Raw genomic sequence first — 130965 nt, forward strand, 5'->3', positions numbered from 1 at the left:
AACGAAGGAGTGAGGTGGGGAGGAGAATCATGGGTAAGTGAGGTGCACCATGGGTAAGAACAGTGCTTTGTGGGAGAAAAAAAAAATACCTGAAAAAATTAAATATATATTTGTATAGCACTTCTACGACCATGACATCACACAAGGGCAGCAAATAATAATACATTACACTTGCAGAGTTAAATAGAACACTTAAAACCAATTATTTCACAGGTTCCTATAAAAGTTCACCATAAAAAGATGACGAGGGACACTCGGTGAGGAACGGCGATATGAAACAAGAAATAAGAATCGCCACCTTCTCATTGAATACACTTTTGGCGATTCATGGTGATTCCCCATGAAAATTCCTATAGACAGAAAACGGCGATTTGTAGAGAATAACATTTGGCGATTGGTGCTTCATTCACCGGTCGTCATCGGCGATTATAGCTCATTGAATAGGGTGATTCGCTTTTGGAGCTCCAAAAATCGCCGGCACACACGAAAAAAACACAGAATCGCCATAAAACTTGGCGATTCTGCCTCATTGAATACCGCCCAGCATGTAGCTGTAGTAACTATTTTATAATACAGCCAGTATGAACCCAAAACTTCTATAAAGCAGCAATTCTTATGCTTCAGTATCTAACCCATTATAAGGACAGGCTAGTCTGTCATATAGGAGAAAAGGTAGATGGGGTTTCTATAGAGCAAGCAGCTCTTGTATAGAATACAATGAACTTTAATGGCCATGTATGCTTGCGCACACTAGGAATTTTTTGTGGATTTACAGTGCAGAATCAAGCAGGCATTAAGGGGGGGGAGGCATTACATACATTACATTAAGACATTACATGTGGGGAACACATGCCCGCCGAGCTGCCCAGCGCCTAGGCAGCCATCAGTGGCGCCACTGGTCACTGTAACAGCCAGTTAGGTAACATTAAGCAGAGACAGTACAGTTATCACATAGGGAGCACATACCCACCGAGCTGAACAGTGCCTAGGCAGCCATCAGCAGTGCCACTGGTCGCCGAAACAGCCAGGTAGTTAACTGTACTGTCTCTGCTTGTATTGTTATCACACAGGGAACATATTTGGCTGAGCTGCACAGCTCCTAGGCAGCCATCAGCTGCGCTATCTTGATCCTGCTACTCAAAGGCAACAGTAATAATATTTTTATTTATGTAGCACTTTTCTTCCAAAGCTGGCACACCCTGCCAGCTTGTTGCTGGCAGGGTGTGCAACCAGCGAAGGTACAGCATACAGGCTTTGCCTACAGTGGGGGCAGAGGTATATAATGCAAATCATGGTAAAGAAACAGTAAAACAGAGTAATACATAGCTTTCCTCAGCTCAGAGGCTGAGACAGATGGTAATTTTGGAAAAGCAAAAATAAAACGTGGCAGTGTTTCGGTTTATGTCCCAACTCCAGTTCTAACTCATTACTTGCTTTAGATGGCAGGCAAGCCTTGAGCTGGCTTCTCAAAATGTCCCATTTTAAAGAAAAGTTTGGGTCAGCTTGTACAGGGGGAGTGGTTGGTTTTTGCACACATTGCTCAGCTATCTAATTAAAGGTGGGGGATGTTGTTGGCTCCCAGTAACAAAACACATTTTCAATGCAGACTGTTCTTTTAAATGAAAAGCATCAGGTTTTGGAAAATGGCATTTATGTACCTCTACAGAGGAGATGACTTGCTTTAGATGGCAAGTCATCTACAGCTATCACCTTGCTCCATATTCACCATATGGGCCGAGAGGGAACACCTGCCCTCCAAAGGATAAATGTGTAGAGAGAATAGCCCTTCACCTATCATATAGCGCTATATGGACGATCCTTTCCTGTTTTTTATGAAGATCAGATGTGGTCCTATCAGAGGTCTCTTGATGAATATGAAAAACAACAAGAAAGCGCTCCGCCCTCCTCGTGAGCACGCAGAGGGCTGCTAACACCACGAAGGACGGAAGCGAGCTATATCCGGGACAACAGGTCACTTCCGGCGGAAACTAAATGGCTGTGGCGCCGGAACTCAATATACAGATGTGGCGGCCGGGAAGCTGTATACCTCCTATAACAATAGAGGCAGTGTTCATGAATTATACAGGAGGACAAATTCTACACACATGCGAGAGATGAACAAAATAGGAGGTTTATTTAAACCTCATCTAGTGCTTGAAAAATATCCTCTATAGGATTGAAACTCGTTTTGTGGAAATAGCACACCGTAGCAGCAGACCTCATCAAGTGGGTCTGAAAGAAAACTAGAAGGACTTTAAAATGGTGCCCCGTTACTGTTCCAACACCATCTGGACTACTGGATATCCTGAACTCATGACATGAGTACCTTAGCTCACTTTTTACTGTATATTTATACCCTATTGTAATAAAGGATCATTTTTTTTTTTTTTATACAATTGTAGTGGATACCTGCATTGATTGGTTTACAAGTGAGAATCTGTGGAGAACAAAGGATTCTCGGTATGCACCTTTCCACACCATTAGTGGGAGTACCCTGAAAGGGGGAATTTCCCGAATATATTCATTTATCTTCCCGGTTATTATAGTTATAGCCTATATCATAAGGCAAAACTTCAAACTGTTATATCAGTATAGTACGAGGGCGGAGCTCTCTTTCTTATTGTTTTTCATATTCATCAAGAGACCTCTGAAAGGAACAGATCTGATCTTCATAAAAACTAGGGAAATATTGTCCATATAGTGCTATATGATGGGTGAAGGGATATTCTCTCTACACATTGTCTGTCTTATGAGAAGCACTGTTTAATCAAAAAAACGCATAATTTAGTACATATAAATTACCATTGTACGATATCATTTAACTAAAAACTATTCACTTTCAAAATAAATTTATAAACTATTGCATGCAATTTTAAAATATGTATGTAGATATAGGTCTCCTTTTTAGAGGGACACAAGGGAGAAGAAAAAAAAGACTATTTTTGCTTGGCCACGCTTTAAGACTTTTGTTAAAATTAATCTTTAGTGATCTACATTAAAATACAGCACTGAGCTTGGTGCCTCAGTGCTACCAAGAAGTATCAATACTTAGGGCATTATACTCAGGCCGCTGTAATTAGTGTAGATATTCCTTGGGCTGTAGGAGGCTAAAGGTACTCCTAGGATTACCGGAGCTGTACCTACTGCTCATGTGTAGGGTGGCTGATCGGATGGTTCCTGTGATTTGGCCCCAAAATAGCCGGGATGTCAATCCCGAGACTGGAGTTAGCAATACTGGCGATTTCGGGATTAGACTGTGCATGTGCAGTGGAATGCCGGGCAGTGTCTGAGCACCTGCTGAAACGCTGGCCGGCTGTTCCCGATGTGTGGCTCTGTGCAGCATGATGGTCAGAGGTCATGCTACGCAGCCGCACCACTTCTGACCTCCTTCCGGCATAACCCCGGCGGCCGCCTGCTTACGGCAACAACCCCGGGCCAGCACCGACGAACACCCTCTGTCTGCCACACCGAGCGGATGCCGTAACCTGCTGCACCAGGCTGAGTATGTGCGGGGCGGCCTGTTTGCGGGGGTGGGGGAGCATTTTATTTTAATTAGGGAGGCCAATCACCCTCCCTACAATGAGAGTCCCTAGAAAGGTTAGATGCAGGTAATCACAAGAAGTATGCTGGATTACGTGGGAGTCGGCTTCCAGGGCACTTGTATACACCCTCAATTGGTTTATTTGGACTACTTTCCTCTGTTGGTTCACTTGTATACATTGTAAGGTAGTAAATCCTCCTGGTTTTGTCTAAATCAGTGATTCCCAACCCTGGTCCTCAAGTACCCCCAACAGTGCACGTTTTCCAGGTCACCCGGCAGGTGCACTCATTATTCAGGCACATTTGAAGAGATTCACAGGTGGAGCTAATTATAGCACGTGTGATTCTGTGTGGAGACCTGCAAAACATGCACTGTTGTTTCATTCCCTTAGCACAGGGGCAACCTGCTTTTGTGCAGGTCATGCAGGACACTGCACAGAGCATTCAAAGTTTAATGCTCTTATTGAATAGTTTTCTGGCCATGAGACCACTTCTAGGCAGTCTACGGATTTTCTCCCTAGCCAAAATGTGGATACTGAGGAGGAGAGAGAATGTGGACAGTATGGTGTTCATTCAGAAGACATTGATAATTCAGCGCCTGGTATTGAGGATTTAATATTGGCAGTAAGACAGGCATTACATTTATCTGTAGAGGATAAGTCTCCTAGAGCAGGAGATTTATCGTAGAGGAGAAGTCTCCTGCTATAGGGGTTTTCAAAAGGCAGTGTAGAGGCGCAGTCACTTTTCCCTCTGATGAGGGAATGCAGGATTTGGTAACCGGAGCTCGGAAGACTCCTGACAAAAAACTTCTGATGCATAAGAGGTTTTTGGGCTTATACCCCATGCCAGAGGAGCGCGTTAAATTGTGGGAAAAAGTTCCCTTAGTGGATGCGTCAGTAGCTAGACTTTCCAAAGCCACGCTTTTACCTGTTCAGGATGGAGGTGCTTTTAAGGATCCATTTCATAAAAAATGGGAGGTCTGTTTTAAAATCCATTTTTGATGGTGTAGGTTATGCTCAGACCGGTTATTGCTTCCGCATGGGTTTCCAAAGCTATGATTGCGTGGGCTAGCGCGCTTTGTGGGTGTTTACAGAATGACACAGAGGCTATGGCTTTGGCTGAAAAGCTTAACGTGGCAGCGGAATATACCTGTGAAGCTGGCGAGGAAGCAGTTAAGATGCTTTTGAATATTTCTTCTGTGTATGCCAGAAGAGTTCTATGGCTAAAAGCATGGGAGGCTGACGGTGAATCCAAAAAATCCCTAGAGCCTCTGGCCTTTAAGGGATAATGATTTGGCTCAGAATTGGAAGCCATTATAAAACAGGCCACAGGTGGCAAAAGCACTTTTCTCCCTACATCAGGGACAAAACATACTGCTTCCAGGTTTGCGGCCTTTCGTCCTTCCTTTCGGCCATCAACTAGAGGAGGTTCATCCTCCAGAGGTAATTCCTCCAATATTTTGTTATCTGTTACAATATGTCTATTTTAGGAACTACCGTATATACTCGAGTATAAGCCGACTTTTTCAGCACATTTTTCATGCTGAAAAAGCACCTCCTCGGCTTATACTAGGGTGAATACGGTAACTGTAGTTTAGACTGTGAGGAAGTGGATCAAGGCCTAATGCTACTTCCCACAGCCCTATTCCCCTCTAACTGCGCTGTACCTGCTCAGTTTGGGCTCCATCCGATAGCCAGATGTCCCCTGAGCATAGCGCTGTACATTGCAGACCTGGTGGACAGTTTTTCAGCTTGAGGCCTACCATGACTGGTAAGCCGGGGCCTAAATTTTGGTGCCAGGCCGGGAATCGGGCTCCATGGCGAAAATCGCGGACTTTTACAGCCGGAGCTGCACCTACTGACCCTGGACCTTGAGGGTCTGACTACCCTGCTAAGGTTTACCAGGTGCCTGGATCCCTGTACACTCTGCTGGGCACTGGAGAGAGGTAAAAGGCATTGTGGAGGACTTGCTTCCTTCACAGTGACAGCAGCCATCTATGGATCAATCACTTTCTCCTCACTGTTAACCCCTCTACCATGGGTCCCACAACTTAAAACTCCCCTCAGTGTCAGTGTGCCCCTAGACCAGGCATTCCCAACCACGATCCTCAAGGCACACCAACAGTGCAGGTTTTGTAGATATCCAGGCTTAAGCACAGGTGACTTAATTAGTATCTGAGGGATTCTGATTAAACCATCTGTGCTGAAGCCTGGATATCACTAAAACCTGCACTGTTTGTGTGCCTTGAGGACCATGGTTGGGAATGCCTGCCCTAGACCCTGTGCATTTTCCACCCTAGGCTTATACTCGAGTCAATAAGTTTTCCCATTTTTTTTGTGGCAAAATTAGGTGCCTCGGCTTATATTCGGGTCGACTTATACTCGAGTATATACGGTATTTATGAATTTACACATGTGAAAACTGAGATATTAATATGACACAATTCAAATCCAATAATAATATACATACAGAAAGTGTCTGTGGGCATATGATAGTCCAGTAGTAATTTGTTTAAAGTGACCTGTATCAAATGGTAACAATTGTTGCCATCAAGTATTAAGCTACTCTGTCATATTGGGAAGTCATAGAGCTGACTTTACAGCCCTCTGAACACCAAGAGTGACACAACTCCCAGACTATTGGGAAGGTAGACCATTTCATTTGAAAAAGATAATTATATACCCCATAGTCTGTACTTGAATAGGTGGTTCACGAACACACCATACATGAGATCACATACAGAGGACATTTTTAATCATTTCACTTTATTGTACACCAATATATATCACTTTGCACTGATTTTAATATTTAGCTGATTTTAGTTAAGTATATAATAAAAGTTACTTTTTATGCCATCTTCTTGAGACACTCTTTGAAGATAAAGACAGTGGGCGGTATTCAATGTGAATACCGGCGAGGTGCAGCGAATCCTGTTTAGGATTCGCTGCACATTCGCCACGTTCCGGAGCCTCGCCGGCTCCGGTATTCAACGAGTCAGGGGCTCGCTGCCCCTGACTGGCGAATATGAGCTCCTGCGGCGAACGCCGCAGGGAGCCTGAGGATGGTGGCAGGCAGGGAGATGGAAGTCTCTCTGCCTGCCCCAGAGCGTATGTGGGGGGAGGTGGGCTCCCCGGTTGCCAGGCAGCACAGGCTGCCCCCCGGGGGTGCCAGCAGGGGACCGGGTATATTCACTACAGCCGATCGTTCATATGTAATGATCGGGTGCAGTGAATATATGAATATGTAATGCTCGGCTCCGTCCTCAGAATAAAATTCCTGATTTTTTGACACCAAATGTAAAAAACAAAACACTTTATTTTAAAAGTTCACATTCCACTTCACCATAAAAAGATAGCGATTGCTACTCGGTGAATCATCGCGAAAAAAACCTTCAAATGTATTCGCCATCTGGTCATTGAATAGGGTGATTCACCGTTTTAGTCAAAAATTCGCCAAACAGCACAAATTTGCCATAAAAACATGGCGAATCAGGCTCATTGAATACCGCCCAGTGAATACTAGCATACTGTAAAGCAGTTGATCCTGTGTGCCCCATGCAGGAATACTACTTATTGTCTTTGTTTTCTTACATGTACAAGGTGCCAGAAAGTGTCTGTAGCAACGGAAACATTGCATACCCCATTGGATTGCCTCCTAAAGGCACCACATCACTAAATGCAGGAGATAGCTTTGATATCTTTTGTGATCAGCTTTCATTGATTAATGGTGATTCCTCTATTTCCACATGATTTTTGTGGGAGGTAGGAAGGTTAAAGTTCACTGATACCCCTTTATGAGATACTCCAAAATCCCAGGTTTTTGCACATAAACACGTATCAACCCAGTATTTTGGTATGTCTGTACAATACCCCTTTCACACTGAACATCTAATTACTGGGTGAAGCAGTTCTACCTGGTAATTTGTTCAGTGTGAATGGGCCAACCCGGTTCTTAAATTCCGCTGCTTTGTGCCAGGGTCGGCGGCCCAGGTTGACCCTTTCACACTGAAGAAATACCAGTGTAATTCAGCAAATTGTAGGTTTGACATTTTTAACCCTTTAATTTGCTGCTCAGTGTGAAAGAGGCATTTCAAAAATAGAGTGTTTAGGCGATATTTACTGAACACTATTTAGTTGTGGAGTCCCTAGCCGCCATCTGCTGGCCAAAGAGAAGAGTACTGCTGTGTACACATGGTAAGATTTGGATTATATAGCCCAGATCGCACAGGTTTTTTATCTACAATCCTGATGCGCACTCCCCTGACAGCACAAATCGAAACCCAGATAGACAGGGCAGCAATGACTATATAGTGCAAATCTAATGCTGATTGTATGAATTGTATGTAAATAGTACAGAGATGGCAAAGATTGCATAGCACGCGAATCTTAAGTCGAATGGCAAGGGAATCTCACTGTGTGTACACACCATAACACCCACTCTTTTGGAATTCACAAAACCGCAACAGGTCTAAAGAAATGGCGCATAGGACTCCCAGTTGATATGTTAAATAAATCTGGACCCGTTTAGGGAATATGTTAACCAGATAACAATGTTTATTACATTAAAAATAAAACACAGCAAAAGTGCAAATGCAAATAAACACAGTAAAGTGCAAATGCAAAAAAAAGAGACAAGTATAGCACATACAAATCACAAGCATATACTGTATGATGGGTGTGTAATCCACATTTATGTCACCATTGTAGGTGATACTTGCCTACCTGACCCTCTTCATGCGGGAGAAAATGCTCTGTTTCTGGACTTCCCTGGTAATGTATGATTGCCATGACCTGTGGGGAGCTAGGTAAAGGTGTTTCACTACAGGGGATAGCAGTCATACATTACCAGGGCAGTCCAGGAGCAAAGCATTTTCTCCCGCATGGAGAGGGTCAGGTAGGCAAGTGAGTTGTAGGTGGGTGCGGTGAGCTAGGTGCTCAAAAGATGGTGGGTCCCGGGTAGCAGTATATTGCACCACCACACAGGCTTGGATAAAGGTGATCACGTGGTGTCCTCCCGTCAGCATATAGGCATCCAACATATTATGTTTCGGAGGTAACTCCTTCTTCAGATGTGGATGCCAACACTCTGAAAGATCAGGGTTATATACCCTTTCAATTAGCCTAGATTATACATTTGTGTAATTTAGCGTGCATTTCAGGTGTGCGCTCCCGTTTTCAGCCCACTAATGGTCGCTGGTCGGAGGAGCATGCTCCTCTGACCAGCTACTTCCCCTGCCTCTTCTCCCGGCAGTGTGTCATTTTTATCAGCGACCAGCTGAAGAAGCATATGTGGGGTCTGATGTTATAACCCAGGTGGACCTCCGCATAAATTCTCCAAGGAATAGTCCATGTGCCAAATTCCAGATAGGAGCCCCAGGCAAGGGTGTAACTATCATAGGTGCAAGGGATACAGCTGCTATGGGGCCCAGAGGTGAAGGGGGGCCATCTTTGCAACTAATATGTTTTACATACATTTATCACCATCAGTTGCTAAATAGGGGGCCCTTGCAAACTTTTGCTATGGGGCCTAATATCTATGTACGCCTCTGGGTGCAAGGGGTGCAGCTGCTATGGGGCCCAGAGCTGAAGGGGACCCATCATTCCTGTCTAAGTAATATGTTTAAAGGTGCGTACACACGGGTATAAAATAGCTGGCAATATGGTCGCTGAGCGACCATATTGCCAGCGATTGGAATGTGCACTGGCGATAAATCGCCAGGCGCACGCTCCCGGTTTCAGCCTCCTAATGGTTGCTGGTCAGAGGAGCATCCAATCAGCGACTTCCCCTGCCTCTTCTCCCGGCATTGTGTTATATTTTATCAGGGACCATCTGGTCGCTGATGAAAATGGGACACTGAGCAATATATTGCCAGCGATCATATTGCTCCGTGTGTACACAGCTTTACACATAGTTATCACCATCAGTTGCTAAATAGGGGGCCCTTACAAACTTTTGCTATGGGGCCTATGAATATCTAGTTACGCAGCGCTCCTGGTCCCAGGTACCTCCAAACCGCCAATGCTTTTCGACTTCTAAGTCTTCCTCATGGTGTGTGGAGGTAACCTTCTAGTGTCCATATTTATACTTGTGACGGGCTCGGGGGACGCTGTTTGGAGCGGTTCACATTTCACGGAATCCGGACCGATCATCTTTAGCATGTACATGTTGTGGAGAGGAAGGAGGGAGGCAGAAAGTGATCTTTATAAAGTATCCTCAGGAAACTACTGTTTTAGGTTTGACTGCAGTTTACTGTTCGTACATCCAGCCCTGTATTTTTGGGGGAAAACAGTAATAATGCACATTATAATTGAGAATGATTAGCATATTTTAAATCCTAAAAATGAAAAACATGGTGTGAACAGCTAGTGATTGATCTACTCGAGATATATTCAATATACAATGCTTTAAAATCCTCTTTCCCTTCCTCACCACTTGCATTGCATTTTTCCGACGGTTTCCAGATGAAAGACATTATGGGAAGGGAGAAAGGGAGGCCTAACTAAGGGGTAGGGGACAGCTGCAATATCCCAGTTAAACGCTAGGGGTCAGCTGTAATTGTGGCTAAAACATTCTCTCCAGCTGTTGTAGACTTCAGATGATGATAGCGCACACAGACAGGAGGAGCAACACGACTATTGCTGTACTCCGTGCTATTGGTATACTCGGTGCAGCCTGGATTCCTTCTCTATAGGATGTACACAGTCCTCAGCATGTGGGCTAATTCAAGCCGGCGATGACCTGAAGCCAACGATGCATCGCTGCATGGGACCAGCGCTTGGGTTTTGAATCGGGACGTTTCCCTGGTTGTGACTATTGTACCACATTGGATTACAGTGTGCTGTTCTGTGCCCGCCTGCGCCGCCTATATATCGTGCGGGTGGGGATCATAATCTAAACCAGAGAACGTTTCTTATAGGGAATACAGGATAGAAAGAAACATCGATCATGGGGAAACTTCATTCGAAGCATGGTAAGAGCAGCACTGCCGGGACCAGTCACATAGATGCGATGTCAGTAGTATGTGCGACTTTACATGTAGCATCTTAGCCACTCACTGTACTAACGCTTTCTCTTTTCTTATTTCTCCTGACCGCCTGGGACCTGGCAGCAAGCAACAGGAGGGAGAACCCTGAAGGTGAGGACACAGCACTGCTGCATTTACACTATGGATTGTTCTGTGCATGGCAAATGTTACTTACAGTATATAGCAGCAACTGATGGATGCAGGGAGCCCAGTGGTGTTATCCATGCATCCAGATGTGACAAATCATAGCCTACAGAAACCAGTTTGCACCAGATGTGTGTTGATGTACATTCTAGGAACATGCAGTACATCTGATTTCATTGTACAATCTGCTGATAAATAAGTTTCACGTTTCATTAATTGATGCCCCCTCCTCCCCCTCCTACCTCCCTTTAAAGGTTGTTCCTTTAAAAAAACTGAAGGAGGTCATACAGAACTCAGGACCCTTCAGTTGTTGACACTCTATATGTTGCACAGGGATGGATTTGTGGTCATGTGAAGGGGAAGTGATCAGTGCAGGGTGTTTATGTTGGAAGACAGTGGAGAGATATCCAGGGAAGGGACTCCCTCTGCTCTCTGGAGCTCCTCTCCCAGCCTTATTCTGAGGAATGATTGATGACCGTGACAGGCCGCTTTGATCATTAGCACACAACAAAGTCTTCAATCTCTGAACTTTTCCACAACATGCAATTATAATGTTATGACAGTAATACACACTGACTTCAACAGTTTGAAGGGACTGTGGTGTTAAATTCTGTGTTGGGTTTTAATGGAGGTGGTGAAGTTAATCCCACTAGTGTTTGTGAGTCCTTGTACCATTTGTCTATTTTTCTCATAATTCTGCTTTCTGTGGTACAGGAGACAGTTTTGTGGTGAATGCTTACATCAATCGCAAGGGATTTGAGGGCTGTGAGCGCTTTAATGGATTGGAAAGCAAGTTAAAGGACAGACAAGAGGTAAGTCTTCATGGGTTGTTTTTTTTTATTTTTATAAATGCAGTACGTCATGCAACGTGTTTCTTTATGTTTGTTTGTGCTTTGCATAAATACATCTTTATATCTGAAAGTGTTTGTGGGATTTGTTTCAAATTATGTTTTGGAAAAATCATTGCAAAGTATTTTTAGAGAAAATGTGATATTCTGGGAATTCAGATATCTTGATACATCAAAGTGAATTGCCACTTAAGAACCACTGTTAGTTTAACTGCTTCACCAAAATAGATCTCAGTGGTTTATGGAAACTTGGCCACTTGAAAGGTCAATAGGTTTATTCAGGGAGAAAGAAAAGTTACATAAAGTCTATGTCAAGGATTTGCAGGTTCCTAGTAGTTCCGGGAATAGAAGAATGCAAAACTAAATTCATCCTGTATCCCTACCATCTTGTCTATCCCAACAATAAACACTACACGATATCATCTGCAAACGATATCCTCAACGATTTCTCTTGAACTCCAAGGCGGATGATCTAGTGCTTACACACTGAGCGTGATGTTTAACTATCGTTACCATTTAGTGACATTACCCTGCTTCTGCAGAAAAAGCAGTTGTTGTAGATACAGTATAGCCAACTTTGAGCTGCATGTACAGAATACAGGGGGTCGTTAATGACAAGTGGGAAAGTGTATCATAAACAATATAGTGCATACACACTAAATGATATGCACAACATATTTTGTTAACAATTTATCATCTAGAGCAGTGTTTTTCAACCACTGTGCCGTGGCACACTAGTGTGCCTTGAGCTGTTCTGAAGTGTGCCTCCAGATCTAGAGATGCCCAAACCAGTTTACAGCCACCACCAGTTCAAGTGTTATTTACTGGTCTCTTCTTTTCATTTAAAGGGCCAATGTATTTTATTTGTGTTAACTGTGGGGACCAGTGTGATTGTTTTTTTATATGGGGGGCAATAGGTTTGTTTTTTTCCTATGGGGGGCAATGTGTTTTGCCCTGTGGGGATATCATGGTGTGCCTTGGCAATTTTAAAATCTTATTAAGTGTGCCGCAAGGTAAAAAGGTTGAAAATCACTGATCTAGAGTGTAAGTACCTTAAGTCATTAATTGTCATTATTATCAGATCTACTATATAAAAAAAGTCAAGGGGAAATCAGTGTTACAATTGGAATAAGTTGGCCTCCCCTTAATTATTATCATTTCACCAGAAGCATGTGCACATATACATTTGTAGCAGATGGTTATGTATCGTTTTCTGCAGAGCAGAGTAAAGGTGCCCATACACGGTCCGTTTAACGGATCCGTTTGGGACTTAAATAGTACACATCGCATCGGATCGCATGCCTTGTGCATGCACTGCAATCCGATCGCATAGTACAGAACGGAGCCGGACACAACGGAGCGTGTATGGGCTCCTTAAGCAGCGTTAGAACCAAAAATCAGTTCCTGATTAAACAGTAGGCTGATTAGGCTGAAGCCTAGGGTGACAGGGATAGGTGTGTGTGTGTGTGTGGGTGGGGGGAGGGGTGTACCTTGCAGATGACAGCCGAGGAATAAAATGTAAAACCTGGCCTAAAGGCCTAATTTATTCCATGCTACTTAGCTTTCAACCCAATGTATTGTTGGGGATGAAGTTCTTAAGGTGACTGCCAGATGGCTGTGCCAATGTAACTTACTGATTGAACCATTACTATATGTACAGTATGCTACAGCACCAGCCTCTTACACAGGCCACAAGCATTAGATCCTACATGCCAGTTGTATAACCTTAAGTACATGCAAATGGGAAGTATAAATGGCGGGTCCCCGAGCGCTCGCATGTGTTTAGCAGTATTACAAGGTGCGCTACATGTGTATTAACCTAGGGCACTTGGAACCTTTAAACAGGCTCTGCCAAAATTCTTGCTTTTCACAAGTATATTATATAGCACCAAATCCCTTGTGCTTTTATCCTTCTGGAATTTACCAGAGAGCTCTTGTGGTCTCCTGGGAGAGTAGGTCAGCTTCCCAGAACCTGCCTACTTCCCTAGTAAACTGAATGGTGTGGGGCTCGATGATGCAACAGACTCCTGCTCCTGCATGGCTCTGCCCCACCATCAAAACCTAATATCCTTATTGTTTACAGTATATAATATATATATATATATATATATATATATATATATATATATATATACTAAATTTGATTTGTGTAGAATTTTGGGTTTCAGTTTTTATAATATGTTTATGGCATTTCTAAGCTTTAGGGGGCATTTATCAAAGCAAGGGGAGAGATAAAATATAGCCAATCAGCTTCTAATTTACATTTTACAGGCTGTGTTTGAAAAATGACAGGATCTCGATTGGTTGGTACTTCCTCTATCACCATCTTTCCTTAAAATTTGATAAATACCCCACCCCCTAGTTTTATATATGTATACTGTATATTAATGTTTACAAATTTCTAAATTATGTGAACATTGTCATATATACAGTCTTCATCATTGCATTGCAATTTTCAGTTTGGCTACAATGTACATAGTTATTTGGCACCTGGGCCAAGCACCGTATCATGGCTTGTTGGTCTGGCCAGACTATTTCCCATCCATGAGAAGTGGAGTTTGGTAGGGGATAAGAAATTCACTGTTCAGCAAGTTCTGATTCTTTCACACAATATTTTGGCCCTTATTCAGATCTGATCGCAGTACACATTTGTTCTCAAAATGGGCAAAATAATGTGCACTGCAGGGGGGGCAGATGTAACATGTATAGAAAGTTAAATTTGGGTGGGGTGCGTTGAAGTATTTACCCTGCACAGAAACAAAATAACTCACCCAAATTTAACTCTCTCTGCCCATATTACATCTGCCCCACCTGCAGTGCACATGGTTTTGCCCATTTTGAGAACAAATTTGTACAGCGATTAGATCTGAATAAGGGCCTTTGTCCCATGCCGCAGTCTAGAAAAGGAAAAGGCTGCTTCTGTAAATAAAATTAAAGGATAAGTAATGTATTTGAGCAATTTGTTTATATCAAGTGTCTTACATGCTTGCTTCATTTTCATTGTACTAATTGAAAAAATTGTATTTGTTTTGGATTATCATGTAACTGTAGCATAGTAATGTATTCTAAATTTGATTCATTGTTAATAGTGAAATAATTATGTGTGGGTATATATAAGACCCCAATCCGTGCTCTATACAAATGGAGCAGCACCTCTGAGATCCCCTGTTAGGTGGAATCCAACAATAGAAATGGCAGAAAGAAAGGTTCAGAGGGCGCTATGAAGTAGGTAATGGAAAAACTATAGTAAAAAGTATTTAATAACAAATTGTGAATTTAATCTCTGTCAATTATATAGACTCAGAGGAGAGTGTGTGGAATCCAGCAGTGCACACACTCTCCTATGAGTCTATATAATTGACAGAGATTTTGGTCACAGAATTACCTGAGCTAATTTGTGAGCCTTTGAGAAACCCGCATTGGTGGTTTTCTTCATATAAAAAGATTGTTCTTATTGGACCATCTTATCTTTTTTGATGATATGTTCTGATGATCTACACCTCTGACAGCAAATTGGTGGAAATCTCTTAATCAAACTGATTTATTTCTGCCCCTGATGTAATCATGCTATTTACGAAACGCGTCGGGCAGCCTACACCAACTTGACGATCACCACTGTCAATATCCTGAAAGGATTCCTTATTACTGTACCTTTTGACTTTATTGAAAGTTGTATACACAATTTGTTATTAAATACTTTTTACTATAATTGTTTTTCCATTAACTACTTCAGAGCGCCCTCTGAACCTTTCTTTCTGTCGTGTGTGTGTGTGTGTGTGTGTGTGTTTGTATGTATGTATGTATGTGTATATATATATATATATATATATATATATATATATATATATATATTATTCTTTTGTTTTGTTTTACATCTTAACGCGTGATTAGCGTTCGCTACACCTTTTTGACTTATACATGAGGTGTTATTATATTTATTATATTTAAATTTTGTGTAGAATGTTTTTATTTCTTGACGTAACTTCATCATTCCTTCTTGTGGTTGAAATGACTGAAAAACTGATATTTAAGTTTTACTTCTGAATAGTTTTATGTTAAATATACATATTCTTTAACATTCTTTGTATAAAAGGCTAAAATGTTATGCTTTTTTTTGTAATTCAAAGCAAAACTGGGTGCCCCCATCCATATAGTTAGGGATTCAGTATGAAATCCCGGCGGTCGGGATCCCGGCATTCAAAATCCCGACCGCCGAAATCCCGACAAGGGGGGGACATGGATCGCCCCCCCTTGCGGGCCCGGTGCCTCGCTGCGCTCGGCACGCTAATTTATTCTCCCTCCAGGGGTGTCGTGAACACCCCTGGAGGGAGAAACTGACGGGATTTCGGCGGTCGGGATTCTGAACGCCGGGATCCCGACCACCGGGATTTAAACTGCATCCCATAGTCAGAAGTCATCTTCAACCTATAACTGCTATAGACCCCCAGAAGGCTAATCGCAAGTGTCAGAACCCATGGTGGGTCTGAATTAACAAAACCATTATAGTCTATGTGGAAAGTTTGTCTCTACTCTATCTCCAGTTCAAGGCATCCTAGACGCTCGAGACTGGTACCATATGAAAGAGGAGACTCCTGGCTTTCGGTTCAGACTGACTACTAGTTTAGGTGACACCGGCAAAGGAAGCAACCACTGGTGGGGTCCCCTCTAATTGTCTGTCCAGCTTACAGGGGTTTCTAGCTAGGGGGCTTGGACGCAATTTTACAGTATTCATGCTTGCTTCATTTACTGTGAAAAGAGCAGTCTCCCAAGGGAAGGGGGAGGGGAGAGATGGGGGTCACCAGCCAGCTTGAACCAGCATCACATTACGCTAACTAAAACATGGACAATGGGGAAGTTGTGTGAGCATTTACGTCCCATAGCCAATACGGCCAATTAGCTGCTGGTTGGAATGATAATCTGTCCTTCTCTAATTATGTGTCCTCAGCGCTGGTGTAAAAGAACGCTGCTATAGAATTGCTATAGCTCAACCCTATGGATAAATTAAAATGAGCTTAAATCAGGTCCAATCAGCTCAGAACCAGATTGTAATTACCAGTGTAGCATAATGGGATGCACATACAGCAGTACCCTTACACAAGTGTAAACTATGCAGTCATTAGCTCCATATATGAGGGCTGCCATGAAGCCATTTTTGAGTCTGGCCTGCTTAAGTACATACTGCAGCCATATTGTATACTCACTCACTTATCCCCATAGCCCAGGGGTGGGCAACAGACAGCCTAACTGTCCCACTGCTCAAAACTATAGCACAATGACAATCGGCCCGACTGGCTGAGCCACTTGTTATTTTGGTACAGCAGTGCCAACCTGCACCACAGCCGCCACTGAGGAGAGCCGGGATTTCCTCCTGGGATGTGAGGTGACACGCTGCTGGGTGGAGTGGAGCCAAAGCGCCAGTTAAAAACTGGTGTGCTGCTTTCATGGATACTCGTACATTGTGTCCCACACCGCACAGCATGTGACTTCACAGGGATTCTTGGATGGCTGCCCTCGGCGAACACATTTCTCCTCAGTGGCGCCACAGAGTATAAAAGTGTCAATCAATTTAGAGAGCTGTGATGACAGAGATTGAGTAGATAGGGGCAGCATCATTTGGACTGGCTTTTAACTAGTATAAGATATTTTGTGTGTGACCCTCGGATATTTACTGAAAGTGTTAAGTGGCTCCCTAGCCAAAATAATTGCCCACCCCTGCCATAGCCCATTATAAATTGCATAATGAGATGCAGATCTATACAATAGTATTTTCTGAGCATGTCTATTTAACATACTGTACAGTACAGTATTGTACAGTAAAGTAGTTCTTGTACTATAGTCCATTTCAATTTACACTTCACACATGCGCAATGCGTATTATTTTGCTAAGCATTGCATTAGACATCTTTCGAATGCGCAGTGGTGATTTAAAAAAAGCGACATCTGGTGGATGATCCCTGGAAATTCACTCATCCGATAACAATTTGGCTGGGTATGGTGAAGAATTGCGTGTTGAGATCTCATTTAAAGTTTTGTAGAGAAATTAAGAGTCTGAGAATGAGTAACCTTGCATGCCATATAATGCAAAGAGCATCTGTGATTACACTTGGATATACACCAGGGCTGGGCAACACCGGCCCTCCAGATGTTGATGAACTACACATCCCAGCATGCCTTGCATCAGTTTCAGCATGGCCACATAGCAAAACTAATGCAAAGCATCCTGGGATGTGTAGTTCACTAACATCTGGAGGACCGGTATTGCCCAGCCCTGCTATACACTCTCTTTTGTAAATATGTCCTGGCTGGTGGGACATACCATATGACCCAGGAGGGCAGGGGGAGCATAAAAAGTAGGCAACAGAACAAAAAAAGTGTACCCTCACTGGTTTGCTTTGCTCATCACGCTTCAGGTCAGGGGGCTTACTAAAAGCAACCTATGATAGTCAAATTAGTGTTCCACCAACCTTGCTGCTGCCACTGCACATGGTATGGTCCATTGGTCATGTGGTCCAAACTACACTCAGCCCGGGAACTAGCTGCAACCCTGTGATCACCATGTATTGCAGAGAGGATCAGCCACCAAATGCAATATATAGAGCATGTAATACACATAGCATTAGTGACCGACATATAATGCAGAGAGCATCAGTGACCAGTGAACACCATATAAAACAAAGAACATCACAGTGACATACTGTATAATAAAGAAAGCATCAGTGACTAAAGGAGTGTGATCGCCATACAAAACAGAGTTTTGCGAATTCTAACTAACTCAACATAAAATCAATAGTTACTTCAGTTTAATATAATCTAATTAATGCATATACAATATTTACCTTCATGATCTACATTATTTATTAGTCCCAACATCTTAAAATAATTACACTTCTCTACATTAAACCACTATTTACATACTGTACCTATGACTTTACTGTTACTGCTGTACAGTAAGCTATATTGTTGGAGTTTTCACCTGTTGCTTCCAAAGAGTGCTCAGGAAGCAGAAGACTTTCTTGATGGACCTGCCAATGCTGCTGTTAGTAAAGACCAGAAGGCATGCAGGGACAGGAAGGGGGCAACCTTATGTTGACTGCCTTCTTTGCTCATCATGCTCCCAGGGGATCCAGACGGCTTACAGTTAAACAGTCAATAAGTCTTTTCCAAAAGTTAGACATGTATCAATTAGACCTTGACAAAAGTTAGACACAAGTAAAATGTGGTGGTGGGGGACAACGACGACGACGACGACTTTCTCATGATTTATCATCCACATTGGCTCCCAGGCCATGCAAGGGCACACACTACATTAATTAGGGGTCCAAATGGTCAGGTGTTTACATTTACACAAACAAACATGAAGAACTTTTATGTTGAACTTTGCGTGCGACAATATTTTTTATGTGTTGAACTTTTATCAATGTCTAACTTTTATCACGGTCTAACTGATGCATGTCTAACTTTTGTCAATCTCTATCGAATGCATCTCTAACTTTTGTCAGTGTCTCCCAAAGGCATGTCTAACGCATGTCTTACTTTTGTCAATATCTAACTTTTGATGTTGACCTACTGACTGCCTAGCTAGACATTGTCTATGAACTATAGGTCACCCACTATCTAGTACCAAAGATGCAACTGTGGCTCCTCTGCTGAAGCCCCCTCCATCACCCAAGACTGCTGCCACATCAGTCTGGCCTCTAGCTGTGCCTTTGGTTGTACTTAATATGCTTATAATGCTTTTAAACTTAAAATAAGTGGCTATCAGAAATATGTTCCCCATTACTATAGAACTCATAATTATTAACCCTCTAAGGGGGAGATTTATCAAATATTGGAGAGATGCCTAGTATACTACATTTCATTGTGCACTAGCATGTGCTATAATATGCAAGCCCAGAGGTGCACATTTTCTGAGCCTGAGTACGAGGTAGCATTGCTGTCGGTTCTAGACCATCTACTAAAGGCACATCATTGTGTCTAGGGTGGCCAATCCCGGGATCGGGATCGGCGGGATCCCGGGATTTGGCCCCTAAAACGCCGGGATTTCAATCCCGGGATTGGAGTTTCCAATCCCGGGATTTCGGGATTAGACTGCGCATGCGCAGTCTAATGCCAGCCAGCGTCTGAGCGTGTGCTCAGACACTGCCCGGCTTCTCCCTTCCCCGGCAGTACATCCCTGCGCAGCGTGACGAGTACAGAGGTCAAGCTGCGCAGGCCAAGCAGCTGCACAGAGCCAGTGTGGCTCCGTGCAGCATGCGTTTGCCCCTGCCCACCAACCCGGCTGGCTCCCCAGAAGCCCGCCCCCCCCACCCTCAGCTCGCTGCCCGCCCCGCTAGCTGCTACCCGCCCATCCACCCACCCTCCAGACCGGCTCCCCGCCCATCCATCCGGCCGGCTCCCCGCCCATCCACCTGCCGGCTCCCCGCCCATCCACCCGCCGGCTCCCCTGACGCCCGCCAACCCACCCGGCTGCCTGGCTCCACAGACACCCGGCCGGCTGCCCACCCACACACCCGGCCGCACCGCACCCCAGCCCACATGTAAGTAAATATGCGGGGCGGCCGGGGTGCGTTTTTTAAATTAGGGAAGCCGATCCCGGGAATCCCGGGATTGGGCATTTTTCAATCCCGAAATCCGGGATTGTAAAAATGCTCCGGGATTGGCTTCCCTAATTGTGTCCATTGACCCTTTCACCTGCCTATATTAGAGTATCGGTAGCAACACTGGAACAACTTTATTATGCTTTGTACACCCAATCCGTGGCTGTGTATTGTCCTAGCCAGGGACAGTGCTGTGTGTGTGCCAGTGACAGCCGGGAATGGTGAATTTGTTATGTGCACATATAAGAATGGTCAGAGCCACTGTTCATCCTTAACTTTCTAATCTTGATCGGTGCCCTATCTTGGTACAGTATTGCCAATAATTATAGAGGCATAGCGCCTTCATCATTCTGAATATTCCCCTTCTTTAATACATGCAGGGAAGTCGTAACATGCAGTTACCACAAGTGCATTTCTCAGACATCTGACACTGTATTATTTATTAAACTTTTTATATTAATTGCCAAGAATATTTGCATAGTGTATGTGTATGTATATATATATTTGTTACTCAGCCACACCTTGACAAAGGGGCGTGCCAGCCCCGAAACTTTGGTTTTTTTGTGTGTACTACACTTTTTGAAAAATCCTATGAGTGCCGCTGCCTGCTTTATTTCTACTCTATCCACTGAACCAGAAGGCACCGGGGAGGTTGCCACGACAAAGGGAGTGCCGGGCCACTACAAACCTGTACATATATATATATATATATATATATATATATATATATATATATATATATATATATATATATATATATATATATATATATATATTCCAAAACAAAGGAGACATAAGGCGCCACTTGTGTCCTGATAGGGCTATTAGACCCTCTATGGGTTAAAGTGCAGAAAGTGATAGTAACGTGCAGGTGTTCCCTTATTTATCTAGGGCGTCAGCTATCCCCTAAATATTATCACCCTGGTGAAAGGTATTTAACAAAAATTATAATCAAGGAATAGGGGTTCAGCGACTGTATACCTGTAAAAAGACAGAGTTTTCTGAAAAATAAATATTTATTTAAAAAGTGCACAATAGCAAAGTGCGGGGTTTTAATAATACAAACAGTGAAAGATATACATAGAAAAATAGAAAGAATAAAACATAGCCTCTCTAAAATTCCTTTAGGAAAAAAGATAAAATAATTCTGTTGCTTTAAAAATGTGTAAGAGAATAACTTATCTAGTGGAGGAGTCAGCAGGCAGTCCCATATATAATCATTTGCATACGTCTCTGTGAAATTGGAGGCAGACTTTATTCTGTGTTATGTAGAGAAAAAAAAATATTATGTAATCGCCAAAAACTTGTACTTAAAATCTCCTGGTGACTGCCCAAGAATAGCACAAGAGCAGGGGAGTGGTTAATCATTGAAAGCACTTTCTGCTATTTACAATCCAGGCTTGGAAGTTCTGGGGGGGAATTACTGTCTGAGCAGATGTGACATTACTGGTAATGGCAGATTTTTGGAAGTAAATTTAGCTACTGGTTTCTGTTCAAACTAAACTTACAATCTACATTCCCTATACACAGAGGTTAATGTTTATCACATAACATTTAGCCCATTAAAAAAAAAATGTGTGTATATATATATATATATATATATATGTATGTGTATGTATGTGTATGTATGTATATGTATGTATATATATATGTATATATATATATATATATATATATATATAGTTATTGTCCTGAAGACGGGGACGCCGTTGGCAGCACAGTAAAATTACTGTTTTTCTAAGATCCCGGAGTGACGTTCTTTTCTTCCACTGCTGTACATACACCAGAGTGTCCCTCTGGTGGAACGAAAAGAGAGAGGAAAAAGTATGTCCCTTGGTGTGGTGCACCTGAATTGATCTAAGATTTAACTTTTATTGGATAATGTTAAAATAGGCTGCGAAATATAAAAAAAAGAAAAAAAATTATCACATTCAACATCAAGTGAGGTAACAACAAAGACAATAAGTGTTTTAAAACACTTATTGTCTTTGTCTATAATCTATCTATCTATATATATATATATATATATATATATATATATATATATATATATATCCTATATGACTGCACACTAGGGTGATAACTTCAGAAATCAGCTGATGTCCACACGGCGTGTAGATAGCGACGTTTCAATGTTTTAATACATTTTTATCTAGCTCATACAAACAAGTTTAAGCATACCTTATATACCATGTCTCCTTCACCATGTGAAACAGCGCATCCGGATCCGGGACCACGCACCCGGCTGGGGTGCCTACAGATGACATCATCTGATGACTCCTGTTGCCTAGGAGACCCAGACGCCGTCCAGTTACCACCAATACATAAAATAAACACCTTAAAAGAACAAATAACATTGTTAGCACAACAAAACCTGCCATAAATACATCATAATATATAGTTTGCAAAGTTTGAAATAGAAACGGTTTACAAAAATGGCATGAAATTACCGGAAAGAGCAATCAGAAACAATTGACACCTAACTGGTCATTTAGGCCGAATGGACGAAGTGTGTTTAGATGCATAATTCACTGGCACTCTCTCTATATCTATATCTATATATACGGTTACTTTATTGGAAAGACCAAAATTCGGAAGGATCACAGATTTAGAGGGGTATTCAATGTTTGTCATCCTCCCGCAGCCATCTCCCGACGGGGGAGATGGCTGCGGGGCCCTATTCAATGCTGTCTTCCCCGACAGCATTGAACAGGGGTTCAATGCGGCTTTTCTCGGCAGAACGAGCCCGACAGAGCCTGACGTTCTGCCGAGAAAAGACGGAAATAGGCGAGCTCCCGGCCGGAGCTCGCCTATTTCCGCCCTCAACTCGCGGCCACACCCCTTTCTCGACGCTCGGCGGCCAGGACATTGAATCCCGACCACCGAGCTCAAGTCGAGCAAAACGAGAACGGGACAGGGGCACGGCTGTCAAGCTTGCTCGACATCCGTGCCCCTGACATTGCCCATGGGGCATGGTTTTATTAAATTATATATTTTTTATTTTAATTGTGTGTAATCATTCATAGCGCACTCTGAATCTGTTCTATCTATATATATATATATATATATATATATATATATATATATACACATACATACATACATACATACACGTACAGTGTATCCGGTAAGTATGCACAGAGCTCCACTTTGCTTTCTCTTTCACCCAGTCTCTGGTCAAGAGTGCTCTGGAGCAGCATGATGCTGCCACTACCATGCCCCACTGTAGGGATGGTACTGGCCTGGTTTCCTCCAAACATGATGCCTGGCATTCACATCAAAGAGTTCACTCTTTGTCTCATCAGAACAGAGAATTTTGTTTCTCATGGTTTGAGAGAACTTCAGGTGCATTTTTTTTTTAATAAGGAGTTGCTTCTGTCTGGCGATTCTACCATACACACCTGTTTGTTGGAATGCTGTAGAGATGGTTGGTCTTCTGTAAGGTTCTACTCTCTCCACAGATGAATGCTGATTTTTCTTTAGTTTAAATAAATCTGTAAAATTCTCCCTAAAACTTTTTTCATGTTGTTATTGTGTGGTATTAGGGGTATTCAATCCGGGGCAAATTTTTCGCCACATGAAAAATCACAATTTTTTGCCCGAATTTGAATTGCCCTATTCAATACCAGTGCTGATTTTTTTGCCTGGCGAAAACTTTAGCATCGGTGAAAGCCACATCGATCTGCAAAATTGCAGCAAATTCACATATTTTGCCAAATCCCGATTTTGCTCCCCTCCCCCAAAAATTTTAACGGCATTGGCAAAAATGAACTGAAAAATGGGTGCTAATGCCCGCGATTGAATACTAATTGGAAAATGATTGCTGATTTTTCACCTGGCGCAGAAATTCGGCCGGAATTGAATACCCCCATTGTGACGAGAATTTCATGGGGGGGAAAATGTATTTAGAAGATGGCCCTAACATAACAAAATGTGGGAAACTTGAACCTAATCCTAACTGCATTGCTAACCACTGCTATACTGTATAAACAAGGGTGTTTGAAAATATCAACTGATTTATTCATCACTAGTAACAGTAGTAAGAAGAGAAGTTGAAACTTTGTAGTAAAGCATTTTGTACTAGGTATCAGGGATCATGCTTAAAGTAAAGCTGGGTACACATATGTACAATTTCCTTTTTCTTGCGACCGTTCGATCGACCGAATACACGTTCGGCCGTCCAAAACATACGACCGTTCTGCGCGTACACATATGTACAATTTTACTTGCGACATCCGATGTACTCCCGTCCAAACAATCGCAAGAAGAAGTATATGAGAGACCCTGTAACCCTTTGCCTGCTGTTTTAACTAATGTGTATATAATGTATATATGTTGAGCAGTGGCTCAACACTTTAGACGCATCCCTTTAAGACATTAATCAATGTTGAAGTTTTAATAGAGTGGGCTGGAAGCTCTTTTCAGGGCACCAGCTTCACACTATTAAAACTTCAACATTGATTAATGTCTTAAAGTGATGCGTCTAAAGTGTTGGGCAGTGAGGCATTATACACACATTAGTTAAAACAGCAGGCAAAGGGTTACAGGGTCTCTCATAATGCAGCATACCACCGTGCTTTGTCAAACTGTCAAGCATATCGATCGAAGGTGCGTACACACTTCACTTTTGTTCCGATATGGAGCCGTCCTGTCGGATGAAATATTAAGCAGCAAAGAACCTTCGACCGACCGACCGTGGACGGCCAAGAGCGTTTTTGGCCGTTTATCGGTCGCACAGCAGCAATTGGGACAGCGTACACACCTATACAATCGAACGGCCGTTTGCCCCCAGATTGGAAGAACGGCCCGACGATTGTATATATGTGTACCCAGCTTTACTGTATGGAAATCTTAAAGAACTTTAACTGCATTTTCCATGCACACACATTTAAATAGCTGCATAAAAAGACCTCATGAAATTCTAAGACTCTCAAAATTGTTAACACAGCTTACCTCATTTTACAAGCCTCCGTTCATTATTTCATTAAAATGCATTTAAAAAATCACAATTTTTTTTAAATAAAGAGTCCAGATATTGATATATTCAGTATACATTTATAGTGATTTGGTCACAAAGACATGTAATGTCCCACCCATTCTGAATCAGTGTAGACAGGAAAAGGGTAAGCAGTGCTGTATATGAAGGGCAACGGATAATGCTGCGCTATAAAAGAAACTGTAATAAATAAATACATTTCTAAGAAGTTGTATAATACCTCTAGTAGAGCATTAAATGGTCTATAAAAAATATTTCAATAAAACAATTACATAAATAACGATGTATAATAATATAAAATAGACCCACAAGTGTTAATATATCCCGGTGAGTCTGTTCCTAGTAGTACCCCAAACTTTTCAGGAAAGTATAGATGGATAGTTACCGTCCCTAAAAATTGCTGCTCCATCCACCTGCTTTTAATACCACCTGGATTGAGTCGGAACCAACCCCTTGGCATTCTTTTTCATCTGATGCTATACGGAATTTGAAGGGTTTCGTTTGCGAAGGGCAAACTAAAAGACAAATTTGTCTTTTAGTTTGCCCTTCGCAAACGAAACCCTTCTTATTCAGTCACAATACTGAATGTGTTGGGCGCACCGCCAATCCAAGACTACCACAATGGTGGAGAAGTAGTCCAATATATTGGTTATCTACATGGTCTTTTCAAAATGCTCTATATTGATGTTTAGAGTCTGTGCGGATCCAACAAACCCCCTTGCTATACGGAATTTACCAGCATACCGATCCCCAAGCCATCATTTGGTACCTGGATTACAAAGATTAACAAAAATACCAAATACCCAATATCTCCAGCTTATTGTCGGTGATTCATAACCATCTTGGGCAGACTGCATGGACCTGTGAGTGGACTGACAATTCTTTATTTATCCTAACAGGGACAGTAACTATCCATCTACACTTACCTGAAAATGTTGGGGTACTTCTAGGAACGGACTCTCTGGGCTATATTAATATTTCATTATTGTAGGTGTATTTTATATTATTATACATTATTATTTATGTCATTGTTTTATTAAAATTTTGTTATAGACCACCCAGTGCTCTATTGGGTATTTTACAACTTCTTAGAAATTCATATATATAGTGCTGCTTACCCTTTTCCTATCTACATTCATTCAGTGTACCGGACTAACTATTCTGTTTTTTTATAACAGCTGCTGTAGACACTACCCATACCAAGCACCCCCGGACCCACCACCTTAAAAAGGTGGTCCACGTATTTATTTTTTCCCATTCTGAATCAGGCCTATGCATGCTGGCAAAGCAGCTGAGGGGTGAGGGACTAACCACTGGTCACTGGTGCACGCCTTCTTTTTGACTTTTGGTAAAGTCTTATCTTTAAACACCCTAATCAAATGAGAACATTTAATAAGAGTATGGCGAGATGAATGACCCTAAAGAAGTGACCTTTGGCCTATCTTTTTTATATATGTTCTTTAATATGCAGGGCCGGTGCCGCCAGGAGTGATGTAGCGCGGCTCAGGGGGGTGTTTCCGGGAGTGTTGCGGCACGGCTCGCGTGGGTGGGGGGGTGCCGGGCGATGTGATGCTCACCTCCATGCCACAGGACCCAGGCTGCTGCTGCCACTCCACGGGAGGTGGGGGGAGGATGGGCGATGCAGAGGTGGCCATACCATCCAGGGGGGGACACCTGCTCCATCTTCCGCCCTCCAGTGGCCGGCGCCCTAGGCAAATGCCTAAAGCTGCCTAGTGTTGGCGCCTGCCCTGATTGTATGTGTACTTCTAGATTTAATATGAATTAATATTTTTAAAATTGATTATAGTTGTTTCATGTTTGAGAACACCCAAATTACATATCAAAATCGATTTGGTCATAGACAGTTCTTGTTTTCCAGGTCTCCTAACAGGAGCACATAGTCACTCATGTACGGATGCATTTTAAAAGATCCACAAGTGGAGCTAATTATTTATATATTATTTGCGGTTCTGTGTGAGGACTGAGGATGGGAACCACTGTTATAGAACATGCAGGACAAACTATTAATTAACACCATTGATCTAGTAGAATAGGAATTTTGGTCTTCCTTTTATACAGGTGCACCTCAAAAACCACCTATTTTGTAGGTGTAGTGTTCCCGCTAGGCTGTTTTAGCGGGACTCTGCTCCTTGCCCGATTTTTTTTAAAGGGCAAAATGCACCCTGCCCCTTTAGCAGCGCCCCACTAAAAGAGCCTGCAGCCTGTCTCCGCCGTTGTGCACTGCCATAGATGGCGATGCCTAGCACTTTCCCAGCCAGGCACGCCCCCTTTCATGACAGCGGGTGCTGGGCCTGCCCCTTTTTGTGATGTTGCGCCCAGGTACGCCGCTTTTGTGATGTCGGCGGGTCGGGACCACCCACAACAGTGACGTTGGCGGGCCCGGTCTGCCCCCCCCTTGTGCTGCACCCATGCAGCAGCGCCCTGCCCGCTACAGTTCCTAGAAGGAACACTAGTATTTATGTGTGTGTGTGTGTGTGTGTCATATTACCGACACCGGCTTCCCAACAGTAAGAATCAGTTCTCTGTAAGGAAGGTAAGCATAATCCTTACCCTCTACATAGCCCTAACCCTCCCTCTGTGCAGCCTAACCCTATACCTCCACTCCTGTAGCCTGTCCCTAATCTCTGGACAGTACGGACGGTGTAATGGTTAGCATTACTGCCTCACAGCGCTGAGGTCATGGGTTCGATTCCCACCATGGCTCTAACTGTGCGGAGTTTGTATATTCTCCCCGTACTTGCGTGGGTTTCCTCCGGGATTTCAATCCCAAAAATATACTGGTAGGCTAATTGGCTCCCAAGAAAATTAATCCTAGAACGTCTCTGTGTGTGTGTGTGTGTGTGTGTGTGTGTGTGTCTACATGTAGTAGGCAATATAGATTGTAAGCTCCACTGGGGCAGGGACTGATGTGAATGGTCAAATATTCTCTGTAAAGCGCTGCGTAATATGTGTGCGCTATATAAGAAACTGTTAATAATAAATAAATAAATAATCTCCCCCTGATACTTAAGTTTGGTATTTTGGATGTTGGGAATCTGGCGTAAAAACTCAGAGTGGTGTCTGCATTCTGATACAATCTAATATAAAAATACATATGGCGGGATGTACTAAAGGGAAAATGCGGTAAAACGGGGGTTTACTGCATTTACCATTAGCCGTCTGCCCTGTCTCCGCTGGGCAGGGTATCGCCACCCGCTGGGCTTCTATCGCCGTCCGCGCGCCCCCCCCCTCCCGTCCTCCATTGTCTCCTCCTCCCCCAGCAGGTGTCACAGCCGGGAGGTCATCCGGCTGCAGGGGGGAGGAGGAGACGCAGGGGGACACTGCCAGCCGCCGGGATGTGACGGAGACCCCCGCACACCATATTACAGGTATCGCGGGGGTATCCGTTACCGCAACCCGATGCTAGCCGCATATGTTAGTACATATGCGGTAGCATCGTGGCGGCTGGCAGGCGAAGGGTGCCGATGTATATTAATACATCCCGCCCATAAAGAGAAGTTGGAAATAAACATCTAAACATGTCATGTTTATATGTAAATACTGTTAGTACCCATCTTATTTGTGCTTCCCATTAAAGTTGTAATGAGTATTTTGTAATTCATTTTGCTGAAAAAATAGTATGCTCAGCAGCTGGTATTACACAGGACATCATTACTCAGGGGGAAGAATGAGGGCTCAAATTCTCTCTTGAAAGCTCTTTGAAGTTTATTTGAAGCAGCTGGGAAATCCAATTAGGCAACTTTAGCTTCATTTGTCCTCCACCCACTTCTTTAGCTAAAATTGCAATAAAACTCTTACTGCCAAAAGACATACATGTGGAGTTTGTTTCATTTTTTTTCTTTAGTTGCAGCCATGAGCTCTTTAACTATTATAATATGTCAAAATAAAGATATATCGGCCGCCGTGAAACTAAACAAATACCAAAGATTCTTTCAGAATTCCAAAAAGAGAAAATGAACAAAGATACATTTGTAGTATTTAAAAATAAATTAACCTGTAAAATCCCCCAAATATTATTCATAACAAAGCTCGTGGTATTGGCAAATGTTTGCTTGGTTGTTTTTTTGTTAAGAAAGAAAAATATAGTTCTGAAGCACACTGCAATAATTACAATAAACTCTTCTAACATATAGCAATATTGAGGTTCCTGGTATATTGATTGGCCAAGAAATACTAGCCAACACCATCATGTAGGTAAACTTTCTATTTATCTATTGTAAACTTTATTTATTTATTAACTTTATATATTTTTTTCTATTTTGATTATATTTAGGGGCATATTCAGCTAGTAACATTTTTGTTTACTGTCACTTGTTTTAATGTATCTACTGGGCAGCATTGTCACGCAGCATGTATACCTCCCATCTGTCCCGGTTTTACTATTTATTCCAGGTTTTCACCTCCTCAGGGGCAGCGAGAAAAATATGGATAATTGGATAGCTAAAAATTTAGACCTGCCCATGTTGGGTGCCGGATGGCTGACAGACAATCGGGATTCCGACAGACATGACATCGGAATCCGACTGTTAAAACCTTGACACTCGGGATCCCGACAGCCCTGGGCTATTCTCCCACCGTGGTGGTCTACGACCACCATAGTGGGAGAATATAATTGGTAGCGAGCCACTGTGCCTGCAAGGGGCTTCATTGCACCCCTCCTCTGTATGAGTCCGGGCAGTCGGGTTCCAGACTGTTGGTGTGCTGTACCACACGCCCATGTTAAGTTGCAAAACATTTTACCGCATCTTTTTGAATATGCCACTTAACTTTTCAATTGCTTTGCAATATTTCAATTTGTGGTATGCCACAGAGAAGTTTATATGTATGTGTGTGTGTATATATATATATATATATATATATATATATATATATATATATATATATATATATATATATATATTATATATATATATATATATATACATAGGCGTGCGCACATTGAGTGTTAAGGGTGCACAGGCACCCCCTAATGCTGTGCCCCCACCCCACACTTATTGCTGCTAGTAATACCAGGAATACCTTTTACGAAAGACTTTTGCTTTTTAGACCTGTATTCCATTAAAATAAGCACCCATCAATCAATTATGTGTGTTTTACATTATTAATTGTATTACACCATTGTCATATCACTACATATCTATGTCATCCAGATATGATTTTGACTTTATTTTCATGTACTGTTACACAGAGTAATTAGAAGATTAAAACTAAAATAGGCTGGATGTAATGGTGTGGCTGAGAGACGTTTTATATTGCAGTGAGTGCACGCCTGGCTGGTGGTGTTAGACAGACCCAATGGCGGTGTTAGACATGCCCAATAGGTGGTGCTAGGCACACCGCTTTGACAGTGCACCCCCTAATAAAATGTGCTGCGCACGCCTATGTATATATATATATATATATATATCGTGTGGTTCGGCAAGCACGGGGGGGGTGGGTGAGCGGCACTCTGAGGACTTGATCGCCAGGAGGCCACGATATATTTATTATACCAACTTCAGGTGCGGCATTCACAGGCTTGAAGTAAAGATACATAATTAGAAAATACTGCGTTGTGATGTATTTTTATTTAAAGCCTGCGAGTGCTGCACCTGAAGTTGGTGTATACAGTACTCTGAAAAAGTTTGTCAGGTGTGGACAAATTGCTGCAAAGTAAGAATGCTTTCTAAAATAGAAGTGATAGTATATTTTTGTCAGTTAACAAAATGCAAAGTTAATGAACAGAAGAGAAATCTAAATCAAACCAATATTTAGTTTGACCACCCTTCAAAACAGCATCAATTCTTCTAGATACACTTCCAAATAGTTTTTGAAAGGGGAAGCGGTCATCTATTAGAATGAACTTAGGTCTATAGTCATTAGGTCGACCCCACTAGGTCGACTGGCAGGAAGGTCGACCTGACTTAAGGTCGACATGGGCCAAGGTCGACATGACTTAAGGTTGAATTTGCATAAAGGTCGACATGATAAAGGTCGACTGGTCATAAGGTCGACATGGGGTTTTTCACTGTTTTTTGAGCCGACATGTGCCGACAGGCGGTATTTCATGCCCTACCATCCACTAGGGCGTGGAGGAGGTTATTAAAGCTGTGGCGAGCGAAGTGAGCCACCGTGCCCGAAGCATTGCGAGCGATGCGAGGGTCCGATTCTCATTGCCAACTGTGTCCATGTCGACTGTGTCGACACTCGGATAAAAAAAACAGTGAAAAATCCATGTCGACCTTATGACCAGTCGACCTTCCTCAAGTCGACATTTATGCAAATTTGACCTTAAGTCATGTCGACCTTGGCCCATGTCGACCTTCAATCATGTCGACCTTCCTGTCAGTCGACCTAATGGGGTCGACCTAATGACTGTAGACCTAAGTTCATTCTGACGATGTACCGATTCCTTTGAAAGGGGGTTGTTCCAATTAACCAATGATGTTTTGTGGATGTAGTCTTGCTTACATACTTCTGTCTCTTCAGTAATCATGTTATCTGTAGTCAGGCATGATGTGTTGGGGTCGTTGTCCTGCTGCAGAATACATTTATTTGGAGCCAATCAGAGACCTCTCTGATGGTATTGCATGATGGATATGTACCTGCCTGCATTTCTCAGCATTGAGGATGCCGTTAATCTTGACAAAATTCTCTATTTGATGAAATGCAGCTTAAAACTAGTTCGGAAACCCTCCTATGCATTACTGTTGCCTGCAGACAATCATTAATGTACCGTTTCCCAGCCCCTTGGTGATCCCAATGCCTTTTGTTACAGGCAGATATTTCAAATTATGACTCATCAGTCCAGAGCACCTGCTGCCATTTTTTTTTGTTTTTGTGCATAGTTGAGTAGAGTCGCCTTGTTTCCATATCGCAGATATGGATTTTTGGGTGCAATTCTACCATGAAGACCACTTCTGTACAGACTTCTCTGAACAGTAGACGGGTGTATCTGGGTCTGAGCACTAATGTTCATCTTCCTATTTCAAAGGTAAGTATGCATTATGTGTTTTTCATCTGATGCAGTTTCCACTGCTGACCTCTGCATCTATGGTCCTTAACATTGTCCAGTTATTTCTCCTTCTTTACAAGAACTTGAACAGAACATATTGAAAACCACTGTCTGCTTTGCAATATTTCTCTGGGAGAAATGCAGTATAACTACATTGTGTCTTGCTGCTGTGCTCAATATTGCCATGGTGTATGGCCTGTGACACGAAACAGTCTTCCACAACCTCACCCTTTTAACAGAATTTGGCTGTTCCTCACCCAATTTTAAGCATCTTACACAACTGTATCTTTTTCAGTTCATTTCTGTATTTCATCCTACACAAGGAAATGATGATTATCTGTTTGCTATGATTGGTTAATCATATACCTGACAATAATTCTAGAAACTCCCTGACTTTGTGCAAGTGTACTTAGAAGAATTTATGCTGTTTTGAATGCAAAAGTTTGTCACACCTATGGGGGTATTCAATCCCGGCCGAAAATTTAATTCGCCTATTCAATCCAAGTGCTGGTTTTTCGAATGGGTGAAAAATCCAGCATTGGCGACAAAAATGCTGCAAGTACATGTGGTTTTGTCAAATTCACACCTGTTTTTCCCATTTTTGTGGCCATTTTCGCCCATGCCACTCACCTCTCCATAAAAAGCATGGACGAAAATGTACTAAAAAAAGGGGTGAAAATGCCCGTGATTGAATATTGAAAAGGCTAATCTTGCCCGTTTTTTCGCCTGGCGAAAATATCGACCAAGATTGAATACCCACTCTAATGTCATTAATGTCATCTAATGTTAATTTAAATATATATTCTTTTCAGTCACTTTGCATTTTTCTTAACTGATCAAAATTAACTAATATTTCTATTTTTAATGCATTCTTACTGTGCAGCTTTTTTTCCACACCTGCCTAAATCTTTTGTAGAGGTGTGTGTGTGTGTGTGTGTGTGTGCATATGTGTGTGTGTGTGTGTGTGTGTGTGTGTATGTGTATATATATATATATATATATATATATATATATATATATATATATATATATATATATATATACTTATAACTTTACCAGGCCTAGAAGCAGCTACATTAAATCCAAATGTTTCAAGATCAAAGCAGATCATTCTTTGCAACCACCCATTGCTATATGTTTGCCATGTAGTGGTTTTATACACATGAATGGAACTTTGTAAAGAAAAAAACATGTGTACTTGGTGCATGCTAAAATGATTGTGCTTTTCTATTTTAATGGGCTCTGTTTAATGTCAGAACAATGTGAATGTAGTGATTCAGATCAGGAGACATCTGATAGCTGTTTGAATTTTATAATTTCTGGAGACAAAGTCAAACCGAGGGTTTTTTTTTTTAAACATTTGACAGATGCCTATTTGTCATAGAAATGTATTAAAGGAACAGATTACAGATGTATAACCAGTATGTAAGTCCAGCATGTTTAGTTTGTTCTTGGGAAAATTTCAGATACTGTACTTCATCTAAACCATTGGCTATTTTCCACATTTGTTTAGTTCGCAAAGTTGGGCTCCAATTTTTAACAGAAAGCAGGGTTCTATTTGGATGTATATTATGTTGTTTCTTATGGTATTGAAGCATAATACGTAATGTAGTCCAGGGGTAGATTTATCAGTTTATTAAATGTGCTGGCTTTGACCAATAGCTGAAAATGGCGACCGGAATATACACTTAACCAGGCATGTTTAGCATGGGTTCCGGTTTTCTAGTGCCTGTGGCATGCTAGGTTTACACATTTCATGTCAATCGACATTCATGTCAACACATGGTAGAATGTCAATCTAATGACCCAGCTGGCACAGTAGTTAATTAATTACCTGGTCCCTGTGGAAGCAGGAAGTCTACTTGCAGGTCCTGTCAGAGTGATCTGGTGCCCTATCCATGGTTACCCTGCCTCTAATGCCTAACTCTAGCCCATACTCCCATAGCCTAAGCCTAAACCTTACCCTCCTGGCTATGTCCAAACCTACCCGTCTGCATTCCGAGAATGTCAACATTTCATGTTATGACATTCTGTATACCAATATTTTGTAGTGGTGAAGGCTATGTGTCCTATGGTCAATGTGTGAACTCCGATAAAGAAACCCATCTTTGCCCAACATCACCCAAACATTTTATTTTGTACATTTCACCCCTATTTGGGCTACCATATGTACGAGTGATGTGCACACTGTAAATCACCCATATAATGCACTGAGTTATTTCATTCCATTCTGCATTTTTTAAATTTTACTGGTTTAGGGCAATATTATGTCTCCAGATGGGATCCTTGTTGGAATTGGACTTGTGACCTCTGCAATATGAGCAGCAAATCTAACTATTGTGCATCTGATTAATATAGTACTATTAATGTTTCAATTGAATTACAGATTTACATAATTGAAATAAGCTTTTTCTTAAAAAAAAAAAATGAAATAATCGGTATTTGTGTAGTTTCACGGCGGCAGGCTACGTTACGTTTTAAGGATATGCTACGTTGTCAGGGTAGCCCAATGGCTGCCTAGCGTAGTCAGCAAAGTGACTCCGCGGAAGCCCTGTGTAGTCAGCGTAGTGCCCCCGTCAGGCAGCTAGTCACCGTACTGTCCCCGGGAGCTGCAGCTCTGTCCCTGCCGTCCCTGGCAAGCCTAGTGAGCGCCTCTCACACAGTGCCAGTAACCGCCAGATCCCCTGCGCTGGCGGACGCCGGCAGAGAGTGGAACATGCGGGCGCCAACGGAGAGGTGCTCCATCTGTGTGAGACGCAGGGTATGGCAACCCTGCCTGTGTCCACTTCAGGGAGATGGACAGGGTTAGGGATTCGGTAGTGCATGTGTCTCCTGCACAAAGCGGGGGGGGGGGGGTGCGCGGTGTGCAAGTGTGTCTCATGCACAATAAAGGACACATTTGCCAGTGCTCCATTTCAAACCCCCACTATCCACGCCAGCCCGAAGTGTGACGAGCGTAGTGAGCCCCGTGAGGGGACGAGGTACGCGTCCTCCAGACCTTTTCATACCCCCACTATCCACGTCGGCGTGGAGTTGACATTATATAAAGTGTGGCGAGTACACCCTTCCGACTTGGTGGCTCGCTGCGCTTGCCACATTTTATAATATCAACTCCACGCCGACATGGATAGTGGGGGTATGAAAAGGTCAGGAGGACGCTTGGGGCTCGCCACGCTTCGGGCTGGCGTGGATAGTGGGGGTGTTTCATGTACACATTCACACCTGTCATGTCAGGCAGACTACGCTAACTGACTGCGCTAACTACGTAAGCTCCAACTGGCCACGAACGGGTGGCAACACGACCCTGATACTGACAGGGATGCCTGACTGACTACGCTAACTATGTAAGCTCCGGCTACGTAACCTCTTTCTGAGATATTTAAACCTTCCCCTCCTGGCAGTGTCCTTGTTCGCACATGGGAGCAATGTTATGCAACTGTGCATAAACTTTTATGCGCACATGCAGTGTCTTTGTACGAGTTGGCTAATTGATTTTTCACCAGCCCGTTCGCACACAGCAGTGTTCACAGGGGTGGGAGGGGGGGGGGGGCGCGGACATGGATTACGCCCATGGGAAAGCCCAGCATTTCATGGGCTTTCCCATGAAAACACTGGGCATTCCCATGGAAATTCGCCAGTGACGCGGGTGCCGGGGGTGGGCAGCTGACGTCACCTGATGTCAGCTGCATGCCTTCTTCCCGTGCAGGGGCGCCGCAGATCTAAGACTTTGGCGAGGAATAGAGAAATCATTGAATGATTTCTGCAGATGGATGTTTATGCAAAACATGCATTTGCATGCGTGCGGGTGAAATCTGCAAGTGGGTGGGCGGCATTTAGAGGACCCACAAAGCTGCAAATTTTGCAGATTTGCAGGTCAATCAGAATGACCTCCCATGTCCACATTCTTGAGGATGTCCATTTTGTAGTGTGGCAGATTATGTGTCCTATGGTCAATGTGTGAACATTTTATTTAGTACATTGAACCCCTATATGGGCTACCATATGTACAAACTGTAAATCACCCATATAATGCACTGTAATATTTCATTACATTACACATTTTTATTAAATTGTACTGGTTTAGAGCAAATTTATGTCTCCACCACCTAAGTTTATAAGCGGTAGAGACTCAGTGGTGACTAGTGTCAGTGTAAACATGATTGCATATGAGAGGGGCCACTAGATAGGGATGTAGCTCAACAGTGAAAATAGCGACCATATAATGTTATGCAAAGAATGCTGACACAGAAGCACGGCCGGATTATAGTGGGGGAACAGGGGATCAGTACCCCTGGGACCCCCTCTATCTAGGGGCCCCCTGTGGTCGGCATGTATTTAAAAAAAAATATATATATTTTTTTTTAGCTAAAGGTTTTCTGTATGGGAGAGGGGTAGTACTGCAGCTTCACCTACCTGCCAATGTGACAATGATTAATGGTGCTGAGCATTGGGAGCCATGGCACACTGACTGACAAGAGGTCAGAGGCTGAGAGGCTTGTGCTGCTGCCTTGTCATGGGAGGGTTTTTAATCAGAGGCAGCGCTGAGCCTGTCAGGGCTCCTACAGAGTAAGGTACAGAGGGACAAACACAGGCTTTTCAATACTTCTTGGTCCGGTGCAGCTCTCAAAACAATATACAAATTTTCCAATGGAAGAGGCACACAAACACTCAGCAACGAGTGAAAAAAAAGTGTATTAGGGCATAGCACTAATCTAGCGCTTTACACTTGTATCTGTGAAGGGCTGTCATCCTGAAGACGGGGCGGTGACCCCGAAAGTGCTCGATTAGTGCTATGCCCTCATACACTTTTTTTACACTCGTTGTTGAGTGTACGTGTGCCTCTTTCATTGAAAAATATATATATATATATAAATGTTTATATTAATTCCTCCCATCCCCTGCAGTTGACCATTGACCAAGTTTATACTGCTTTTACTCTGTATTTTGACAGTGTAATATTCTCCAGTGCAGTTTGCGGCCAGTAATGACAAGTAGAAGCCCCCCCCCCCCCCTTTCTAAAGTGCCCTGGCCCCCTAAGGCTTAATCCGGATCTGCACAGAAGTAATGTTATTTAAAGTATAATTACCACATCAACATTATAATTGACATGATGCTTTGACACTATGCTTACACTAGTGATGCCGATACGGTATAAATACAGATCCCACTATACGTAGTAGTCATGTGTGTGATTAAGCAACACCATGCTTTGTGCTGCCACAACCACTACCATCCTATTGGATACAAAGTGCTATATAAATAAAATTATTATTATTACCTATCCACGGCATTTTTCATAGGGATTGGTAATGTGAGAACCCCAATCATTTTAAAAAGCTGGCTGCTTTATGACACAAACCTTCACATACCCAAAGCAGTACATACGAGAAAAAATTGATTGCTTCTCAATTTCTTTACAAGGTCACTAATATATTTCAAAATAGTGGAAAGTCTAAAAATGTTTATGAATATGGAGCATTAAGAACAAAAATCATCTTCTGCTGCTCACTACATAAGTAAAAAAATAGCCTTAATTAATACTTAAATAATCATGGTTAGGAAGAAAGTGTTTATTTATAACTCCATCCTGTGACTCAAGTGGTTTGTTATTCTAGCACTGCTTTGCAGATCTCCAGCTTTTTTTTTTTTTTATGCAATCTGTGGTTATTGAACACAGATTCCCAAACTTTTTGTCAAAACAGCACCCTAAAGGGGCCTACACACTGGGTAACATTGCTGAGCGAACTGAGCAATGTGATTGCTCAGGTAGCTTAGCACACAACGCTGCACAGCAATGTGTCAGTGATTGTGTGCTGAGCGATCTGTCTGGGTCAGTATTCTCTGGATACTGGATAGTAATGGTAGCGGCGATAGCAACGCGCTGGGCTGCACATTGCTATCGCTACACGGAGCGATGTAGGGGTATTTTTAAAGTGATCTAGTTCGAGATGTACTAAGCCTTGAAAAGTGATAAAATGGAGAGTGATAAACCACCGACCAATCAGCTCCTACCTGTCATTTTTCAAACACAGCCTGTGAAATGGCAGGTAGGAGCTGATTGGCTTCTGGTTTATCACTCTCCCTTTTATCACTTTTCAAGCTTAGTACATCTGGCCCCCAGTGCGATTGCTTAGAAAATGCCCTGAAATAGCCCCCTGTGTAGGCTTCCTAAAGCATCAGGATCTTTATTAGCGCACACCTGGCCCAAAAGATTCTTATTAAGAAAAACTACTAAGTATGCCACCCATACATGGTGTGACGGACAGATGTGATGCGCGCTCCCGCCGTACACATCACACCGTACTTTTTTTTTTAACGTATATTTTATTAGAATAGCCAAAACCAATTGCCTCAAAAAGGCCAGTACATTATAGAAATGCATAGGAAACAGCAGAATATATAGACAGATAACTGGTCACCATATAATAGCCTTACAAATATGGCTATTAGTTTTCAAATTCTTTTTACTAAACATAATAATGAGAAAAAAAATAAAAAGTATGTTATATCTTTATCAGAGGCATATGTAGTATTCATAAAAAATAAATAAAAAAAAAGATTAGAAAATAATGCAAAAAAAAGGAGGGTGAAAGAAATATGAGAGAAGAAAAAAAAAAAGGGGGGGGGGGGGTGGTACGGGAAAGAGGAAGGGGCAGACACTGTACGTAGTTAAATGGGCCTGCGGTGAGACCACTACAGGCCAGGTATTTGCCTTTGTTGCAGATTGTACCAAGAGTCCCAAATTAGATGAAACTTTTTGACACTGTCATTAAGGAGGGCCGTAATGTACTCCATAAATGCAAGATACCACATCTTGTTAGTCAATACATTTGACATCAGGGGCCTCTGATTGCTTCCATTGAGTCGCTATTAGTAGTTTTGCTGCATTGAATAATTGAAGGCACAGTGAATTTTGAGCTTTGGATAGGGAATCAAGAGGTTTACTAAGAAGGGTATCACACCATAGTTTTTTAACTATATTGCATCACATTTAGTTCAAAACGCACAGTACTTTAGCCCATCACATGCATTTTGAACTAGATGCAATGCAATTTAGTTAAGATGTACGGAGTTTATCGCTCCATGTATGGGGGGCATTAGGTTTACTTATATGGTTAGGGGTAGGATTCACTTCCGTTTGTACACATATTTTCTGATTGAAAACCACAAGCCTTGGTTTTGCTTATTACTTCGATCATAAATATTTTTATTTGGTACCCCTGCAAGTGCCCTGAGGCATCTCAAGGTGCCACAACATCCACTTTTGGAACCACTGAGTTAGCAGTTACAATCCAACTATGTGAAATATTTTTATATTTGAATGAGGTATCTTGAGGTATCTTGTATACACACATGAAATACACACAATGATGTTTTATTTGTGCATGCAACAATGTTTTAAAACATAAAACAACGTTTGTGTAGAATCTCAGGTACTGAATTTGCATGCCAAGCAATCATGTCCTTGCACATAGTTAGTGCCAGTTACATGTTATTTCCCCAGTAGTGCCAGTTACAGATGTAGCCAGTAGGTTTTTAGCAAAAAAAATATAAAAGTACATTTGGAGAGTATGGTTTTCGGAAAATTTGGATAACGGATATTTGTATAAGTGATACTCAACCGGTATAAGCATCAATAGCAGTTATACAAAGCTGTTGTAACTTTTTAACAATAAGTGTAGTTATTCACAGCATTATATAAGTGTCACTCATAGAAATAGTCAATTGTCCCAGGAATATAATGCACACAAAGCAAAAGAACATGTTTATAAACCTCTTTCTGAGATACTAATTCCAAATGATTATGTCCTGGATGTAATTAGATATTGTGTCTTTCTGAAAGCACAGATCATTCTCACAGTGAGTTACATCCACTGCGTTGTGTGTGATCTTTAAATCCCTTTCAAGTCTGGGGATATTTGGCAAGATACTGTTTAGCAGTCTCAAGCCAGCGTTAAACAAATTGGGTTTGTTATATCATGTTTGACTTTAATGTCCAGTTCATTAATAAATATCAAACATCAGTGTTACAAAATAGAAACATTAGAGAACATTAAAAAATAAATAAACCAGCAATATGTATTGGATTGTACAGTTCATCAGCATTAAGAAAACCCCCCATTGCTGATAGTTTGTAGAAATACACTGTCAGAGCACGCAGGCCCTAACCACCTTGAGACAGCAGCGCTGGTTTAGGGCACAGACAATCGTACATAAGCATCAATAGAAGTTGTGTAAATAGACGCTGCAAATAGATGCTGTGTTCCTGATGTGAATGTTCAACTATACTCTGTAAAGCGCTGCGGAATATGTATGCGCTATATAAGAAACTGTTAATAAATAAATAAATAAATACGCGAGTTAGACACTATCATGGCTATTGTGGTTAGTTTGCAAGGCTGCAAATTCACTTGCCTTGTGAGTTCACCAAACCCCACCCGGCGACTGCCAGGCCGTCCACACAGACCCCCCCCCCCTCACAGCGTGTGTTCGCATGCACTGGCTGTGAATGGATGTTTAACATAAACATCCATTCACAGGCTACGGGGGAACACCCACATCTTTCGATGGTTGAATCTCAGGTGACATATATATATATATATATATATATATATATATATATATATATATATATATATATATATATATATATATATATATATATATATATACACATATATATATACATACACATATATGCAAGCACTTTCAGGCTGAAATGGACGGCCAGCTGTCACTTTACCCTGCGATCACCATGGGAACACCCAGTGTTTTCATAGGAACACCCATGAATTTGTGCAGGCTTACATAAGTACAAATAATATATCATTTCCCTTTATAATTCATTTTCTTATTTGTTTAACCTTGCTAATAAAGTACCCCATATATAATACAAATTGTTAATATTTTGCCTTTATGGAAGAAAATATTACACGTGCCCCTCTAAATATCATTACTAGTAATAATACTATAAAGGAACACATCATTTTACACTAATACAGGTTGGGGGAACAGATATTTTCATTATAAAGTTGGTTCAGATATTTATTTTACAAATCGAAGAGGGGACCAATATCAGTTTTATTGGGTATGGATCATTGGATCGACCCAATTTAGGTCAATATGCAATGGGTTGACCACTGAAGGTCGACCGGCCTTAGATCAACATGGACCCCGCCTAAGTGTACCCTGTCGTAATAGTTCAGGTGTCAACCTAAGTCAGTGGTCAGGGAACACCGTGCATGTTTTGCTGGTAACCCAGCAGGTGCACAGGTGTACTAATTACTCACAGACACATTTTATAAGGTCCGCAGGTGGAGTTAATTATTTCACTTGTGATTCTGTGAGGAGACTGCGTGGGGTAATGAGGACCGAGTTCCCTGACCACTGACCTAAGGCCTGTCAATCTTTAGTGGTCGACCCCAATGCATGTCGACTTTATTAGGGTCGACCCAATGACCGTATCCAATTTTATGGCATATATTGACACACATTACTTTACTAGATTTATTAAGGAGCCGATGCTCAATAAATCTGGTGGTATGGAAGACATGAACATCAGTGGTGTGCTGCAGTTACAACATCCCTTTATACACTCTCATACTTTTCCAAACTATAGATATAACTTATGTATTGACAAAAAATATAAATATATTCAGTTATTAATCAATAAATGTAGCTGTCAGGCCAAACAATGATGGTATGTCTTTACCATGTACATATAAAATAATACAATTGTTTTGTGCCATGTTTACCGGTATGTCTCTATTATAAAACTTGTTTAGCAATCCTTTCTAAGCATATATTTGGTGGGCTGGTTTATATTCTATTTGTTATATACTTAACAATAAATCAAAGAGAAGAATTATGTAGTTAGATACATTATCTGGACTCTAGAATGTGACATTAGACAGTGCACTAAAAGCATTTCAAACTTCCAGGCTGTTAATCATTAGAGATCTGTCAAGTTGTTATCTTTCTCAGATAGTACTGAGTGAGCTTACTTTTCAGTGTTGACATTGATGAACTATGAGGTTTTTCATAAGGCTCAAAGCAGTCTTTGATGTTTTCAACAAAGAAAGCAATTTGACAATTAGATATTTCACCCACTTTAAGATTAGTTTTTTTTTCTTTGCTTGTGACTTTATTGCCATGTTTATAATATTAAAGGATAGTGTGAAATAAATTATATACACTGGGGAGATTTACATGCAATTTGGGCAATTTACATGCGATTTCAGCGATAATCAGCCAGAGGTACAACAGCATGGTGCAGTTTCCTCTGCGCATGCATGGCGTGCACCCCTACCCGGCAGCTATATGCTATGTGCACTGCAGCGCTAGTAGTGGAGTGGAGTCATTTCCTCTCTCAGTCCTCCACGCATGGTCTCCGTTCCAGAAAATGCTGGCATGCCGCCCACAAATGGCCACCCGCTGTCATTCATCTTGCGAAGGGCCATCGATGGCTAGTCATCTCTGGATTGGTTCGCACAGATGGCTCATGCATGCGCAGTGTACCATGCGCAACTGTTTGATAATTGGTTGGGCTGTGAATTTGCAGTCCGACCAACCCATAGGTAGGATAGCTGTTAGCCTCTTCTATATTGCTTTATAAATATAGCCCTATTTAGGCCAGCCCCCCTAGCAACCTGTAGTACAGCCCATAAGACAAATTGTATGGTGCAAGTGTATGCAGTAGGATACATTGCATGCACTATATATTATGCAAAATAAACCCTCAAGTACAAAACCTAACATGCAGGACTCCTGGGAAGCTGCCGGGGAATTCAAAGGAAATCTGATGCAATTTCAAGCCTCAGATAAATTGCCCTAGTGTATGGCCACATTAAGTAATATTGGGAAATCTTGGATCCCCTTAAGAAAGTTATATAAAATAATGCAACGTAACATCTTCATGTCCTAAATAGAAATAATACATAACAGTGGTACACACAGCACTGATACATGCAAATTCAGTATTTCATGTCAGTGTGGTACTGCAGCACCCTACAGAGAAAGTTGTATGTGTTATGCATGCAAAGTAAAACACAGGTTGGATGTTGCACCTCTGGCTGATTTTGAGTCTTGGGTTTTTTGACCTAGAGTGTATGGAAGTAGGGGTGTCAGATGAGTGACAGGAATCTCGAGTGTTGGGAGCCCGACAGTTGGAATCCCTTACATGGGCTATTTTCCCTCATGGGGTCCATGAACCCCATAGAGGGAGAATAAATAGGTGGGGAGCACAGCTCACCACTGAGCCTGCAAAGGGCTTTAATGCACTCTGCCTCATCAGGCTCCAGTCGGCATTCCGATGTCCGTGAAACAACTGTTGGTATTCCAACTGTCTTGGACTTGTACCATACCGGAAATAGAAACCGGGCAAGGTCACACTCCTCAGACTTTTTTTATTTTTAGTGGTTTTGTGATAAGTGTGTATATATTAGAGGTATGCAGGAATGCAGAAAGATTACTATGAGAAAATAATTGTGATTGATTTAGATATGTGTTAAGAGCTGTAGATCAAATCGGTGGCATATACAAGTGAGTGCAATAATAAAGAGAACATTTTATGGCACAGCTTCACAGCCTTGACATCTTCTGTTCAATTTCTGATAAAGGTACTGTATGTAGGGAGCTTGTATGTTCTCCATGTATTTGCATGGATATCCTCTGGGTGCTCTGATTTCCTCCCACACCCCAAAAACCTCCACTTGGTTAAATGGCTTCTGAATATGTGTTTTTGCAGTGCCGTAACTAGACATTTTGGTGCCCTGAGCCAAAAAGGGAATCCCTTTCCTCCAAAATAGGGATAATGTGCGCAGAGGCGCGTGTCAAAAATGTAGAGGTTTGGCTTCATGGGGAAGGGGTGTCACCACATAGTAGTTCTAATTCACATTCCTCCACACAGTAGTGTTGGTTATTCACATTATTTATTTACAGTTTCTTACATAGCGCAGCAGATTCCATTGCGCTTTACAATAGTAGACAGTGATAAAACAAACCGGGTAACAACAGACAGACTTGGAGGTAGGAGGGCCCGGCTGCAAGCTTACAATCTATAGGGACATAGGAGGGAAACACAAGGACAGGCACCACTAATATAGCATAGCAGTCCCACCAAGTTTTATCTCCTTTTACCTTTTCTCCGCTTTATCTCCAGTTTATCTCTTCTCCAAGCTTAATAAATCTGCCCCTAAGTCTGTGGTTCAACAATGACTGTAGTTCTGCACGGTGCTGGCAGGGTATGCTGGTATCTATCAGACAGGCTGCATTGAGCACTGCAGGAAGGTTCCCCGGGCCCAGCTGAGTAGGAGATTCTGGCAGAATGCTGCGGTGTCCTGATGGTTGCCTTGCCTAATAATGAGGCTATATGGAAGGGTAAGCTTTGATGAACGTGTGGGTTTTTAGTGCTCATTTGAAGCCTGCAAGGTCGGGAAGAGTCTAAAAAGTAATGCAGCTCATTCCAATGAGGGGGCAGCGCAGGCAAAATCTTGGATGCTCGCATGGGATGCAGTGACCAGGGTAGAGGAAATACAATGTTCATTGTCTGACTTGAGAGGGAGGGAGTGTACAGGGAAATTAGGTACATTTTTACTATTGGTCTATGGAGACTGGCCACACCCCTATATGTGAGCTCATACCACTGCTTTCCCCCAGTAGGCCATTCATGGCCCAGTCTGATACTGATTGCACCCTTGGAAAGTTTTAGCTCAAACTCATATTTCATCACCCTAAATAGATAACATAAATAATCACAAAATATTAATATGCAGAGACCAGAATATTTGGGCTGTATTCAATGCCGTGTTTTGCGGTGAGGATGGCTTTCTTTTGGTAAGGATCGCTGAAAACAAGCCATCCTCACCGTCTAACCCCCTTGCTGGCTGCATGCCCTATTCTATGTTCCAGGGAAATCCTCGCCATCCATGGCAAAGATTCCCTAGAACAGCGAGGTTCACCGCATCAGTGAGCCTCAACGTTTTGACGCCCACACACGCCGTTTCCACCTCACTGAAAAGAACCAGTGAGATGGAAACGGCGAGTGAAGGGGGGTCAGATGAATACTGACCTGCGAGCTATAGGTACGGCTTGCCATCATAGCTCGCCCAAAGACATTGAATATACCCCTTTATGTTGTACCAATAAAGGCTAATAAAATGAAATCAGTGGTATAGTTTGAAACTAGGGAGATAGGGGTCTATATATTGTAAGCCTTGGAGAGAGATTAACCCCTCTGGTGGTGGGTTTTGCTGGGGCAGAACAAACCTACCAGGGCAGGTTTGTCCTGCCCCAGCAAAACCCACCACATGAAGTCGGAAGCCCCCCCTCAACTCTGCTCCATTAGTACGCCGGAGCTTCCCTGCAGCTGCTGTCCCCACTGCTAGCCTTAGCCGCCTGGCTGTCACATTCAGCAGTGAGGTCGGCGGCAGGCTGGGGGATATTTGCTGCAGCTCGGGAGGACTCAGGTGTCTGAGCGCTCCCGAGTCCCTCCGAGCCGCGCCGACCATGCCCGAGCCTGCCACCGACATCACTGTAAAATGAGTGACGGCGGGTCAGGTCAGGGAGCTATGGCGCACCGATCGCCGGAGAAAAGGTGATGGTAGGAACTGGGGGGGACTGAAAGGATGTGAGCGGCTAGAGGTGCTGCGCCAGTGGTGCACACCTGGACACCACTGGCATGCACCTATTCTATATTAGTGGTATGACGGAGATTTTCCGGGACAGCCTGCTGCGGCATACCACTCAAGGGGTTAAATGGACGAAGTAAAATGGCAAACAACCAGCTTCTAACTGTCATTTGTGAAATGGTCTGTAACATTGCAGATAGGAGACGATTGTCTGGTACTTTATCTCCACTTTATCGCTCTTCAATGCTTCGTACATAGATCAAACTCTTAGATGTATGTTAACATGGATACTTCATGTGTAATTATCATAATAATAATACTGGTACATAGGGACCATGAAATTATATTTCCTATGTGTAACCTCTTTGTTGCCATTCTGTATGAACCATGGGTTTACATTTACGAAGATGGTAGTTCTATTGATGATGGGATGTTGCCTATAGCAACTCATCAGTTTGTACTTATTAGAAGATAATTTATAAGATCTGATTGGTTACTATGTTCATCATCCCATCTTCAATAAAACTACCATCTTAGTAAATTTACCCCAAGGTGTCTCCAAACTGCATAAGTCAAAGGGCAGAATCACTACTCTATCAGCACATTTTTCAGTCTTGGGCAAGCTCTTTATCTAAAAACTGCATGACCCTATGAGACTGCTATGTCTCAGATCTCCTTAACATCCCTCTCCCAGATCACAAGAAATATGTAGCCCTCACAGTATGAGGTCATGTATAGATGCTTTCTTCCTTACAATCTCCACTCAATAGACACTAGTTCTACAAATAGGGACAAATCTCTTTAAGCCAACTAAAGTTGGATACACAGGGTGAGATTTTAGCTTTGCAATTTATCTTGAAATTTCCCAGAGCACAGAACCATACAATATTGACCTATCTTCTCAAGACCTATCTCCATCTGTATTGGTCCGTGTCACTGAACCCTTTCTGCTGTTTCATCTTGGATGTCATCTCACCACTTTAAACTGAATATTTAAACAACAGAATTAATTATATTCCCACCAACTAATAGTAGTTACCATCCTGATATCTCTATCACTATTAAGAATATGACAATAAATCCTACCCCACAAGCTCCCATCCTAGGTATCAGCCTTGACTCTAAACTTTACTTTGTTCACCACATTCAATCTGTTTCAAAATCATGCTACATCTAAAACATATTCAAAATACAACCTTATCTTAGACAAGACACTGCAAATACGCTAATCCATGCTCTCATTGTCTCCCGCATTGATTATTGCAATAGTCTCCCTAGTGGTCTTCACCACTACAATGAATCATAAAAGGTTCATCTTCCTAGCCAGATGTCCATATTCTGCAAACTGTCTGTACCGTTACTGTTAACTGTAGTCTACCGTATTCAATCGAAAATTCCTTAACTTGCACACAAGGCCATAAACCAAACTACACCAACATACATCTCTTATTGTAAAATATGTCCCGACTCGACCTCTTTTGCTCCACACATTATTTGTTCCCATTCATGATTGCAGGAGTTTCTTCGGGCTGCACCCACTCTGTGTAATGCTTTCCTAGGCACAATAAGACTCTCCTCCAGTCTTAAATACTGCAATCATTCCCTGAAAACTCTCTTCAAACAAGCATATCATATTCCAGAATCAGTGACATAGCCTTCATAATCCTTTCCTATCCAATTACATGCCCACTGTACAGTCCACACATAGGCCCTTATTCTGGTTGACTCGCTCGGATGCAAATTTGCATCCTTGCGAGTCACCCTATCTCCGCCTTGTAAATGGTTAGCTATCGCCACCCATTCGCAATCAGTATTCGTTCCCAAAGCTTGCTGATGGATGTTTTACATGAACATCCATTTGCATGCCAGTGGGAACCTCCCCCATCTTTTGATACGGTATTAATCCTGCCTTTTTATAGTTAGCTCCGCCTACATTTGATTTGGTGCTGCTCACATGAGGCTAAGGATGTTTTACACTTCTTACAGATGCCAACTACATACATTTGCAGATCAGTGAAACCAAAATTCTGTATTTCCTGTTATAAGGGTAAACTATTCATACATCACATTGGGCCTGATTCAGGCCCGCTCACTAGGCTGCGTATGTTCAGAGCCTAAGGAGCAGGTTAATACCGACCTGTCGAGTGCACGCCCTAGCCGCCCGAATCCCCTCACTACGCTCGCACAGATGAAAAAAACATTTACTCACCAATGAAGGATTTTTCCTCTATACGCTTCTGAAAGTAAATCAGGAATAGTCTTCAGCGAAGTCAGGGCGGGCGCTCATGTCATTTGACGTCATCCATCCTGAGCAGGCAGGGGCACACATGCATTCGCTGTGGTCCACCCAGCACCCATGAAACGTCGGGTGTCCACCTCAGAATGACCCCTGCCTGTCAGTCAGGCAACGAGCACCCCAGCGACTAAAAATTTTGCAGAAGGTGCTTAATGCCAGAGACTGCACACGTGCATTAACGCCTATGCACATGCACATTGCCCTACCATCGGGGACAAATTCGGACCTGAATCGCCCCTATGTCAGAAGCTGCGTGTACACTTGTGACAACTATGTTGACATTTTTCTGTAAGACTCAAGACTCAAGTAGAACATGTTTGAAGGGAACAAAGGAAGATGTGTAGAACAAGTGTTCATTCCTTGGGGAGCAACAATGTGATGGGGATGAACCCCTCTTTTATTCTTGTGAACACCACAACAGAATTCTCTATATCCTCTGTTGTTAATGTCCTGGATTTCCTTTTTTTTTTTTTTTTAAACTAATTTGCATTTATTAACTGTTCGTAACTTAATTTAATGTTTTTGTAACGATTGAATCAAAAGTGGGTAAATTACAAATGCGCAAAGATATTATTTCACATTTTTATTATGCTATGAAACATTGGGGGGGGTCAAATCATTCGATGGTTGATCATGGTTATTGGCTAATGTTTATGCACTATATCGTTAACAGTGCACTCTCCCGTGGGTCATTAATGACCCCCTCTATTGCCTGTACGTGCTGTTAAATTCTGACTATCACTTTCTCACCAGAAATCCAGGGACCAACCTGGGAATCAAATTCCGGGGACATACAGAGACATTCCCAGGTTGGACCCCGTTTACACATGCTTTTGAAGCAGGGACATCCCAGGTCACCACCTTTCATACTGAACCTGGGATGACCCTGCATTTCTATGAGAATGTCATTAAAAAATTTTAAGATGAGGTCATTAGAGCAAGGGAGGGAAGATGGAGATGACCCGCGATGCCAGGATCTTTGCAATGTTATGGTATATCTGGGCATCCTTAACAGTGCCTGTAATCTGGAACCTCTAATGTTTAGAAGCTCCCTCATCTCATCATTTGTCCAAGACATTCTTGGATTTCGGGCTTGCAGGGGTTGAATAGCACTGCTGCTGGAGTCTGTTGTGCCACAGAGTTTGCACAGTGTCTTCCTGCAGCAGTGTGATGCCTCTGAGCTTATCTGAAAATCCACAAAAACAGGAAATTGCCCTGTATACTGTAGCTAATGAGCATCAGCAGAGGCAACATGGGAAGGAGACACATGTCCCTGCACCATTCATACCAGCCCTGATAGCTAGATGGGTTGAAATCCTGGGGCATTGGTCCTCGGATTTTGGTCCAGGACCCTTTCACACCAGCACTACACTTGGGTTGTTCCCGGGGACAACCTGGGAATTTTTGCTGGTGTGAAAGGGTTATAAGTGACAGCATGCTACTGGCTGTGGTCGCTGAATTATATCGTTAACGATGTTGTTCCATGTGTGTTTGCACTATGTAGTTTGTCCAGATGTGGTATGAGCTGCAGGCAGGTGGGATTTCGGCGGTCATTCGACCGATGTCGGCATCCCGACTGCTGGGAATCCAACAGGGATGAGAATGCTACGAAGCTTTTGCAGGCTTGCTGCACTCTCCACGCTTCAGGCTCAGTGGCTCGCTGCGCTCTCCACAGGTTCTTTTCACCCTCTATGGGGGTCGTGGCCATCCGGAACCACTTTGTCCAGGAGTACATGCAGTACAAGGGGAAAATCATTAACAATATCGTTGGTTAATGATATCGTGTACACAACAGGGGCATAACTACAAATTTGGGGGCTCCATAGCAAAATCTTGAAAGGGGCCAACCTCTCGCCATACCCACTACAATACCAGAATAAAGAGTGAGGGGAGTGAGCAATAAAGAAGATGTCAGGAAAAAGAGAGGCGGTAGAGAGGAGTGGTCAGGGAAAGAGAGAGGTCTTGATGGAAAAAGGGGAATGAGAGAAAGAGATAAAGAAAGAGTGAGCAAGTCAGGGAGATAAAGGAAGAAAGACAGGGAGAGAGGGATGGCAGGAAAAGAGAGAGCTGGTGTCAGGGAGAGAGAGGGATTTCCTGGAAAGAGAGAACAAGACAGAGAGGGTGTCAGGGTGAGAGAGGGGTGTCAGAGGGAGAGAGAGGGGTGTTGAGGAGAGAAAGGGGAGGGACAAGGAGAGAGGGAGAGAAAGAGAATGAGAGAGAGTGGGTGTCCGTGAGATATGAGATATGGAGTGAGAGAGATGGTGTCAGGGAGAAAGAGACATAGCCAGGTAGAGAGTGAGAGGGGGAAAGAGGGAGGAAATAGAAAGAGGAGAGGGGAAGAGGGCAAAATATAGGAAAGAGAGGGGAGAGACAGAGAGGGGGAGCAGGGGGTGAAAAAGTGGAAGGGGAGAGGGAGAAGAGAGGTATGGGTTGAGAGAGAGGGAGAGACAAGGCATGGTGTAACCCCCCCCAGTACAAGCGGTGCTGTGTTCCTCAACCTGCCTCCTGTTCACTGCAGCCCACTGTGTTGGGTCTCCTGCTTCCACCACCTCCAGACATGCCGGGTCTCTTGCTCCCACCACCACTGACTGGCATAGCCTCTGCCTGTGCGGCACTATTTAAAAAACTGACAAAAGAAAATCAAATAGGAAAATAAGAGGGGGGGGGGGGGTGACAAGAAAGGGGGTGATAGAGGAATAGAGATGGGGCTGAGGGGAAGGAAGGTGGTGAATGAATGAGAGGAAGGAAAATGGTAGTCGAAGCAAGGGGGGGGGGGGGGAAGGTTGTGTAATTTCCCTCCAGTACATGCGGGTCTGTGTACCACATTGGGTACCTCTTTCACTGCCGAAGGCAGCTCCGGGTCTCCTGCTTCCACAGCCACGCAGGGTCTCCTGCTTCCACAGCTACGCAGGGTCTCCTGCTTCCACAGCCACGCAGGGTCTCCTGCTTCCACAGCCACGCAGGGTCTCCTGCTTCCACAGCCACGCAGGGTCTCCTGCTTCCACAGCCACACAGGGTCTCCTGCTTCCACAGCCACGCACTGCCATGTCTTTAGCTTCCAAGACTGCAAACTGCCAGGTCTCCAGCTTCCACAGCCGCGCAGGGTCTCCTGCTTCCACAGTTGGGCACCGCTGTCTCCCCAGCTTTCACGGCCGTGCACCGCCAGGTCTCCAGCTTCCACAGCAATGCACCGCCAGGTCTCCAGCTTCCACAGCAATGCACCGCTGGGTCTCCTGCTTCCTCAGCTGATTCAGACCCGGTCGCCACTAAGCAAATATCCTTCAGCATTCAGGTTGACACCACCCCGCTATAGTCAAATACCACCTTGTGAATTAGTGATCAAGCTGTGCGAATAAATGTGTATGGTTAGTAAAGAATTCAATGCCATGCGAATATATCTAAAAACATTCATTAGGCACTCACCATCGAATGATTTTTCCATTGGTTACAAATTATAAATACTATTCTTATATACTACTATAAATACTTATAAATAGGCTCAGAGTAGCCAGGGTCTTACTCGGCAGCTGCAATGAAATCAGCCTGATTGAGGCAAGAGATGATATCACATGTCCTCCACTAAAACTCTTTGGGCACACCTGCCTTTTGCTTAGCACTCCCACTATATGTCCGGTTAACACCCCCAGATGTCTACTTCCTGTTAATAACTTTACGAACATCTAGCAAAGGAAAAAGTAGCAAACACATTGTGGCCCAGAGGCATGTACCCATAATCGTCTGCTGGATTTGCACAGCAGGATCGGGTCTGAATCGGGCCCACAATCTCCCTGAGATACTTTTTCAAAAGTAGGCAAGCATGATCTGGGACACAAGGGTGAAGTTGCATTTTATAGCGTTATCAGGGTGGATGGGGGGTACTGTGGCCTTTCTTGGTGGCAAGATATTTAGCCATTTTTTTTGAGGGCCCCCCACAACTTAGTTGCCCTGGGACACCGAGAAGCCTTAATCCTGCCCTGGGCCGTCAATCTTCTTCCTGGTTCTGGTCCTCTCTCGGATCTCTCTCTCTGGAAAAAAAATCTGCATTATTGTAGCTATTTAAATATAGGTGAATATTAATCTAGATGATATTAATTAATGGGGCCAAGCCCTGGATTTATTAAAATTCCAAAGCTTGGCAAATCCGACAGCATTGCAGACCACATAGAAAATATGGGGAATGCTTTGCGGTCCAAAATGGATTTACGGCAGCATATATTGGAGAATATATGATAATATAGTCACATAGTTGAAGACACACAAAAACATAATAAGACCTAAACTATTAGTAATGCAACATGTTTCATTAAATAAAAGAGGAATACCAAAATAATAAAACATAGGCAATATGTACTGTGGGAGGATGCAGAAACCTGAACCATTCTCCAATACAGATTGGCTGCCAGGAATGACAAGCTTTCAGAGTTTCAGGAGATTCTACACATATTTGTCTTTCTGGCCACAGCCCCTTCCTCCGAAGTCATACAGAAAAGCAGTGTACATGCTAATTAGTGTGAAACACAGTATATTCATGTATATTCAGAAATGATTTCCTCGCCATAAACACTGAATAATAATAGTATATTCAATCCACAAAGTATACATTTACCAGAGGAGGAGGAGGAGGAAGATAAGCCACAGAGGAGACAGACAGAGACAAGACAACCAGGCCAGCCAGCCAGCAGGGGGACACAGGGCTATCCTCCCCCCAGCAGCTGCAACAACTTTGAGTTGGCACAGTGGGGGCATACTTGGCACCGTGGGGGGGCATACCTGTATCTGGCACTATTGGGGACATGTGTATCTGGCACTATTTGAGCATATGTATCTGGCACTGCACTATTAGGGGCATATCTGTATCACGCCCCCATTTTCATTGGCCGCACCCCATGTGTCAATTGGCTACACCCATCTTTTGGCAGAGCGCTGGTCATGCCCCATAGCAGAAAAAAGGGGGATGTGGCGTCGCAGGAGAACCATGATCGTAGGTCATGCTGCCTCATTTCAGGCGCGTGCCTTTGGCACATGCAGATATACCTTCTCCTCTGCCTTCAGTGTTAGGAGGTATGTATGCAGCATATTGAACATTGCAATACAATATGTGGCATATTGTGTCTGGGGCATTGCGGTATGTGGCATAATGTGTTAGGGGCATTACAATGTGTGGCATAATGTGTTTTTAATTATTATGCAGATTTTTTTTTTTTTTTTACATTTTGGTAGCTCTTCAGGAGCCCACGCCCCCAAAAAAGCCGTAGACCACTGCTCTAGTCTACCATTTCCTGTTTAACGTATTAGGTGTAGTTAATTGTTTTGATTTATATACTATTTACTTTCCCAATAGAGAATGATGCATGAAATTGCTTTGATGTACACATTTCTTATTTATAAAAATAGATATGAGCATGAGCTCTGAATTCAATATGGTCAGTCATACATTCCTCTCTGACTAATGATCTGGTAGCAGTGCTGAGAAGACACTAACTATAGCCCCCTGCTAGAACAACCTATATCGCTGGTCCCTCGGCCAGTGTGATCAACATCATTTATAGACATTTTGCGTTGCCGGTAAGTGTCTAGATACATGGACAGTTTTACAGACGAGCCCTTGTGCAAGCTCTGTGACACCTCCGTTTGTGTCGAGTCTGCTCACCCAAATATAAATCTCTCTGCCAATTCTCCCATGGACTTTAGTTCAGTGATAGCATTGATAGTCACCATTTAGTGGAGTTGCTGTTGTCTGTGTTCCCCTAAACTCATTTTTCCATCTCTGGTACCCATCATGTTAGTATTATTAATCAGTCTGATAATCCTTTAATAACAATATATCCTGGAAATGTGGCCTAGGAAGGCCTGGTCAACCTACTGGAGAACACAGGTTGACCACACCCGGCGTATAGAATTGGGCACTGATGCTGTGTACACACTGAGATTTGACATTCCATTTTGACTATATAGTCAGAATCGTATGCTGATCATGAGCAGATCGCATGCAGATCTCACAGGTTTTTACCTTTCGATCCCGATGCGCTCTCCCGTGACAGCACAAATCGAATCCCAGATAGACAGGGCAGCAATGACTATATCAGGGCTGGGCAACACCGGCCCTCCAGATGTTGATGAACTACACATCCCAGGATGCTTTGCATTAGTTTTGCTATGTGGCCATGCTGAAACTGATGCAAGGCATGCTGGGATGTGTAGTTCAACAACATCTGGAGGGCCTGTGTTGCCCAGCCCTGGACTATATAGTGAAAATCTAATGCTGATTGTATGAACTGTATGTTAAAAGTACAGAGATAGCAAAGATTCCATAGTACTCGAATCTTAAGTCGAATAGCAAGGGAATCTCACCATGTGTAAGGTGGAGAAATAAATACTGTACTTCCTAAGTCCAAAATGGAAACTGGTTAGTCTTTTAAGGTTTTTGTGTGTGTGTCTATGTCGACGTAGGTTGACAGGGACACCGTATAAGTGAACTGTGTTCCCACACATGGCTCGCTGCACTTGCCATGCTTCGGGCATGATGCCTCTCTGTGCTCAGCTCACTATTATATTCCACATCCACCGGGATGGTAAAGTATAAACAAGTTGAAAAAAAATAAACTTGCAAAACTCACGGTACCTTTTTTATGATGACCCAATGCATGACTACCTTTTTCATGTGTCGACCTACAATAGGGGTTGACCTTATGACTGTCAACCTGACCACTGCATACCTGTTGAGAGAATTAAAATGCATGGAATTCTGAAGTAATAGCAAGAAAATATTATATTGCCAATTCAACTGAACTTGGCAAAAACATTACATTCTTTAACCGGCTGGTACATAAAATAGAACACTCAGGGCCAGATGCATTAAGTTTCAAAAGTGATAGAATGGAGAGTGATAAACAGCCATCCAATCAGCTCCTACTTGCCATGTCACAGAGTGTGTTTGAAAACTGTCAGGCAGCGGCTGATTGGTTGGTTGTTTATCACTCTCCATTTTATCACTTTTTGAAGCATAGTGCACATTTGGCCCACAGTCTGAAGGATACAAAACAAAGGTCATACAATATGTACATTCGGAAAGCGATCCCTGCCCTTTCCAAATGTTTTTTTAATTACCTTAAAGACCTATGTTATAACGCATTTGCAGATGACAACACAGAGCATCATAGTGACTTACTACAGACACATTTAATAGGTTATATTGTAGTATGGCAAACTGGGTGTCAAATGGAAGATGAATACTAATATAGATGTATATTGAACTTTACATCATTCCTATGGTAATAACTAAGCTATTTACATATTACTGTATATGGACTACTACTGGCTAAACTAAGATGAAAAAGCATTTAGGAGCACTAGGTCACAGAAAGAGTAGCATCATACAGTAACAATCGTTAATTCATTCCTGGAATGCGTAAAAAAAGATAAAGGCACATGATGTGATGTCACTAATTAGGAAACATCTTGAATGAGCGCTACATTGTTGAGCATCCCACTGAGAGACCGACTCATTAATAAAGAGAACGAACAATTTCAATTATAAAGAATGTAGCTTTGGTTCATTTGGGTAAAAAAAGATTGAGTGACCAAGGAGCATACAAAGAGTAGAGGTCACCAACTGTGAATGGAAGAAAGTAAAGTATAGGGATTTTTATTGTTAACTGTACTTAGTTAAATTGTGACACTCCATCAACATGGCATGGCGATGGCTTATTTTTTAACTGAATAAAAAAGAGATTGGCCTTTTGTGAATAAATGGTGTAGGTAACTAATATAATTGGGCATTATATAAGCAATGTATCCATTTGCCATTTTGGGATTAGAAAGGATTAATTTATCCACCTGTCTAGATAACCTGAGAAGGGCTTCACTGGTGGGGTATTTTGACTACCTCTTAATCAATACACTTAATATGGAAGATTCAGCTTGATGGTCTCTTTCACCATACCATGTGTTTTGAACAAGGCAAGAAGCTGACATAAACAATTTCCACAAATCTCTGCATCTGTGCATCGTCAGCGCTTCCAAATTTACCTTTGACTGCTGAAGTGTATTCCCACCAGTCTCCTGGACCAGTACGGAGAAGTGGTGGTTTTCTTCTAGGAATCCAGGCGGGTGGTTGGCTGGCCGATGCCTTAATAAACCATTGCTGGGTTCTACACTGCCACAGCCATGCTCACAGCCCCTGGGCACACACGTCCCAGTGATGTGATCTGCACCTAGTGCAGGGGAGCTTGTCTTTCACAGTCTAGCTGAAATCTGGAGAACAAGCTTCGTTCATCCTCCGCAGTAAAGGGGTTAATATGTAAATAAAATTTAGTAGTGTACCAAAGTACATGTGTAAATGTTGGTAGGTAAGCATGCCGCCATCGGGAAAGAAGTAGTGTACCACAGTACATATGTAAAAATTGCCCAATGATGGAAGATTTTCACTAGCTGTCTTGCCAAGAGGGGAAGATTGGCGTCACTGCAGCAAAGATGTAGATGGACATATCGGGACTACCGTATATACTCGAGTATAAGTCGACCCGAATATAAGCCGAGGGACCTAATTTTACAACAAAAAACTAGGAAAACTTATTGACTCAAGTGGGACCCTCACTTGAGTATAAGCCGAGGGAGGCTTTTTCAGCATAATTTTTTTTTCTGAAAAAGTAGGCTTATACTCGACTATATATGGCATGTAAAAACCGGACCTGGACTTAACTCCGGACCGGACACCAAAGTATGCAGACTGGAGCTTGGTGTGTCCGGGGGGGGGGGGGGGGGGGGGTTGTGTGCATCATTAGACAACAGTCTGCATTGCATGGTATATTAAATAACAATGTAATAGGGACATGTAGAACTACATGTTCTCTCGTATACAAACACACTGTGCTGGGGACAGCCTAATTACAACTTGAATTATATTATTCAATCAAATTCATTAAATATCACTGGCCAGTGAAAAAAATAAAACCGCAATGCACAGACACACAATTAGTAGACAGACAAACAGACTAACATAATTCTTCCAAACTGTTGGTTAATTTGGCAGCTTTTATAGGATGCCTTAAGGTAGGTGCTAGGGATCCATTTTTTTGTACAGTTAGTGAAAAAAACAAAACACGCACTGTTAGTTGTAGTCAGCATGTTAGTATGAAAACTTGCAAAAATAAGTCTTAAAATCAAATGAGAAGCAGTCTCTTACTTTATCATGTCTGGCCAGACAGAAAGGCACCTGGTCCTGTGATGTGGCGTCCCTTGAGTGTTGGGGTTTAAATTTGTACCAGCAGCAATACTCAAATTGGTATGCTGGGGGGGATAGGTGTAAAGTGCCATTAATGTAGGTACCAAAGAGAGCCTCCTTGTATTCCAGATAAGGCTGAGTGATGACGCGTTTCCCCTGGCCAGTGATATCTAATGCATTTGATTGAATATTAAAATTCAAGTTGTAATTAGTCTGTCCCCAGTGCAGTTTTTATATGTTTGTTTGTTATACTGTTATTTTGAAGATAGAGCACTCCTTTGTAACAACGCTGCAGGGGACCATTATATTGATATTGGGGTGCCTATGAGCATAAGTTTATTGGAATCATCTTTGGTTTTTTTTACCTCTTTTATACAAAACTGGTGGCCTGGTGCTCTTGTACTATATATGTTGGCGGCAGTTTTAGTGTTCTGCTGTTTTTGTAGGGGAACTCCAATCAAATGTATTCCATTTCAGTTACAGTAAGCTTGAATATGCAATCTCACATTCATTGGTATGCCCTCTTTTATACAATGGTATTCAGCCTTCATTGCTACATTTAAGCCAGAGTGGATAACTCAAACCTGTATGGGCTGGATCTATGTATAATGGATGTACCATTACAATGGACACATTGTCCATTTTATTCAAAGCACTGAGTACTATGGACAAATACAATACTCAAATTTCTGGAAAATGGTGATTATGTGACAGCTGGAATGGTTCAGGCTGACTCCTTGCAGCAACCTCTTCAGATGTGTATCTCTCTGCATATGTGTCAATGTAGGTGACAGCTGTCACACCACAAATGGCGCATGGAGATGTTAAAGCTCCACCTGAACCACATCTGCTGCACTCGGGCATAATACGGCCATAATTGTCTGGAATTTGGTATGCTGGGCTGGCTCCCTGCAGCAAACTGCTGCGGTGGAGCTACTTGTCCCCATGCAGGAGATAGCGCTAACACAGCAAATGGTGCAGTGATGCAACCACAGGGAGCTCATTGCTTCCACCACCACACATATACACAAATACAGACCATTCAAACCCTCAGAGGAACATGTGGAGGTGGCACCATAGAAGTTCAACACCTGCCATTTGCATTAAGTTCAAGAAGGACACTCTGTTTCAGAGTCATCCTTAATTTTGTGATCGTCCGACACAGGGGCACCCCCCAGATTCTGGAGGCCCCTAGGCAGCTGCCTAATGGTCGGCCCTGTGCTAGTCTTGTGTCATAAACTACTGTAATCATATAATAGCTGACCCCACTCAGACATTCTCACACAGAAGGCATTTAATTTAAAGTATTCTTCAATTAAATGACACTTTAACTTTCATGTACACTGCAATCTTTTTTTTATATGGAAACTTAAAAATAGCTATACAGTGTTTTCCTTTCATTTGTGGCAAAATACCTTGGAAAATAAAATAAACGGAACAAAAATGAATGTTTTACTTCTGAGGTTCCGTTGTTAAACAAAAAAATTCAATGTAATATAGTTTGTTATCTTTCCTCGAGGCTTGCTTATTACGTTCAGGAATTTATAACGAACAATGTCCTTTTTAGATGACATCCTTAAAAACATGACATCATTATTTTTTCTTTATTGAACATAATAGACTGCTTTTTGGCTGTTTAAATTACATTCAAGTTCTCACTGCTTGATATCAAAGAGTAAAGAAAATACTTTGACTTGAAGCAAAGATTTTCTACAGACAGTTTTTGGCTTAGTCTGCTAGATTTAATTCCTTGTTTGATCCTGTGGAGCCTCTGGCCAAAAAAAACAGTGCTGGGTTTAAAGGTTATTAAATTCTAGTGTGCAAGGTATGTTTCCACATAAACCTATGTCAATTGGTTTAAAAAAAAAATATTGCAGATTTTTCTATTTAAGTAACTAATCTTTGGGGTCCTTTTGCTACATCCAAGTGTAACCAATTTTCTGTTTGTTTATGTTCCTTGAGCAGAATTAAAAAAGACAGGAGTAATAAAAACACATGCAGCTCGACTTTTTAAAATAAAATTCTTGTATTTCAGCAAGATTTAGTTTCCTCTTCTATTTTAAAAAGGAAACGCACTTCAACACCAAGAAGAAGTTATGTGTTAGGGATTTAGGATTTTATTTCAAACTTATCAAACTGTAAATAGCAAATTAAAACAGCCATTATTAATTGAAAGCACTAAAGGGCCAATTTTATATATAATCACAATAGTTCATCCTTTGCTAACAATATATTTACTTGAAATGACCATTATGTTTAATTTTTGCATTCAATGGTGTTTAGCCTGCTTATTGCTTTCTCCTTGTGCCCAGCAAAACAGTGAAAAAATTATTATCTTTACTGGAGTTTACTAAATAATATAAACGGTATTGGGAAAAGCAAACCACTATCGTTATTCCTGTAGTCTACCCTCTAAAGAACCTCTTTTCACAAATCTGGGTATTATTTAACCTATAAAACTACATTGTCACATCTGAAACTGTTTAACAGTTGGAATGGAAAATCCAGCTTCAAAGATCTAAACTTGTGTTTCCAGACAGTTCTGGCTGGCAGTTCATTTAAAATCAAACTGAGAAGCAGAGTATGTTTGAAATGTATTTTTATTACTATCTAAACACATCTGTACACAGATGGTATACATTTCTAGCATTTGAATTTACCTAGAAATATATTCTAATCTTGTAGCTGTTCTTTTTCATAGTTGTATGAGGTTTCAGCATGTTTTTGAATTCTATCGCTGTACTTTTTTTTTTTGTTAAGATTTATAAATATATACAAGATTTATAAATATATACAAATTGTTGACATAGCATTTACATTTGATCTTTTGTTTATTCAACATTTATTTGAAGGTGATTATAATATAACTTTGAACAATTCATTACTGATAGAGATGTACTACACTTTCATCGAGGAATGGGCAAGTCTGCCTGATGTTTATATAAAGTAGACAATAATATGAATTGTACTTACCAGACAACCAATTCAAGAGAATGCAGATTATGAAGTTAAACTGAACGTTTTTAAATACTGAAAAGGAGAATTATATAGATTATTCACTGTGAAGGAATGAAAACGCATGCTCTCATCTAAATATCATTATCTAGAAGAGTCCACCCCTTGCACATCGCACAAATAACCCAGGTCCGTCCCGAGTCGACGTACTGTACAATGTAAAAGGGTCTTCTGAAAATAACAGGGTCCAGCAACCCGGCAATCCACCCGCCCAGGGGCATAACTAGAACTTTTTGGGCGGACTGACGGGTCGGGGGCGTGGCCACGGCAGCGCGGGAGTGAGAGGTTGAGTGGGGAGAGCTCCCTGGAAAAATCCTCCATGTATACTCTCTACCGAATGGAATAGTGAATTATTACCTTTGAATGAGAAGTGGACACCGGCAGCGGACTTGGATACAGTTGCGGAGGGTGTGCTGTGCGACCGGGAGCCGGGCTGTTGCCTTCGGCTACGGTGAAGAGGGAAGCTGCAGTGGGGCTACACCGGAATGAGATCCGACGTCACGTCACATCACGTGGGAGGTGAGCGGCCGGCGCCAGTGAGAGCGGCGTGCGGCTAGCAAAACTGTCTATCGGCGCGACGGGGTGCTTCTGTGACGACACAGCCGTAGCTGGTGTGAGAAGCGAGCGGCAGTTACCGCACCAGGCACCAAGTGGCGTTCACAAGCGGCCATAGCTGTGGACCGCGTGGGTGACGGAAACTGAGTGTCGACCCAGCAAAAGAAGGTCAGCAGAGAAGGGGTGGTGCGACGGATGCCGCCCGGGAGGGAACCCCCACAGCCCCTGATAACACTCTCAATGTAATAGACACTTGGCGTGCGTCGTAATTGGTTCCAGAGGCGGGTGGACTTGCAAGTGTGAATCCGGTGAAGTGGTCCCGACTGGACTCAGTGAGAGAGAGGTTCAGCGGGATACAAAGAAAGGAAAAAAAAAAAGCCACGCGCAGCGGTACTGGAAGAAGCTGCTTTTGCTGCCGTGCCTCTAGCTGGAAAACAAAGGACAGAGGGACCCTAAGCCTGCAAACAGACTGGAGATAAGTACTAGCTAAACTTTTAACGGCATAAATCATTAGCCTACGGGAGGGAAATACCCCCAGCCAGCAGAACAGAGCAAAGGTGGGAGTGGGGATAGGGTTCCCTACATCCCCCTTGGTGTTCATAATCTGCACAGGTTGTGGTTGGGAAACCCTGGATACCCGTACAGCGATTTTCATACAGAGATCCTTCCAGAGGTGATATCAGGGACATTGTAGCTGTACCAATTTTGACCCTTATTGTGAAGGGCACAAAGCAAAGAGTCTGACTGTGTAAAGGCACAAGCGGTTTTTATCCCCCTGCTATAATAACTCTTAGCAAAGAAAACGTCAAACGACAGTCCTTAAACGGCATAAATCACCAGTCCACGTGCGGGAAATACCCCCAGCCAGCGGAATAGAGCGAAGGAGGGTGTGGAGACAAGGTTCACTACATCCCCCTTGGTGCTCATAATCTGCACTGGCTGTGGTTGGGAAACCCTGGATTCACGTGGAGTGATTCTATATAGAGCTACCCTCAGAGCTGTTATCAGTGACACTGTAACTGTATTAACCCTCACCCGTACTTAGAAGGGCACACAGTAAAGTGATTACCTTTGTAAGAGCACAATTTAACTGTATTCTCTCGCTATAACTACTCCTAGCAAATAACGTGAATTATAGCCCTCTGTACCTCCCATTGTCCAAGGATGGGTAAAACAGGCAACGCAACTGCCGCTGCTCGGTTAGAGAAATTTGCAAGAGTACAAACAAATACTAAGACACAAACCCCCATATCAACGCCAACAGCCTCACCAGTGAAAGGGGGCGATACACAGGAGACTAATGAGATAACAATGCAGCAACTGATGGAGGCAATTAAGGGGTGCGAAGTCAGGCTAGGCGAGAAGGTATCTGACTTGCAAACAGAGATAGCAAATATGAGGCAAGAGGTGAGAGCTCTTAAAACGCAAATAAAAGAGGCCGAATCTAGAGTATCAAAGCTAGAAGATAGCAACAACACCTGTGTTGCAAAAATTCAAGAACTCTCCCAGGGTATGGAGGACTTAAAAAGGAAAATTACAGATCTTGAAGGGAGAGGACGGAGAAACAACGTTAGAGTTGTGGGATTTCCTGAAAGGGAAGAGGGTTCTGAGCCAGCGAGATTCATGGAGCAGTGGTTAAAGGATAAACTGGGCACCAACTCCTTTACAAAGTTCTTCTCAATAGAGAGAGCACACCGAGTACCACTAAGACCTCTTCCTCCTGGAGCGCCACCAAGAACTTTGATATTAAAATTTCTGCACTTCCAGGACAGAGATACTGTGATACGTATGGCCAGGGCTAAAGAGCCAATTGAGCATAACGGTGTTAAAATTACTATGTTCCCCGATTACGCGGTGGAGGTACAGAAAGAGAGATCAAAATTTGTAGAGGTCAAACGCCGTTTAAGAGAAAAGGGCTTGGTGTACTCTATGCTATACCCGGCTAAGCTGCGAGTGGTCGCTGGAGCTGAAACAATTTTCTTTGTCAACCCAAAAGAGGCTGCTAGATGGGTGGATAAATGGGTTCCGGGTCCACTGCAATTAGCTGGTAGAGAGTAAAAGAAAGTAATGTAACGGAATAGTATCCAGGGGGCTCACCGTACGATGGTGGTCGGATAGAGAAAAGCCCCTACAAAAGAGAGTGAGAGGGTATTGGGGTATGGGATCCGTAGGTATACCTGGGGGGGGAATAGGTATACAGGGAGGGAACGGGAGGGAGGGAGGGAGAAAGGGGGGGGGGTTATATGATTGTAAAGTACTGTATCAAATGTTGAGTTTTTTGTGTGTGTTAGTGGTGTATGTATATGTGCAGGCCTATAAGAATCTAAAAGGTAGAATGTGTAATGCCAGGGGACTCTGCTGCGAGGAGGGGTGGTGTCCTAGAGTAAAAAAGCAATATTACTGTTATGGTACAAAATGATATAAAAATAATTACTTGGAATATCCGTGGAGCCAACAATAAAGTAAAAAGGTCGCTAGTCTTAAATCAACTTAGAATTTATGGAGCAGACATTATGTGTTTAGTGGAAACCCACCTTGAGGGGAAAAAGCATCTGTCCCTCAAAAGACAGTGGGTAGGTAATATATACCATGCTCCCTTCACTTCAGCGGCCCGCGGTGTTACAATATTAATACGGAAAAATATATCCTTTTCTTGCAACAGAGTCGCTATAGACCCACAGGGGTGTTATATATTTTTGGAAGGTGTGTTTAATACACAGCAATTGCAGATATTAGCCGTTTATGTACCCCCTCCTTTTAGGTACGACATCCTGGTAAAAGCAATGGACTTCGCGGCTCAGTCTCCGCAAATTCCAGTAATCTGCTTAGGAGATTTTAATAATGTACTAGATGAAAAGTTGGATAGGTGGAGTAAATCTATGGCTAATATTAAAAAAAAAGGAAACCGCCATTTTGCGGAATTCTTTGAAACTATTGATTGGATTGATCCGTGGAGAGAGATGAATCCCTCATTGATGCAGTATTCTTGCTTTTCAACGTCATATGTGGCATTTTCAAGAATTGATTTAATTTTAATATCCAGGGAACTGATGCCACGGGTGCGCGAGATTAACTACAAAGTACGAGGTATTTCTGACCACTCCCCTGTATATATGGAATTAGTGGGTAGGAGTGAAAGAGGAATAAATTTTTGGAGATTAAACCCGTTGTGGCTTCCTAAAATAGATCAAAGTGGGGATCTGGCGCATCAGTGGCATGAGTTCTGGGATAGTAATTATGGGTCTACAAGCGTACACATGGTTTGGGATGCCTTTAAGGCATTTATCAGGGGTACATTAAAAAGGAAAATCGCAGAAGAAAAAAGGAAATGTAGAGATTATATTAGAGCAATGGAGGAAAAATGTATGACAAAAGAAATGGAGTACTGCAACAATAAATCCGAGGTAGCTTTCAGTGAATGGCAAGAAGCTAAGAATGGGTGGATGGAGGAGATTAATAGGTTAAATAGAAAGATTATGGAGCATAAGTCCAATTCTAAATATCAAAACGAAGACAGGCCTGGCAAATATATGGCCTTCCTGTGTAAAAGTGAAAATACGCCCAATATAATAACTAGTGTGAAAAACCAGGAAGGCATTATAGTGAACACAGCTGATCAAATAGGAGAGGCATTTAAGATCTACTATTCTCAATTATATTCCAGTAAACAAGATCACACTGTTGAACAAATTAAGCAATATATTGATAAAATAAAATTGCCCAGATTAGATGAAGACAGCAGGTCGGGCCTGGAAGCCCCGGTTAAATTAGAAGAAGTATTGGACGCTATAAATCAGCTCCCTGCCGGGAAAGCGCCAGGGTTAGATGGCTTGCCGGCCGAACTATATAAGAGATATAAGGAGGTACTGGCGCCTTTATTACATACAATGCTAGTGGAAGGGTTTGAAAATGGGATTATCCCAAGGTCTTTAAGGGAAGCCAAAATAATAGTCATCTTAAAACAGGATAAAGATCCCCTAGACCTAAATTCGTATCGACCTATATCCTTAATCTCATTTGAGGCCAAGGTGCTCGCCAAAATAATGTCCACGCGTTTGAACAAGCATATTAAAAAGTTAATACATAGTGACCAATCGGGATTTATCCCAGGAAAGGATACTAGTCTAAATCTGCGGAGATTAAACTCGCACCTGCAAATTTTGGGCCGTAGGGAAAGTCAAGCTGCGGTTATCTCAATAGATGCTATAAAGGCTTTCGATTCCATCGAATGGACGTATTTATGGGAGACATTGGCCGCATTTGGATTTGGTCCTAATTTTATCAAGTGGCTGAAATTGCTGTACTTTGAACCATCGGCCCGCATTTCGGTTAATGGATGGTGTTCAACTCCAGTGGAGCTAGCCAGGGGGACACGGCAGGGATGTCCGCTATCCCCTGCCTTGTTCGCCCTGGCAATAGAGCCGTTGGCCTGCCTATTGAGGCAATGTCCGGACGACCTGGGCTTCCCAGGGAAAGATCATAGTCAGCCTCTGGAAAGAGTCTCATTATATGCAGATGACGTACTTATATTCCTTAAGAATTATCAGCAATCACTCCCTATGGTGCTAGACTGTATTGAGGACTTTGGCGGGTACTCTGGCTTTAAATGTAATTGGAATAAGTCGAATATTTTCCCTGTAGGAAACCCAAATAATTATGTGGTAAATAATTCTTTCCCCCTAAGATGGGCGCCGTCATTTAAATATCTGGGTATAGTTATATCTTCGGACCCAAATGAATTTATTAGCCTGAATATTAATCCACTGATAGAATGGCTAAAGAATAAAATAAAGAGTTGGGAAAGACTACCCTTATTAGTAGCAGGAAGAGTCAACCTGGTAAAAATGACCATCCTTCCTAAATTTTTGTATGTTTTACAACAATCGCCGATTTACCTGTCAAAGTCATTATTTAGAAAGTTGAACAATATGCTGGGCTCCTTCATATGGAACCATTCCCGTCCTAAAATAAAACTGGAGTATATGATGAGACCCAACACAGATGGGGGCATGGGCCTCCCGGATATGCGACTGTATTATATAGCAAGTCAAGTGGGACAATTAAGATCTTGGGCACAGGAAGAGGAAGAAGGTCGCCATTTAGTGAAACAGTTAGTCGATACATCTACCCCTGGAACTGAACCAATATCGAGGTTAATTCAAGGTAAAAAAAATCCAGCAGATCCCCCTCTGGTAATGCAAGCTCTAAAGATATGGCAGGAAGCGAATAAGGTCCTAGAAATACTAAACTTGGATATAGAAGGTAGAATAATAGATGTATTAGCACCAAATACTACCGCAATACTCCAGATAAAGGAAACCTGGCATCTATACAATCTGACATTTGTTTCACAATTCTATAATCATCTAGGTATTAAATCATTTCTTCAGCTGAGGGAGGAGTACGGCCTGCCAAAGTGCTACTTCTTTAGATACTTGCAGATAAGGTCAGCCTTTGTGGCAGCTTTGGGGGATGATCCGCCGAGGTTTGAGGAGTCAGTTATTAAAAAGGCAATAATGTCATCTAATAGGAAAAAAATGGTATCCAAGGTATATAAAATACTTATGACGAGTAAAAATAAGGATAGTTTAGGAAAATTGAAGCTTAAATGGGAAGAGCAGGTGGGTGAGCTGAGTGTGGTGGAATGGAGCGAGGCAAAAAAAGCCATAGTAAAGGCCACAAATTCGATCAGAATAAGGCAAACCCAATTATATATATTACATCGTACCTATATTTCAGCTAGTAAACTTAAAAGAATCGGAATTAGATCCTCCGATAGATGTCCCAAGTGTAACCACTCACCAGGCTCATTTGATCATCTAATATGGGAATGTGTAAAAGTGGCTAGTTTTTGGGAGAGAGTAAAATTGACAATAGTAGACGTCGGTATTTCTTTGACCGCTCTTTCCAAAAAATGTTGCCTGCTAGGAATAACCGATGATAAGGTCAAAGGGAACGATAAATTGTTTATTATTAACATAATGGCAATAGCAAAGATACTAATAGGAAGTAAGTGGATGTCCAATAGTGCACCAGGGTTAGTAGAATGGATCACACGGGTAAATTATATAGTGGACCAAGAAAGGAATTATGCTATAAATAAAAATGCTCTCACAAAATTTAATATGATATGGAATCGTTGGATTCAATCTCCTCACTATGCACTAAACAAGCATTAGAAGTTTAAATAAATAAATGATCTGATGTGTAGGATTTTTTTTTTTTTTTTTTTTTTTTTTTTTCCCCTCTTTCACAAAATTTAAAAAGATATGGAACTGTGGTGCCAAATCTTCTCGAACATGCACTAGATTAATAAATAAAAATTAATTCACAGAATTTAAAAAGTATTGAATCTTTTGATTCATCTTCTTCACTATGCACTAAAACCAGCACTAGAATAAGGGTGGTTTTTTTTTTTTTTTTTTTTTTTGTTTTTGTTTTTGTAGTTGCACTACGTTGAAATGTCACAGAGGAGAATATTGTGCATAGTATTGGACAAACACAAAAGAAAAGTAATAGGTAGATAGCAACTAAGCGGTAGGATTCCGCAGAATACATATAAATACAGTCACTCAGTAAGCCCAACATAAAGTCTCTAGCCACAAACTTGTAATGCTTATAGGTATACAGACTAAGTAGTGGTACTTTGTACCGGAAATCGGTAAAATAAACTAGGTAAAAACCTGCACAGGAGTTGTATGTGTGTATGTGTGTATGAGTTGTGTTGTAGTGGAAATGTCTTGTAAATTATGCTACACTGGCTGTAAAATCATATGTAAAAATAATGGCGTTACGAGAACGATGCCTAATGTAGCAAACTTACTGTAATTACTGGGTTATATACCTTATGTTTTTTTTTTTTTTTTTTTTTTTTTTTTTTTTCTTCTTTACTTGTTTCTGATTCTGTTTTGTGTATGTTTTATGTGAAAATACAAATAAAGCTTTGAAATATAAAAAAATAAGAACTTTTTGGGCTCCATAGCAATATCTTGATTGTCCTCCATTGAGAACCCCGCTTTTTCCAGTTATTGGCTCAATGTATTCTGACTTTAATGCATAGAATAAATAAATAATTGGAGAGAGTGCCACACACAGGCATCTATTCACCTCCTCCCTGCCTCTGCTGCTGTCTGCACAGTACAGCAAACAGCAGCAGAGGATGTGTGCGCCTCCGCCCAACCTCCATGTTGACCGCAGAACGCTGCGGTCCAGAGGTTGGGCTTCCCCCATTGCTCTAGAAAAAAAACAATTTGTCAGAGCGCAAGTCTGTAATATATAACAGTCTTGGATCTGCGGCTGTCACTATCAAGGGGATACTCCTCCCCTTGAAATGCAAGAAAGACAACTAGAAAAAATTAGCGATAGCGCTGATCCAAGTATTTTATGAATATAGCAAAATTTATTTTAAAAATTAGTATATTTTATAATTTGACATTTAATCACCGGCCGGTGGTACACAAAATACAATCATACAACTTTAAAATAATTACTAAAAAAGGGGGTAATGTGTTTAAGGAAAGGTTCCTTTAAGGGTACTGAATGGGTTTGGTTAGCCCAGCATGGATTAGTAAGCTTGCGGTTTCTGTATTAGCCTGTAAATGGCCAGTTAGTCCAATTAACAATAGGTAGCTCTCTCAGAACTCCTATGGGTTAATGTATGTTCACATGCAATAGCCAGTTAATAGTGTTAGTACTTGAAGACTTTTTGTATAAGCCTGTAAGTGGCCAGTTAGTTCAATTAACAATAGGTAGCTCTCTCACAACTCCTATAGGTAAATGGATGTTCACATGCAATAGCCAGTTAGTAGTATTTAGTACTTGAAGACTTTTTGTAACTTGCCAAGCTCCAGATGTAGCTCTCGGGTTTCAGCTGCAGATTCCCTGCGTGTGCAGTGCAGCCAGGCGGACTCGTCCACACTCCCGGGGTTATGGCAGTCAGTCAGAGGCTCACTTGTAGCAATGAAGGGTACTGGTACCGATGAGTGGCTCCTTTACACGTTTCCCCGCCTTTCGATTCAGCGGCTTCCTCAGAAGGACATATGTTTTTTGCTATATTCATAAAATACTTGGATCAGCGCTATCGCTAATTTTTTCTAGTTGTCTTCCCCCATTGCTGTAAATGGGAGCTGGGTCTGGGAGCTGGGTCGTAGGACCCAGCATACCTGTTTACACTGCCCACTACCCAGGTCCTGCCTGTGTTCTACCCTGGTCAGGACATGGGTAGAAGTCCTTTGTAAAGGGACACAGTTTAACCCCTTTTAAAAAGCCTAAAAAAAAACAGGCTCTCTCTTGTTCTCTCTTTCCTTCTTTCTAGCTTAATTCCTACTTTATAGTACATCTGCTTTCTCTGTTGTAGAGAGGGTGCGGCACCAAGTGTCCGGTGAGGGCGCCTAGGGTGGAGTGGTTTTGCAGAGCTACAGTTAAATGTCAGGGGTTGTCAAAACCTAAAGAAAAAACTGGTACAGGGAAAGGTATAACTGCGCTTAAATCTAATAAGACATGCAACAGGTGTAGCTAAAAGTATAGGGAATTTATTAAGACATATTTAAAAGTCATAGGAAGGCATCCTAGGAACGGACATTTGGACATACTATCCAAAGGGGATTATTGGGTGACTATATCCGCACATTGATTCACTGTATCACTGATTTTACAGTAATAACTTTTAAATATGTCCTAATAAATTTCCCATACTTTTAGCTACACCTGTTGCATGTCTTATTAGTTATAAGCGCAGTTATACCTTTCCCTGTACCTGCTTTCTCTGTTGTATTATTATTATTATTCTTTTCTTGTTGTATACTATGTGTGTATCAAACACTAATGCTATATATTTGTTTTGTGGCTATGTTAGATGTTCACCTTACCCTCTCGGCCACACTAGCCATCTGTAGCAGCAATAACACCTGTTGAGTATGTTATAGAAAGTGTGTGTGTTTACACCACATTCAGTGTACAATACAATGCCAATCACAGCTTAGAGTGTAATGTACTGTAGGTGTGTGGCATAATGGAAAGGGAAAGGGAGGGAGAAAGTGGAGAGCAATAAAAAAGCTGAGCAGAGAACTTTAAGAGTATAGAACTTAAAATGATCTCTGATTTGGAAAAAAATCTCATGCAACTTTAAGCCATTGTAACATGTACAATACAATGTCCATAGCAGTTTAGTGTAAAATGCAGTTCGGTGGCATAACATAAAAAATGATTTAATCCTATACTACAAACTCAACTGCAGCTCTGGCATCATGACCAAACACTGTTCAATACTACTATATAATGTAATGAAAGACTGATTCCATCAGCCGATTGGTGGTTAGTGCTATAGAAGGTTGATGGCTATTTAAGGCATGCACAGTTTTGGGAAAGCTACATCTGGTGGATAGAAAGTCAGTTTCTGTCCACCAGATGAACTTTCTTCCAGGACCTGTAAACTTTTTTCCAGGTCCTCAGTACATTACCTTGTGACTTACTGCCAATTAGAATACCAAGCAGCAACACAGAATGAATCAAACAGTGGGGTGCACTTCATGTTGTATGGAGCAGAGATGTAAGAGGACATATCTGTAAGTTATCCACCAAATGTTTAAAATGTTATAAGCATTAATGAACACACTTACAATGTTAAACACCTTTCAGAAAGAATTTTACCCAAAAAAATTCTGGGGCAAGCTTTGTCAACCCGGGTCCTTTTTCTGTATGCCTCAAACCTGGCAATGAAATGCGTGACCTGTTATTTTTTTTTACCAGGTTACCTTTCAAAGTTGCTGATTGGCTGTAGACCCTAGAGATCTGCCATAGGGGAGTGTCCACAGTAACGTGCAGAGCAGTCATGACTGTAGGCACTGGTTCAGTGTGAAAGGGTCTACACAGACATAAGCCAGGTCCAAGCTACATTGTGAAAGGGGGTGTAGGAGCTGTAAACTGTCTGTAAGCACTGTTTTATCTGAAAGTGGTATTATTCTGACAGGCCGACGCACTGTGGGAGAAATCATGAGGTGGGTATTTGACGTGATAGTGGTGGATAAAAGCCTTATTAGAGACTGGTTCTATTGGGTCACCTTCAGCAACAAAAATATCTCATGAAGCAGGTTGTGGTAATCAGGGCCCTTCAGCATATACTGTGCCCTAGTGGAGAGCCTAATGGTGATGTTATGAGACAGACATTCCTCACTGTGCCCATCATTTGCTACATGATCTCTTCCTTACTCCTTATGCTTAGGAGCTCCTGGATGTCCTCATCAGACCACATAGGGGAAATCCTCCCTGCAGACCTGTGGCAAGCTCTCTCTTGCCTTCTTCTTAATACAGCTCTCTAAATGTACTCCTTCCAGGCAGGTCCTCTCTCCTCTCTTGTTACCCAGGTCACTAGACTCGATATTTCTTCCTTGTAGCGGTTTCCACTGAGCCAATTCTCAGGTATTCCCATCAGTTATCCAGGATTTTTTTGCAGTGGAAAAGGGATATTATTTGCGTGATGGATGTGTTGCCTCTATATATATATCATTTGCAGACTACAGAGCAGGAGTAATGAGCTGAATGGAACTACAGTATGATAAGAATTATAGGTTGGTCCAGCTCTTTGGATGGCTTTCTAACTGAGAACCTAGATGTTAAATTATTTTATGAAACAGGCATCCAGTGCATTTACTGGCACAGACTTGACCTTTGTATTTAATATGGATTGACCTGGTTGCTGGTTTTGTAATGGGAGGTCAATTAGTAGAGGTTTACAATAGCTGAAATAGTAGAAATTGTTTTGTATTAGTGGGATCAGAGCAAATTGTAACCCCTAATGGACCTTTAGTTTCATAGTGGAGGTAAAGTTCCTCACACTTTAGGGCCAGTATCCTATTACCCCAATGCTGTACCCCTCACAGAATTTTTTTAAAGTGTTTTTTTTTCCTATTCCATTGTCCCATGTGAACAAAAAACGAGTTTTCTCAACCAAAATACATAGGGTCTGAGACTATCTGAAGACATATATATTTTCGCTGAATTTACCGTAAATTGATTTACTTACCTCAGAAAGACCAAATCAAAACACCTGATAAGTGCATGGCAATAATGGGATACTGTTCTAAGGGTCTGATTTAGACTCACAGGACAAAATGGGCAAAACCATGTGCACTGCAGATGAGGCAAATGTAAAATGTGCAGAGTTATGGTGTGTCCACATGGATTTTGACTATATAGTGGAAATCACATAGCACATAGCATATGCAGCACCTGATCCCAATGCTGGGCCTCGTGACATCGGAATCGAATGTAGAAATAGACTGCACAGTCTATTTCTACAATCTCAGAATGAGGGCCATGCTGCTAAATGCAGTACAGAAAAGCTTCATGTTATGTGCAGAGAGAGTTACATTTGGGTGGGTTAAGTTGTTTCTGTGAAGGGTAAATAGGGGCTGCTTTATTTTTACACTGCAATTTAGATATCAGTTTGAACACACCCCACCCAAATGTTACTCTCTCTGCACATCAGCCCCACCTGCAGTGCACATGGTTTTGTCCATTAAAGAAGGAATTTGCTTTTGCAAAGCAACCAGAATCAGGCCCAAGGTGTACTCCCCCATAAGAGTTTCCCACTACCAGTGATGGAGACGCACCGCCATCCTGCAGTAGAGGAGGACCTGGCGGTCAGCATGCACCAGGTCCATTTTACTAGTAATGTAATAACATAAAGAATGAAAAAAAAAATACATACAATATACAGTAAATGAAAATAAAATAATCTATATCCTATATGGATCATTTGCATTATGGCCTATTATAAATCAATAGATTTTTTTGTAGAAAAAAAGGGCTTTGCAAATTGTCTTCCTTGTGCATTTGACATGATCTCTATTATACCCCTTTCCAACTGCAGCTCTTAAATGGCAATTTGCCATTTTTTTTTTGCCTTTTTAAATGGGTAGAGCTGCAGTGGGAATGCTCCAGGTTGCTGTACCCGTTTAAAAATACCTTTTTTTTAAAATGGGTAAAAAGCAGAGTTTTACCCATTTAAGAGCCATTTTTTTTTGCCAGTGGGAAAGGGTCTTCAATGGTATTTAGAAATAATAATAAAGGTTAAGAACATGATTGGCTTTCTGCTTGTGATGACTGTGCAGTCACCACATACAGGAAGTAATCACAGCAGACAGTAGACAGAGAAGAGCTAAAACGTTTTTGTGCTGTACTGCTGTTTACATTCTGCTACCATGCCCAGTTGGACGGAGGAGGAGATCAGGGAACTCCTTCGAATTTGTGGGGAAGAAGAAATCATGTGTCAGATGACCGGTACGGTAAAGGATGCTGCAAAATACCATATTATCAGCAATATGATGATTTATATTCATCATTAGTATGATCATTAAATTCATCAGGATTTATAAGAACCATTACGCAAATTATAAATAAGCTGAAGGCATTGAAATGCTTATTCCACAATGTACTAGACCAGAACCGGAACCAAAGCGGCTCTGCACGTATGGAGTGGTTGTACTTCGACCAATGCATGGTGGTTTTCGGGCATTCTGCACTTGCTAATCCAGTAGCATTATCATCTAGCCTGGCAGCAGCCGAAAGTCGGCATGAAGCTGCACAGTCGTGTGCAGAACAAACATTAACCCCACCTGTGGAACCAGCCCAGTCCACAACATCCACACCCCTATTTAATGAGGACATGCTGCGACCGCAGACCCCTGAAATGATCCCTGAAACTCAGAATGAGGTCGTGGAAGAAAATCAGGCAGGAAATCAGCAGAGACATGTGCAACACTGATCAGACCACTCCCCACCCCCTCCATTTGTTCTCTCAAAACATCATCATTGTGGGCCTGTGGGGGCAGAAAAGTCCATTCTATATGACAGCCCATGTTTACTATGGGTTTAAATGGGTATATGTGAATGTGACATTAGTGTCTTTACACACTGTTCAATTCTGTTTTCGATCTGATTTGGCCTGTTCAACCTGTTCTGAAGTTTGTTTCTACTCCTCCCTTTTGATTTTCACTATTTTCCATTTGATTTGCACTATTTGATTTGCAATTCGATTTAAATTCAATCTGACAGTGTTTCTAATTCTTCAGGCTGAAGATTAAAATCCAATCTGGATTGAATCGACTGCAGCAGTGAACACTTTAGATTTGCACTGTCTACTATTAGATTTGCACTAGATAGTCTTGCCTGCCAAGACTTTTTTGTATTCGATTTCCACTACACGGGAGCGCGCATTGGGATTATATCTGCCTCGAATGCTAATGAAAGCATTCACTTTTGATTTGTTTTCTATTCAATTTTGCTTCTATAAACAAAATCGAATAGAAATATATAGTGCATATCGCACCGCGTGTACCCACTATTACACATCACAATGTAAAAGGCAGCCATTTTCAAGCAGAGCAGGACTAAGATTTGAAGAAGGCCTCTGGAATGTTGAACAAATCCCTTAAGCTCTCTTTGCGCAGCTACATTCAGCATGATCGCCAGGAACAGGGCGAACATCCTGTTTTAACTGTTAAACTTTTTCCCACACAGCTCTTGGCTGGCTTTGATATGGATTTGCCTTGTTTTTCTTTTACTTACCCAGCAGTCACCAACTTTGACAAATAGGCATGGAAAGTCTGGATTTAATGCGCAAGGATTTTATTTAACTTTTTTGTCCAGAAAAACCCCCACTCTGTTTATCTGAAGGTATATGCAATTCCAGTGTTTTGTCCAGGGTGGCACATTTTACATTTTTTCAACAATTTTTTTGATTGGGCCATGTAAACCTGGATAATGGTTATGTAATGATGACTATTAATGGGCCATGTAAACCTGGATAATGGTTATGTAATTATGACTATTAAAGGCAGGTGCTCCATTTACTCATGCAATATTTCTGGTTATAAAATTATTACTGTTCTACCAAACTTAGAAACATTGCATTCTTTACATAACCTGTACACTTTAGTTCACTAAATAAAAGACACAATAGCCTTAATATTAGCATTGGCAATAGAGTAGCGGCACGCTTAAAGGATCCCTAGTGTAAGGAGAGTATATGACATCATTGTACAAACCCTATCAATTTGCTCTTAATTCCCACCTTGTCTACTGCAACTTCCAGCTATTCAGCCTCCCATTTGTCTGCTTTGTACTGCTGCAGTCCATCATAATAACCATGGAAAACTAGTCTTCCCTCTTCTCACATCTGAACCATTCTTCAAACTCTTTCACTGGTTTCCTATTTACTCCAGAATTCAAAACAAGCTTTCCGTAAACACGTCCCCTCCTACATCTCTGCCCTTCACACCAGATACTCTCCACCTTGTGCTTCAAGACATGCCTCTGATTTGCCCTCTATGACCCACTCTTCTCATTGTTCATAAACTGCCTCTCATTCCTGCCTCCTGACCTCTCCCATGTTTCTCCCCACGTAGGAACCATCTACCCCATCTGAACACTCTCCAACAATTTTATTTATTCTCTCAAAACTCACCGCTGCATGGCCTGCAAGCTCCAGTCCTATGCCCTCTCAGAGTGCCCTTAATGCCTTTTGTCAAAACAATGCTCTATACACCCTATGACTTACATGTGCAGCTTCTTTATAAACCTTGTAACTCAAACTGTACAGCGATGCAGAGATTTGCAGCAACTTGTAAATAAAATGATGATGACAACTGCATATTTGCCAACCGAGGGACCATGACAAATGGGGTTCTAGGATGTGATTCAGTGTCCAGTCCCACAAATTGTAATCTCTGATTAAAAAGTAATATGCCAGAACTGGTACTTAATTGGCGTTTCTCCAAATGGCAACAGTTTTTTTTTTATGTAATCAGTAATTGTAATCAGACTCCCTTCAACATAAAAATTAGCTCCCTCTGAACTTTTCACATGTATATATTGTGATCCAAATCTGCTTATTTTCTTAAAATCATGTTTACTGAGTTTCTGTAATTAGGATAAATGCATGGGATCCTCTATTTCTAACTGGTGTATTGATTTATTTATTTTTGCACAGTAATTTTGTGCAAATGTTTTATTAATGCAGCTCCTTGTAACTATTTCTCATTACTCATTTCTTATTGTAACTAGCTGTACACACGGGCTGTGGTTGGGGATGGCAACCAGCTCTATTTGGTGGCTACATCTTGATTTTGACTAAGCCAAATCGCTTAGTCAAAATCTCCCAGCCCAAGCCTGTGTATAGACCCCTTAAGTTTGCCTGCTTATCTCTTTTGCACAATGATAAGCAAATCACTGGTCAGCTTCCCACCCCAGTGACAGCTTCTTAGTTCTCCTCAGATCAGCATGGTCTTACTAATATCCCTGCAAGAGGTTGCCAAGTGACCATAAATTTGTATAACCATTCAAAGATAAGCTCCTCCCTGAAAATGTGACTGACAAATTGCTGCGTGGATACATGTTGCTGAATAGGCCTTTGACTAGTGGGCTCAACTGATATACTCCTAGAGTGGATGGTCTCTAGTGAGCTCAAAACACCCATTTTGAGCAGCTTTCAGCTCAGAGCATCCCAGTGTGTATGGCCCAGCGATGAGCACTGCTGCATGCTCCCACATCATTGCCGGGAAAGCCGCTTATCTGCTCATAGCTGGCGCTATGCAAAGCCGTCCTCCCCCTGCAGACGGCGCCAGGCAGGGGGAAAGTGGCTCATTGTGTATGCACTGAGCGGCATTCCCCCCAGCAACAATAGCGATCATCACTGTCCATATACGCTGGGCATAATCGCCCAGTGTGTTCCGTGTCTTCCGTAAAAAGATGAGCGCATGAGCACATCATCTATTCACTGTTGCTCTGCTAAGCAGAGCAGTTACATGGGTACTTCCAACTACCCCACCACCACCATGGAAAATTGCTACCTGTGGGTGGGACAGCAGGGCAGCTCCAAATAAACTTGACTGTCTCACAAAAAGTAGGGAAAGTTGGGTGGTATGTTCTAGGAATAGGAAATATCTAAGGTCATAGCAGGCAGCTAAGACGCATGCAAGGTTAAAGGTTGGTGCCAAGCAAGCGACAAATTGCAATCTGAGGTTCAGTAAGTGCAAATGGCAGAATGATCAACTGAAATGGCTTAATCACAAATATGGTAACATCAAGAGAAACAAACAGGCTGAATCCAATAACTGACAATGTGAAGCTTGGTGCATCTGGCCCAAAGGGCCAGACGTACTAAGCCTTGAAAAGTGATAACATGGAGATTGATACCAGGCAATCAGCTTCTAACTGTCATTTTTCAAAACAGCCTGTGAAATGGCAGTTTGCAGCTGATTGGCTGGTGGCTTATCACTATCTTTTATCACTTTTCAAGCTTAGCACATCTGGCCCAAAGTGATAAAGTGAGTGATAAACAACCAGCCCGTCAGCATCTTAATTGACCTCTTTCAAACCCAACCTCCAACATGGCAGTTAGGAGCTGATTGGCTAGTTGTTTATCACTCTCCACTTTATCAATTAAGCTTCATGCATCTGGCCCCATGGTTGATTGCTGGTGTGACTGAGGGTCATGGACTGAATACTACTGTTGTGTATGTCATTCAGTGGCAATCTAAGAATGACAAGTCAATAGCATTATGTGTTCTAAATTGCATTCATCTAAAGTTTGCTGTATCCCGATAGTTTACTGTATCCAGAATTTAGGACAGACAAAAATGTCAAGTGCTTTGCTGCAATTTACAAACGAAAGTGTTAATGCTCAACAACCTGGCCACTTATCAAAATCCTGCATCCTTATTGCAAATCCACATCACAAACCCTATCAAATGACTCCTGAACCATCACAGTCATACTTGTCATTGCAGAGTACTCTAGTTGCTCTCACAAAATAAATTGCATAGCTGATTACATATATAGATTGACATGAGCTAGGTATGATATCCTGGCTATTTGGTCTGAGGAGAAGTGGAAGTACTGAAATTGTTTTTCTTTCTCTGACCATGACAGTAAAAACTGCCATTCAAATAACGCCGGTCGTACGAGCCGTCGCACGACTGATTGCTTGTGCTTACAAGAAAATGCAACTTGTTTGCAATCACGATTATCAGATGTGCAGCACTTCTGATTAGAGAACCAAACATTCGACCCGCGGGGCTGCGCATTGTAGGATTGTGTGCACATTGTGTGCATACAATCTGTCGTACAATTGTTACGCTTGGGTACAATCTCTTTCTGGTGTATGGGGTCCTAAGGACAGAATGCAATTGCCTGAGGCAATTTACCACAGGCTAATTGATCCCCTGGGACTATCCAATTAGCCCTGAAGGCAACACATCAGGTATTTTATTTGAGGAAAAATGTTAATTTTTTTTAGATGGTAAAAACAGGGTCTGATTGGATACCCCTGCTTCCCCCCCCCCCCCCCCCCCAATTAAAAAACCCCTTGCAGTAAAGTCCCATTTTTACTGCGAACAAATAATTTCCCCAATTATCTGAAAGCAGACTTACATCAGATGACTTCCCTGTGTCAATAACCTATACTAACAATAACTCATTGTTGTGGGAATATCATTCATGAAGAAATGGGGGCAAAGGCAGTTCTGCATTTTTTTTTAAAACAAGAGCATTTCTGTACTGCCCTTGTTTTTAACAATGCTTTTTTTAGCCTGTATACTACTGTATGTGTGGTATCAAAATGTAGGAGAGCTACTAAAGGATGTTCTGGATGACCTATGTTCTATATAGCATTATAGTGACGTTCTAAACATGTTTGTTTTAATGGTAGATATGTTTATACAGAGCAGGTGTTGGAAATTGCCACTAGCATGAATGACTCGGGATCAAGGTTGTTATTATAAAAAGAGCAAGGTGACATTGGTGAGTAACCTGAGACTGAGAGGGAGTCAGAGGTGCTGAGCGAGGTCCAGTGGTAATGCTGTAAGAGACAGCGGGAAGCCCTGAAGCAAGACGCTGCTCAGCTGTAACCATTATGCGGAGGAGGTTTCCTCCACCTGGGTGATTACAGAGGAGCACCAGAGCTGTTGCTGAGAAGCAGGTGCTGATTCTATGGTACAGTCATATACAGGCTATAGTTATATTGCTCTTCTCATATATTTTACAGAATACCTGGAGAGCGCATACTGTATATGGATTTGTTTTTATATATATATATATATATATATATATATATATATATATATATATATATATATATGTATTTGATAGCTATGTGACCAAATTATAACTAAAAATTAGATCAATGTCCACGGTCAGAGATATTTAAGCTGCAGCCGCACCATATCCAATAAAGTAAATATGCAGTAAAGGTCCATTATGCCCAGTGTGTATGGATAACGATGATGGGAAAAATCACTGGCCTAAAAAAAACGCTCAGTGCAAACACACTGCATACACACTGAGCGATTTTCACCCTCCCCAGTGATTTTCCCTTGGGTGGACGACTTTCCATAGCAGGACACTGGAAAGCCATCCACTCCCTCGCTCATCTGCTGGTAATACCACTGCTCATCGCTGCTCCATACACACCTCATGCATGCGGGGCATTCGCCATGTGAGGAGGAGTCAATCAGAATGACCTCCATAGTGGAGATAGTAAAAGTATATGGAGCAAATTTATGAATTTTAGTTTCACTCAAGGTGCCCATACACTAGTAAGATTTATCTTCAGATCTGGCTGGTTGGAACAAAAACATGGTTATGGATGAGTGACAGTTTGTCAGTTTTCCAGCATTTCCAAGCAAATGGTCAACTGTCATTTGCTCTGATCCATAACCATGTTTTTGTTCCAACCAGCCAGATCCGAAGATAAATTAGTGTTTATTTAGTGTTTTGACCCAGTCCTGTCTTCCCATTGTTATCACCAGGAAAGGCACTCTACTCTAGGTGATCACAGAGCGATTAAATGAGGTAGGACGGTGTACTCTAAGGACGCCCAATGCACTACTATTTATAGGAACCTGTGTTATGCTGATGATGATTATTATGTTTATGAATACAAAGTCATTGTAAATCTTTTAGTCTGTTTTAGCTGAACTTTGGAGCTGTTGAACTTGGAAGAAGGGAGTGGGAAATAGAGTCAGAGGGGGAAATTGACTAAGATTGAGTGGGTATAAATGAACGTATTCAGACCTAATCAATGTAAAATATCGGCGAATTTGGCTGATTTGCCGTATTTATATTCTGGTGTATGAATGAATACACCATCGATAGAACTCAGCCATATATGGCCATGAGTTCTATGGTAGTGTGGTCATTTACTAACATTCGTTAGCAAACATTCATTCCGTAATTCAGCAGAAAATGCGACTCTAAAATACTCCAGGTGTATTTGGCTGAAGCCTGCATGGATCACACAGATATGTGCAGGCTTCTCTGTGTAAATAATAGAAAGTTAAATAAATAATTTCAAAAAGTCGTGGGGTCCCCCCTCCCGAGTATAATAAAGGCGGGAAAATCAAATGGGGTTCCCCCTCTATCATAACCAGCACCGGGCTCCAACAGCCAGTGGTGCCTTGCCACAGCCGGAGGAAACTATATTACCGTATTTTTCGGACCATAAGACGCACTTTTTCTCCCCAAAAAAGTGGGGGGAAAAGTGTGTGCGTCTTATGGAGCGAATATTGAAAAAAAAAAGTGCAAAAAACTCCTGGATGCTGGTGCTGCAGCAGAGCCCGCTCTACTCCTCCCTCCCCCCCACTCCCCTGGTACTTGTCAGCAGCTTAGAGGTCCGGGCAGCGGGGATCATGCATTGTGCTGTGGGGTCCATTTCGCAAATGGGATATCATCGGCGGGGTCCCTGCGGCAGATGGGAACTAGAAGCGCTACTAGTTCCCATCTGCCGCAGGGACCCCGTCGATGATATCCCATTCACTGAACAGACCCCACATACTCAGTGTCTCTCTACCGCTGCCAGCATCTCTTCATTGGTGCCCGCTCCCTTCTCCCCCTACTGACTGACTAGCGCGGCAGCGCTGCCCTCTCCCCCTCCGTGCTCACCTCACTAACCAGCGCAGCAGCGCTGCCCTCTCCCCCTCCGTGCTCACCTCACTAACCAGCGCAGCAGCGCTGCCCTCTCCCCCTCCGTGCTCACCTCACTAACCAGCGCAGCAGCGCTGCCCTCTCCCCCTCCGTGCTCACCTCACTGATCAGCGCAGCAGCGCTGCCCTCTCCCCCTCCGTGCTCACCTCACTGATCAGCGCAGCAGCGCTGCCCTCTCCCCCTCCGTGCTCACCTCACTAACCAGCGCAGCAGCGCTGCCCTCTCCCCCTCCGTGCTCACCTCACTGATCAGCGCAGCAGCGCTGCCCTCTCCCCCTCCGTGCTCACCTCACTGACCAGCGCTGCCCTCTCTCCTGAAGTCTTCACTGACCAATGCTGCAGCGCTGCCCTCTCCCCCTCCTTGCTCACCTCACTGAAAAATGCAATTGTCAAACCATTGACCAGCATGGCAGACGCAGTGCTGCCCTGAGTGCCCTCTCTCCCGCCGTCCTCACTGACCAGCGCGGCAGGGCTGCCCCCTTCTTCATCACTGGGCAGCGCTGACTTCTCCCCCTTCTCACTGACCCAACGGTAAAGCCCTGGTGTATAGTATATAGTGTATATAACAATACAGTGTGGAGGCTCTTTGTTGTGGGCGGAGAAGTGTGGTGTGTGTGTGGGGCAGCGGGGATCATGCATTGTGCTGTGGGGTCCATTTCGTGTGTGTCCATTTGTGTGTGTGTGTGTGTGTGTGTGTGTGTGTGGGTGGGTGGGTGTGGGGGCTATTACCACAATTAATTTCAGCTGCTATCTAGCCTTATCAATTTATTACCCCCTCAAAACTGCTACCTACCTGTGACCACTCCTTGCCCCAGTACTGCCCAAGCTGCAGTCTACCCTTGACCCCTCCCTACTCCCAGTTCTGCCTGTCCTCTAACCTCCTTGCCCATAGTACCAAGCCAGTATAATCTCCCCTTACCCTTTCCCTGCCCAGATCATTCCTGCCCATAACCTCCACCTCAGAATATTTTTTTTCCTGTTTTCCTCTTCTAAAACTAAGTGCGTCTTATGGTCAGGTGCGTCTTATAGAGCGAAAAATACGGTACTTCTCCTGGCCACAACATGACACACTCGCTGGTCAACCAGGGTCCCTGGTGGAGTGGGCCCCCCGCCCTTCCCCCCATTTATTTAGTTTTACACAGAGAATCATCGCATGAATGTGACTAAACCTTACAATGCAGATACGTTGGGTACAATAATTTAATAAATTATGTAGGTTTGTATTCCTGTCAGATGAGAAATCATACTTCATTTCAATGTAAATTAAGTAGACAAGAACATTTGCAGTTTATGGTACAACATAAAAATATCAAATGTTGTTTGCAAAATAAATAAATGTCTTTATAAGGCTAATGGGAATTTGCTAGTACTTTAAGTGAAAAAAGTCCCTTAAGGATTCTAGTTAGAGTCGTTAATACAGTATATCAATTAAAGATGGTGGTGACTGTGGCACAGAGTGCTAGACAAATATTTACTTTGAAACGGCTTTAAAGCGGAGGAGTGTAACTGGGATCACACAGAGCCCTGCTTCAGCATCAAAGACGGCTATTGTTCCACATAAAGTAAACAGTAGTCATTCATTTAATATCTATCCCAGGAATGATATAGGATATAGAGAGTTGGGAAGTACAATCTCTAGAGAATTTGCCATAAAATACTGTAGTGAACTGTATTTGATTAATATTAAAATAATGAACAAATGAAGGATAAACTTTACAGTCTAAATATAATACAAACATATAAAGTCTTGCACATTTTGGGGCCAATTCAGAGCTGCGTGCAAGTCTGTTTTGCAGGTTTTCTTTATACAGTGCATAACCAAGCGCTCTGATCTACGGTTGTACACAAGTCAGTTATGCGTATGCGCAGATATTTCTGTTTTCGTTAAACCATGGATATGGCGGGTGTAAGTGCACTATGATGACAGCTGTAAAACCAGCTATAGGTAGAATAAACACAAAATACAGGAGGTGGTCCACTGCTTAGATATTACGTCTAAAACCCCCGAAATAATCATAATAAAAATGCTCAGACCCATTGTTGTTGCAATAGTGCAAGTTCTCCTCACACTTAGCATCCGATCGTGCCATCAATGTGGTTCTGTGTCCTCCAAAACACCCAACACATTTCAACCTCTATACACTGAGGTCTTCATCAAGGCATGGCGTTGGATATGGATGGGAAGTGGGAGGAGAACTAGCACCAGTGTTTAATCTGGATTTTACATTTGGGACACATGTATATTGTACTACCATTCTGTCAGTCCCACTGCCGCTGGAGACTACCTTCTGCATTCACCCCATTGTTTATATGGATCATCCGATTGTTGTATTCTATATTGTCATTTGATGTTTGTTTATATTAAAACTGCTCTTCACTCTATGGCATGTTCTTATTTTGGGTGCATTCCCAAATAAAGGTGGACGCCAAGATCTCCTTGAATAGAGGGGTGCAAATTGGAAAAGATCAAGGGTCCTGGTGACCTAGCAGTTGTGTGTTTGCACGAGTGAGATTTTCACATGTGTATATTTGATCAAGTAAAAATATTATGTTCAGCCATAAGTAGTGTATTTAATGCAATACATGGGAAGGTCAACAGTCAAAAGGACAACAAGAGTTTTTCACGTTTATGCTGCAGTGCTGATTATCTGGAGCTCCAGCATATGATAAGGGCTACCAATACCAATACCACCCACAGTACGGCTATTACTAGATCAGTTCCATTGCTATGGCTTTTCAGCCCTGACTAATACATTTGGCAGTATCGGATGCAATGATCAGGTTAGCATACAGTTACGTCTCAGCATCTTATTCCTAATTAAGGAATGGAATCATGGGACTCGATGTGTTCCTATGATCTATAGAGTGCTTTAGAAAGTTGATATCCAAATTTACTAAGCAATGTATAGTATTGGAAGTATTGTTTATGGCTACACTACATTGTTTTTTTTTTTTACTGTTGAAACAAATAATGCCCTATACCTTAAAACTCAGGGCAAAATTTACTAAAGATTCTAAAAATGGTGATGTTGCCCATAGCAAACAATAATGGGCCTTATTCAAGTTCACTCTTTCTGACAAAATCCTTCTTAGATGGACAAAACCATGTGCACTGCAGGGGGGCAGATGTAAAATGTACAGAGAGAATTAGATTTGGGTGAGTTATTTTGTTTCTGTGCAGGGTAAATAATGACTGCTTTATTTTTACACTGCAATATAGATCTCACTTTGCTGTAAAACCCCACCCAAATCTAATTCTCTCTGCACAAGTAACATCTGCCCCACCTGCACTGCACATGGTTTTGTCCATCTAAGAAGGATTTTGTCAGAAAGAGTGAACTAGAATAACCCCCAATATTATGTATATCATTTCTCTATTGCTTCCTATAAAATGATATATAGGGCTGTATTCCATTGTTTTTTTGCCAGAAAAGATCCCTATCCCTGGGGGTGGTGAGCTGAAATGTGCAAATGTATGGCTAAACCTGACTGTAATGAGCAGGATATGCGCAAATAAAACCCATCAATTGAATATCACCCCATGCTCTCCTGTCACTTTAGATGGGAGATCGAGCACAATAAAACAATTTTTAGATGATGCCATAGTGACACAGAACATGAGCATCCCATAGAACAATTTTTGATTGAATAAGCTTTTCATTTGTCATTCACCCTTTGAGTGCCAAGTGAATTTGTCAAAATAGGTGTGAAACTTGCCAAGCAAACATTTTTTTTAATCATAAAGACCTGTAATGTTTACCCTATATAGGAAATATCTTTTTTTTAACACATTTTTTATTTGAATTTATATAACAAATGTGAGCGATGTTGGCATTTTTAGTAGATATTTTGAACATATTTTAGATATATTGGCACTTTAAGCGTTAAACACTGATGTATAAAGCAGATTCTGAACTCCTTTAAATAACCATGGCAGCAAAAGGCTCATTATGTACAATACCCAGAGAAAGTGCCAGATGCTGCACTTTTCCCGCTTTAGTCCAATTTCATTCTCTTTTGTGACTTTAAACCCACGCAAACATTTGACCTTGTAGTTTATAAAATATTTATTTTATACCTCACATTTGAACATAAACCATTTTGTATATACTGTAAATAGCATAACAATATTATGTGAAAATTTTTTCACTCTTCATTTATATAATTTCTTATCACTTAACTTAAAAGTAAAAAGAACCTGGATGCATTTTGAAAGCATTTTTTTTTGCATGCTTAGAATATGAAAGGATAAACTTTGATCACTGAAGCATATTTCTTCCAGGGATACGTGCCAGACATCAGCCTGCTTTGATCACAGGACCAGGGGATACAGGCCAATAGGAAAGTTCTGTCTCTCAAGTTTCTAGTGCCTGGAAGCCAAAGGCTGCTCTATCTTAGAACTTAGGAAATAGCTGCTGAAAGTTGAGCCACAAAATCACATCTGGTTTCTGTACGCCAGCAAATAAAAAGAAAATAATAAAGATCTAGAGCAGATTTAATAATGCCAGTAAATTTTTTGGCTTTGTCGTTTAAATATAAGCAGAAAATGAGCATATTTGTATTTCTTTTAGAAAATACATTGAATCACAAAGAAAAAAAGAGAAAGTAATGTGCCAGAAAAATGTCACAGCCAAGGAGCTTATTGTATTTGTTACTAGATACATACAAAGTCATAGGACTATATTCAGACCTGATCGCAAGGCTTCAAATTCACAAGTGGGGTGATAATCGATAGACTGCGCATGCAAATGGCTTGTGCGAGGCCCCCGTGCAATAAAACCCAGTTATCTTTTTGATTGCTGGCCATATGCAAGTTCATTGACATAAAGCCGGCATTTGTGGGAGGTACAGCCTGGCAATGCTGCTCTGTGAACCACGCTCTGGCTCTCCTAGCTAATAGCTGGCTGTACTAATGCACCTCAACTCATCATTGTCAGGGCCGGTGCAAGGCATCTCAGCTCCCCGACACTCACCCACTCAATACACAAGTGGGTGAGTGTCGGGTGGGGTGGGAGACTCCTTGCACTGGGAGGGTGTGGGGTCCCCTGGATCTTCCGCCGTTCGGTTAAAGTCCCGTGGGGGGTAGGGGTGGGGGGTGGGTGCAGTTGCCACTTACCGATAGCACCAGGGGATGATAAGGGGTGCGGCAATCAAACGCCATTTGGGGTAGGGTGGCGACGGCTTACCTGCTTCCTGACGCTGGGATCTTTCCTCCTGCGACGGGCATCTGCTTGCTGCAGCTCAGTACCGCTCTCCAGTGGCCAGCACCCTAGGCAAATGCCTGAAGCTGCCTAGTGGTGGCGCCGGCCCTGATCATTGTACATTAGTACAAAGCAGCACACACCTCTACAGCATATGCTGTGCTGACAGCAGGCTCAGCTTGAGCATCTCACTGACAGCATAAGACCTCAGGCTGAGCCTGCTGTCAGCAGCAGCACACACCTCTACAGCATATGCTGTGCTAACAGCAGGCTCAGCATGAGCACCTCACTGACAGCATAAGACCTCAGGCTGAGCCTGCTGTCAGCACAGCACATGCTGTCTGTGTGTACTGATGATGCTGCTGGAGGGGGAGGGCAATAACACTTTAGAGTGTTTTTTCACCCCCCACCCCCCCTCTAAACAGTTTGGGGGCATGCCCTAATCGCAGAAAGTGGCCAATGTCCCCGGCAATTAGGTCCACATCCCCAAAAGTTTACCGGGGTTCTGCATATCTCTCGGCGGCCCTGCTTATGAGATTGGCTACACTAGAACTATATTTTGTTTCTGGCAAAAACATATTCTCCATTGAACTGAGGGGGATGGATTCCAGCCTCAGCTGACTATAAAATGTATCACAATATTGCCCAAGACCTCACTCTGGGAGTTTACTTCCTTTTGGGTGCAGTATTGAGACCATGATTGAACTCTTTTAGAACCAGCTGTACCTATCTGTGCCATACACAAATGCTGAATGAACATACATACTGTACTTACCAACTTGTGAACATTATATACTTCAAAGGAGACTCTCACCCAGTATCTAAATTATTTACTTGAGTGTAAAACTGCAGATACACCTCTACTATTATAGACAATTAGCATCCAGCATTCCTGTTGAGACATTGCAACAATGTTGCCACATATTTTATATTGAATGTATCATTCCACAGTACAGTGTATGGATACTATTTAACAGGCTCTTAATACAGACACAGGAGTGGATTTTTATTGTTAAGGCCCATACACACTGGGCAATTTTGAGCTGAAAGCTGCTCAAAACACCAAGTTTGTGCTTCTTTCAGCTCAAAGCCACCCATTGTGTATGGCCTGGCGGTGAGCGCTGCTGCGCGCTCCTGCATTATCACCCGGAAAGCCATTCATCTGCTGGTATTACCAGCAGATGAGTTGCTTTGTGGATGGCTTTGCATAGCGCTGCACTATGCAAAGCCGTCGGCCCACCCACTGGCATCACCAGGCAGGGGGAAAGCCGCTCAGTGTGTATGCACTGAGCGGCTTTCCCCCCCAGCAATGACATCTGTCACCATACACGCTGGGCATAATCGCCCAGTGTATATGGACCTTTACGCACAAAGAATATAGCATCAATTTTGTCCAGGTTGTATTAAGCACAGTGTTATTATATGAGACAGAGAATAAGATACCACAATATAATGCTGCTTTTCCACTGCAGACCCGTTTTAAGTACTGGTATTTTTAAACGGTATTTAAAACGGTATTAGCATTCCCACTGCAGCAGATTACCGTTTTAAATACCGTTTAAGTGCTATTCCCATCGCAGTGAACCGTTTAAAAAAGAGTGCCTGTCTTTCATAACCCCCCCCCCCCCCCTCCCCTGGTACCTTTCCTGGACCCACCCCCCCTCCCTCCCCTGGTACCTGCCCTGCACCCCCTCCCTCCCCTGGTACCTACCTTGAACCCACCCCCTCCCCTGGCACTTACCTGCGTGGGGGATCTGGGCAGCGGGGTCCGGCATCATGGCATGGGCACAGCACTTCAGGTCCCTCCCTGTGGCTGGTGATGGATGCAGGGCAGCGGGGTGGGGTCCATTTGGGATCCGGGCAGTCCCTGGGGCTGATGGTAACTAGTAGTTCCCACTATGCGCATGTGTATTGAGCGCCCTGCATATAAATGAGCCGCTCATTACATATGCGCATATGCAATGAGCGGCTCATTTATATGCACGGCGCTCAATACCGGTTAACTTTAACCGGTATTTCAGCTTTCCCACTGCAGCCTTACACGGTAAAATGTGGGGAAAAAACGGCAATATACCGTTTAAGAGCTGCAGTGGGAAAGGGGCATAACATTTCTCTCTCCATATTATTGTTGATAAATTTGTCCAGTGGTTGCACACCCCATGATTATGTTGCCCAGTAATAAGAGAGTCCTTGTTCAATGACATTTCTGTGCGATTGAAACCTCACCCTCCTTGATAGATATGAGTGGGTCATTGCGGCAGTGAGAAAGGGGGATTAGTAAATCACTGGGTTATTGCAACAGTGGGAAACAATTTGTCATTACACTAACTGATCACTATTTGTGTTGGTTACTGTAGTTGACCACTATGAGCCTGTTTGGGGGATCACCTATTTAAACTTAATGGGACTTAGTAATACAAAGAGGGACCCATCTGTCAACTGGCTTCACCATGTGCATTTTTCTCACCTGAGTACATATGTAGCAAGTATTTATTTATTTATTACCAGTTATTTATATACACACATATTCCGCAGCGCTATACAGAGCATATTTGACCATTCACATCAGTCCCTGCCCCAGTGGATCTTACAATCTATGTTCCCTACCACATGCACACACAGACATGCTAGGATTAGTTTTGTAGGGAACCAATTAGCCTACCAGTATATTTTTGGATTGTGGGAGGAAACCGGAGTACCCGGAGTAAACCCACGCAAGTACAGGGAGAATATACAAACTCCGCACAGTTAGGGCCATGGTGGGAATTGAACCCATGACCTCAGCGCTGTCATGCTAACCATTACACCATCCATGCTGCCAAAGTATGAATTTGATTGCGTTGCTTTATTACATACAGCATAATTGTTCCCTGTGTGGCTATCACAAGTAATTCCGTGAGTATAGTGATCTGGTAACATGTTGCTATTGACCCTTCTGTTTGAAACTTACTTTGGCTTCTGTCAATACAGGAACTAATGAATGGTGGACTCAAAGGATTGGAAGATCGATACCCACTGGAAGGTAAGCTATGGAATAAACTGTTCTATCTGAATACATTTTCCATAAATCTTTTTTTCAATGCCTAGCACACACCTTTTTTCAGCATGCATAGTCATCATATACTGGTGATCTCAATATCTGGCCATGAAAGTCTATTGCTTACAATCTAGGGTACCTGATATTCACAGAAGAAATGATTGAGATTTGTAAGTAAAGAGAGAGAGATATTGGAAAAAGTATTATAGGGGTTATTCAGCATCACTCAGTCACTAGTGCATTTGCGCCGGGGACCGATTTTGCAGCTCTGCGAATGCGTATGGGCAATTATACGAATGTGCAGGGCCATTGCTGGTGGGTGCACCCAGAAAAATGCTGGGTTTCCCCATGCGAATGCAGGTGTGGTGAAGCCTGCACTGCCCACCCCCTGTTGTGAAAAAATCATTTGATGGTCGGCGACTATCAAAGGATTTTTCACCTGTACGGCTGCATCCGAATGGATGTGTCAGCGAACGTATCCATTTGCATGCAAATGTGGACAGAAAAGGAGGGCAGACATCCGCTCACCCTGTGGACCGCGTTTTAACGGTGGACTCAGGAAGCAGCAAATTTATGCTGCTTATTGAGCCATGCCGAATCACCCCCATAGTTCAGTTTTAAATCTCAAAATAGGTGTATGTAGGTGACAGCCTTACCTCCTCTGTAGCTGCAGGCCCCTGTTGTTGTTTTTTTACTATTTAATTTGAATTTGTAACTTGAATTTTACCTGCTTTAATTTGTCTCTTCTTTTATTCTGTATGCAGTACAGTAGCCTAAATTAGTTATTGTTCTGTATGTAGGGATCTGCATTAAGGTGCGTACACACTATATGAGTTTTTTAAACGATATGCACAATAACAATATAGTTCAGTGTGTATGCACCATATCGTTTATCCAGACAGTTCAAGGGGAAATTGTTAGCGATATTGTTCATAGATGGATATCGCATATTGTGCTCACACCTTTACTTCTTGTGCTGCATGCAGTAGCCTGCATTAGTTCTTGTTCTGCAATCGGTAACCTGCTGCATTAGTGCTTATTCTGCAATCGGTAACCTGCTGCATTAGTGCTTATTCTGCAATCGGTAACCTGCTGCATTAGTGCTTTTTCTGCAATCGGTAACCTGCTGCATTAGTTCTTATTCTGCAATCGGTAACCTGCATTAGTCTTATTCTGCATGCGGTAACCTGCTGCATTAGTTCTTATTCTGCAATCGGTAACCTGCTGCATTAGTTCTTATTCTGCAATCGGTAACCTGCTGCATTAGTTCTTATTCTGCATGCGGTAACCTGCTGTATTAGTTCTTATTCTGCAATCGGTAACCTGCTGTATTAGTTCTTATTCTGCATGCGGTAACCTGCATTAGTTCTTATTCTGCATGTGGTAACCTGCTGCATTAGTCTTATTCTGCATGCGGTAACCTGCTGTATTAGTTCTTATTCTGCAATCGGTAACCTGCTGTATTAGTTCTTATTCTGCATGCGGTAACCTGCATTAGTTCTTATTCTGCATGTGGTAACCTGCCACCTGTCCACTGCTGCCCAATTCTCCTTGATGATGTAATTCATAATCATGTCATCGCCTCCTTGCGGCATTGTCTAGTTGGGGTGGAAACACAATGATGCAAACATGGCACCACTCCCCTCCTCACAGCCCACATGTAGTGTCCATGCTCTTCTGCAGTGCCAACCTGGCTGATCCTCTCAGGAAAGGTCAGCCCAAAGGTCTGCGGATGACTTAATCCCCTTCATAGGGAAAAAAATAATAATTTCAGTATTAATATGGTTATCTCAAAGCTCCACATTCAAAACTGAGAAACGGCTGCCAAAGGAATTACCATATCAAATTAGAAATAAAATAAATGGTTAACCCTAGCAGCTATGGAAATGATAACACATTTGTAAAGCCAACATGTGAACATACTGTAATAATATATACTGTATTTCACGATTGTCTCTCCTCAGCGGTGTAATAGGATGTATAATGTAGCTTATTATGTAAGTCCTAAAGGTAAAATAATTCAAATTAGTTGTGCATTAAAATAAACCAATTACCTTGCACAGTTATTACAAGCAGCAGTCAGCGTGCACAGTATTTGCTGCATAAGGGGCCGCCCTACTCGCGGCTGGATAACATGGATACAGCAGTGCTTCTCCATTGATAACTCAGCAGTCAATCTGTGTATCTTTATATCACCTACTCTATTTGAACTGTTCACCTTCCTAATATTCCACTGCTTAGCACAATGTAAAAGAAACCTCTTGCCCACTAAGAGAACAGGGTAAAAGAACATTTGTACCGATACAGAATATTTTATGAATTAGGTCAGACATGGGGGTAATTCAGACCTGATGAAATGGCTGCAAATTTCCACGGCAAACTATTAACAATGCACATGTGTACGGCCTATAGTACTCATGCGGGAAACCATCCTGTGATGACATCCCGCTAGTATTCTATTCGCAAGGTGATTTACAGGAAGTAGGCGTCTGGGGGGTGGTAACTAGTTGTTTAATGGGATTGCTAAGAGAAAATGCAGACGTGCCTAGGAAAAAGCTAGGCGTGCCTAAGCGTTTTAGGGGAGGGTGCATGAGCATAATATTAAATGCTACCCATATTCCAGAGTGATGCCCCAACCCATATTGTCACTGTCATATTACTCGTTACTTGTATTACTTGCTATCACTTTATGTATGTCTAGGAGCAGTGGTGGTCGGAAACAAATTTGACGTGTATTGTGTGTTGAGTTGTGCTGTATACTTGGCAATAAAGCGATTCTGATGACATATGCCGGGCCAGATATGACCTTTTCCATTGCACCGCCGAGTAAATCTCATTACGATGAGTTTTTGACATATTCGCTCAGCCGCAAATAGATTTGTAGCCATACACATCCATTCGCACAGTGAGCAAATTGAGTAGAGATATTAAATCATCAGAGGATGTGAACGTACTTCAAAATGATCTTAACAAGCTAGATGAGTGGGCTAAGAAGTGGAAGATGAGGTTCAATGTGGATAAATGCAAGGTTATACATCTCGGGAGACATAATCAGTGTGCTAGTTACAACCTAAGCGGGGAGGCATTGGGTAATTCAGTACTCGAAAAGGATCTAGGAGTCCATATAGATAACAAGCTGGGGTGCAGTGCTCAATGTCACATTGCAACAAAAAAAGGCCAACAGAATTCTGGCATGTATTAAAAGGGACATGGAAACTAGGGACTCAAAAGTAATTATGCCACTGTACAAGGCATTGGTTAGACCACACCTTGAATATGGAGTACAGTTCTGGGCCCCTCACTATAAAAAGGGCATCATAGAACTAGAAAGAATCCAAAGAAGAGCAACAAATCTAATAAAGGGAATGGAGAATTTAAGCTAAGGGGAGAGATTAAGCAAGCTGGGTCTATTTACACTAGAGAAGAGACGTTTAAGGGGGGACATGCTCAACATGTACAAATATATCAGGGGCCAATATAAGGAACTCTCAAGCACCCTTTTTACTGCTAGAAAGGAATCTAGGACGCGAGGGCACAAATTTAGATTAGAAGAAAAACAATTTTGTTCCCTCAAACTTTGGAACTCTCTTCCTGGAGAAGTGGTGTCGGCAGATACAATAAATACGTTCAAAATAAGGTTGGACAATCATTTATTGGATAAAAACATCCACGGGTACTAATAAGAAACATATCCTGTCTTTTAAAAAGGATAAGCTATTTAAATGTAGGTTGGACTCGATGGACGCAAGTCTTTATTCAGCCTTATCTACTATGTAACTATGTAAATTAATTTGCAAGGTGGTATTTCACTCCAGCGGAGCAGTGGCTTAACTAAACTCTGGCCGCGCTATCCGTTAAAATTACCCCCTTGATTCCAAAATGTATATGTCACGTGGATCAGTTTGTTTCCGACCTGGCATGGTAGTTACAGCTAAGCATCGTTTTTTAAACCAAAGACATGGAAAAAACAACCACACCTTGGGGGTTATTCTAGTCCATTCTTTCTGACAAAATCCTTCTTAGATGGACAAAACCATGTGCACTGCAGGTGGGGCAGATGTAACTTGTGCAGAGAGAATTAGATTTGGGTGGGGTTTTTCTTCAAAGTGAGATCTATATTGCAGTGTAAAATAAAGCAGTCAGTATTTTCCCTGCACAGAAACAAAATAACTCACCCAAATCTAATTCTCTCTGCACATGTTACATCTGCCCCCCCTGCAGTGCACATGGTTTTGTCCATCTAAGAAGGATTTTGTCAGAAAGAATGAACTAGAATAAACCCCCTTAAGAGGTATACAAATAGGCAACTTGTGCTTAGTGATGTGTGGGCCATGGTGGCACAATGACAGTTCACTTCAATAATAGACAAAAATTGCCCTGTGTGTAAGGGCCTTTTGATAAATTAAAGTATTTAATGGAACATTATTTCTTATTTGAACAATTTATTTCTGATAACAAAACATGTCAACACACACATAAATAGAATGATCAAAGCTCAGTTTACTGTCCACCTCCCTGAAGTATACCTCCCAACATAGAGGTTCCATGACTTGGGACACTTGAGTGGTTTCGCCACACAATACCTGAAAAGAATTATGGCTCCAGCAAAAGGTGGTGTAGTTTCATCAAAAAGACAATATCCTGAGCCACACCCCCTGTTTCCATTACTGTGGGAGCATGTGCAGAGCTCTGCAGGACCAATACCCATTATACAATCGGTTCTGCAGAATGAGAGCACCGTCAGCAGGGCAGAGGCTGAATCCCACCACAGAGCTGACAGTCCCATTCCGGCATGTAGTAATTTTTGTAATTATTTTTATTACTATCTGTTTCGGTTGCCCCGGACAATGTTTACAATATAAGGGCTCGGTTTGGCTGGCTGTCACTCAGCCTGTAAGCCTAACCTTGTTGGCAAGGTTTGGCTCCCCTAAACACGTGTTCTGTGCAGAGAAGCCATCAAGTGGATGCCGCGTGCCCCCCTTCCCGCCCGATGCTGAACAGCGCAGCAGCCTGGGGTCAGGTTTGGGATTCGGGAGTGCCACTGTGGCCTGCCAGGTAACAGAAACAAACGCCGGGAGTCCAAGTGCCGGGACGCACAGATGCATGCCGGCCGGCTCAACTATGACATCTGTGGCAACTGCAGCGCGGGACCCCATTGAGGGCCTTTTATAGATTACAGCAGGATTTCAAGTCCTGTTGGAGTAAATGCTATTTAAATAAAAATATTATTAATTATGTTTAAGGAAAGATGCCAAAGTCAAATGGTGAAGAATTATAGATTTATCAAGGACTCTTTTAGGCTTGTGAATGAATATATTATAACTAAAAACTGCATTAATTTTTTAAATGCATACAACAATATGGATATATTAAAGTTGTTGTTCAGTATTCATGCAAATTTGTGTTATCAGTGATATTTCATTGTAAAATGAGGTTCATTGTAACTTTTCTAAATGTTTTATTCTAACAGTGAATCTTCCACCTGAGAAATTAGATGGCACCGAAGCACATGTCCATTCGCTTCCTGCGGAAGATGTTGAAAAATCCACAAATAAAGAAGTAATTAGAGGATCTGGAAATAAACGGATTAACATTGATGTATGTTACCTGGCTGTATATATTTATTATTAACATTCTATATTTATATTATATTAAGTATTAATTTCAGTATTTATTTTTATGTTGTTTTACAGTTTAAAAAATAATTTTGCCATGTTATAGTAATAGTTACTATAATATTTTGTATGTGCTGTAGTTAATGAAAACATTTTATTTGTGTAACAATAACCGTTCAAAACATTGGCAAATATGTACGCAAAGTGTTAAATGCTTTAATACTTCACATGAACAAAAGACCTGTCCTTTGCAACACTAATTGCATATGTTAGTACAGATGAGGTTAGTATCATTGCGATGTGAGGCTTGGTACACTTGCCAACAGGGGGATACTCACTTAGCAGCAGTAATCCATTGTTGCTAATGGATTTGCTAGGTCTACCTGATTAGCCCTGAAAGCTCTGCTTATCCCCTGATGCCGGGACTTATGGGTGATTGGTAGGTGAGACCAAATCCACGATAATTGCCACAAAAATACATAGGAACATGGCTTTTCACTAGGTTTTGGTGTAAGCCAGAAGTGCCCAACTTTTTTCCTCCATACACCTTGATTAGACTTTTTCACTTAAGAATACCCTCTCCTCATAATTTTAAATATCCACAGTACTTATAAGTGTAGTTGAAGTGAGCGGTATGCATATCCTTATGTGTCTCCTTAGATTAAGGAGTAGGGGAGGTGTGGTGTGTGGTCAGGGATAGGGTATCTCTGTGTCTTGCTACTGGCTGTGTACCGTCTCCGGGGTTCCCGCTAATGCCTGTAGGATTAATGCCGCCGCTTCCTCCATATTAACCCTGATGTGTGAGGGGAGCGCAGGTTCTGTATCTCCCAGCTGATTGCTGTTTGGGCAAAAGCATGAGAAGACACTGCAGATTGAGGTGACACAAAGTGGTTCATGCCCATGCTATGGGAGACTTTTTCCACCCTCTGGAGACTTCTTCCTTTTCTTCTGCCATTCCTAATACTATGGTAACCTAGCCCCAAGCAGGGATGATAAAATATAAATCCTATTGTAGGATTTGGATCATTCCATAGTTCTGTATTTCTGAAGTCATTGACTTGTAGCAATACAATATATTACAGCATACTTTATAATTACCTCATTTTTATAATTAAGCACAATTATATTTACCTTTTTTTCCCACAGCCTGTAATGGTCTCATGCTTATTACTTAGCATTTGTTTGAAACAGGGTGAGATAATATTAATGCCAATCCACAATTTGCTATACTCAGAGTGGCGTATGACCAGTGATCTGGCTATTATAACATCAAATACAACTATAATTTTGTTATTTTCAAAATGTAGTTATATTTGTGTTTTGTTTTATATTTCCATCCATAGTACTTCAACAATACCAATTATACTTTTATTGTAATCTATTCCTAGGAATTAGAATGCAATGTTTCAGTTCAAGATGACAATCGTCAAGAATGGACTTTCACACTTTATGATTTTGACAACAGTGGAAAAGTAACAAAAGAAGTATGTTTATTATATACAGATTGTTTTAAAATAAAAGAGTTGGTTTAAATCCAATTCTTTGTTTCTTCAGCATTTGATTTACTTGAAAAAAATTACCCACTTTTAGACCACTACTATACAAATGTAATGCCACCCGAGTTCAGCGGCTGTGCAGGATGTCGGACTTTTTCTTAGAGGGGAAATCACTTACAAGGCAAAAATATGCCTTGTATGTGATTGCCCCTTTAAAAAAAAAACATCAGCGTTTGTTCGGCATCCCGCACGGCTGTTGAATTCGGGTGGCATTACATTTGGCCCATGGGTTCCGAGATTGGTGCACTGTTGGACAAGAAAAAGGGGGGGAATGAATTCGTCTCTTCTGGGGCACTCTTTAATAAATTGATTAGTTGTATGTTTTGATAAGAGAAAGAAAAAAAAGATTTGCACTATGAATGCACTCCTAGGGAAAAGAAAATGTATTCTAAAATGTTTAACTTTATTGAAAACTTTATTAAAAGGATAAGGGGGAGGTTTATACTGTGGTCGTTTAGCTTATAGGATCACAGATAACGTCCTTCTTATTATTAGTGAAATATTGGAAGAATTAAAATTGTATACACACGTTTTCAAACAAACATATATTGTGAAGTGACTTTGATGCACTACTTTTTTAAGTGCATCAAAGGCCCTTCACAATATATGTTTGTTTGAAAACATGTCAACAATTTTAATTCTTCCAATATTTCACTAATAATAAGGAAGGACGTTATCTGTGATCCTATAAGCTAAACGACCACAGTATAAACCTCCCCCTTATCCTTTTAAAAAAGTTTTCAGTAAAGTTAAAACTTTAAGAATACATTTTCTTTTCCCTAGGAGTGCATTCATAGTGCAAATCTTTTTTCTTTCTCTTATCAAAATTGTATTCAACTTGCCCGGATCGCATCCCCGCCACAGTAATTAATAGGCGGCCCTTTAAAATTCCCATAATAAGAGGGATTTAAAAACCATTTGTGTGCGGATTATCAACCTCCTCTCCCCCTACCCTCATTGCTACTATTAGTTGTATGTTTAAAATATAACTTTTATTATTTACACTTTTAAAAAAAGAAGAAAACAAGGAAGGTGACTTGTTACCACCATATTAGGAAAGGGGTAAGAACCTATTTGGAGTATTGACAATGTGTGTCAAATCATAGTAAATCAATTATTCAAGTATAAGACATAAAAAAATCATTGTTCACCCCTAAGGTATTCCAGTTAATTTATACACATATGCAGTGTTTATAATGTATTTTTTTTTTTTTTTTTTGAAACATCAAACATCAGTTAGATCAAATAACAGTTTCAGAATCAACTTTATTGGCCAGGTATACTTGCACAGCAATCAAAGTCAAATTCCTAGTATGCGCAACAGTTAACATAAAGTTAAACAGCAAGTTAGGTACAGTTTAACAGTGACAGATATGCAAAAACATACAGGTATACACTAGAAGTACCCTGGGGGATATAGATGCAGGGAACACATACCCTTCGAGCTGCACAGCGCCTAGGCAGCCATCAGCGGCACCACTGGTCATTGCAGCAGCCAGGTAGGTAAAAGTATTAGCAAAGACAGCACAGTTATAGGAGACAGTACAGTTATCACACAGGAGACATGGGCTTGACTCCAGGTGCGAAAATAAACGCCCTTCCCTGCTGTCAATTTATAGAATAACCTTAATGTTCATCTAGAGAAAGCAGGTGGGGCCATAGGGGCTGTGATCCACTTCCTCAAGTTCCATATCTCCTGCTATTGTTTGTTTGCTCGCAACAAATAATCTGATCTATTTTTATAGATTTTGTATTATTGTAACTTTATGTTAAACCTAGTGCACTGTTGGACAAGCCTAGGTGTTTAGCACTTGTCAAAGTGATATCATAGAAGATATTAATAGGATGCACTCTATATGTCGACCTTACCCATGTCGACCTAATGACCCTGTCGACCTTCCTGCATGTTGACCTTAACTCATGTTGACCTAAATGCATGTCAACCTAATGGTGTCGACCATAATGCTGGTGTTCTAATGATACATTCCCTTGTATGGAGGCAACAATGATGTGTATTGCATAATCATCACTAAAATGCACTCTATTTTGCATTGTGGTCACTACAATGCTCTCTGTATCGTATGTTAGTCAGTAGAGTACTCTGTATATTGTATATTGGTCACCAGTATGCTCTGTGTAGTATATTAATCACTGGGATGGTCTATGTATTAAATGTCAGTGTGATGGCGTGAGTGCTAGGGCGTTCTAAAATGGTATCTATGTCCTTTGTGTGGGCTCCTAATGCATGCCATGCAGTTGTAGTGTGATGGGGTGGCCACCATATGTGACTTAGCTTAGGGTGGCCAGGTCCCTTAATGCGGCCATATATCCTTCTCTCACCATATGTAGGTATTGGGTGGCACTGGATTCCCCTGCCTCTGCATTTGACATAGTAAACAGTACTTTTCTGATAAAAACACCATCCATGGGAAAGTACAATGTGATGATGTGTAAAGCCTGCTTTCACCACAACCCATTTTCCTGTTGGGAGAACTCCCAATGTTGTAAAGCCTGAAAATGGTAAACTTGTCTGACAACAAGCAGATACAATTTATGTAGACAGAAACGTAGGGTTGCAAAAGAATAATGAATACAGGGTGCCCAATCCATATTTACTTGGAACTGGTAGGCTGCTAAACTAATTACTCTTTACAAAAAGTTATATTATCTAAATGAAACATGGGATGAATATTTGAACTATATGCTTTGTTTTCTGTTTGTTTTTCCATTAAACAGTGTTATTTATGATACATAGAATTTTGAAATATAGAACTGCTCAAGGCGCTACTCATTATGCTCACAGTGGCTTATAGAAAATGACGGTTTCTTACCTAACTGTGCTACATATTAAATTAAATACAATTGGGACAATGAGGAATAATAGTTGACTGGAAGATGAATGGTGGCACACAGGGCCTTATTCTAGTTCACTCTTTCTGACAAAATCCTTCTTAGATGGACAAAACCATGTGCGCACTGCCCTGCAGGGGGACAGATGTAAAGTCAATAAGTTTTCCCAGTTTTTTTGTTGTAAAATTAGGTGCCTCGGCTTATATTCGGTAAGTCCATATTGTCCAAAATACAAATAGATTCAATGGAGGAGAATCAATATTTTTAGCATGCCACATCACGTCCAACCGACTGTCACTTTAGACAGGGCAATATTATATTTTATGTTCCAACTCTGGGAATCTATTACTTTTTCGCACTAGTCGCACACAATTAGTCCAGGGTTTAGCTTACTAAAGTGACTTGCCCCCATAGACTTAGAATTTTGACTAAATATGTTGAATGAAGAATTTAAAAACATATATATATATATATATATATATATATATATATATATATATATATATATATATCTATCTCTTGCTAAATATAAACTTAGAACCTACCAAATCAGCAATGGATATCTATACCAGGTTGAACTAGATGGCCGCAAGTCTTTTTTCAGTCTTACCTACTATGTAACTATGTAACTATCCTATTTAAGAAAATCTTTGTCTTGGTCTAATGTGGAATCTTGTTCTCCTATCTCTGGTAGGAGTTCAGAATATGACTGATACACAGCAGATACTGATAGGTCTACACGTAATATAGTAGTAGATATTTGCAATGACATAATTGTATTTATTTAAGTATTTTGTCCTCCAGGATATGTCCAGTTTGATGCACACAATTTATGAAGTTGTGGATCAGTCTGTTAACCATAAAGCAAATAACAGTAAAACGCTTCGGGTGAAGCTGACAGTGAGTCCTGAGCCTGTAACCAAGAAAAAGGAAAACTCAAGTTCTAACCAAGGTACGGTACATTCAAAATGACACATAATAACTGAAGAGGCGGGTGGGTAAATGTTAAATGTCACAATTCTCTGCACAAATATTTTTTTTTATTGGGTGAAGGTGTAATGACCTAGGGAGCCTAGTAACATTATATTGTTATATTAAATGTTGCTACTTTATGGATATATTTGTGGATAAAAGTGTTAAAATATGTCTTATGCTGCCCATACACTTGTGAGATATTGCATGCAATCATTCAATTTTGACCATATCTGGCCGATAAATAGAATTATTGTATGCATTTTTTAGGGGACATTGAACGCGATGCGCGGGCACGCCGGTTGAATGTCGGTTCTCAAGATCTTATGTGCTGCAAATAATATCTATCGAATCGCAGGAGCTATCGCATGTGGTTTTTAACCACATGCAATGCTCGAATGCAATCCGCAGGTGGGGGGTGGAGGGAACACTTTTTCATCAGCGTGGGGATGGGGAGAGGGGGCCGGAGGGGCCGCTGGCGGCGTGGGAGACGGCGGGCAGAGGGCAGCGTTATGTAGCACAAGAAGTAACGCTAGCGGGTGGCGGCAGAAGTGTTTAAAACACTGGGCCGCCCTCTGATTGGCTGAGCTGACTGACCCCCGCCGCCCGTTAGCGCTTCTTGCGCTACATAACGCTGCACTGCCCGCCCTCTTCCAGCACCCGATGTGCCATCTCAAGATGGCATGCAACATCGGGTGTTGCAAAGGGGGCACTTTAACAACAGATGCGATCGGGTTCGATGGACATCGCACTGCAATGTCGCATCGAATCCGATCGCACAAATCTATGGGCAGCACAAGTCTTAAATTCTACTAATTTATCTTTATATGTAAATATCTGTTGCTTCTAAACGTAGCATAACACCTTCATCCACTCACCTATTTCACTGGAAAGCATTGCTTGCATCTTTCTTTGCATAAGGTTTTTTAATGCTGTGTTGTTGTTTTGAGATGAGGAAATAGTAGTTATTTTTATTATTATTATTATAATTCACATAATAGCAATGATGAACAATAACAACCTTAAAAGAACCACTGTTATCAGTGTTATCAGAAAATATTGGTTGGGTAAGCCACACACATTTTTGCAGGCATACAATAGTGCTAGTTTCTATACCTGGCCATACTCCCTCTATATTGCCGTCTCATGCCATTGCTCTATATAGCCCCTTACACAGGGGGCAACAAGAGCCCCATGCTGAGCGATGTGCTTAAGCACAAGCGGTGTGTCAGCATTGTGTGCTGAGTGATCTGCATTGACCAGTGTTCTCCGGTAAGAAAACAAGCGCACATCGCCCAAAATCTAGTCAGATCACTAAAGGCCCCCATACACTATGCGATTTGTGCATGATTTTGCCTGATTCGGATGAATCAGGCCGTAAAATCGGCCCAAATCGCATGTGGAGACATGCCCTCCGACCCGATGCGCGGCCCTGTGCGGGGACTGCAGCTGGCGGGGGGACCTACCAGAGTCGGGCGGAGGGATCAGGGGGGCGGCGCAGGAAGCTGGGCAGAGGAGGAAGAAGCTGCCGTCATCAGGGGGAGCAGGGGGGGGGGGGGGGGGCGGCGCAGAGCACCAGAGAGCTGGGCAGGAGAAGACGCTGCAGCGGCAGCGCGAGTGGTGCCGGGAGCAGAGCACTTTGAAAAAAAAAAGCCCATACAAACGCACAGGAAGCCATTGATTGGCTGAGAGAGGTCTCAGCCAATCAATGGCTTCCTATGCGTTTGTATGGGCTTTTTTTTTTTTTAAAGTGTTCTGCTCCCGAGTCCCACCGCTGCCCGGCAGCATCTTCTCCTTCCCGGCTCTCTGGTACTCTGCGCTGCCCCCCTGCTCCCGCTGACGGCAGTGGCTTCTTGCACGGCTCCCTGCACCCCAGCCCGGCCAGCTAAGTGCTCAGGGACCCGCCGCCTGCCGCACTGCTCCCCCTGATGAGGATCACCAGCGCCCCCCTGCCCCTCACCTCCTCACCGCCCGCAGCTCCCCGTTACATGTGGTAAATCGCAAGCGATTTATCACATGTAAATTTGGCTCATCAAGTGACAACTTGTATGTGAGCCTCCCGGGGAGCTGCCGGGTGGCTCACAGGAGAATTGGGTCCGACTTGTCCTAAGGACAAGTCGGCCTAATGTGTGGGGGCCTTAAGTTTCTAAGTGATCTAGTCAGATAGGGCTTTAGAGATAATGATTCATCTGTTAAATGCTGACTATTGAAAATAAAGTTAAGTAGATCCCTGTCTTATGATTAAATCTCTCAATGATGTAAAGACAATTTATAAATAGACCACCCAATCACCTCTAGTCCACATTTTCATTCTTCCATCCCCCAATCATAATTAGCTAATTTGAAGATCATGGAGAGAAGAGTCCAGAAAATCATGTGGCAACATGTCACAGATTTCACAGAAGCACTCTTGCTGGATTCCGGAATCTGGAGGTGCGCTTACGGAGTCACTCTGTCCTCTCCATTGCTCCTCTCTGTATGTTGGGAAGAGGCATGGCTTTGGTCTGGGGATGTCCCAGCTGGCTCAGCAGTGCACAAATGGAGAATATAATTGAAGTAAAAAAAATGTAATTAAATTGAAAACTATTTGCATATCAACCTTAAATCTTTGGCAAAGTTTAATCTGACCTGATGCATTATTGTACATTAGCAGTGTTTACCTATAATTACAATACCCTGATATGCTTATCTCGCCATCTACCAGCTTTCAGTTCATGTTACATCAAGCAGGGCAGAAATGGCACAAACTGACTTTTTAGAATAGGTATTCTATGAAAATTCCAGGTTGAAAGTCACGAGCTCTTCAGTATGACCCATTCCAGTTCCATACCATATGCATGATTGTACAGATGTAGCCGGCCACATCTTTGGAGGGGATGGCGATTCTATCGCCATCCCTCACCGGCGACCGGCTACCACCAGTGGCGCGCGCCCCGTGCCAATGGAGCTTGGCGGGGGTCCCCGCTGCCTCCCCCCCCAAATTGGGCAACATTTCCCTGAAGCGGAGACAGGCAGGGAGACGCTGCCCAGCCGTCGCGATACTGAGACGAATGCGCGTCCCAGTCTCTATCGCCGGCGCTCGCCAGTGAAAAGGATCTGGCGAGCGCCGGCCAAGAATGAGCGGTACTACATCTGTATGTAGGCGGGGGTGGATTGGAAACTAAAAGTTGCCCTGAAAAAATTCTAGAAGTAGCCCTAAATGGGGCAGCACAGAATCAAATGTAGGTGGAGCCAACACCAAAATACTGTTAACTGGATTAATATCACTACACCTGTGTGGAAGCCGTTGGTTTCAATATGCTTGGCAGTCTAGCACCTTTTAAGGTGCTGTGACAAACCAGAAACCTCCTTATTTCAAATATTACCATCCTTACCCCTACTGAAACTGACCAAAGACTCAAGCAGACAAACAATTCATCATGATAATCCCCGGGATATCACAAATATCCCAAACTTCCCCAGATAGCACCTACGTTAGACGAGTTTTGCGAACCAGCAAAGGTTGTTTATGTGGGAAACAGAAGCGGGATTGGCTACATATTAAAAAATAACAAGAAGGTGACTAGCGCTCAGGCTATAACTTGATAACGGAGATGATATTTAGTGTGGTACAGCTTGCGTGTAAAGCAGGGTTACAAATAACAACAGTGTGCCATTATAATGAAAGCAAAGGTGTTTATTGTCATTTAGTAAAAAATGACATCCAAAGGTGGGGGTGGTGAGGGATGGGAGCCCTCTATAGGAGGGGTGTGGGGGGCTGGTGGTGGCTGCAAGAGCCAGAGTCCAGAGTCTTACAGGAAAAAGTAAGTCACACAAGCACACTCCGTTTCACCTCCTGCGGTGAACACAGTCTGTGTGCTGGGTGGAGATGGATGCTGTGGAGATATTAGTGCACAGAGAAATCGTTTGGCTGTGGATGGTAGGTCACAGTCTTATCATAGGGTCATGATAAGTGTCCAGGTGTCGCTCAGGTTAAAGAGCGTCCTCTCTGCTGGCCAAGCGGTGCACCTAGCACTTACCTGATACCGCTGATGTCCTCAATCCTTCCGTCCCTCGCCGCTTCGCTGCTGAGTGGACTGTATCCTGCTGGTGTCTGCACAGCCGTGCAGATCACCAGTGAGTAACCGCGTCGCTTCAACAGACACAGAAGCACTTCCGGGTCCCGCTGGCTTGCGTTCGCCGGGTGCTCCTGATCTCTGGAGTAACTCGGGCTGCACTCCCAGAGGGGAGGAGGCTTGTTGTAGATGGCTGTGTATGAGGTGCTGTCCAACGCGTTTCAACCCCGCTGGGGTCTTTTTCAAGGATAAGTGAGCTGCTTTGCTGAAGTGTTTTTATGAGGGTTTGTTTGTGGGATACGCCCCTTGGAGGCGGGCGTCCATTGGGTGTTGTTGCTGTCCATCTGATGACAAGTGCTGATGAGCAGAGTTCATTGGTGCATATGATGAGAAGTGCTGATGAGCGGAGTTCATTGGTGCATGTGACTGCAGAGCATCAGGTGTGTGGATGCACCAGTAATCTGTATACAATCAGATTCATTAAGTGCTTTCAGGTGTGCTGGCTTATGGAAAAGGTCAACCTATATTATGTAGACCTTGTGCCCATGTTAGTACGCTGAGAGTCAGATGCTGCATGATGTGTGGCAGTCTAGTGGCTCTACATGGAATCGCAAGTTCAGGAAGTGGTCGACATGGTGTGTGTCGACCTTATGTGTGTGTTGATGACGGAATGGGCTGGAAATGGGGGTACTGCTTGAAAGTGAACATGGGGGCTGGTGGGGAAATTGTTGGTGTTTTTGTTCACTTGAGTGTAATCATGTTTACTGTTTAACCCTTGCTTATGTATTTGCCGGGAGGAGCCAATCATCTCAAATGCTGGTCACCATATGTCATGTGGGTTATTTCTTGAGTGGCATTTATCTGGATATTGCACCTAGGTTGAAGTCTATGTTTAAGCCATTGGGTTTGAGAGTATTGAGTTGGTAGATCCAGAACATCTCTCTTTTATCCAGGGTGGCCGTGAAGTCCCCTCCCCTCCAATTTCTTTTGGGGGCCTCAATAGCTGTAAATTTCAGTCCTTTGGGGTCACAGTTGTGTCTGTCTTTGAAGTGTGAGGACAAACTGTGTTGTTCATATCCCCTTTTTATGTTTCTAACATGTTCGTACATTCTGGTGCCCAGAGATCTAGTTATTCTGCCTATGTACTCTATGTTGCAGGGGCATTTTATAAGATATATTACTCCAGTTGAGTTGCATGTCAGATGTTCCTTGTATTTAAATGTTTTATTCACAGTGGTTGAATGCCAGGTGGTGTTGGCCTTAGTGCTCATGTCTGACATACATTTGCACCCTGCGCATCTACCACAGTGAAAAAAAACCTAAGCTGTTGGTCAGGGTGCTCTGGAAGGAGTTTGAGGGTTTGATATGATTTTTCGTCAGTTTTTGTTTAAGGTCAGGGGCTTTTCTGAAAACTACCTTGGGTTGATCTTGAATGAGTGTTTTTAAATCTGTGTCGTCTTGCAAAATGTGCCAATGTTTCTTTAAAATCCTCTTGAGAGTGTGTGCTGATTGGTTGTATTGAGTGATAAATAGTATGTTATTGTTGTCCGTGCTTAATGTCTTGTCTCTTATGATCAGTGTGTCTTTCCGGTCTGTGTTGAGTATTTCTTGTTGTGCAGTCTCAACTAGTGTAGGGTTGTATTGTTTTTCCAGGAATTGTTGTTTGAGTTCGTCAGATTGTGTGTTATAGTCTGTGGTCTTGGAACAGTTCTGCCTTATTCTGCGGAACTGTCCTTTGGGTATGTTATCAAGCCAAGGTCTGTGATGTCCGCTGTTATACAGTATGTAACTGTTGACATCAACAGCCTTTTTATATGTTTTGGTCTGAATGGTGTCGTGTTCTATGTAAATTTCCAAATCTAAAAATTGTACTGACTGTTTACTATAGTTAGTCGTAAATCTTAGGTTATTGTTGTTCGTGTTGAGTTGTTGTGTGAAATGTTTTATGGACTCTTCCGTCCCTCTCCAGATGAAAATTATGTCGTCAATATATCTTCGCCATAGGATCAAATTGTCGCTCCAGCCATGCTCACCCCAAATATGGTCCTCCTCCCATTTCCCCATAAAGAGGTTCGCATAGCTGGGCGCCACTTTTGATCCCATGGCGGTCCCGGTGGTCTGTAGATACAAAGAATTGTCGAACCAGAAGTAGTTATGTAGTAGTATGTAGTCTAGTGATTTCATGATGAAGTCTGTGTGCTCTGGTGGTAGTGTTGAGATAGTGTCCAGGAAGTGTTTGGTGCTGTCGAGTCCTTGTCTGTGGTTGATGATGGTATATAGGGATGTAACATCGCTGGTGGCTATCCAAAAATCTTCCTGCCAGTCTATGTGTTGTAGCGTGTTCAGTATGTCTGTGGTGTCTCTGATGTAAGAAGGTAAATTTTTCACTATTCCTTGTAGGAAGTTGTTTGTGTATTGAGCTAAGTTGGCGGATAGTGAATTGATCCCTGAAATAATGGGTCTACCTGGTGGGTTTGTGGGGTTTTTGTGCAGTTTAGGTAAGTAGTAAAATACCGGTATGATGGGGTGTTCTGTCCTGATGAATGTGTATTCTGCTTTGTTAAGAATGCCCATGCTTTTCCCCTCTGCTAGGAGGGTGTCTAGTTCTTTTTTGTATGCGGATGTGGGGTCTTGTTTGAGTTGTTGGTAAGTCTTGGTGTCTCCTAAGATGTTAAACGATTCATCAGGACAGAACACCCCATCATACCGGTATTTTACTACTTACCTAAACTGCACAAAAACCCCACAAACCCACCAGGTAGACCCATTATTTCAGGGATCAATTCACTATCCGCCAACTTAGCTCAATACACAGACAACTTCCTACAAGGAATAGTGAAAAATTTACCTTCTTACATCAGAGACACCACAGACATACTGAACACGCTACAACACATAGACTGGCAGGAAGATTTTTGGATAGCCACCAGCGATGTTACATCCCTATATACCATCATCAACCACAGACAAGGACTCGACAGCACCAAACACTTCCTGGACACTATCTCAACACTACCACCAGAGCACACAGACTTCATCATGAAATCACTAGACTACATACTACTACATAACTACTTCTGGTTCGACAATTCTTTGTATCTACAGACCACCGGGACCGCCATGGGATCAAAAGTGGCGCCCAGCTATGCGAACCTCTTTATGGGGAAATGGGAGGAGGACCATATTTAGGGTGAGCATGGCTGGAGCGACAATTTGATCCTATGGCGGAGATATATTGACGACATAATTTTCATCTGGAGAGGGACGGAAGAGTCCATAAAAAATTTCACACAACAACTCAACACGAACAACAATAACCTAAGATTTACGACTTAAGGCCCCCATACACTATGCGATTTTGGGCCGATTTCACCCGATTTCGGCACTTTGGGCCGATAAATCGGGTGAAATCGGCCCAAAATCGCATGTTTGTGACATCTGATCCAATCTGATGCGCGTTCCTGTGCTCATCAGATTGGATCAGGTGGTCGGACCTGCTGAACATAAGATATATCGGAATCTGAGCCAGCATGGGTGCTTTTTAGCACCCACGATGTTTCAGATCCGATCTATCTATAGAGCTCCGGGTACCTCCTTCCGGCGCTGTGGACCTCCTTCAACCCCCAGTGTGGAAGCAGCAGCCGGCGTCACTGGAAGGGGCAGGCACGATGGGAGGGCAGCAGTGACAAGACTTCCCTCCCTGCTTCAATCTGGATGTCTGCACGGGCTTTAAAGCCCGGACGCCCCCCCCCTCTCCCCAGCTGCTGAATGACAGCAGTGGACGGGCTGCAGAGCCCGGAGCCCCCTGACCAGCTAATGAATTTCTGTTCCCCCACCTCTCCCCAGCTGCTGAATGACAGCAGTGGACGGTCTGCAGAGCCTGGACCCGCCCGACCAGCTAATGAATGTCTGTTCCCCCACCTCTCCCCAGCTGCTGAATGACAGCAGTGGACGGGCTGCAGAGCCCGGAGCCCCCTGACCAGCTAATGAATGTCTGTTCCCCCCCACCTCTCCCCAGCTGCTGAATGACAGCAGTGGACGGGCTGCAGAGAATATTATATGTGTAATACAGATGTCTGTGTGTCGGCATCATTGTGTTAGTGTGTTACCATATGTATGCATGTCGGCATCCATGTGTCATCATGTCAGGGTTACTGTGTCAGTGTGCATGTATCTGCATATGTCTGTGTGTCGGCATCAGTATGTCTGCATCTGTCTATGTGTCAGCATTGGTGTGTCGGTATGTTAGCATTGTTAGTATCTGTCTGTGTGTCAGAATCAGTGTGTCAGCGTGTTTGGGGTTTATGTGTCAGTGTCCTTTGGCTGTGTGAGCTCCTGTGTGTTAGCATCAGCGTGTCGGCTTCTGTCCATGTGTCAGCATAATTGTGTCCATGTGTTAGCATCTGTCTGTATGTCGGCATCAGTGTGTCAACATTTCAGGGTTACTGTGTTAGTGTCCATGTTTCAGTATCTGTCTGTGTGTAGGCATCACTGTGTCCACATCTGTCCGTGTGTCAACATTAGTGTGTCAGGGTTAGTGGGTTGCTACATATATAACCCGCTTATACCCAAATAGCAGCCTATATACCCCTTAACACTGGACGGCCCTCTAATTGGCCGAGACTGCTGAGACTGAGAGCTTTCTCAGCCAATCAGCGGCCTCACATTCAGGCGGACGCTGATTGGCTGAGAGAGCTCTCTCTCAGCGGCCTCAGCCAATCAGAGGGCCATCCAGTGTTTCAAAGTCATATGCTGCCACTGCTGAGTCCCGCTGCCTGACAGCTCCGGTCCCCAGCCAGGTATGTACACCGCTCCCTGCCAGCGCTCCTGTCCTCCACTGCCGCCACCGTGCGCTCCTGTCCTCCGCCAGCTCCGGTCCCCACCAGCGCTCCGGTCCTCAGCCGCCGCCAGCTCCGGTCCCCGCTGCCAGCTCCGGTCCCCGCTCTAGTCCCAACGCTGATTGCATTTGAGCAATCGCATGTGGTTAAAAACCACATGCGATTGCTCATGCAATTCGATAAATATTATGTGCAGCTCATAATATCTATCAATGCGATTTTTGACGGTATAATATCTCACATATGTATGGGCAGCATAATACTTGCAAGGTATAGCACTGTTCAGGCCACTCCCTAGGGCCATCCCATCAGATAAATCTCATGGCACATCCAATTTGTGTCAGATAAATCACGTGATTAATCACATGTGATAAATCACATGTGATTTATCTGACACAAATTGGATGTAAAAAAATGGCACATCAAGTGTCAAATTGGATGTAGGCATCCTGGGAAGCTGCCGGGGAAGTTCAGGGGAAATCAGATGCAATTTTACAGGTCAGATAAATCTCATAGTGTATGGGGGCCTTAACTATAGTAAACAGTCAGTACAATTTTTAGATTTGGAAATTTACATAGAACACGACACCATTCAGACCAAAACATATAAAAAGGCTGTTGATGTCAACAGTTACATACTGTATAACAGCGGACATCACAGACCTTGGCTTGATAACATACCCAAAGGACAGTTCCGCAGAATAAGGCAGAACTGTTCCAAGACCACAGACTATAACACACAATCTGACGAACTCAAACAACAATTCCTGGAAAAACAATACAACCCTACACTAGTTGAGACTGCACAACAAGAAATACTCAACACAGACCGGAAAGACACACTGACCATAAGAGACAAGACATTAAGCACGGACAACAATAACATACTATTTATCACTCAATACAACCAATCAGCACACACTCTCAAGAGGATTTTAAAGAAACATTGGCACATTTTGCAAGACGACACAGATTTAAAAACACTCATTCAAGATCAACCCAAGGTAGTTTTCAGAAAAGCCCCTGACCTTAAACAAAAACTGACGAAAAATCATATCAAACCCTCAAACTCCTTCCAGAGCACCCTGACCAACAGCTTAGGTTTTTTTCACTGTGGTAGATGCGCAGGGTGCAAATGTATGTCAGACATGAGCACTAAGGCCAACACCACCTGGCATTCAACCACTGTGAATAAAACATTTAAATACAAGGAACATCTGACATGCAACTCAACTGGAGTAATATATCTTATAAAATGCCCCTGCAACATAGAGTACATAGGCAGAATAACTAGATCTCTGGGCACCAGAATGTACGAACATGTTAGAAACATAAAAAGGGGATATGAACAACACAGTTTGTCCTCACACTTCAAAGACAGACACAACTGTGACCCCAAAGGACTGAAATTTACAGCTATTGAGGCCCCCAAAAGAAATTGGAGGGGAGGGGACTTCACGGCCACCCTGGATAAAAGAGAGATGTTCTGGATCTACCAACTCAATACTCTCAAACCCAATGGCTTAAACATAGACTTCAACCTAGGTGCAATATCCAGATAAATGCCACTCAAGAAATAACCCACATGACATATGGTGACCAGCATTTGAGATGATTGGCTCCTCCCGGCAAATACACAAGCAAGGGTTAAACAGTAAACATGATTACACTCAAGTGAACAAAAACACCAACAATTTCCCCACCAGCCCCCATGTTCACTTTCAAGCAGTACCCCCATTTCCAGCCCATTCCGTCATCAACACACACATAAGGTCGACACACACCATGTCGACCACTTCCTGAACTTGCGATTCCATGTAGAGCCACTAGACTGCCACACATCATGCAGCATCTGACTCTCAGCGTACTAACATGGGCACAAGGTCTACATAATATAGGTTGACCTTTTCCATAAGCCAGCACACCTGAAAGCACTTAATGAATCTGATTGTATACAGATTACTGGTGCATCCACACACCTGATGCTCTGCAGTCACATGCACCAATGAACTCCGCTCATCAGCACTTCTCATCATATGCACCAATGAACTCTGCTCATCAGCACTTGTCATCAGATGGACAGCAACAACACCCAATGGACGCCCGCCTCCAAGGGGCGTATCCCACAAACAAACCCTCATAAAAACACTTCAGCAAAGCAGCTCACTTATCCTTGAAAAAGACCCCAGCGGGGTTGAAACGCGTTGGACAGCACCTCATACACAGCTATCTACAACAAGCCTCCTCCCCTCTGGGAGTGCAGCCCGAGTTACTCCAGAGATCAGGAGCACCCGGCGAACGCAAGCCAGCGGGACCCGGAAGTGCTTCTGTCTCTGTTGAAGCGACGCGGTTACTCACTGGTGATCTGCACGGCTGTGCAGACACCAGCAGGATACAGTCCACTCAGCAGCGAAGCGGCGAGGGACGGAAGGATTGAGGACATCAGCGGTATCAGGTAAGTGCTAGGTGCACCGCTTGGCCAGCAGAGAGGACGCTCTTTAACCTGAGCGACACCTGGACACTTATCATGACCCTATGATAAGACTGTGACCTACCATCCACAGCCAAACGATTTCTCTGTGCACTAATATCTCCACAGCATCCATCTCCACCCAGCACACAGACTGTGTTCACCGCAGGAGGTGAAACGGAGTGTGCTTGTGTGACTTTTACTTTTTCCTGTAAGACTCTGGACTCTGGCTCTTGCAGCCACCACCAGCCCCCCACACCCCTCCTATAGAGGGCTCCCATCCCTCACCACCCCCACCATTGGATGTCATTTTTTACTAAATGACAATAAACACCTTTGCTTTCATTATACTGGCACACTGTTGTTATTTGTAACCCTGCTTTACACGCAAGCTGTACCACACTAAATATCATCTCCGTTATCAAGTTATAGCCTGAGCGCTAGTCACCTTCTTGTTATTTAACTTACCCTGGGTTTGGACAAACCAGACTTAGCAGCCGGCAACCGAGGTAGAGCGCCCACTCTCACTCTCCTGTTCAGTTACATATTAAAAAAGACAGGTTGCCTCATAGGTGCTTTGGCCTCCCGAGAATCTTGACCTGTAAGGCTTGCATTTTAGCAGGATGCAGTCAAACAGGAACTGTTTGGCAGGATACACCTTCTTGTGTTCACACATTGCATTTTAGCAGGATGCCATTGTTGGCAGGAAAAATGAGCTGCGGTCTCCTATATTTTTAGAACTCTCACCGGGCTCTTTAAGCTAGCCCTGTTTCCCAAAATATGGGGGACAAAATGAGTGATGGTCCCATGTATTTTAGGGAACAGTAGTGGGCTCCACTAGCAAGGAGTGTAATGCCATAGCCAGGGGGATACACTTGGCAGGGTCCCATGGCTAAAGCACTACCCATCCTAACTAGTCAGCCCAGGCCGGGAGTTCTTGGGGAGTTGGGCTCCCCCCCAAATAAAGAGTTCCCTCATCTCCAGGGCACCCCAGGCCTGGGCTGAAGCCAGGGGCTATCCCCCGCACCCCTGGGTGGTGGGTGTGGGCTTGATAGTTTTTGCTTCAAGTAATATTGTTATATTCTAGTGGGACTCCAGTTCCCAGCATGCCTGCCACACATGCTGGTATTTAGAGAACCACAAGTATCAGCATGTAAGCCAATAAGGGCCTGCTGTTACCTATAGTCCCCCTGCAAAGGCAATATTAAATAACCACACAACACCTTTTATGGTACTTGTATGTTAGGTGGGTGCCCACTAAGCTATTTGCTTAGTTTACCGCTACGCTCGCCGCGCTTCGGGCTCGGGGTCTCGCTGCGCTCGCCAAACTATATAAAATCAACTCCATGCCTACATGGATAGTGGGTGTATCTGCGTACTAACTATAGTGGGCGCCCAACTAACATATAAGTACCCCTTTAATTTATCTGCACCTACATCTGTGGGAGGCGCCCTTTAAGCTCTTTTGCATGGCCGCAACTTCCCCAGGGCTTTACCTCTTCAGGAGTTCTTCACCACTCCTCCTCCACCACCAGACTGCCTGCCCCCGGTCTTGCGCTAGCTAATCTAGCTAGCTCAAGGGTGCGGAGTAGTGATTGGCTGGCCACGGTCCTTTTGGTTGTCTCAGTTGCCAATGGGGGACCCAGACCAACACCACTATTGATACTAATGGAGGATTGCACTGCCACTGATGGGGACAAGGACTGCCACCGCAAACCCCCTCTCCCTTTGCTGCTGCACATACTGAGCCAGGAATGGGGGGTGGAGCCAAGGTGCAGGAAGGCACAGAGAGAGCTGAAACACCCCTGCAGCAGCATGGTCTCTCGCAGTATAGGCAGTGTACAACTTGATTACAAGCTGGACACTGAATGAACACATACTGTACATTGAAATGTATGTGTTCTCCTTGAAATCCGGTCATCCTCCATCCGGTCCTACCTCAGCATGTTGCGGTAGGACCCATTCCGCTATTGTGTGGGCGGCTGCATAGGAGCCTGTGTGCATTGGGTCCTGCTGAATCCCAGCCTAATATCTATGTCAATCCACCACTGTATGTAGGCATCCAGAGCATCTTTGCTTTCAGCCAGGGATGGTTGTTCCTCAGGATGGGAGACCCTAATTTATTTAATTTTTTTTCATTTACTTTGTAAGTAAATGAAAGGTACAGTATTACACATTTTCTACAAAACATTTCAAATAATATTTCCTTTTTTTATAGAAATGAGCACCTAACTCCTGCTTGTAATGCTTTTTTTTATTGGAAATTGTTCGGTCATTGGTACATTTAAAATGTTATGTTTTCACAGATCGTGAAGGTATTCAAACTGAACACCCTGAAGAATTGAAGATAGCGGACAAAAGGTTATCTGCAAATGTGAGGTAAACATAATTTACTAACCTGAAACTGCAACATAAATTATTGTACATACAATTTTTTTTTTAACTTTTTGTTACTGGAACAATCATGTCTGAATCCAAAAGGATGGTAATTGATTGATCTAAAGCCAGACACTTTTCCCTGTAACTTGGTAAACCTCTTACAAATCAGGTTTCTGGAGGTGGACCCAAAAGAGGATGTAACTTTTTTCTATTAGACCTGTCACTCATTCATCTAAGAAGGACTTTCTCCACTGGTCTCTGAATTATAGAATAGACACGACCAGTCATATGTTCTCTCATTGGCAGTCCATCCCTGCATCAGCGCTCACAGCAGCCATGCGTCGACATGACTCCACACTGCTGACACTTGTAGGTTATCAGGCAAAAAAAATTGTTGAGAAGAAGGCTAGCAAATAAAAAAGAAATTAAAAACAAAAGTGTACCCCATTGAGGGAGAATAGCCCCTGTCCGCATTTGAACAGTTGGGATTCCGATGTTGGTATACAGAGAGTCGAAATCCTGACTGTCGAGCAGTCATCTGGCACCTATCTATCTATCTAATACTCTCTAGTCTTCTGAAGCTTTATTAATTCTCTACAAACTGTGCAGCAATTAGAATAAATCCATATGAAAGCTTTGGGCTGTATTTTTTTTTTTTACAGTTGTCTTATTACCTGTTTTTAGGAGACCTGTCACTGAACAACCTTCTTGCAATGAAAATGGTGATCTTTACTGTGTAGATGAAAACACAGAAAGAAGAAATCATTATCTTGACTTAGCTGGAATAGAAAATTATACGTCCAGATTTGGTCCAGGTGAGAATCTACAGTAACCAACATATGCATTATAATAACTGGTAAAAACAGCAAGGTATGAAGGAGACTTCCTTAATTAATCAGTAATGAGTTGCATTGCGAGGTACATTAGCCATGTTATAACATTGAGCTAGAATGGCCTATTTTAGAAAGAGCGCTCCTTAGTGAGTGTCACACTAACGAGGGTCTGACCACACACACACAAATACTGATCAGTAATAATGATACATGCTGTAAGTAACCCACTTATAGGGTGAGATAATCTCTAACCCTGGAGCACTCACTGCAATCATATCTGCAAACTCTTTGATTGCCAGGGAGAAGCGGGACATTGGCAATTGGCTCTGGGGCTCAGGAAAGAGACAAAAATAGGAGGAACACGCTGCCTCTTAATACATACCAGATTAGCTGGAACAAAGACTCAGGATTGGCTGAGCCAGCCAGTGCCCTGTATGGGGGTAATCTTTGAGTTCTACCTCACGTCACTTGAGACCTCAGACACAGAATTAATTTTTTTTACGATTGCAAAAGCAACCAAAACAGACTTTCTCTTCATGACTGCACATTGGATACTGTAGGGGCAGATACAGACAGACCTCTTATATGCCGCAATGGGCCAAATGCAATTGCCTGGCTGGACATTTTTTGCCCATCCCTGGTCATCAATAATGGGAAGTGTTTTTGAGGGGTTATAATAAAATCGGATACATACATTATCCTGGCAGTGGGGATGCCAGCGGTCAAAAGTACAACCCCAGCATGCGGATATGGAGAATCCTGACAGGGGCTCTGTAAGCAACCTAACCCTACTCCATAACCCTCCCTGCTTGCAGCCTAACCCTAAGCCCCCCCCCCCCCCTTCCATAGCCTTACACTAACCCACCCTGCATACTTACCTTTTGGGATGTAGGCTGCCAGTGTTTCGGTGTCGTCATCCCCATCCTGTCAGAATTCTGGCACCAGTGTTCTTTTCTGGCAGTCGGAATACTGAACAATGGCATCCTGACTGCATCCCCCATAGAGGTGTGCTTGAATATCTGCAGAGTTTGGGTACTGTAATTAGTGGTAATGTGTGCCCTTGTTGTCACCTCACAGAGGGCAGAAAAGGATGCTGCAGGTAGACAGTTAGGCCCAAAAAAATTAAAGATACTTTGTTTATTAGTATCATTATATATATGTATATTCTCCACAGGATCACCTGAGGAACAATCCAGGCCAGTGCAGAATAAGAGTTCTCATTCTCAGAGCAGGTCCCGCTCTCAGGAATCTGATGCTCATCCAATATATCACCGGAGGTCACAGGTACTCAATGATTATACTGCGCCACTTGTTGATCCTATGCCTCGGTTATCTGAAGTGCAACAAAGGAATAAAAATCAAGATAAGCAATTTACCAAGTCTCCTAAAGGCTGTGGAAAACCTTCTGTCGTACCGAACGGAGTAAGCGGCGGCAAATCAGGAAAAGGAATGAACTACAGCGTGCCAGTATCTCAGCCTCAAGCATTTCACAGTGGACAGGATCTCTACCACCTCCAGCAACAGCAACACAATCACAGGAAATACAGGCAGAAGAGTAAGGACACTCACTCCCCACTAAAGGCCACTATCTCCCAACCAGCCGGGGATCATGAATTAACTCGGGATTTTCCACCAGTTTTAACCAATGAAGGATATGTTATCCCTGTCATTCAGAGGCATGAGCATCATCACCATCACGAGCATCATCATCATCATCATTACCACCACTATCATCCGTCATAAAGCCAGGAACATGGCCAGGACATTCCTTTATTCGTACAGACCATCATTTGAAGAAGCAATAAAATATATAGATACCAACTTTCCCTCTTTCCCATGCAGTGCACTATGTCACGTGTTAGCCAGCGAGGAAAGGCCTGGTCTCACTATTCCATCCACTATTTATCTCAGGTTCATATGCAGCTGTGGGGCTGTAATATATTTTCTAAAGGTTCCCTATATGTATTCTCTGGATTTATAATCAAATGTTTCTGGATATGCATTTTAAAACCACTGCCAGTTTAAGCTACTATATTATTTTTATGTAATCTAAGATATATATTTATATTTTAGAAGAGACCGCTAACTACTTACAGTATGTCATTTTTATAATGAGAATGTTTTATTATTTGTCATTGTCTTTCAGTACATATCAACTTTGTAAATATTGTATAATTACTGTGTTTGCATTTATGATTGTATTATGCACATTTATAAACATTATATGTTAACTATTATGTCAGAAATGTGGATTTGTTCGGCTCACTGACATGTGAACACGAAGAGCCAAGGTCTGCAGCAAAGATTCATTTTGTAGTGACAACAGAGATCTTTTTATTTGAAATAGTCATTTGTATTTGATTTGCAACAAACATTCACACTGTCGCTTTCACAATAAATAAGATGAACCATACCTGGAGAAGGAGGTTTTGCAACTAACAGGTGTCTTTGTATGTTGAGCAATTTATCAGTGTTGTTTTGGTTTTCCTTCGCAAACAAAACAAAATCATCAAGGGTTTACTTCTTACATCAGGCATGTCCAAACTGTGGCCCTCCAGCTGTTGTGAAACTACACATCCCAGCATGCCCTGCAATCATTTTAGCATTCCCTAATAGCAAACTGTGGCAAGGCATGATGAGACTTGTAGTTTCACAACATCTGGAGTGCCATAGTTTGGACATGCCTGTCTTACATAGGGCCTTATACTAGTTCACTCTTTCTGATAAAATCCTTCTTAGATGGACAAAACCATGTGCACTGCAGGGGGCAGATGTAACATGTGCAGAGAGAATTAGATTTGGGTGAGTTATTTTGTTTCTTTGCAGGGTAAATACTGGCTGCATTATTTTTACACTGCAATATAGATCTCACTTTGAAGTAAAACCCCACCCAAATCTAATTCTCTCTGCACATGTTGCATCTGCCCCCCTGCAGGACACATGGTTTTGTCCATCTTAGAAGGATTTTGTCAGAGTGAACTAGAATAACCCAGGGGCAAACACAGGATTTTCAGAAGGGGGTTTCCAGAGGGGCAGAGCAAAGCACAGAGATGGACACTTAGGTGACCCAGTATATGCCGGGTCAGTTAAAGTATTATAGATAGACCAAATGTATAGAAATAATAAAGATAATAATAATAAAAAAAATATATATACACACACACACACACACACACATATAAATATAACAGCGGTGTAGACCCCTGGGCATAGCAATGTATTGGGGCCCCTACCGATCCTCTAGGGGTGGGGGAAGCTTTGATGTCCCGCGGGTGGTAGGGGGTATTATATCAACCGCTCAGCATGTATCAGTATCTGGATCAGTAATTTCCACTAATTACCCCTTTACTGTACAGATGGTGGGAGATGGGGTGGGAGAAGGGGGCATTGGACTGAATGAAGGGGGCCCTGATACATAACTTCCAGGGTTATACAGGATGTTTAATATGCAGAGGAGGGGTGTATAGTAGGGTGGGCTTATTATTCATAATTTTTTGGTGGGAGGACAGCTTGCTTGACTGCAGATATCTCCGGTCACCGGAAATAGTTTTTTTTAGATTTTAATGGAATCCCACTTACTAAATGCTATTGGGCACTAGAGATCAGAATTCAGGCGGCAGAGCAATCTGCCAACGAAAAAATAAAACTACATACCAGGTGTGTGGAGCTGAGCAGTAACCAGCTGCTGGAAGTCTGATATATCTGGTTCTGGGAACATTAGAGACAAGCTACTAGTGTCCATCAAAGGGGGAGAGTCTCAGAAAAACTGTAAGTCAGACGGAATCTGAAATATCTGACTGGGAAGAGCAATTAACAGGCTTGGCTGGGGACCACTACTTTGAAGTCAGATATCTCCGGTTCCCAAGGAAAGAGGGGACCCTCAGCTTTAAGCCTGGGGTCCTTAGACTCCTGGGGGGGTTCTGGGTACTCAGAAACCCCCCTGCATGCGCTACTGTAACCCCCATAGTTACATAGTAGTTAAGGCTGAATAAAGACACGATTACTTCGAGTTCAAACTTTGGTTAGAGTGTATGATCTATTTGCTAAATTCAATTTATGATTTTTGTTAGTACCCCTGGATGTTATTACCCAATAAATAATTGTCCAACCTTAAGTTAAATCTATTTAAGGTGTCTGCAGACACCACCTCTCCAGGATGAGAGAGATGAGAGAGTTCCACAATTTAACTGCACTGACCGTAAAAAGATTTTCCTTCTAAAGGTAGGAAATCTTGTCTCCACTAGTCTAAACTCATGCCCACGTGTTCTAGAGTCCTTCTTTAAAGCAAAAAGGCCTGTCAGTTTCTTATATTGGCCCCTGACATATTTGTTCATGTTAAGCATGTCTCCCCATAAACGTCTCTTTTCTAGCATAAACAATCCCAATTTGTCCGATCTGTCTTTATAGATTCATTTCTCCAACCCAGTTATTAGCTTTGCTGCTCTTCTTTGAACTTTTTCTAGTTCTATAATGTCCTTTTTTGTAATGCGGGCCCAGATTCTAGATGTGGTCTAACCAATGCTTTGTAAAGATGCATAATTACATTTGAGTCCCTAGTCTCCATGCCCCCTTCTTTTACAAGCTAGTATCCTGTTGGCCTTATTTAGTGCTACATGAAACTGGGCGCTACACCGGAGTTTGTTGTCGATTTGGACTCCTACTGTAGATCATTTGGGTGCCAGTTGGGATCCCGACAGTCATTATCCCGAAGTCGGGATCCCAACTGTTAAAACACAGACAGCCGGGTTAACGACGGTTGTCGGCTATTTTCCCTTGTGGGGGTCCACGACCCCCAGAGAGGGAGAATAGAATAGGTGGCGAGCGCAGCGAGTCCGCAAGGGGCTTTGTTGCGCTGGCCACTGTCTGACACCGGCCAGTCCGGATCCCAACGTCGGTATAATGACTGTCAGGATCCCGACTGTCGGTGAAACATACCACACCCGATCATTTTCCAGTTCTTATTACCCAATGCCACCCTGCTTAGGTTATAACTAGCACACTGGATAACTAGCACATTGGTTATGTCTCCCAAGATGCATGACCTTGCATTTACCAACATTGAGCCTAATTTTCCAAATTTTTGCCCACTGTTCTAGTTATTTAGATCGCTCTGAAGTGTGGAGTCATCCTTGATTGTTCTAATTTCCCTGCTCAGTTTTGTGTCATCAGCAAAGATGGAAACTTATCCACCCATATATCGTTAATGAATATTTTGGTACTTATGTATTATCTGGGCTCCCATGATAAATGCACCCCATTTTTTCATACCCCTACTATCCAACTACGCATGGAGTTGATTTTATATAGTGTGGCGAGCGCAGCGAGCCACCGTGCCCGAAGCGTGGCGAGCGCAACGTGCCCCGCGAGGGGACGCGGTCTCATAAGAAAAACGGGAGCCCAGATATTACATAAGTACCAATATTTTAAATAAAAGTGGTCCTAACCCTGTGGCACGCCACTTAGTACAGTTATCCAACCAGATAATGCACAATTCTACCTACTACCTTTTCATACCCCCACTATCCACGTCGGCATGGAGTCGAGAATAGATTAGTGTGGCGAGCGCAGCAAACCACCGAGCCCGAAGCGTGGCGAGCGGACGCGGATACCTTCACAGGTAAACGCGTCCCTTCGCGGGCTTCACAGGTATCCGCGTCCGCTCGCCACGCTTCGGGCTCGCTGCGCTCGCCTCACTAATCTATTCTCAACTCCACGCCGACGTGGATAGTGGGGGTATGAAAAGGTCGTAGGACGCGTACCGCCGCCGCTCGCCACGCTTCGGGTTCACGTTTATAGTGGGGGGGTGGCGTAGGGGTGCGTTTAACATTGTAAGCGCCCATTAGGGTTCTTAACATTGTATAAGCAACCATTAGGGTGCTTATACAATGTTTAATCGCATCGCATTGTATGCCATGTACAATGGCATACAATTTGAAAATTGTATGCCATCGTACACTAACCAACGAAATCGCGTCGCATCGCATACCATCGCATGCGTAATGGTATGCAATGCGATGGGCACCACCAAAATACACAAGTACCACAAATTTTTACCCCTAGTCCCAAATCCTCCATTTTATTCACCAACCTTTTATGTTGCACAGTATCAAAAGCCTTAGTAAAATCCAGGAAGACGCTCATTCAATTTTTTGACAAAATCATGTTAGTTTTTACTGATTATACTATGCATCTCTAAATATTTGTTTTTGGATACCATCACTTAAAATTCCCACAACTAATTTCCCACTATTGAAGGTAAACTCACAGGCCTAAAATTTGTTGGCTCATCCCTTTTTTGAATACTGGCACTACTGCTGCTTTTCTCCAGTCTTTAGGCTCCATACCAGATGAAAATGTAATACAGAGTGTCTGCTAATTTCTCCCTTTCTCCTGGATAGCAGCGTATATTTGCTTGTACATAAGACACCTTGTTTCTAGAAAATAAGCTTTCCTAATGAAAGTGGCAAAGCACGCATTGAGTTTCTTGTTGAGACCTGGGTAACCTACGGTATGTGCACTGCAGAAAGATGTGACCTTCTCTTCTCTAGGGACATGACCAAAAGCAACAAGCCTTCAGAGGGGATTTGTTCATGGGCAGCCTTCTGCCAGAGCCGGTGTAGTGTAGCAACGTTCAAGGGAAGATTAATGCAAAAGTTATGGTCACACCATCGAAATGACTTACAAACGGATTAATGAAGAATAAGGTAATGCTTATTTAGTACTTGTGATAGTATGATGAAGAAATAGAGCAAAGCAGAAATAAACGCTCATGCAATAAATGTATTATCATATTGAGAAGTTGACCCTAAATCAAAACTCTAGGGAGGCCGATCCCAGGATCCCCATAAGGAGCCTCCTGGGCTGGTTATGCCTAGGAGGGTGGAGCCCTCACAGGGTTTTTATTTCTTCATATATTTAACCTTTTACTCAAAGAAGCACTGCACAGATTTTGCTACTGCATTAGAACTACGGCTATGCGGTACTTTACCAACATGATCCAGGCCTCTTGTTCCTAGCTAGGATTGGTTAAGTATATTTATTTATTTATTAACAGTTTCTTATATAGCGCACACCATATTCCGCAGTGCTTTACAGAGAATATTTGCTAACCATTACACCATCCATGCTGCCCCAAGTATATTAACGGACTACAGCAACATTCTAAAGCCCTTATGTGGAGTAAGTAATTGATTTTCCTGGACTCTGGGAAAATTAGACAAGTCTCCAGAAATCTGTTCCCTGCTGAATGCCTCTGCTTACTTCCTGAGTGATGTGGGCAGTCCAGGCAGTTTGATGATGTGAATCACTGTGCTAAATCACAGTCCCATCCAACACTTGACATTGTTGAGAATTGCAGCTTATAGCTGGAGATGGTTCAGTTGCAGTGCCATGGCACCATGCCCTTTGCTGCATTACCACATACCTTGATGCTCACTCATATAATCTATGTGAGCAATCACATGGCACAGAACCACATGGCCTGTATTTTAACAATCATGCAAGCTGCATGGGGCAAAACAAGCATCATAGCCTTTATTTATATAGTGCTAATTAAATGATGCATCAGTCCTGCCCTTTTCAGAAGCCAGTATACACTTGGGCTGTGTAAGAAGCCTCATCATCCAGGTAATCTATGCAAGCAAAGTTAGAACCCACAAACTATACGGATTGGATGCTGCTCCGACAGGGATTAGCACAGTTGCACAGTATTTAGGGGCCTGATTTAGACCCACTCGCTAGGCATTGTCTGCCTAGAGAGCGGGTAACTGCTGTCCGCCACCCCAACAAACACCCAAACCCACCTGCATTCTTCCCCCCCCCCCCCCCGCATGCGGCCAAAGGGGAAAGAAATCATTTGATGGTCGCCAACCATCGAATTTTATATTTTCCTATTCAGAAATAGTGAAAACGGACGTTTATTTCACACGGAGATCTAAAAGGGAGCGAGCGCTGAAATCATTCACCTGCCCCAAGCAGGTATCTGCCTACCTGCGTCCCCAGGGAAACATCCAGCATTTATGGGGATGCCCATAAAACGCTGGGCATGCCCCTGCTCCAGCCCATTGTCTGTCTCCGCCCACCCCCTCTAGAGCGAACAGCTCGGCAACTGTGAAACTCGTCAAAACTGTTTGCGCATTAACACGCATGTGAATACTCCTAACATCGGGGAAGGATCCGAATTCAGAGCTGAGTGATCAGTTCTGAATAGGCCACTTATTGCTGTTTTAGGGTTGTGTAGGGGTTAAAATATTATGAGGCTGGTGCTCAGCTTAGATCAGATTTTATGCAAAGCGCTGTTGTGATGCATTCTGCAATTCTGCATACAAATAATATCTTGGGTGGGATGTTCTAACAACCGCCGCCCCTTACCGGCCCACATCGCTGGATACCATATTCATACTAATCGCATATCCACTAACATATGATAAGAATGATCGTTTGTGATGCAGCACCATCCCTGGATTTCCGGGTCTGAGTCCTGGGAGTCCCTCTGTGTATGCGCTGAGTAACGGATGGCTGTGGGGCATGCTGGGAGGGATTCAGAGCATACGAGAGGGGCTTTAGAGCATACAAAAATGAGTTAAAAACCCCTATAACAGGGTTTTTACTGCCATTTCGATTTAGAGCCCTCAGCCTTTTATATACAAGTGGGGAGGGTGGGTGTGTGTGTGTGTGTGTGTGTGTGTGTGTGTGTGTGTGTGTGTGTGTGTGTGCTTAGAATGGCCCAATGGTCATGGGTCCCTAGTGTTTAATGTTGATGTGACTGAAGACAAAAGCAACCACATGAATTCTGAAGTGTATAGAGATATAGGGGGAAATTTACGAAGATGTGAATTCTACTTCACATGTGATGTTGCTTTGGGCAATCAATCAGAATCTACTTATTTATTTAGCACCCTCTAGAACAGGCATTCCCAACCATGGTCCTCAGGGCACACCAACAGTGCAAATTATAGTGATATCTAGGCTTGAGCACAGGTGACTTAATTACTATATGAGGGATTCTGATTAAACCATCTGTGCTGAAGCCTGGATATCACTAAAACTGGCACTGTTGGTGTGCCTTAAGGACCGTGGTTGGGAATGCCTGCTCTAGAAGATAGTAGACAGGATCTGATTGGTTGCCCATAGCAACATCACATGTGAAGTAGAATACACATCTTAGTAAGTTTCCCCCATACGGTCTTCAAAGTTTATTGGACGGTTTACAGAACAGATGGACCATGGCACACAACATAATGCAAGAGCAACAGAAGTGTTAAAAGGCAAAGAAGTGGAAAATTCTGCAATGTATGAAACATGCATTTCACTTGATGAAGACAATAATAAAAGCAGAAAGATACTTGAACAAACAACTGATAAATGCTGCACTACAAGTGTAACAAAAGAGGAACCCAGCATTATGTGAGGTCTATGAGTTTCAGACTAACTGTATGTCGCTTGCAATTTATTTTGAGCCACTTCCCTGAGGTAAACAAATTATTTATTAAAAGGAGTATTCCACTTTTTCTCATCATCAAAACATTGCAGATCTATGCAAGTCTATTTTCTGCAAATAATAGTGTAACATAACATTTCCCAGAAAATAAAAACAGCACAAGTGTTTGTGCAATTATAGAAATGGTATTGCAATAGATTCTTATTGTAATTAGTGATCTTGTCTAGAGGGGAATCCTGGGTATCTGTTATTAACTCAAGTCTCCTGTGGTTCAAATTCCTTAATTATAGAGTGATTATCCGGTACCTGTGTAGTTTCACGGTCCTTGCGGCAGCCCTGCGTAGTCACAGTACTGTCCCCGCGAGCTGCAGCTCTGTCCCCGGCATCCCTGGCAAGCCTATTGAGCCCCTCTCACACAGCGCCAGTAACCGCCAGATCCCCTGCGCTGGCTGGCGCAGAGGCAATCATGCGGGCACCGGCACAATGTAATAAGTGCTGACACTACGCTGACTGACTATGCTAACTGTGTAACGCTGACAGACTACGCTAACTGCTCTGGTTAGGTGTGAACATACACACAGTTGCAGACACAAGCTGACTGCGGGAACACATCGCTGATGCTTACAGGGATGCTGATTACGCTGGCTGCGGGAACACGACGCTGATGCGGACAATGAGACTACACTGACTATGTAAGTGCTGCCGTGAAACTACACAAGTACCAATTTTCCTGTACATAACTGGGATACTTTACAATCATTTAAATACTGTATAACAATAATATCACATTGCTATTCTCCGCGAGCTCTTTTGGAGTAGTTGCCAGTTAATTTATGCGCGACCCAAGAAACCCTCGTAAAACAGAACTTTTCATTTGATACAACAACATACTGTATGCATGTGTAGTGTTCTGGTTTGCTGGGAGTATCTAATATGAAGAAATAGTGTGAATTTATTAGAATTTTATGCAGGACACACTATACGGAATTCTGTAAAACCAAATGTTATTGACCCCAGGCCTTTTATATATACACATATAAGACTTTCTCTTGAATCTCCAAAAGTCAACTACTTTATTATTGTAAATAATCAGCCAAACATATTACATGGATAAAACCAATTTGACCACATTTAGAAATGAATAAAATTATAACCTACATAACAAAATGAGCACATTTATTTAAGTAACACAACCAAATAAAATATTTATATTAGCATATATTAGTAAAGTATGCAAAAATATAATTAAATACAATTTACACATTTACATTAACATTGAAAATTAATAAGCATCTATTAGTTATGTGTATGAATACCCCTACAACCCATAAATTAACTTCACAACCTTAAATGATCTTCTGGGTAATGCTAATTTAAACAGATTCTAAATATAAAAACATCACAGAAAACAACACTGATAATGTACATCTTTAAAGTGAAACAATTACTGTACAATTTTTTTTTTAAAATATCCTATGAATTATACCATTTCCTGGGTATCTATGGCTGTCATTCTCCAAACCAATTTTTGTGACTGAAAAAGGCACAGGATAAATGCAGTAGGTCAACCATGGTGAGACCATTCCTACACACAACTTGACATCTAGCAGCCAGAATAGTATGTATATTGCACTAAAGTGTGGAAATGTAATCCTACAAAACGAGAAAAAGCACAATTTTGAAAAAAAAAAATATATATATTTGGGAGCATCTAGATATACCAAAGGACTGTTATGCAATATAACAGTCATTTCCATTTACAGATATGGGGCTTTAAAATGCACCTACTTAGTTCTCAAGCGGGCAGGATGTGGAGAATAATGTAGGGAATCACAGGTTTGTGCGGAAGGTGTTTAAGTGATTCAATGTTCATTATGACCCCATCCACTCATCATAGAGCTGGTTGGGGTGGGTTAAAATGATACAAATAGTGCGCCTTTGCCCTCTTAATGATCACCTGTATCTTATCTCTGGAGATTACAAAAGTCAGTAAGTATACCTTCTTTATTATGAAGGACAGTGGGAAGATAGGCAACCTAAGTGAATGCCAATTAATTGCACAAAAGGAAAACCCCTCTTCATCGATCTAGAATTCCCGCTGGAGACTTCACCATAAATATTGATATATAAAAACACTAAACATATAACAAGCTACATTCAGTAGTGTTACGCTCTGTACACATGGAACAATATATTGATGAGCAATATGTTGCTCAGTGTCCCGTTTTCATCAGCAACCAGAGATGAAACGATCATAAAGCTAGGCTCTTTATGACAATTTGGTGTTGAATGTTTACATTTATTTGCAGAAGAATAATCCCATGATGGATTTTATTGATTCAATTGTGGAATATAAATAACAGAAAAGCAGATTTTTCATCGTTACTTTTCAGTCCATGTAATTCAAAGAGAAAAATAGGTAGGGGAAAAAAAGTTTTTTTTTTTTTTTTTTTTTTTTAAATGAATAATATTTGGCTTCTTTCAAAGAAGTATATAATCAAAACAAATCAGGGGGCAGTGAGGATACCGGTATCTACTTTGCTATGGATGCAATATAGTTCAAAGAAAATTAAGACCAATATTCAGTAATAGAACAGTGGAATATAAAATGTGTTACAATGGTCATATTAATATTTCATAGTTTATTAACGCAAAATAAACCATCTTAAAACTAGATGTTTATAGGGAATAGTTGTATCCTATGTTTTTTTAAACAATAAATCCTTTTAATTGTATATTTTAAAATGTACGGCATATTGTTTTATCATAATTAAATATGAAATGTAATGTAACAAAGCATCAAAGAAATGGAACACATCATCACAGTATATTAAACGCAAGATGACGGCACATTCACTGACCCTAATAGTCACTTTTTCTGACAATCAATCTACTGTATGTAAGACCTAAAATATTATGACTACATAATGAGCAACCTTGTTGGTACTGTATTAACAATGATAGAATGTCATTTCTGGCCAGTAAATCTCATTTAGCATTTTCAAGTATAAAGGAACAGTGTAATAGCAATGTAGTCTTTTTTTCTTTTATCCACTCTGATTTTAGAAAGTCCATTTCTTCCTCCATATATTCTTACGAGTAAATGGTGATCACCTCCCGTCCACCACCACGAACAAGGAGTACTCTGTTTAAACCTTCGGTCAAAACTTCTAAAAATTCCATATCTGGCAGAAAATTGTTAAAGATTACATTTTTTTAATTATTCAGTTTTAAATGGGTGCCAGAATCCCGACTGTTAAAACCTCGACAGAAAGGCAGCGGCTATTCTCCCATGTAGGGGTCCACGACCCCCACAGAGAGAGATAATAAAATAGGTGGTGAGCGCAGTGAGCCACTGGGCCCGCATCGAGCCCGTAAGGGGCTTTGTTGTGCTCACCCCACTGTCGGAGCTCTAGCAGTCGGGATTCCGACATCGGGCTGTCTGTGTACCACACCTGTTTTAAACACAACTAAGCGTGTAGGGTATATGTAAATGCTGATACTGCAAAGCAAAGCCAGCTCTAGGCAAGATTTTGGCTGGTGCACACTAAAACCGCTGCTAGTTCAGCCTCTGAAGCAGCACCCCTCTCCCAGGACAGAACCCATCTCCCAACAGTCCAGATCATAGCAGCAGCCAGAAACATTACATTACGAGGAGTCTGGATGACTGGGGTATCCTCAACCTGCGGGTACAGAATGCTTCTCCTGTGCGGTGGGCTACTCCCGCCTTTAAAGATGGACAGGTAAGCACCCACCCAAGGGGGTTCCACCCTGAGGATGATGCCGGTCCAAGGCTGCAGGGGCGGTGTAGGCTTTGTCTACTAGCTGCACCGTCAACTGAGTAAAGAACTAGGACCAAGCAGGCTCCTGAGAGGAGGCTGTAGCTGTGGGCTTCGCCCACGCATTGTAGCAGCTTGCGTATAAGCTTTACTCAGTCATGGGGGGCAGAGATAGTGTTAAAGCTATACACTGGTACATTGCTTGTACTAGGCATACAGATGGAGCTGGCCGCTTCTTTGCTGGCGCTGCGGCAGCATCTGGCGAAGAGGCACCCCATCTGACTGAGACGCGCACGCTCCCATGAGTGGTGATGCAGCACAGGGGTCTTTACAGACCCCCAGTGCTGCTGCTCTGTCACGGACAGTGGTCAGTGTAATAGAAAAATAAAAATGAAGTTTAGGCTGCTAAACAGCAGCCACTCTAGTGGGTGCATCTGGCTCCTGCCAGCACCCGAAAAAACTGAGCTTCCTGGCCTGGAGGCGGGGTAGAGGAGGGGAGGAGTCTGGCTGCCTGGGAGGCAGATCAAGTTTACCCTCTAGGGTTCTGGAGCTCTCTCCCACTCCCCACTGTAAAGCTGTGTGGCCCCTGATGTCTCCCGAAGTGTTCCACTAGAAAAACCAAGAAAAGAATCTGACATAGTATAGGGGCTCGAAAACCACCACCATCTTGCCCAGTAACTTGTGGTACTGCCAACCCGATGGGCCAGGTGAACTCAGAATTGTCCGAACCAGCTGACAAATGTCCCTGGCCTTTAACTCCGGAAGAAATACCCGAAATAGATGGGTATCCAATATGACACTCCAAATTTAAGTCTTTCAGTTGGACACAGGTGGGACTTTTGTAGATTAGAATCCACCCGTGGATATGCAAAACCTAAATGGCCTCTGACCGGTTTTGTTGCAGTTTCTCTGCAGATTCCGCTTTGAACAGGAGAACGTCCAAACACGGGATGATCCCAATCCCTTTGAGTCTGACTGCAGCTGCCTTAACTGCCATACTCTTTGTGAACACCCTTGGGGCTGTTGCCAGCCCAAAGGAAAGCACCTAAAATTGAAGATGCAAGGCCCTTATTGCAAACGCAGTAACTACTGACGTTCTACGCAAATGGGAACGTGTAAACGTGTGTCTTGCAAATCCATAGACTCTAGGAATTCCTCTTGCTCTAGGCTCATCAGAACTGACCTCAGAAATTCCATTCTGAAGTGATCTACCCACAATTGTACATATTGGGACTTCCAAATCAGAATCTGAATGAGTTGACTGGCTTTGGCACTAAGAAGAGAATGGAGTAAAAACCCCTTCTTTCTTTCCTGTCGTGGTACCGGAATCACCACACCCTTTTCTAGGAGAAAATTTGCCACTCCCAAAAGGGTTTGTTCTGAGGTGAGCCTTTCTGGCTAACTGAGTAGGTATGAACCTCTTTGGAGGAACCCCCTTGTAGATTTATCCTGTAACCCTGGGATACCACGTTTAGGACCCAAAGATCCTGGCATAACAAGGCCCAAGTGTCCTGGTACTATAAGAGGCGACCCCCCTCCCTGAGAACAGATTGGGGAGCCTGCAGGCCGTCATGCTGAGGATTTTTCCTCACCCTTGGAGGCCTGTCCTTTGTAATTGAATGCCTGTTTAACAGCCAAAATCAAGTCCTCTATACCATGGACAGACATTTCTACATCTTTCCTCTGGTTCCAGAGCCACTCTCTGTTGTGCTCCGTTCTGCATTGTTTGTAACAATGCCCGCTCCCCTTGAGAAAGGGGGATAGAACCATGACTGTAGAGAGGATGACAATGGTTTAGGAGATATTACCAACTCATCTCTCTGTCTGTTTAACACCTGCACTAAAGCAGTAACAAACTTGCCCAGAGTAGCAGCCCATGCAGGCTTAGGCTGTACTCCCCTCGGAGCATGTGCTCCACTAGGTACAGCATTACACACATGACAAAATTCCCTTTGTGTCCTTTGCTCAGGGGTTAAATTTAGACCACATATTCTGTAGCAATTTAACATGGTCCACAATTTCTCCCCTTAACCCGCAGCATTACTGTCAGTCATGATTTCTATAAAATCACAATGTCAGGCAAAAGTACAAAGTGAGTTGCCAGAGTACTTATCTGTCTACCGGGGTAACCCTCCAGGTCAGCGGGGTAGTGTGGCCCAGTAGAAGCTTATCACTCTGTTTGCCTCAGGAAAACTTGGCACAGCCAGTGCTGTAAATGGCGCCAAACCAACAAAGTGCAGGAAGAGACCAATTGTCCCTGCTACAGCGGGGTCCGAGGCTTCTGGCCATCCACCCCCTGTGAGCCGCTCCTGACGTGCTTTCTCCCTTACCTTGTGCCTCACCCTCGTCCGGGGATGACTAGGGGTTGCCCATATCTGGGCTCCTGTAACAGGCTGTGCCCTCCGTTACGGAGTCCAGCCTGTAAACCCTGTGGAAATGGCGGCCGCCATAGCGGAGGAGCCCATCACCTATGATCACCCCCTTCGGGGAGCCAGCTCTGGGATCCCCCAGGGCCAAGGAAGCTTCCACCTTAGTGAAGCTGAAAGCGATGTGCAGAGAGAACAGACCGTGTCTCTCTGCAGACAGGGCGCTTACAGGACGCGCTTCTATCAGCCCCTGCTGCGCTGCCAGTGTGAGGATTCTTAAATAATCCTCCACTGTGTCTGCCCTAACTAAAGTGTAAAATTAATAACATAAAAAACACCTTAGCTAACTTTCTTCTGGCTGCTTTTCAGCAGCCCTTCAGCATAGCACCCACTCCTGTGGGCACCTAAACGAAACTGAGGAATCCTGGGATGCAGAAGGGAGGAGCTTGCCCCTTCAAAGCTTTAGCATAGGTGCCTGGCTCCTTTGGACCCCTCCTACATCCCAAGGTTGAGCTGTGTCACCAGGATAGGTTGAAAGAGAAAAACTGTTTACTTCATTTAATACTTTTTTCCAATTTTCTCAATGAGAATCTTTTGGCCTAGGGGTGCCGTAAAAACAGGTGCGCTGTGATTCAAAAAGCTTTGGGAACCACTGGCCTAGGCATTTACTGAGTTTGCCGATGCCTAAGGCCAGCTCTGCAGTGAAGTGTTTAAC

At 42.6% G+C, this 130965-nt stretch overlaps 2 protein-coding genes across 6 annotated transcripts in view; one reads left to right on the plus strand and one right to left on the minus strand.

The window, feature by feature from the left end:
* Positions 1-10095: 10095 nt before the first annotated feature.
* On the plus strand, positions 10096-117109 carry NKD2 (NKD inhibitor of Wnt signaling pathway 2). Of its 2 annotated transcripts, XM_083188156.1 has the most exons (10): positions 10096-10510; positions 10649-10675; positions 11423-11520; positions 89032-89083; positions 94569-94696; positions 96102-96197; positions 99924-100071; positions 113761-113833; positions 114518-114648; positions 115841-117109. In XM_083188156.1, the coding sequence occupies exons 1-10, from the start codon at positions 10486-10488 to the stop codon at positions 116407-116409; spliced, it is 1347 nt and encodes a 448-aa protein (XP_083044282.1). In that variant the 5' UTR covers positions 10096-10485; the 3' UTR covers positions 116410-117109. The 2 variants fall into 2 exon arrangements, with proteins under 2 accessions (XP_083044282.1, XP_083044283.1); XM_083188157.1 differs by lacking the exon at positions 96102-96197 and having other exon boundaries at positions 10098-10510.
* Positions 117110-125208: 8099 nt separating this feature from the next.
* Positions 125209-130965, minus strand: part of SLC12A7 (solute carrier family 12 member 7) — a 267868-nt gene continuing 262111 nt past the window's right edge. For all 4 annotated transcript variants that reach the window (XM_083188158.1, XM_083188159.1, XM_083188162.1 and 1 more), the window contains exon 24: positions 125209-127290. In XM_083188158.1, the coding sequence (XP_083044284.1) occupies positions 127199-127290 (92 nt within the window). In that variant the 3' untranslated portion in view covers positions 125209-127198. The remainder of the gene's footprint in view (positions 127291-130965) is intronic.

Source organism: Crinia signifera, chromosome 5 (assembly GCF_055691185.1).
Source record: "Crinia signifera chromosome 5, ASM5569118v1, whole genome shotgun sequence".
Lineage (NCBI taxonomy): Eukaryota > Metazoa > Chordata > Amphibia > Anura > Myobatrachidae > Crinia > Crinia signifera.

Bases quoted from the DNA above. Each gene is read 5' to 3' on its own strand.
- NKD2 (XM_083188156.1), top strand. From the start codon at position 10,486: ATGGGGAAACTTCATTCGAAGCATG. The intron at 94,697-96,101 runs GTATGTTACCTG...ATCTATTCCTAG, and splicing joins ATAAACGGATTAACATTGAT to GAATTAGAATGCAATGTTTC. The intron at 96,198-99,923 runs GTATGTTTATTA...TTTGTCCTCCAG, and splicing joins GTGGAAAAGTAACAAAAGAA to GATATGTCCAGTTTGATGCA.